Here is a 144,179-nt window from a genome sequence, read left to right on the forward strand (position 1 = left end):
GGAAACCTAATGAGAATCATGTTTACACAGGGAAAATGGAACGTTTTTCGTCTTCATTGGGATCAGGGTTGAATACTCAGGGAACCAGGTTTTTACTGGCCCCATATCATTGGATTAAGACAACCAGGTGCACCGTGATACCACAGATAAACAATCATCTCACTATTCTGCAACAGGAAGTAGCACCATCATCTCAGTATTCCAATGTTTATATATGGTGCTTGAAAACTTAAGGTGCCCTGAAGTTCCAGTCCATGAAGCGGATACTCAACGGCCACTGGCTCATCTGCATTCAACGGGGGGGGGGGAGGGGTTTTAACTTGAGGCTTTAAGAAAGTCCTGGCTTCACCCTCATAATTACAAACATTGCATGTGTGTGTCAACACCTAATATGACCCTTTACCAGAAATACTTGGAATGTGGCTTGTTAATTAGGATTAAAATGCTTAACTGAATGAACTAAATGAAAATAATTTTGTTTTCCATCTCATTGGATCGTTTGAAAATGGGGCAAAGCGCCTCACTGAAGAGGTCTAGTGCAGGGATTCTCAACTTGGCTTTTGAGGTCCACTGTCCAATTTAACTCCAAACCCTAATCAAAGACTCTCGAAAAAACATATTCCAAGTTCTTTAGGGATTCCGAAGGCAATTAGAGGCAGGTGAACTTGATTAGGGTTGGAGATACACTGCGGGCAGGACAGTGGGCCTGTTTTGAAGAAGCCTGGATGCGTAGGAAAGTAAATCCTGTGACTTTGTGGGATGTGCTCAGTTTGTAAAGTGAATTTGATCTGCACAGGATTATCATCAAATTATTTCAGGCCTTCCCCTTTGAGGTTGTATTATTGGGTTATGAGATTAGTCCTCGCAATGCCCTGTTCACATTCCAGTGAATTCACGTCATGAATCATGTCATCTCCGGGTTAGATGGCGGAGTTTGGGAAGTGTGTACCTCAATGGTGTTGTTGTTTCCACCAATCACTGTATATTACATCTTTAGGGAATTAAGGGGAACTGTGTATCTGTTTGTGGCACACAGGCGTAAGGTCAATTGGGAAAGTATGACTTTGTACCAAGCCACAGTTGTTTACTTAGGTAAAATAGTGAAATAAAGACAAGTTTGAACTGTGCGAGTTGTGTGGTGTGGGCCATTGATACTTTTCCACCTATGCATGAAACAAGAAAATACCACATGTACTTTCTGGTTGTGGTCCAGATCCCCTTTATTTCTTCCGCATCTCATCCAGCGTCTCTTTTGCATAGGTCCAAAACGTCCATTTAAAGCTGTAATGGAGGCTTGAGCCACTGATAGCTTTCTAAAATGCAGTTTATTAATGAAGTTATTAGAAATGAGAGCAAATAGAGACAGAGACACACAGAGAAAGAGAAAGAAAGCAGAGAGCGCTTGTGTGAATTAGGGCTACCTCTGTGCGTCCCTCAACAGTGTTCTGCAGCAGCGTCTCTTAACAGCGCGTTATTACCTTGGTAGTGAGAAATGTCATGTGTATTTACTTTCGGAAAATCGTCTGTCATGTTTGCTGTTTTGTTAGACCTGTGTGCTGTATAGGTACTTTAGGTATAGCTAATTTCCGTTATAACAGTTGACTATGCAAAGTGATATGGAACTGTAATGCGGTCAAGATAGCTGCCTGGAAACTATGTTTCGCTGTGCTTTCAGTCTGTCTGCCCTGAAAATAACTGCACACTCAGAACGTTCGTCAGCCAATCAGATTCAAGGATCAACGGCCTCCGTAGGTATAAGTAGGTATAACTACATAACTTTCTAAAAAATCTGAAACAGATTTTAAAAACTGGCAATTCATACACCAAACGACTGAGGATCGCCACACTACACAGTCTATAAAGTTGTCCGATTCACACAAATTCACGCAGCAATGTGTGCCTAAAGCTGACAAATCAGAGTCTGTGACCGTTCATACACTATACCGATTTCTCTATGAAATCCGTCAACTTAAGTTTGCAGACTGGCTCTGACTTTCAGACACTAGCATCAATTTCTCCAGACAATAACTCGGCTGAAAATTGTAGTGTATTTCAGCTTTTAGTGCAGTTTGGGAGTAAATTCCACAAAAACATTTGCTTGTTGGTTGAGGGGTATTGTGTGTGTGTGTGTGTTTGTGTGTGTGTTGTGTGTGTGTGTGTGTGTGTGTGTTGTAAATTAAAAGGAAGTTAATATACTGTCTGGTTTTGATCCATCTTAGACAATATAGTACCATGTGGATATATAGGCACTAACCTGCAGGTTTTTCATGGCATCTAAGGCTGACCCAACACTGTAAGAGTTTTAAAATCCTAATCAGATTTTTCAAAATTTGAGAGATCACAAACCATAATGATAAAAAAATCATACATTCAACATTTTTTAACAGTTGTGTTTCTATAGTGTGTGGAGTGCCACAATGTTTACCAAGATGGCACAAAACAACACACTAAACAGATTCCAATCACAAACAACAACGGAGTCGAGTCTGTGAACACAAGAAATCTCGCAGAATCTCTCGTGGTCAAACGTGCCTTTAGAGTAAACAAACAGTGGACAACAGGCAAGAAGAAATGGTGATAACAGTGTTTGTACTGTTTTTTACAGAAAATTTGGGGGGAAAAAATAAAAATGTTTGGGTGAAGTCATGAAGACGGCATGAACATGAACTTTACATGTTGTGCAAGCGGAGGCAAGTAATAATTCCCTCTTCTGCAGCTGCTTTCTGATTGTGAATCGATTCGTTCCACATGACTCTGGCCCTCGAGGTCCACTATTCCTGTAGAGTTTAGCTCCAGCCCCAATCAACACACACCTGAACAAGCTCATCAAGGTCTTCAGGATTAACAGAAAAGCTACAGGACAAGGGTGTTTGATTTATGGTTTGGAGCTACACTCTCGCAGGACATGTGAACCGCAAGGGCCAATTGAAAACCCCTGATCATACAGAGTGCATGCGCATTTGTCCTCAGGGATCCCCCCGCACAACAGGATTGCTGATTGAAAATATTCAACATGTTGGTTATTTACTATTTGATATCCGTGTGGCCCTGACATTCTTCCAAGCAGATTTCAGTCTCTCTTAAGTTAACACACCCCACACCACAGTATAGAAAACCATCAGGACAATCGGGGCTTTACCTAGGATAGTCAGAAGAGGACAATTCGGCCTAAAATCAATCCCGATTACCTGTAGTGTGTGCCCCCGCTTTAGAGGAGACCTGTCATTTCAAATTGTAAAGGGATTGGAACTGCACTTTTTCAAATAGACTGAAGTTGTTTTTAAGAAAGTTTAACAAACATCAGTTAAACTTTGCAATATAGAATGAAGACTTTTCCTGTTTCCCGGTTATCCATAAATGTTGCTTTTCTGAGGCAAGCAGGAATTGTTGAGAACTTAGAATTTGGAGCTTGATCTCAATACGTGTCATAATAATCAGGGACACCAATATTACATCTATTGATGAGAAAAGTCCTTGAAGCCTGCAACTCTAACTAAGACCACCATAATATTGACTGTATTTAAGACAGAGGTTCCTAATTACTTCCCAAATAACTGTGGGGACTGAAGGGCTTTGTTAAGCATGATACAAAGCAGAGCGCATACAACTCCCAATACAGCACAACCTTGAGTACCTTATTGCTTTTATAAAACCACAGGGGTTATTTACATACATAGTCAAGGGTCACATACATACAGGACAAACACTCATGGTTACATATTGAATGTTCGTGAACCCTTTAGAATTTTGTATATTTACTGCATAAATATAACTCAAAAGATCATCAGGTTTTCACAAAAAAAAAACAAGACCTGAAAGTTGACAAAGTGAACCAAAATCATACAAATGAGATGAAAATATATACTCTGTCATTTGTTTTTATTCAGGAAAATTATGTATATTACATATCTGTGGGTGGCAAAAATATGTGTAAATCTCTAGAATTAGCAGTTCATTTGAAGGTGAAAATGTAGAGTTCCTCTTCTCAGAGGTGTTTTCAAACAGTGGGATGACTATCAGGTGTTAGTGTGAGCCCTGTTTATTTAAACAACAGTGATCTATCAAAGTCTGATCAAGTGTGTGGCGGGGAATCATGGCACAAATCAAAGGAGATCTCTGAGGACTCGGAAAAAGAGTTGTTGCACATCAGCAGCTTGAAAAGGTTACAAAACCATCTCTAAAGAGTTTTGGTACTGCACAAATCCACAGTCAGACAGACTGTGTACAAATGGGAAAATCAAGACCATGTCCACCAACAAAGATCACTCTAAAAGCAAGATGTGTACTAGTCGGCTCAAAACTTAAAGATAAACACAAAGGATTAAATTAAATTTAATTAAATACCCTTACTCTTTAGGAAAACACAACCTGGGAAGGAGGTGTTTTTGCAATAGAATATGAACTCAATAAGTACACTGTACTTATGTTTTGATGTTTTTACATAGTAGTTAAGGCCACTTAATATAAATCTTTGGACCAAAGACTTGGTCTCTTGACAGTGGGCAGGGGCGTGGTCTCAAATAGATAGGACCTAACAAGGGAGTAAATGATATGAAATGAAACAATAATTATATAAGGAATAAGAAAACACGATGGTGGGGGAAAACACCACAAAAACAGTGAAGAACATGGTAAACTGTCAAAACAAAACATGCTCACAGACAACAAAGGACACACAGACAAAAAAACATAGCCATGCTAATCAGACCAGAGAAAGACAAAAATAAACAGAATAGACTTCCCAGACTCAACAGAGACATGAGAGTCAAAAAACACAAAGTTACTTCAAGGACGTGACCCACACCTCCCCACTGCAGCTTTTAGTTACTCCCTCCATAATTTCAGCACTATATGGCCCTGGACAGCACATCATCGACCACATTTCTCTGTACGTTTATAATTTATGTCCAGATTAAACTCTGGTATGGTGAGAGACCACTGCATTAAGCGTTGATTTTGTATTGTACTGTATATACTATTTCAGAAAAACCAGGGGGTTACAGTCAGTGTCCACTTTAATTGGAAACAAACTACCAACCATGTAAACACTTTGGAGCTGGTCCCTCCATGGCTGGTCCTTCCGCCAGCTCATCCCTCAATAACCAGTCTCTCACAGAAAAGAAGGTTGCCACATGTGCTGGCCAAAGGATGTGAAAACCAGCAGTTTTTGCATAAAAGTGCAGATTTCCAGTGTGCAATAGACACTGTACTACAGCGGTTGCATTTGCAGCAATGTGTAAAACAATTACGGTTTGTATTTAAATAGTTACAATTCTATTATTATTTATGGTTATTTCGATTTTTTATCCCTTCTTTTTCTCTCGATTTGCTGTTTGATAACTTATTGCATTTGATCTTAATTTTAGCCTAACATATGTTCCTAATATCTGTTGCATGTGCAGCAATGCATAAAATACTTACAGTTTGTATTTGTATATATATGTTAAAACTGCTTATAGTTAGAAAACTTGTATTCCTTTTACATCTACTGTTGTCAATACACAAGGCAGAGACATGAGGTTAGTGCCAAACAGGATGTTTATTAACAGGTTCGCAGAGGAATGGAACAGATGAGGTGAATGCAGGTGAGACTAAACACAGTGAAGGTTTCAGGAGTTGCTTTATTTGAGGGCTGATGGTGTGTCTCTTGTGCAGAATCATAGGAGATTGCTGAACAGGATGAGTGGAGACATTGGAGGATCATGGGAGATTAAACAATAGAAGTCGTTACTGGTGAGTATCACAGAGCAAGTCCAGAAAAGTCCAATGACATAAACAATACAATCAGCCAGTGAGTGACTGAAAGGAGCATGCTTTTGAAGGTGGCTTGATTAGTGGCGGCAGGTGCAGGTGATCAGAATCCAGTGTGAATGTGATCTAGTGAGAGTGGTGATCATGACTGTGAACAGGTGTGAGGTGAGGAGGATTCTGGGGTATGGAGTCCAGAGCTGGTGACGTGACAGATACTCCCTGACAACTGTTTGATACTGAGTGTTTTCGCTGTTGTTAGTTTATTGTGTTTCATCATAATTGCTGTTCCCTTCTGAAGTTTTATTAACATTTATTGAATTACATTGAATAAAATATGAAATTGATTACAAAATGTTTGTATAAAGAATTTTGAATTATCACCTATCTATTCCTTAATTTGTTAGATTTTTTAATTATCAAATACTGAGTAACAAAAATGCTTTCTATGTGTTCCCTCTCTAACAAGATTTTAATGTTTGACTGTAATCATAATGTAAAACCTGATACTTATCTAACTAAAAATATCTAAACCTTGACAAAAAGTAGTCATTTCACACTTAATATGTCATGAAATGTACATGGCGCTACACATTTCACGTCTTGCAAAAAAGTTCCCCCAGGTACGTTTTCATCATGAGACCAGGCTCAATTCTTGGAGTGACTCAAACGTTGTGGCTTCTGACGCAGTACACCATTTTTCTAGCATTGCTCTTTTATTGTGTGCGAATTTGAGAAAAGTTTGTTTTAGGTGTTTTACTAAAGCCTCTGAACTTCTCCCTATAACCTTCCAGTACAAGCTCATGTTCTCTCAGCACTGCCATCAGTGTAGTAAAAATAAATATTGAATTCTTAACATAATATTCAGTGGCTAAAAGGGGGTATGCAGTACATGCAGTGCATAGGGCTGCCACATGGAGGGGGGCGCCTTTTTGCCGAAATCATTCTGTGAAAATCATCTTTAATAAAATGTTATAAATAATAAAAAGATAAATTTTGTTTAGCTTTTTAATGAGTTAAAGAAAATTATGATAAACTGAGTACATATTATCTCACCCTTTGACATATTACTGTCACAGACAGTACATAATCAAAATTTATACATGAGGGTGTTCTGGGGCGCAGACCAGAAGGGGAAAAGAAAAACAGTTAAAATGAGGACAGCCGTGTCTGAATGACTGGTAAGCTTACCCAATTATTATTATTATTATTATTATTATTATTATTATTATTATTAAAGTCATGGAAGTAATTCAACATTTAATGTTCTGAGTATCTCTATTGCTTAAAAAAAAGATGCAAACTAGTCTGTCAGAACTATGGACTTGTCTGTGTGTGTTTTTGCCCCTGTGACCCAGTTTCTGTCTCCCGTGGTTTAATTTGATTCTAGGTGTGTCTAGTTTCTTCCCCATGTGTTCCATGTCCCTGTTAATTTAGTCATTCCATCGCCACATGGAGCGACAGAGCTGAGGATTGCCGCAGAGCCAGAGGCCGTGACATCAGTCAAGGTGTGTGAGCCGGCAACAGTGCCTGCGACGAGGAAGAGTGCCGCAAACGGTCTGTGAGCGTGGAGAGGAGCTTCGCCCCCCTGCACCGGGGCTAAGGGTGAGCTGACTATGGAACGCCAAAAGGGTCAAAATGAGGAGGTGGATCTTCTTGACTAGGAATCTGATCTGGAGATCGAACCCTGAGGGGGCTTCCGATCCACCAGTGCCCACTCCTAGAAAGTGTCCTCTAGTGCCCGCTCCTAGAATGTGCCCTCCAGTGCCCACTCCTCGAAAAAATGCGCGCCTTCCCACCCACTCCTGCCTCCTCCACCGCTGTTGTCTGGCAGCCCCTCTGCTCACCCTAAGCCCACCATCTATGCAGTGCTAGCCCCACAAAGACTGCCATCCTCCAGCGTCGCCATGGTCAGAGTCTCCCTCACCTCCCCCTCCAGCCACCAAGGCCTGGACTCCACCTCGGTCCGTTGATCCATCGGCTCCAACATGGCTCCTAGCTCCCTCCTCTCCATCGTGGCCCGGCAGTCCACAAGCTCCACCTGGCTCCCTCTTCCCTCCGGCTCCTCATTACTCTGGCATCGACCATCCTGCGCCTCAGGACTCCACCTCAATCCACTTCCCCCCACCCTCCACCGTCGCCACCTGGTCAGGCTCCTTCATCCTCTCAGCTCCACCTCAGTCCTTTGTCACTCCGGCTCCACCGCGGCCTCCTGGATCCACATCTTCATGTCGGTCGCCGGCGCCATCTGCTCCACCTAGGACCTCCGGATCCTCTCCGTCACCCTGGCTCTTCGGCTCTCCATCTCTGCCTCGGGCTATGTTGGAGATTATACGTCTACCAGTATGTGTGTCCTGTGCTCCTGTCTACCCCGTGTACCCTTTGGATTATTGAAATTAAAAAAAAGATTATTGTGCATTCCGTGTTCCCTCATTCCTCGTTAAACAAATATTGTGACATAGTCAGCTTTCGCCGAAAATTGCCATTTTTAATCCAAAGTAGGCCATTTGTATAGATCCGAGAAGTTTTTCGAAAACTCTTGCTACTTTATTAATGGGGAAGTCGTGGCCTAGTGGTTAGAGAGTTTGACTCCTAATCCTAAAGTTGTGGGTTCGAGTCTCGGGCCGGCAATACCACGACTGAGGTGACCTTGAGCAAGGCACCGAACCCCCGAACTTGCCCCATAAATGGCTGCCCATTGCTCCGGGTGTGTGTGTGTTCACTGCTGTGTGTGTGCACTTTGGATGGGTTCAATGCAGAGCACCAATTCTGAGTATGGGTCACCGTACTTGGCTGTATGTCATGGCACTTTCACTGAGAGGATTCACACTTCTTTCACTATATATAAAATGGGGGAGGGGCAAGGAATCCACACTTTTTTCACTCCTGATGAGTTTGTATCCTTCCATGCACAAGCTAGTTTTTGTACTTTTGGTCATTGAGGGTTAGTGTTAGGGGCTAGAATATACAGGTGGTGCTAACACTGATCTTGAATACCCTTCAGCAAATGTGCGGTTGCGCCCCTGATGTTATTGCATGTTTCATTTTAATATAGGCATATTTTTAAATGTATGTTGTAACATATCAATATCCTGCCTGTTATTTTAAGTGCTAAAAATATATTTGTCATGTTTAACCTGGTTCCATACTTAAAAAAAACAAAACATTCAAAGATTTTGCGAGTTGTTTTCAGCAAAACTGATGTGTTTGTGCTGGTATACTGACCTGCCAGCGACCAGAATTACAGAAGAAGAGAGAGGACTTTAATCCTGATTACACACATGCCCCCATCATTCAATCGTCCCAACAAGCTGCAAAACACTGAACCATCAACCATAATCTCACAGCTTACATCTGACAGACACAAACATACTTTAGTAACAGCACACACAAAAGCATACGGGTGAGTTTAATTTTCCTTAAGCTTAAAGGCACAATATGTATGATTTTTTTATTAAAATATACAAAAAAACTACTAGAACAGTGTTATATATTTTGCTGACTTGTGTACTTACATTATCCCAAATGTTTAGAAGAATGTTTAAATATAGAGAAATAGGCAATTTTAACTAGTGACACGGACTGTGTCTATTCGCCTGTTAAGTCTGACGTCACGTGTCACCGCTTCTGTGTCCAAAAATCAGATACCACGAGAAAACAACAAAAGGTGCTAATATAAACTCACAATGTGATATAATACTACCGAAAAAAAGTTATAATCCTAACCTTTTAACTCCATACCGAAGGTCCCAGATAGCCAGACAATGAAAATATAAATATAAACAAATAAATATAAAAATTATTTGTGTTTGGGGACGCTGTGACCACGGAGACTGTAGTGTACACCGTAAGTTTGAAAGCGTTTAGCTTAAATTATTAATATGAATAAACAGTGCACATAAACAGCTGCTGAGGTCGTATTCTCCAGTGAAGCGAGTTGAGGCTTGGGACCCGGAAACATCGCTTCTTACGTCATCACTTAACAACATCATAGTGCCATTTTTTCGCCTGCCAATGAGGACATACAATATGTTGTGCATTTTTTTGTAGAAAACATGGAAACACCAAAGACGCTTTAATATGTTGTGCATTTTATTAGAAAGGTGACGACTGCAGAGTAGCATTATAACAGAACTTTCAAATGTATCTAGTATGATAAAACAGCACTGCTTCCCATCGGATTGCATCGGCTGTGGGGATGAAGACCACAACTCCCATGATTCCACACTCAGTCATGGCATCATCAAACTACGCCTCTGTTTCTTTGTTTCTTTTGAATACACGCCCTCTAGAGGCGAAAACTTACATATCGTGCCTTTAACAATTAAAAAAAAAAAAAAAAAAATTAAAAATAAATGTACAATTATTTTAAGAAAGAAACATTGGCACAACAAATATAAATCTAAATACAGCACAGAATATGCTTGAAACTTTTCTGCTCTATGATTATATCAGATTCACATGCACATTATTTTTAGGAATTCTCAATGCACTTGTATAGTTTCAAATCCACTCCTTAAAATTAATATTCTGTATCCATTGAACACAATGATGTGATCTCATATAGGGAAAACCAGGAACCGCTGATTAATTTTAAGAAATGAACTTCTGGATTCTTAAATCCTTAGGCACATGGAAACTGATTTATAGATTAACAAACACATGCATAGAATTAAGTGCAACATGCATCAGATGGCCAGTGAACAGACTGTAGGTTGTCCATGCTGTCCAAAGCTGAGGCTAATGTGATCTGAAAATTCCTAAATCTGTTTTACTAGCATCATTTATTAAATATCTTTCTATGAATTATCCAAAATGTGTTCAGCTCATATGTTTAGTGGCCCAGTGAGATTTTGACTCTTCATTCAGTTGTAATCGTGACATCAAGCGGTGATCCAGGTGCACAGCAAATCAAAAAACCAACACCCCCACCCCTCAGAATTGCTTGTTTTCTGGATACAACTATTACAGAAATTTAGAAGTAAAATGGAAATGTTTTAGATTCAAAAGTTCTAATAATAGCATCCGCAGCCTGCTGTCACAAAGAAGATAACTGTCACTAAAACACAAACGCAGCAAACTGAGCAGACTTTGAGTTTTCTAGATTTAATTCTGAATACAGTTTTCACTCACAGTGACATACAAATTGTTCATATATTTTCATTTTCAAAAATCCCCTTAACGCAGCAGATCAATGTCAGGTTTTAAAATGTGAACTGTACATTAGCAATGGCGTATGGGAATATTCCAGGTTCAGCTAAACCCAAAAAAAAAAAAAGATGACATTATGACACTGAATTTAACTTAAGGCAAAATTGTGGCATTGAACTAGAATGAAATGGGGCCAATGGAGTAATTAAAAGCAGAAGTGTGAAGCTTCTAGTTTAATGAACGCACCTGCACTCTAAAAAATAAAGGCTCCAAAAGGCAGTTTTCGCAGTGATGCCATAGAAGAACCATTTTTGGGGGGTCCTCAAAGAACCTTTTAACAGTTCTTAACAGAGCCAATACTTCTCAGTGGAAAGAACATTTTAAAAATTTAAAGAACCTTTTTCCACTATAAAAAAACTTTTGCACTGCCTGGCCAACTAAGATTTTGGTATGGAGATAAAGGTATGGATCATGTATTACAGCTCAGTTTGTTTATTATATATATATATAAACACCATTTGTTGTGTGCTTTTGGGACCCGGAAACGGTGACACATGACATCATGCTTATCAAATGGATAGTGTTAACTACTGAGGCAGCGTTTTGTTTACTACTCAGGGGTCCATGGTTACATAAACAAGACGACTCGAGTTATTGATTTGGAGATGATAAAATTAGATGCTATGCAAACAATAAATTTGTGATCTCTCTGTTCTCACTTCAGCCTTGTTTTTGTTACAGATTGCAGAAATAAAATCATTGCATGGGAAAAGAATGACCAGGACATACATACTTTAAAAAAAAAAAATTATCTCCTACTTTCTAGATAGAATATACTTATAATAACATTGTCTCTTCAAGACAGACTTCAGGCAATGAATCCTTACAGGCGAGGGAAAAGCTGATTTTGAAATTCCACTGAAATGAAGAAATTACAAGCATTCATAGAAGGCACATAGTCAAACACAAAACAATCTAAATGAATCTAATGAAAAGTCTTTGGGGGATAGACCTTTTATGCGCACCTTTGGTTATGCACACATAACAATATTATAAATTACTGATGAAGTATGAATCTTCAGTCTTTTGTAAACAAGGGCGCACAGAGCTGTGTGTAATTACACACACGTGAGCTCAGGCTGTTCAGGCTGGACGTCCATCTGGGACAGCGCTCTGTGCATGTGAGGTCAATCGTCAGCAAAGGTAATGCGTCCAGGCCCCTCACTCTTCATCCAGCGCCTGTAGCGTTTCCATCGTGGGTCTGTGGCCATCTTCATCTTCATCTCCTCCTCCTGCTCCTCTCTGTAGGCCTTTCATAAACACGAAGTATGAACACTCACATAAACACAAACAGACTGACACCACACACTCCAGCTGCTTATTAAAAATATAATAAATATAAAATAATGTAATAAAAATAAGTAAATCACAGACTGACTTAAGGAATGTTTCTTCTTTATATGAAAAAGTTCTGGGTGAATCTGATTCTCCATCATATGGTAAATTATTTATATGATCTTAAGTTGAATTTTTGTGTGTGTGTGTGTGTGTATATATATATATATATATATATATATATATATATATATATATATATATATATATATATATATTTTGAGTATACACTGTACAATATCTAAATTTTGAGCACACACACAAAAATACACATATATATTTGCACTGTTACGGGCAAAACAGACATGAAATCAACACAGATGTTACAATGTAAAACTAAACATATGCATTAACAGCAATGTTTTTAAAGGGTTTTGAACTTTAGACTGCTTTAAGAGCCCAAGAAAATAGCTTAAAACTGATATTTTTAACTGTAGAGCAATTAATAGATTGCTGCAGGGGTGATGTAGTTTTGTAGGCCATACCCAGAAAAAAGTTTGTATTTTAGCACTTCCTGTTCCATCGCCCTAAAGTCAAAGGGTTTTTTGAATAGGTTGTGGTTAAGTGCCTTCTTAAGTTCTGTGTTTAACACAAGCCAAAGAGATTTTCTCGTTTTATTCGATGACATAAAAATTGTGATTGCTATTTTGCAGTTGCACTAATAAAACTACAGAGGTTGTGGGGGGACATTAAACATCATCAAACCAAACATTAAAAAAAACTCATCTATTCACGAGTCCGTGTTCACAATCTCACTGTGATTATAAGCTTAAATGTTGAAAAGTTTTTTACTTCTGCAGATTGTACGTAGTCTTCAACATTCATAAAAGTTGTTTTATTTGCGAAGTTTATCATGATAAGCCAAATGTGTAGGAATCATAAATCTTTGTTGGTCACAGATCTTATTTTCAGCAGTAATCCAAAAGGAAATGGAAAACCCTATTGGGATTTTGTCAAAGGAACCGGGGGGGATGATAACTTCCGGCTTGGCCTACAAAAAACATCATCACCGTTCCCTTATGTTGATCAACTTTGCAAAAAAAAAAAAAAAAAAAAGAAAAGAAAAGAAAAGAAAGAAACCTTCTCAAACCTCATAATTCTCTTTGATCCAGAGCTGCTGCTTCAGGAAAGTCTCTACCAGGCTGTTGTCCAGACTATCAAACTGAGCCTGTGACATCTTCATGTACCTGCGGATAATGTAAAGTTTCTCCTCATCCCCATACTCCTCCCCGCGAATGGTGAAACGGTAAAACCACGAGCAGTTCCACGCCACATAGGTGCACAGATGGTACGGGAACAGAATGATTTTACAAAGCAGAATATCAGATATATTGGGCTTCTGATAGCCACCTTTGATGTCTATCTTGTTCTTGATGATGTCTCTGATAATCTGCTCCTCCTCCTCACGGATCTCCTCTTTGGAGCGCCGGTTTCTGCCCTTCTCTTTGTTTTATTCAGCAGACCTTGCTGCTTGGCCAGTTCAGTAGCCTGGATGCGGTATTTGGGAACGGTCATCAGGTAGTTGATGGCTTCTGTGTAGCTACTCCACCAGCTGTAATACTGCAAATAAATAAAAACATCTGTTTCTTAAATACATAGCTCTGACTCTGTGAGCCATATTCTAAAAAAGGACATGCCACACAAAGACATTGCTTGCTGCAACTGACAGCAGCCTATGACGGACACCAAAGCTCTTGTTGAAGCTCCTGAGCACCAAACAAGTGCACTGATCAAGCTGTAGATGAGCTTCAGTTCTCAAGTATTTTCAAAGACTGGGTACAATAATGGGTACACCCTTCATTAAAAGGAAATATATGTTGTCTTTCTTCATATAGTTAGTTTTTTTTTTTTTTTTTTTGCTGTCATTTTCTATAATCTGTAAATGTTTCCATGTATTTGTTGTTGGCTTAATTGACTTATATAATACATAACATATAATTTTTAGTCTTGCTACTTCCAAACTGCGAACTAATAACATTGTAAGATTTAACACATCCTCTACTAATATTGGCACCTTTTGTAAATTCGCGCAAAACAGACTGTATAGCCTGTCATTCAAAATATTCACAATAATCTAACCATTACCTTCAAAATGAAAACGTGGAATAAATAAAAAAAATTCTCTACAATGTGTAGCAAAAATGATCGGCAGCGTTTCAAATTCTATTTAGCAAAAATCTAACTGAAATATAATCTCATTCATATTGTATGTTTTTAAGTTCACTTTAGTGTTAAGGAACACGTATGTGTCACTCATGTTGACAATATCAAAGATTTTATCAAGTATATGCTACTAAATATAAATACTTATAAATAAATACAAAGAAAAAAGGCAATATTAATTGGTTCAAATAAACTATCAAAACCAAGTAATCATGTAAAACTATACAATCATAACTTATGTATATTATGTATAATATTAAATGCCTGCAGAGGCACCAACAGCCTGACAATTGTTTCTACACTTTACAGCACAATCTAATCCTTGTTTAATATTGACTAAATAATATTTACATAATATACATAAATAAAAAAATAATAATTCAAACAGTTATTACGAAATTCATTATCCTGTGGTAACTAGATGCCAGCTACAGCTTGGATCCAGCCTCTTATGAAGACTTCATCACCTTTGAGTAGATGACACTGACCTCTGTGAGGACTCCAGAGCATCTGATTATACAGACGATCATGTTATCATTGTTTTAAAGTAGACACTAATTTTGCTTAAATGCATATACGATATCTGTAAATATTACAATTTATCCTACCTTGTACTTTCTGATATCGTGCTTTATTCCCAAGACAATTGACTGTCACCATGCAAAATTATAGACATTTTTACTGAAGCATTTTGAAGTTCTCAATGTCAGCTGAGATAGAGGCCAACAATCAATGCAATTTCGCCTCTAAGTGTATTGTCACAAATATAAAATTCATGGGTCCATAACTTCATAATGCTACAGTAAAAATGTCTATAGTTTGCATGGTGACAGTCAAGTGCCCTGGAAATAAGGCAACAGGGAAACTTTTAAAGCACCCATAAAGACCCCTGAGATATAGCACCTCAAACTGGGCCAATAATGCTATTTCTCCTGTAACTGTATTGTCACAAATATCAAATTCATGGGTCAGTAACTTCAAAATGCCACTAACAATGTCTGAATGAAGATAATCAAGCACACTGGGTATATGGCACCTGTGAAACTTTTACCATCCCTAAATGGGCCAACAATATGATGGCTCTTCTAACTGTATTGTCAGATTGGGTCCATAACTTCAAAATGCTAGTCATCAACAATACAATGACTATTTCAATTCACTTGAATGTAATTCACATCCATTTGTATGTCGCTTTTCACAATCCATGTCATTTGAAAGCAGCTTTACAGAAAATGCCTGCTTCTATGTTGCAAACCTAAAGTAGTCTTGTTTGAACTGATATCAGAAAGTACAGTTGTAAGGTAGTACAAATTACAGTATTCACAAATATATATACGCATTTAAGTAAAAATTAGTGTCTACTTTAAAACAACGATAACATGATCGTTTTGTATAATCATTAGATGCTCTGGAGTCCTCACAGACGTAAGTGTCTCATCTACTCAGAGGTGATGAAGTCTGAGGCTGGCATAATCTCTAGTTACCACGGGATAATGAATTTTGTAATAATTGTTTAGATTATAATTTTTTAATTAATGAATAAGAGAAAAATCACACACAGTCCTTAAGTAGAGCTTATGACATGTTCAATAATTTAAAAAACACTGTAATTATATTGTATGTACCTTTATATTTTTACAGTACATTTTTGCATATAATTGCAGTGTTATTTGCCTGGCTTAAAATGGCTTATTATTCTTTTTATTCTGAAAATAGACACTAAAACAAAAAAAAATTGTTATTGAAAAAAAATAATAAATTTTGTCTTGAACCAAGGATTCAATAATATCAGTCTTGTATCTGACATATGGTTCAGATGTTATTGCCTACAACATATCTGCTTTTATTGTAGTGCCCCCAACGTCCATCCTGGGAGAGTCTAGCATCTGAGTAGTGAGAAATAATACTTAATAAATTCCTGGTTTCAAGTCTATAGGCTTTACAGTTTGGGCTTCACAATGAAATGTTGCAGTATTTGTTGCTATGGGCGGTTTTTAAATTTGGTGTACTTCAAAATGTATGTAATACAAATTGTCAAAATGGATGACAATATTATTGGCTCATATCTACAAAACAATCTGATGAATCAACGTTTCTTTGGCTTTTTGTCACGTGGGTCCATAGATGAAACACACCAAACTGGGTTCTCTGAGATTTACAGTCTCTGATGCCAAAATAGATTTAGAAATGAATATAAGGAAGATGATGGTTAAGAAAAACAACATCATCAGTACGTCAGCCTTTTCAAGCCACTGGCAACAGATGGCAGTAAATGACCAGAACATTTTGTGATGAGGGTGTACTCACCTGAAACAGTGAGACTGCACAAAATAGTTACGAGAATCACTATCCTAACGTCTACTTTGGGAGCAAGTCTTCTTCTGTAGTAGGTGTAGTAGTGGCTGTAGTATTTCTCTGGGTGCTCCAGCATGTAGTCGTAGTCCTTACGTAATTCTTCATCCTGAAAGATGCAACATGGGAGTCTATTAAGCTGTTTTATAACTCATTTGCAATGGAAAGCAAAATTCAACTTTGATGCTAGTTTGACAAACCCTTGAAATTATTTTTACTGTAAAAGCTTTAAGACTTTACATTCAGTCAGTCAGACAAACACTATGAAAGACCTTCAGGCCGTTTACACCTGGTATTACGATGCGTTTTGGTCGATTAGATCACAAGTAGACGCGGGAGACACATTCCTGTTCACACCTGGTGTTTTAATCCATCTCTTCTGTCCACTTTCGACCACTTCTGTCCTGATTTTTTTTCGACGGGAAGGTATTTTTAAAACAATTACTGCATGGATAAAAATCTGCCACACATATCAATCAAAATTGCGAAAAAGAAGTCAAGTCAAGTCAAGTCTGCTTTATTGTCAATTCTTCCACATGTACAGTACATACATACAGAGAATCGAAATTGCGTTACTCTCAGACCCCCGGTGCATACAGATAACACTAACAGTAGAGCCTAAAAAATCTAGATCAAAAATAAAATATAAGATATAACTTTACAATAAGGGAATGTAAAAAAAAGACATATAATAAAAAAAATAAAATAAAAATAAAGTTAAATAAAAGCAGCGCAAGGCACATGGCAGATAAGAGTGCAAACCAGTGAACAAACAGTGCAGATAAAAAGATTTTTTTTTAGTGCATAAAGAAAAGCTTATTCAGTCTGATTAAAGTGACAAAAGGGCTCAAGAGCAGTTATTTTATTTAAACTGACTGATGAGGTGGTAGAATGACATCAGCTCCATGGTGAATGAGGTAGTGAGCAGACCAATGCTGCACAAAGTGACTGGTGCATGTCATCGTATGTTAGTGGAAGGACCTGGGGATGTGGGACCTGGGGGGGTGTTCATAGTTCAGTGGTGGCTGGGGCAGAAGAGGGACGGGGGGGCAAGTTCGGGAGCGAGTTCAGCTTCCTGACAGCCTGATGGATGAAGCTGTCCTTCAGTCTGCTGGTTCTGGCCTGGAGACTCTGCAGTCTCCATCTGCGATGCAGAGGGCTTTACAGGTGAGACGGGTTCCATAAATGTCCTGGAGGGAGGGGAGAGAGACACCAATGATCTTCTCAGCTGCTCTCACTATGCGTTGAAGGGTCTTCCAGCAGGACGCGTTTTTGCAGGCGCCATACCACACAGTGATGCAGCTAGTCAGAATGCTCTCGATGGTGCCTCTGTAGAAGGAGCACATGATGGGGGGTGGGGCTCTGGCTCTCCTCAGTTTGCGAAGGAAGTAGAGACGCTGCTGTGATTTCTTGGAAAAAAACCTTATTCACTATATAAACTATATATACACTGTGTGCAAATTTACATTTTACCAGTATTCAGAACAGAACAAGATAAAAATGAGAAAATATTCAATTATAAAGTAAAAAAAAATTGTAATTGCATTCGTTATAAACAACACTGTCCTATTTAAACATCCTGCAGTCCTATAAATGATATGTTGTGTATGGGCGAGAGGCTCCGGCAAGATCACAGATATTGTCCTTATCACAGCAGAAAATAATTAAAATATTCACAATATGAACCAAACTATGCCTTTGTTAAATAAAGAAATCAAACAGGGTGCGTGTTCAGCCATCTCTGATTCCTCTAAACTAGAAAAATGAAATGAAACTTGTTTTTTTTTCTTTAGCTAATTTGTTAATTATTTAACTGAAACATATTTTTGTGTAGGCCTATTTATTTTTATTCCTATCATCTGTCATTTTATTCTGTTTTTTCTCGGGTTTTCACTAGTGTTCATTTTGTCAGCTATTTTTAATTTAGTCTTAGTCCTGTGTCAAATGTAACTTTTAGTTTTCATCATATTTAGTCAACTTGTGTGAAAAAAATTATTATTTTGCTCAATTTTAATTGCAATGATTGATGTTATTTGGGAAATTAATCTTCCTGTATAATGGTTAAAATTATGAAAAAAATTATTATTTTGCTCAATTTTAATTGCAATGATTGATGTTATTTGGGAAATTAATTTTTACATTTCCTCAGAAGTTGCTCTTTCACCAATAAGCACAAATCAATATCGACTGGTATAAATGGTTTATTTTACCTCATCTAATGTTAGTGTACAGATTTATAACAGGATATCAATACAGAGACTAATAAACACCAAAAGACTTCAGATATACAGCCCTGTCTACGTTATGAAAACTAGTGTAAACAAAAACCTACACTCCAAATATTATAATATAATGGTCTCGCTTTCGTCAGGGGAAAAAAACCTCGTTGATGATTTTTTTTTTTTTTTTTTTTTTTTATACTTACAATAACCCATTGTCATTTAAATTAAAAATGGTAATGGAAATGAAATGGAAATGAAATGGTAATGTTTAAGAATTAGCACAGTCAGCGGAGAGTAGGTGGTCTTTAGTGAATGAGTTCTCGACTACCTCTGGAAGTGGTCTAATGTGGACAAGCTCAAAAAGTTTTAGACTCCGTTCACACCTGTATTCAGTGCTGTCCACTTATGATCTGATCAACGAAAATGTATCTTAATACCAGGTGTAAACAGGGCCTCAGATAAAATAAAAGTCATAGCAAAACAGCACCAGGGGTTTGTACATCATCATGTATTTATCCAGCAAGCTCTAGGAAGAGTTATGTACAGACATGTAGAACCTTACAAGAATGAGAACAATAAGTTTAACTTTAACAGAGAAATGGGTTCGAGCTGACTTTTGACCTTTTACTTTTCAAACTACTGGGACAGTGTCCAGTGAAAAAGGGTTTAACCACACTTCAGTGCTTAATGATAGTGTTTATTCATCAGAAATGCTTACCTTTCTATATTTTCAGTAAATGTAAGAGAGCTGTGCTCATATTATGATTAAAAATTGTAATTTTGGCCGATCCTAAATGGGTCATACCATTGACACCTAAGCAGCTTAAGTAAATACAATAGAAAACCACATTCAGGATGTGCATTTAATGCATAAACAGAGCAATAATATAATGTAAGTGTCTAAAATGCATGCACATGGTACAGTTGAATGATAGAGGTTAGCCTCTTTAACCTAATGCTGTTAAACTAATGTACAAAGTTTGCTGAAACAACGACAACATCGCATACTAGTTAACATAAATTAAAGATTTTAAAGCATCCTCTTTGCTATGTTTTAATATTAAAATAAAGTGAAGTAACACTTCATTTGAGAACTGATGAGACCTTGAACATGATAGTTATAATGGACACGAGCAGTGCCACTCTTGACTAGAGAGCTGAAGTTTGTTATAGTAACAGATTATTATATTTCTGAGCACCACTCATTAGAATATTAATAAAGTAGCTGCAATAACAATCAGTAGGTTGCAATAATAACATCAGCATACCATTAATGCATTCCGACTAAACTGAAACTATAGATAATCCACCTCTCCCAAGCGTTTACGTGCAGTTTAAGTTTGAAACCGTTTTCCTTCATAGCGCACATTCAAGGATCTCCTAACAAGGGCGGCGTGGAAACGGGCGCTTGTTTTCCAGGGTTACCTTGAGTGTCTCGTAAGCGGTCGCGACGAGCAGAAACTTTTGCTGCGCGGTTTCGCGGGAGTCGTCGCTCTCTCCGGGCTGGTATCTGTCCGGGTGATATCTCCGGGCCAGCTGGCGGTACGCGCGGCCAATCTCCGCTTTACCGGCGTCCCGCGAAACCCCCAGCACGTCATAACAACTTTGAGTCCCGCAATACAGTCCCTCAATGAGCGCGGAGACCGAAAGAAAATCCCGAAATAAAGACAAGACAGACGCTTAAAGTGAGTCTCAGCTCGATGGACGCGGCCATGTCAGCATTCTGGTGCTGCGGTCGCGCTCTGATGACGCAACGTGGGACGTACACGTGTTGAACAAGCTTCAAAATCACGTGAGTTTGAAATTGTACGAAACTTTTGGATGGATGGAATTGGCAAAAAAATTATTATTTTTAATTTAGTGAAAGGTTAACTACGTTTTTACATTTAAGGATACTGTTGAGTATTACAAAAAATTAAAAAGAGGGCTTGAATACATTGTTAATTTATTTACATTGCTGGCTAAATTTTATAAGCAAAGATGTTTATGTTGAATTATTGTTGAATTACAACATTATACATTATCCCTTACAAATAATCAGTCAGTAACTCATCAGTCTGTCAGACTATACTTTCTATTCCATTGAAACTAAAGAACGCTAGCCTGGGTGCCAGCCTGGGTGCCAGCCCAAACCCCGCCCACAACATTTTTTGGACGGCCTAGAATATGAGTATGACGAAGTCAGGCTAAAAGAACACCCAGACTGATTAAGACCTTCCCCCTTATTTGATTGCATAACTTGTGCGTGTCCAGGCAGCAGTAGCTCCTCCTCCACATGCTTGTTCAGAGTGTTGCTCACTGCAGTCATGAGTCCCAGAGGAAGCGCCGGTCTTTTCCTGTTAGTTCTGCTGAACCTGACCCTGAACCCACAGTGTGTGTCGGGAGGTAAGGTCATCGTCTGGCCTTCTGAATTCAGCCACTGGCTCAATGTAAAAGTCATCCTGAATGAACTGATCGCAAGAGGACACAATATCACAGTGGTGACCCACACAGCTACACCGTCTGTCAACACCACCCCATCCGTGGGCTACAATGTGGAGATTCTACAGGTGCCTCACACAAAGCAGGACATCCTGGAGAATATGGAGAGGATGCTGAAATACTGGACTCATGATCTACCCAATGACAACTTCATCAAGGCTTCAATGAAGATCAAGGAGATGATTGACATAGGCACAGAACAGAATCAGGCCGTGTGCAATGAACTCTTTGCCAGAAAAGACCTGCTGGAGAAGTGGAGAAAAGAGAAGTTTGACGTCTTACTTGCAGACCCCCTTTTCATGTGCGGGGAGCTGCTGGCACAGAAGCTAAACCTACCATTAATCCTCAGTCTCAGGTTTACCTTTGGTAACACTGTTGAGAGACTCTGCGGCCAACTGCCGGCACCGCCATCCTACGTCCCTGCAGTCGTCTCTGAGAATACAGATGAAATGGATTTCTTGCAGAGACTGAAAAACTTCCTCTTTTATGGCTCACAGGATGTTCTGTTTTATCTAGTGACTAAATCAAAGTGGGATCACTTTTATACGCAAGTCATGGGTAAGTACATTTACAATTCATTGCAATGAAAAAGGCCTTGTTCTGTATTAGATGCAGTAGATCATGAATGCATTTTTTATATATGTAAATCTGGTATACATAAATACATAAATTAGTTGTTGCACGTCTTTTTACTCAAGTGAGCACTGTTTTATATCTTCTATGGTGAGCACTTTTAGGCCTAAATTTAACATTGGTGTATTTGAATTGGATATACACTTTCCATCAGTTTGAAGCAAACGGTAATTCAACATAAACTTAATACACATATTTGTGAGAGGAATGTAACGGGTAAGATTTCTGTAATAGTACTAATAAACAAAATGCATTTCAAAAACACACACACTCAAAAAAAACGGTTTATATATATTTATCATCAGTAAATCCGATTTGTTTTAATCTCAAACATTTGAAATAACTGAATATTGCTTTTTCCACAGCTAGCCATATTGTAACCATGTTCATATTTTTTAACTTAATAATAATGTAATTGTTTGCACAATGAACAGACTAATGCCAATTCTACGCAAACTGAATAAATCCATTTTGATATGTAATATGTATATAATAACTGATGTATTAAAAAGGATTAGTAAATAAACTCTGCCCTTTTGTCAGAAATTCAGTTCAGAAGTTCAGAAATCTTATCTGTGTCTCACCTGTTACATTTATGTATTACTGACAAATATGCATGATATTAAACTTATTACTTTATGTCATAACTGCAGTCCAAATGGATGGAAAATTGGTATGCAGTTCAAAGTGAATTTACATATATTTACACATACCTTACTGACACATGAAAGGCTGTTGAACATTTTCACCTTTCTGGCTTAAATCAAATTAACTTTTATGATCACATGCCCTTATTGAAGTGCGCTGATGAAGAAAAACACACTTCTGATCCTTGCACTTCAACAACATGCATTACCTACAAAGTCATGTCAGCAAACCCATGCGTGTTCTCAGTGTTCTCTGATTGGTTAAAACAGCTCAGGCCATTCCTTGGACTCTTTTATTGATTTTCAGAAATATTCACATAGTTATAAAGAATATAAACCTGCCATAAATAAAACAATGTTTAAACATTTATATGATGATGTGTTTTGAACATAAAAACACAAGCAAGATAATACAAAGGGTTTATGACTGTCTTAAACAATGAACAAGCAAATTCTGGGTCACCAGTAAAACTGGCAACTCTGGCTAGAACTTTCAACGTTATTTTAGGTTCTACAAACATAATTACCGCCAGATTCTATTTGGGAATATGTTGTTTTTATTTCTACAGTTCTGACCATTAAACAAACTGAAAAACACGAGCTAGAAGGTCCTGGATAGGTCACTGGAGGTTATAACACGACAAGATTCAAGATTCATGACTTAAATGACTTTTTGTGTGTTTGTGTGTTTGTTTGTTTTGACACATAGGTGGCATTGTACCAATATACTTCCACTTGAATTTTACTTTTTTTTTTATTTCCCATTGTTACTTATGGTTATTTTGGTTTTTAATTTAATAATCCATGTGAAAAAGAATTACACTTTAACATACAAAGAGTGCTTTATATGGAAATAACATACTTAAAAAGAATATAATTAAGTGTGAAATGAATGTAATGTTTTTCGGACACTTAAACTGCATCTTAATTGCGATTAAATGAAAATGTATTGTAGTTTTAATTTATATGAAATGCAGTTAACTGAAAATTAGAGTTCTTAGGACTTAAGTAGGCTACATCCTTATGTGTAATTTCATAATTCTGTTGTCTTTGAAATATTGTCTTAAAGTATAGCCTACTGCCAAATGTACTAATAAGCCTTTAGCCTATATTAAACTAAAATATACTTTAATGTTATTGGTAGGCCTATTGAACTAGTAGGCTATGTCATGAATTTAGATACAGGCCTATTTGTAATTACGAAGTTGCAATTTAGTACCTAAATATATACATTTTAAATATAATATTGAAAACACATTTAAATCAGTATCAAGTAGGCCAACTTTACATTTGTGCTGTTAGTCAACACATCAGAATAAGTGAAGCATGACAAACGTTTATTAAAACATAATGACATGACTCTCTTTATACACTTAAATGGTCATGTATTTAATTAATATGACTATATTATGTGCACGTACGGTTTTATAAATATATATATATATATATATATATATATATATATACACACATACGTTCAAAATTTTAAGTGCATTCCAAGTGCACATTCTACAATTAAGCGCACTTCTTTTTCACAAGTGATTGTAGTGTGTCGGTTTATGGGTCTATAATTGGAGATACATTTGGCATTGCAGAAAGTTAAGAAAAAAACTTTTCACTAACAGATTTTTTTTCAGTATCTTTTTGAAAACATAGTTAATTTTAATAATCCAGTTACTTCCTTTTTTTACTTTTAATGAAAAAAACAGATGTCTTTATGGTATTGTTTGTCAACTCTGTTACAGACAAATTAGTCAACGTGTAGAAATAACAATAAATAATAACAGGAAAAATCCTTCTTGTTTCATTAGACAAACAGTCCTTACATTCCATCACTTGAAACTGAGATAATATTTCACCTATGCATACCTTAAAAAATAAATAAATAAAAAATAAACCTATTTCTTCACAGAACCATCCACTTGGAGCAAATATTTTTCATCTGAAAATGTTTTATATACAATATCCAGTTAAAAAAAAAGAAATGATGTTGAAATATTATAAAGGTGCAAAAATAAATCAATAATGTTTTTTTTTTAGATTTTAAACAACAAATGTATTTATTTATTTATTGTGAGTGTGAAAATAGTTCATAAACAGAGTTGAGTTGACCCTTTAAGTAACAGAATTGTAAAGTAACAGAATTGACAGAATTGTCCGATGGACTGTCAATTCTGTTACCGCATTGTCACCATTGTTACTCTACCTTGGTAACAGAGTTTGACTGTAACAAAATTTACCATTTTCTTTATTTTTTGCCAAAAACTCCACTGGCTAGCATAAATGCTAAGAGCACATGGCACTACTGAAATCATGATTAAAAGACTTTTAAATAACACAAAGTGTGATCAATGAAAAAAAAACATTTTCCTTTTGATATTGTTGTAACATATTTGACAATTTATAAAATAACTCTTGGTGTAAGAAAGTTTTAGATTAAAATATTTCCTTATTTAAAGCACATAGACTTGTCAGTGCTTTAGATCTTAACAGTGAGGGAAAGTGACAATTTCCTGTTTCTTACATAGTTGTGGAAAATAATTCCACCAATTTTTAAAAGCAAAGTATGGTACGGTACCAGAGTTGACGCAAGCTTTACGGACACATTTTTATAAGAAAAAAATTTATTTTTTAAAAAGAAATAATGTTGTAGAATTAGGTAAATGACTCTTTAGGGCTTTTATAAATGAATGAAATATTACCAAAAGAAAAGTACAATAAAATATTTTGATTACACAATGATACATGATGGAAAAAATGCACTGACTAATTCGGACAATAAGAAATCATGATTTTCAGCTATTTAAGACATATATATTGTTATGGACTGTCACATCTTGTAATTCATAACAATGAGTAACACAGTGAGTAACAGTGAATGAACAGCGCTCTCTTCCACCCTCAGTACCCATGGCTGAAGTGCCCTTGAGCAAGGCACTGAACCCCCAGTTGCTCCCCGGGTGCTGGATATAGTGTTCACTTCTCACTGCTGTGTGTGTGCACTTGGATGGGTTAAATGCAGAGCACCAATTCCGAGTATGGGTTACCATACTTGGCAAATGTCACTAATACTGGGACTAATTTCACAGTTTTAAAATATTTAAAAATATAAGCATATGAAAAAAGCGGAAAAAATAATGACCTCGGAGACCAAATGTACCCGCAATTATAGAATCACTCTTGCATTAATAACGTGCATATGTTTCCGGACTCTTTGCTCGTTGATGTGACGTAACTCCAAAGTCCTGCTCTGCCACCACCTTTCACACAGAAACATTCTTTCCTGAAATGGCACACCCAGATCCTTGGTATCTTAATCCAAACCCAAGGCGAAACCGCTCATATCAGACAGTCTGTTTGCCTGCTGCGTCTTCACGAGTGCTTCTAAAATGCAATGTTTGGAAAAGTCATTTGCACTTTTTGTAATCTTCCTTTTCGGTGACTTGAGCTTTACGCACGGTGGACATGTGCTCGTGCTGCCGGGAGAATACAGCCACTGGTACAACATGCACAACATTGTGGACGAACTGTTGAACCGCAATCACAGCGTGACGGTTCTGGTGAACACAGCCTCGCCAACAGTAAACTTCACACAGCAGGAGAGGTTTCAGTATCTGGTGTTTGACGTGCCTCTGAAGGCGCACGAGGTGCACAGTCTGAGCGAACAGCTTCTTAATATCTGGATGCAGTACCCCAGACCAAATAAGGTCCAAATCGGTCTCCAGATAATCGATCTGCTGGGGAAAATACGCGAAATGCACCGGATTATGTGTGACTGCATGCTGCGTAACGAAACGCTTATCAGTCGCTTGACGGCTTTAAAGTTTGATGTGCTCTTATATGATCCCATGATCATATGCAGTGACTTGCTGGCGGAGATTCTGGACCTGCCTGTCGTGCTTTCCCTACGCATTTCTCTGGGGTTTTCAATGGAGAGGATGTGTGGACAGATGCCCTCACCGCCCTCTTATGTACCGGTTCCTCCGACGGAGATGACAGATCACATGAGCTTCATGGAAAGAGTGAAAAATATGATTGTGTATGTTGTTTATTCATTTGCGTTTCGGATGGCCTCGATGAGTTTGGATAATTACTACAGTGAAGTATTAGGTAAGATCCTTGTGGATGTAAAGGGTTCGCAAATGTTGCTTTTCTCTCATGTACATCTGTAAATTGCGGACAAATTGATTGAGTTCTAGTTTAGCTATAAAGTTCAAGTCGGTAAAGTCTGCTGCAGGCTTTCATCCATTGCTGTTAACTGTGGTAGTGAATGATCAGCCAACAACTTACAACAGCACTGTATTCTTATAGAAACTGTGGTAAAGTTTAATGTTTGATATTCGTTATATATTCAGTTTCAGACCTTGCTGCACATCTCAACTTTTGAGCCCAAATCAACTTAAATATACACAAACACATGTCCTTTGCGCACACACATGTACGTGCCTGCATGTATGTATTTAGCCCTGTAAACCAAATAAACATCATAACTTATAATAGTCAAAATGTTCTTGACTTTCCGCTGAGCTTAAGGATTAAACTTCTGACCTCTGCATTGATTTGAGTCTCCTCAAAATGATCTTGATGCTCAACAAATAGTGAATCAGCAACTTTGTTACTCTAAACAGTTTTGGAGTTTAATGGATTTTAATTTTCTATATTATCTCCAAAACTTGTGCTATATAAGGAATGAAATTCTGAGTCATTTGCACTTGGTAAGAGACCTTTAGGTCAATCTTTCATTTAAGTTATTTGTATACCTAAGTTGGTTTAGGCTTAAAAAAATGCGCAGAGAGTTTAAAGGGTATGAAACCAAACATCCAACGCATTTCAAATGATAAACTAATTTTACTGCTGTGCTGTACTATCATCGTGCACGCATCCTCAGCTTTGAGCCTCAGCATAAGGAGCAGTGTGACAGTGCTAACACCAAATCTGCCATTTTGTCGGACAAACAAACCAAACGAGTAAAGCCGGTGGACTTGAACCTAAAAAATGGTGTATTTTGACGTCTTTCCGCTGTTGAAACAAGATTCCTTCTGATGTTCATTCATGTTTATTTCGTGCTATAACTAGTAAAGAGGAAGAGGTGATCGGTTCACATCTCACTTGAACTGAGGTGCTAGTACAGCGATCTGTCACAACACATTAAAGAGCCACAGAACGGTATTTATTTGAATTGCTTAAAAAAAAATGACAACATTTGAAAGCTGAGACTTTGTTTTATACCTAAAGTAAGCTGCTTTGTCTTGTCTGTCGGCGTGTTGTCAGTGTCCTCTTTGCTCCACACTGTATTTTTCACCGCATGAGAACATGGTTTGTCACACAAAACAACAATAGCTAATCGGACATAGCAACAGCAAATAAGGTCAATTGCTCTATTCCAAGATTCAATTACTTATGAAAGGATATAATGCATTGCATGGTTTATTATGAATATTTTATAATCCATTATTCATAAATGATAAGTAAAATGTTACCCTTTCGCTCTTCTGACGATTGTAAAAGGCAAGGTATGTGATTTGGTTCAAAAACATTATTTGTTATACTGGTTGAAAGTCTCTTCACATCCTGATAGCAATCACTAAGGCTGTCCTACCTCCCTGTCAATGAATGTATTTGCATACCTCTGCTCACAGTTCACACAGACATAATACGTCATCATCGCATTCCGTTACGCTATTGCAGACCAAGTGAGAATGGAAGGCTTATTATGCGCTTTGTATGCTAATGTTTTCTCACCAGTGAATGAGACGAGAAAATCTGACAGTGCTGCATTCAACCCTCCACCATTGTCGTCTCTCATCATGTCGCTGGTTAGCCTCTGCTCTGCCTGTGTGTGTTCATGTGTTTTGGAGGAGGTGTGGCTTTGGAGAGTGATTTGCAGGGAGGGTTTGATCTTAAGCTTTCAAATCTAGCTTGCTATTGCTAGCCTCTCTGAAATCGCCAGGGGGGCAGGGTTTCATATTTTATTGAAGCATCCTGGGCGCCGCCATTGGCTAGCAGACCCCCACCTGCTGTTAGCATTCCATTGACTCCCATTCATTTTGGCGTCACTTTGACAGCGAATAACTTTACATCTGAGGGGTCTAAAGAAACACGAAAATGTATAAAAGGCCTCATTACCTTGTATCTTACGTTATGGTCCTGTAGAAACAGTTTTTGTAAAAATAGGCTAACGATTGCATCATAACCTGCGACTCTCAGTCGCACAGTAGAGAAATTACCGTATGGACAGGAGAAGAAGCTCACAGGCAATCTTTTACTGTCCATGAGGCTATCGGGGGGGACGTGGAGGCATGAAGTCAAGGGAGAAGCCCATAGAGAGTCCATAAAAGCAACGTGACAAAATTATTCAACAACGTCTGCAAGATTTGGTGGGTGATTCAGATTTCTCTTGGCACAGCGATTAGAAGACTTACAATTGTCAGACAGGTCGCTCATGTGACATTTACTTCATCAAGCTGAGTTTGAGTCTGCGCAGTATGCTCGACCCCCAGGAAGTGCGTGCTTCTAATTGACTTCACGTGTCTCCGTTGAATCCAATGGGGTCGCTGTGTCCATTTCTTTTACTGTCTATGGAAATCGCCTACCCCCCATTTAAGTTTTAATCAACCTCTAAGCATTGATCCATTCTGTCACAGTTTCAAATGAACACTTTCAATTTGTGTCTGCATATAAACTTATATCTCTTAGAGTGCACCTGGGATTTGCACCAAAATCATTAGACAGTACTAAATAAGTTATTAAAAGCTTAATATAACATACTATTAACATGTAACACATCAATTAATTTAAATTCTGTCATCATCTACTCACCCTCATGTCGTTCCAGATGTTTATTACTTTTTCTCCTGTAGAATATAAAAGAGATTTGAAGAAATGTTTCAATGGTATTTTTTTTTTCTTTTTTTTTGGGGGGGGGGGGTCATTTGATAACCAAAATTGCTTACAACATTCCTACAATTATCTACTTTTCGAAAGAAAGAAGGATATGCAGATGTAGAAAAATATAGGAGTGCGTAAATGACAGTAGAATTTTCAGTCCATTTTGCAATCATTTATCCCTTTAAGCAAGTTTAAGTTTGCTGACAGAGCCCTGACACTCATATATTGTCTTTGAGTGAGTGCACTCTCTAACAGTATAATCTGGCCAACAAAAGGACTCAACAGAGCTTCAGTGGGCACTTTCCCTCAAGGTCCACTGTCCTGCAGAGTTTAGCTCCAACCCTAATCAAACACACCTGCCTGTGGCTTTCTAGTGATCCTGAAGACCTTGATGAGCTTGTTCAGGTGAGTTTGCTTAGGGTTGGAGCTAAACTCTACAGGAAATTGGAACTTGAGGGCCCTAGTTGAGAACATGACTCTCTTTATACACTTAAATGGTCTTTTGTTTCATTAATAGGACTGTATTACATGCATGTACAGTTTTTTTTTTTTTTTTTAAATATACATTTAAGATTTTAAGTGCATTCCAAGAGCACATTCAATAGTCTACAATTAAGCGCACTTCTTTTTCACAAGTGAGTGTGTCTGTTTGTATAAAAATAGTGCATATGTTTCCAGACTCTTTACTCGTTGATGTGACGTGAAGTGATGCAACTCCAAAGCCTTGCTATGCCACCGGTCGCCATGATTTTACCAAGTAAGATATGTTCCTGGATCAACATCTTTTGATGATCCTGGATAACATTATTGTCCAAAAATATAGACTTAACCCAATCCCTACCCCTAAACCTAACCCTACCCATATTTTCCTAAAATCAGTGGGAAATGATAGCTGATTGGCAAGGGTGTAGAAAAAGCTAACCATGATTGTAAGCCTAAAACGGATATTTCCTGAAAAGTTATATCTCAATTCTGATTGGTTGATTGGAATGTTGTTCCAGGATCAACAAGGATGTTGATTCAGGAACATGTTGTACAGTACTTGGTGAAATCACGCTCGCCCTCTGCCACCACCTTTCACACAGAAACATTCTGTCCTGCAATGGTACACCCAGATCCTTGGTATCTTAATCCAAACCCAAGGAGAAACCGCTCATATCAGACAGTCTGTTTGCCTGCTGCGTCTTCACGAGTGCAATGTTTGGGAAAGTCATTTGCACTTTTTGTAATCTTCTTTTTCGGTGACTTGAGCTTTACGCACGGTGGACATGTGCTCGTGCTGCCGGGAGAATACAGCCACTGGTACAACATGCACAACATTGTGGACGAACTGTTGAACCGCAATCACAGCGTGACGGTTCTGGTGAACTCAGCCTCGCCAACAGTAAACTTCACACAGCAGGAGAGGTTTCAGTATCTGGTGTTTGACGTGCCTCTGAAGGCGCACGAGGTGCACAGTCTGAGTGAACAGCTTCTTAATATCTGGATGCAGTACCCCAGACCAAATAAGGTCCAAATCGTTCTCCAGATCATGGATCTGATGGGTAAAGTGAGTGAAATGCACCGGATTATGTGTGACTGCATGCTGCGTAACGAAACGCTTATCAGTCGCTTGACGGCTTTAAAGTTTGATGTGCTCTTATATGATCCCATGATCATATGCAGTGACTTGCTGGCAGAGATTCTGGACCTGCCTGTCGTGCTTTCCCTACGCTTTTCTCAGGGCTTTTCAATGGAGAGGATGTGTGGACAGATGCCCTCACCGCCCTCTTATGTACCGGTTCCTCCGACAGAGATGACAGATCACATGAGCTTCATGGAAAGAGTGAAAAATATGATTGTGTATGTTGTTTATTCATTTGCGTTTCGGGTGGCCTCGATGAGTTTGGATAATTACTACAGTGAAGTATTAGGTAAGATCCTTGATGAAAAAAATTCTCAAAAAATGTCGCTTTTCTCTCATGTACATCTGTAAACTGCGGACAAATCGATTGAGTTCTAGTTTAGCTATAAAGTTCAAGTCGGTAAAGTCTGCTGCAGGCTTTCATCCATTGCTCACAGACTGAGTGACTTGAAATTATTTACCATGTTAACTGTGGTAGTGAATGATCAGCAAACTACTTTAAAGTTGCAACAGCACTGTATTTTTATATAAATTGTGGTAAATTTTAATGTTTAATATTCGTTATATATTCAGTTTCAGACCTCAATGCACATTTCAAAGTTTGAGCCCAAAGCAACTTAGATATACACAAACAAATATCCCTTGCGCACAAACATATACGTGTGTGTGTGTGTGTGTGTGTGTGTGTGTGTGTGTGTGTGTGTGTGTGTGTGTGTGTGTGTGTGTGTGTGTGTGTGTGTGCATGCAAGTATGTATTTAGCACTGTAAACCAGTTAAAAATTGTAACTTATAATAGTCAAACTGTCCCGAAAAATAAAGCACAAAACTTGCCGCTGTGCTTTAGGATTAATCTTCTGACCTCTACATTGTTTGAGTCTCCCCGAAATGATCTTGATGCCCCCAAAATAGTAAATCGGCATCTTTGTTAGTCTAAACAGTTTTGGAGTTCAATGGATTTTAATTTTCTATATTATCTAGGAAGGGCATCCGCCATAAAGCATGTGCCAAATCAGTTGTGCGGATCACTCCGCTGTGGCAACCCGTGATAAAATGGGAGCAAGTTGAATGAAGAGAGAGAAAATGTTCTATATTATCTCCAAAACTTGTGCTTTATAAGGAATGATATTCCGAGTCATTTGCACTCGGTAAGAGACCTTTAGGTCAATCTTTCATTTAAGTTATGTATACCTAAATTGGTTTAGGCTTAAAATATGCTTAGACAGTTTAATGGGAATGAAACCAAACATTCAACGCATGTCAAACAATAAACAAATTTTACTGGTTTTTTTTTTTGTCTAAAAAAAAGCATAATATTAATACTTTATATAAATAGAAATCTTCATATCAAAAATACCACTGTTATTGTTTTTTACTATTATTATTTGAAAGGGGGCTAAAAGGATTATTGTAAGGGTTCTGTCACTTCAGTCTCGCTTATTGTTACTTAGGAGAAGGTATAATGGGTCTGCCGCCTTGGCAAAGGTGGCAGAACCTTCTGCAGCCCCCTGGCTTTGTTCAGAACTGCTGCAGCTTCCCCTGAGGCACCTGTGACCACTACCATACTCCCTTAGGAGTGCATTGCAGCTTCCACAGCAACAGCTTTGTTTCTATGTGCCATGTGTTCTCCTGTCTAACCCCACCCCTCTAGGTATCTCATTATTGGTTCATTTGCCCCCCTGCTTGTCCTGTGCCAGATTTGTTGTCCAATATACTGGGCTGTGTTCCACTTCACTTTTAGACACACACTCGCAAACTTCCCTAAGCACTTTCCCTCGTGGGAAATCCCCACTGCCATTTTTCACTTCGTGAAGTGGACAAGGGACATTTATATGGACAGATCCTCGACTCCTCAATTTTAACCGAGGTAGTGAGTCTACTTCATATGTACACTACGGGCCGCTCCATAGACTACAGTGCATGATAATGATGTCATTGCAGATCGCGATTAATTTATCCCCACCCCAAACAACTCTATAATATATAAAAACAAGCATACATATAGAATGCTGCATCCAACAAATTCTTAATTAAAAAAATAATAAATAATAAATAAATTCATCATTGCAGATTCCAAGTGATCAAGGGCTTAGGATGTTCCAGTTCAGCCCATTGCAAAGTTTCAGCTTGTACTGGGCACTCATGCAATGTAATCAATGACGTACAACCGACTAAACAGGATAGAGGGTTAGCGAGTAAAGGGCATAAAAAATGAATTGGAACACAGCCCCGGTGTCCTGTTGGTTCCTGTTGTGTCGCACCCTTGTGCTCCCAGACTTGTCCTGCCCTGCCCTGTCAGCGTATTTGTTACTTTTGGGTAGTTTTTATTCTGTGTTTTGTTTTTTTCTCAAACTTAAATAGAGAGCCCATTGCACTCTGTGACTGAATCCTTATAATGCCCTATCCAAACCTGATAGTTGGACTGTTATAACTGCTGCTTGCAGCTATATTTATCATTTCCATTATGTAATTAATTATTATTTAGACGTACAATGTGACAGAGCTTGTTTTGGATAATGGTGATCTTTAACCACTTGCTGAAGAGAGTGTTTCTCCCACCAATTAAAAAGGGGTCTCTATGGCAGTGATTTTAAAATATGTATTATATACGTAAAGTAAAATTATATACATAAAAATATATAAAGTAAGCAGCTCTGTTTTACCTAAATAAATAAATTACATTGTTTTATGTAAATAAGAGGTTGCAGTAACTTATTTCTGCTCATTTCCGTATTTTTAATTACAGCCATCATTTTGAGAGATAAAATGCAACACAGAAATCCATTTCATCTATAGCATGTCTGTTTTCCTATTTTTAAACAGGAGATTTGAATATCAAAAAATAAATAGGATATTATTAAATATGAATTTATTTGTAGTATTATTCCAAGCATGTGGCATTTTATTTACAGAAGACAATCATGTGAGTGGCCTTGTGAGCAGGGGTTCGTATGATCACAGAACTCACTTCTTCACTGTGAATAAATCATCATCCGAATCAATAGTTTTATCACTGGGGTGCAATATAATTTTTTTTACAGACATCCACATGAGAAACAATAACTGTCTGAATAAGGTTTTAGACTTCCATTTTCTAAAGAAAAAGTGTTGTTAATGGTAACATTTGCATGTCCCTCTACATAGTCAGAACAACAAAAGAAAAAAAATAAAGATATTAGAGTGTCCACTGCAAGCTTGAGTTGAATGAAAGTTTAAGTCAACAGTATTCATTATCTTTTGCCAAAATAGCTTTAATGATTGAGGACAAAGTGCAACTACCCTCTATAATGCAACACGAACTTTGCCCAAATCCTGTTGTGCACATAGCTTATACATTTAGATCCTCGTTTACCAGATCACACTGCACTTTCAGAAGCAGATATATTTTACTATGATTTCTGGGACTTTGTTCATGTTGGTTCTGCTGTGTGGAGTAGAAGCTGGTCATGCTGGCAAGGTTTTGGTGTTGCCAGGCGAGTACAGTCACTGGCACAACATGCATGCGATCATTGACGCGCTGATTGATCGCAACCACAGTGTGACGGTTCTGGTCAGTTCTTCATCACCTACTGTACCGCACACACGGAAGGAGCGGTTCGATTTCAATGTGTTTAAAGTTAACATGGAGAAAGAAGAGGCCAATGCTGTGTGGAGTGACTTCATTCACCTCTGGATGAATGACACAGCCACCAAATACGAGACCGTGTTCAACATCTGGCGAGTGATGTCAAACTTCATGCTGCTGGCTACTGACATATGCAAGGGCATGTTTCACAATGAGGATCTTTTACACACGCTTCTGGAATCTCATTATGATGTACTTTTTTCTGATCCAATGATGCCATGCACTGACTTGATGGCACAGAAGCTGAATATCCCGCACGTCCTGTCGCTACGCGCAACATTTGCGTATACTTTCGAGCGGCTTTGCGGTCAGATGCCTGCGCCACCGTCCTACGTCCCTGCAGCCGCTTTGCAAGATCACCTCACAGATCATATGAGCTTCACAGAGAGAGTTGAAAACATGCTCCTCTACATCATAAATACATCTATATTTCGATTGAACATGAAGTTCACTTATGACTGGCTTTACACTGAAATATCGGGTAATTTTTGTTTGTTTGTTTTTGGCCAACTTTTATGCATGTGCTTTAATTGTATGGAAGGGTTTGTCTCTTTGGCACACAAAACTGATGGTTAAATCCATTCGTCAATGAATATACGATATACAATATGTGGAAGACAGCAGTTAATGATTTAAATGTTGTGCAATAGTGACAATATGCTTTAATAACATGATCTTGCTGCTTTCATAATTCAAAAAAGTTTATTTATTAGTTTATTTGAATAGGGACAGTACAAAAAACATGATTTTACATCACTTGCTGCCATTTATTGACACGAAAAATAATTCAGCCTGTAAGATAGCTTAAGTACAGTAAAAATGTAAGCTACAGTTTTTTTAATAAATAATAATATTTATTATTCTACAACAGTTAGTATTGGCCCTTGATTTGATTGGTTGAGCAGCTGTCTAACATGTCTACACTGGTCGCAACCAGCATGACACATGAAAAGTCAATTCAGTCAGGACCACTCAGTTTGATTAAGGTTATTGTAGAGGTCCTGAACATTATTTTAGCGGCAGGCTTTGGTGAGAAGGGTTAAAATTCTGAAATGTCCGCAAGCAAACCACATTTAGGTTTGAAACCCCTGAAGCTTATAAGATTAAGCAACGATTAGCTGATAGATGATTACCGTGGACAAGACACTAAGTCAGGGGTGGCGAACTCCGGTCCTGGTGAGCCACAGCCCTGAAGAGTTCAGCTTCAACCCTTATTAAAACTCACCTGCCTGTATAGCTTTCTAATAACTCTTCAGTCCTTTATTAGCTTATTCAGGTGTGTTTGATTAGGGTTGAAGCAAAACTCTGCAAGGCTGCGGATCTCCAGGACCGATGTTCGCCACCCCTGCACTAAGTAATCATGCCTGTATAAGGAGGAGCTGGGGATGGAGGAGGGTAAGTGCATATCTGTGCAGATTAAAGCCCAAAGTATACTTCACTTTTCATGCGTATGTGAGGGACAGCATACAGTGCGTGTGACGCAAATTGCGTCATAAGAATAGTATACGCATATTGTGCATGCACCACTCGATTTTTGTAACCGTGAGTACTTTGTATGCGAAGGGTCACATATGTGCATTGAATTATTTTTGCAGTAATCAGATGTTCCACAGGTGGCAACACTATCCCTGGCCGTTTTTTCACAGTAGAAAATTAAACTAAAGAAACAGAACAACAACAGCAAAGAAGCGAGACTGCAACAACAGACGGCTGCATTGACAAGCGCTTGTGAGCGAGAGGGTATGAGACAGCTCAGCTTTGGTTTGGTTTAAAAGAGTTTAAAAATATTTGTTATCGGCCATAACTTATGTGGAAAAATAGAGCAGACACTGGACAAGGATGAAGCTTTCAAGGGCGTATGTGTCGACCGCCCGCTTTCGCGCACAACAAATAGAGTATACTTTGAAAGGCTACATGTTCGACTGTACGCATACACTAGCGTATACATACATAAACAGAGTATACTTGGGACTTAAGGCAAGTGTGAGTACGGGTGAACTTATATACCTTATTTAACTGTAGTGGGAGGAGTTACAATCAGCTGATGCTGGCTGTCAGGCTGTGTCTGCCTGAACTATGCTTGAGCTCCATTCTTCACTTAAACTACATTTCAGTCAGGATCACTCTTTGATTAAGATTATTGTAAAGGTCCTGTACATTATTTTGGTGGAAGGCTTTTCTCTGAAGGGTTCAGATTCTGAGCTGTCCACAAGCAAACCTTACTGAGGTTTGAAACCCACAACACAATGACGTAGTGTGCTAAATTCTAAGATCGATCAGGGAATGCAGCTCCCTGAATGGTTGAAAGAGGTGACATGCCCTGATATTGATATTTAATGGGAGTAGCTCCATATTCTGCCTCTGTCCCAGCAAAGATAGCATATTTCAATTATAAATACTCTTGTAAGTTGACTGGTGAGGGTATTAACAGAAAACTCATGTACACCAGACAAAATTTTGAAAAGAGTCCATGAGATGGCAGAATGATGCTCAATTTATTATCCCTCCAAAATGGTATAACGGTTAGCTTACTTGAAGATAGGCAATCAGTGTCTCCTTAACTGCAGGCTATTGGCAATAACCAAAAGCCTAAACAACTAGTATGTTAATAATACACAAATCTTTGATCAGCAGCTTAGCCAAACAACGAGAATGTTCCAATGATAAACATAACTTAGCTTAGCTTATGTAGACACATTCAGATGAATGAAGTGAAGTATTTCCAGATGTGATGAAGATGCTTGATCTTACTGATGTCACAGTCCTTCATGTAGGGAGGACTGATCGCGACTGAATTGTTCTGAAGTCACCTCTAATCAAGCCGCTTATACTGGTCGATGTGGTGAATTGTGTGTTCAGGATCATGAAACTGAATCTGTAGTGAAATTCGGTGGGAAACAGATCCTTTAATCTGTTTGCAAAGCTTTCCTGTGTGAGTGTTTGTGATGAAATAGAAGGCTAACTTAAGCGAGTATCTGTGTGACAATTAAAATTTTGAAGCTGTTAAGCAAGTGTCTGGGGCCGAACTAGAAGCGAAAGTCTGTGCAACAGACTGAGAGCTGACTAAGCGTGTCTGTGCGACAGAGTATAGTGACTGAAAGCTGAGTTAATGCATCTAGCCGACAGAACTGAAGCTGACTAATGTTTGTCTGTGAGACAGACTAGCGAGTTTCTGTACGACAGAACTGAAGGCTTATTTAATGCATTTTCTGTTCAGCGAAACTGAAAGCTAATTTGACGTGTGACAGAACTGAAGCTGACTAACCACATGTCTGTGCAACAGACTAAGGCAAGTGTATGGATGAACTTATATATGTTATTTAATTGTAGTGGGAGAAGTAACAATCAGCTGAGCATCAGCTGATGCTGGCTTTCACACTGTGGTCTGCCTGAACTACACTTGAGCTCCATTCATCTCTCAAACTACATTAGAACCCATTATACTAGTGGTTCTGACTATACTGAATGTGGTGTGGACACCCCATTCAATTTCTGATGTTCTGATGTACATGAAATACAAATAGATTTGGAAAAATGGGTTTTGTCCAGTGTAAACAGCCTCTAACTTTTGAGGGTTTTATACCGTTTATATCATTCTACTACTTTGTGTTTGCACGTTATATACATTAAGGGGCTTTCAGCGCATCTTACTATATTAATATGCCAGTAGATTGCCACATTTAATGTCTTTATTGATGAGACATTGAATATTTCGCTCAACCAATTAATTCAAAAATATGATTCATTTAGGAGCACTACCGCTGTGTTGTGTGTAGACACACAATGGTTAATTCTGCTGAAAATGCAAGTAAATCTCCTGTTCAGCCCAAAACATCCCCAGCGTGGTTTTGTGCAAGTCTTGAGTCATAGGGCCATGTTTTAACGATCTAAGTGCATGGTATAGAGTGCATGGCACAAACGCACTCAGGGCATCTCCGAATCCACTTCTGCTTGTTTAAACGTGGGAAAAACGGTCGGCGCGCCGGGCGCATGGCCCAAAAGAGTTGTACCTATTCTCTTAATGAGTCATGGGTGTGTTTTGTGCAATAAACCAATCAGAGTCTCATCTCCCATTCCCTTTAGCTTGCGCCATGGTGGATTCGCTATTTACATGGCGGAATTTGCAAGAGAAAAGGCTGAACGCTTCTTCAGAGAGGAAAGGTTCTGCTCATGGACGATGCGAGCAGACCATCTACGGGGCACAATAATAATATTTTACATTGTAATCCTTTAATTTTTAATATTTGTCATGTTTGTGCACTGCTGCACATCCCTGTGTGTGTAAATAAGCAGAGTGTACGCGCGTTGTTCACACGCCTATACGCGCATATTACTTAAACAATTAATTAACAGAATTAACAAAAAAATTAAAAATATTGTGCCATTGACTTTAGACCAGGTTTCATTTGGTCAAAGGCACAGTCTATAGGGCCTTTCGCACTGCTTTAGTTCCAGAACTAAATGTACAGTACTAAAGTACTGGGACGATTTTGTGTGAACTATTTCCCAGTACCATTTAAAGTGTTGCATTCGCACTGACAGTGTGTACTAGTAAGTGACGTAAGCCAGTCGACAGCAATGTCATTTGTGCGCAGCATTCAACAACGAAAACAAAGAAGAACAACGTTAACAACAGGAGGATGGAGGACGCTGTGATCGGAGCTGTGTTTTTTGTTGCATCTCACGGGTTTCACAATAATGGACATAGAATGTCGCCGTATACGTAAAGCGATTGAAAGAACAGAAAGGAGGACTAAGAATCTCCAACGACAACTGGTAGTGCTACATTTTCTATAAGTGCCTGCACTTCAGCGTCCGTTGACACAGTGTTACAGTATGTTACACAGCATTTTAAATAATGGCGGGTGAGGGCGTTTTCGAACCCATCTGGCCAATCAGTGTATACTTACATCATGGGCAGTACCAGTTGAGCTGGTTAGACCCCTCTCCGGAGTAGGACCTAATTTGGTTCTCTAAAAAGGCAGTCCGGTACTAAAGTCGCACCCAGTTCCAGCTGTTCTCGCGGCCCGAAAGGTCCTTATTTCAGTTGCCTCAAAATAGCAGTGCGCCAACAATGCACCTGAACACACCTTGTTTTCAGACCAGCATGCCCGTGGGTGCACAAATAGGCACAAATGCATTTGCTATTTATACAGCGTGGTGCAGGATGTGAAAATGGTAACTGTGTCTGGCTGAAACTAGCAAAAAAAAAACACTTGCGTTGCGCATGGCGCCGTATTGCACCACATGTAGGATATGGCCCATAATATTGTCATAATATTTGTTTTCAAAATGCAAAATACAGCTAAAAAACTCTCATTCACTTGGTACACATTTTCCATTGCTGAAGGCAGAATTTATTATTTCTTTTAAAATGGCAGCTGCAGATGGATTGAACCGGATGGCAAAATGCTATAAAAATTTTGCACATAATTAGGAGTCTAAAAACACCATTTAAAATTAGTTTCTGCTCATAAACTTGAACACAGATGGTCTAAAAACAAATCTTGTTTCTAATATTCATGGTCTGGTGCTGCATTCTCCTTGAGTGTTTCTGAGGTTTTCACCAAATTTGGCTCAGATTATCTTTAGACAATGCTGGCTAAAGGTTATTAAAAGCTTTTCTGTTCACTGTAGCACAGACAAGGAAGGCAAGCAGAGATTAAGATCTAATTGCAGCATTTAATAAATCAAAACAAGCCAAGAACAAGGAACCATGATACAAAGAACACAGAGAACAAGAACATGTAGATCCACATACGTTCAGCTGAAAAGTAACAAAGAAACACAAAGATATAAGTACAGACAGGATAACAATAAATACCTAGGGAGACAATTAAGGGTAACCAATCACAAATTAAACTACAAAAAGGACTACAAAAACAGCACAGACTATAGTAAACTAAGCAACATTTCCTAACACAAAACAAAAGCACAAGAACAGGTACTGCTTAACACTCACATGTAACACACCAGTGAATTTAAATGGGTTCACTCAAAATTTAAAATTCTGTCATCATTCGTTTGGTTGCAAATCTGTAGTTCCATTCCATTTCATATTCAACTATTCAACTATCCCTTTATTAAAAAAAAATGCTAAGTTTTATTTTACTAGATTTCTTTTTCATTGTAAGTGGCAAATATTAAAAGGTTCCTATATGATAACTATAAACTTATTACTAAACTGATTGGACTTGTTATCTGACCTGTTAATAGTACCATAGTTATTGTTCAGAATTGGACTTAAATTTTCTAAGGCAAATGGAAGGTTTATTAAATATATCCATTATAACAGTGATGTTCTCAGTAACATTTTCATATCCTTTTACATTCTCTGAGCTACAGCATGCAGTTATACAAAATGAAGCAATTGAAAGTTGCAAGCTTGAATTAAGTGAAAGTTTAAGTCAACAGTAACCATTATCTTTTAGGAAAATGGCTTTATGCATTCAGGACAAAGTGCACCTACTCTCTATAATGCAATGTGACTTTTGCCCAAATCCTGTTGTGCACATAGCCTATACACTTGGATCCTCGTTCCACAGATGGCACTGCACTTATCCAGAAGCAGATATATTTTACCATGATTTCTGGGACTTTATTCATGTTGGTTCTGCTGTGTGGAGTAGAAGCTGGTCATGCTGGCAAGGTTTTGGTGTTGCCAGGCGAGTACAGTCACTGGCACAACATGCGTGCGATCATTGACGCGCTGGTCGATCGCAACCACAGTGTGACGGTTCTGGTCAGTTCTTCATCACCTACTGTACAGCACACACGGAAGGAGCGGTTCGATTTCAACGTGTTTAAAGTCAACACGAAGAAAGAAGAGGCCAATGCTGTGTGGAGTGACTTCATTCACCTCTGGATGAATGACACAGCCACCAAATACGAGACGGTGCTCAACATCTGGCGAGTGATGTCAAACTTCATGCTGCTGTTTACTGACATATGCAAGGGCATGTTTCACAATGAGGATCTTTTACACACGCTTCGAGAATCTCATTATGATGTACTTTTTTCTGATCCAATGATGCCATGCACTGACTTGATGGTACAGAAGCTGAATATCCCGCACGTCCTGTCGCTGCGCGCAACATTTGCGTATACTTTCGAGCGGCTTTGCGGTCAGATGCCTGCGCCACCGTCCTACGTCCCTGCGGTCGCTTTGCAAGATCACCTCACAGATCATATGAGCTTCACAGAGAGAGTTGAAAATATGCTCCTCTACATAATGCATATGACTATATTCCGACTGAACATGAAGTTCACTTTTGATCCGCTTTACACTGAAATATGGGGTAATTATTTTGTTTTTGGCCACTTTTATGTTTTAATTGTTTAGTATCTTTCTAGATGCTGTTTACCTTTGCGGCATACAAAGTTGATGGTTTAAATCATTTTTCAGTGAATATAAGCTACTGAATGTTTGAAAGTATTTAGCAAACATATAGGCGTTAATAACATATAATCCTGCTACATTCATAATTCAAAAGTAATTCAGTCTGTAAGATATCTTAGTAAGTATTACAGTGAAAACAAAAGCAACATTTTTAACAAATAATATTTATTATTTTACAATAGTCCATCTATTTGATTGCATGAACGGTGTTCTAAGAGTGCTGATACTGTCCAGTGGCTCTTTTTTTTTATTGAAGCCAATTCCACCACTGAATTAAAAATAAAAAAGGTAAATCACACAATTCATACCACAATTCTGACTCTTTTTTTCACGAAATTGCGAGTTTACTTCTTGCAGTTCTGACTTTTCTCAGAATTGCAACATAAATTTGCAAGAAGAGACGTAAACTCACAATTGCGACAGAATTGTGAAATAAAAAGTTGCAAGTACCTTGTTTTTTGTTTTTTCAGTGGTGGAAACTGGCTTCTATGGTTTTTGCATCATTTGTTTCATTCTATTTCTTTGTGATTGTGCATTACAAGCATTAGTGAAGGGGGCTTTTAGCGACTCTTTCTATAGGTTACACAGATACACAAGAAGGTGGTGACAGTCTTTATGAGTGAGTCATTGAATTAGCCCTTCAACTGATTAGTTAAAAAATGGTTTATTCAGGACATTAGCACTTGGCATACTGTTAAAATTATGGGTATTTGCAAAAACGGGTATTGTAAAATGTCAGACTTGCTCTTTTCTACAAAATGAAAATGCATTGTTTGCTTAGATTTGGGGGTAGACCTCAAATAATCCCAACAACTGGGAAAAAAAATAAGCACGTATATGTTTGAACCTGCCTATTTTGTCGATTGGATTTGAAAAAAAAACTTTATTTACAGTTTTCTTGAGTGTTCAATAAGGCTGCTGTAAATGAAGCAAAAGAAAGCAAAATATCTGAATAGTTGACTAGGGGTAAATTAACATGTAGCATAACTTTTCCTTATGTCACAGGCAAACCCACAACAATGTGTGAGACCATGGGAAAAGCCGACATCTGGTTGATTAGAACTTACTGGGATTTCGAGTATCCACGTCCACTCCTGCCTAATTTTAAATTTGTTGGAGGACTACACTGCAAACCAGCCAAGCCTCTGTCAAAGGTAACGACTTTGCTTTGCCATCTATTTGGAAATATCTGCTCTTCTGAAATATTCTTGATGCATTTACTTTTTTTTTGCTTTAAGACATTGCATCAATCCTTGCTTGAATAGATCAAGTAACAACTTCATGCCCATGGATGTAGGGAGTGGGATCTCATTTAGCTCCTGTAGGAAAAACAGAAGCAAAGACACAGAGACTCTGCTGTATCTTCAGCAGGATTCTTTAATGAGAACATGCTGTGTGGCTCTGCAGTCATCGAGTCTGACTATGGCAGACATGCATTGTATTTTAAGCATTCAATGGGCAGTCCTTGTAAATATTCACACATAGTTTTACTCAGCAGGAAGAAAAGAGACTGGCGAACCCCCCTCACTGGAAACTATGTTCAATCTTATCATTAAACTGATGCTGATCGTGTTCATCATGTTCCCCTTGATTGCCCAATACAATATAGTTCACCTTAGTTTTTCATGTGATGTTATGTCAAAATGTAGAATCAGCAGATCTTAAGATTCTTAAATTTGCAATTCCACAATCTGTTGACTTTAAAAGATACTGTGGATTTACAGTGTCAGTCCCATTTTGTAAACTGCACGTGGCACACTTTGAAATGACATTTCTGATGGAAAATCAGTTAGTTTTAAGTCACTAGTAAAGCTGGATATAGGGAATAAACATGTCAGGGCAATAATTGAACTGAATTTTTACATTACTAACTTTCAGTTTTTGTGTGACTGAATGTGCTTATTGGTTTGTCTTTTAGGACCTGGAGGAGTTTGTGCAGAGCTCTGGAGATCATGGCATCGTCGTCTTCTCACTGGGTTCCATGATCGGCAACCTGACATTGGAAAGAGCAAACACTATTGCTTCTGCTCTTGGTCAAATCCCACAAAAGGTGTGTATCTTTCTTTTGATAGCAACAGAACAGCTGCCTTGGTTCTAGAAATATTTTTTCCAGTAATTTTGTCTGTAGGGATTTCAGTCCCAAAAACCAAAAGGTACAAGACTGTGTACTTAATGTCTTTAATGAGGCAATAAAGTTCTCACTGTGAATTATGGAAAGTTCAGCCAAAAATGAAAATTCTTTCATCAATTACTCATCGTCATGTTGTTTCAAATCCATAACACTTTCATTCAACTTCAAAACACAAATGAAGATGTTTAATGAAACCTGAGATTTCTGACCCGCCATTCAAAATCCAATCAAAAAAGTTCCTAAAGACATCATAACAGTAATCCATATGAATCAAACCATTTAATCCAAGTCTTCTGAAGAGACACAATTGCTTTACATGATGAATAGATTTAATTTAGGTATTTATTCACATATAAAAATCGATCAGTGCACATACAGTACACTTCAAATATGGGCAACGGCAGTGAAAAAAAACCTTGCTGATTCTTGCGCATTAATCAAGCACATCTGAGCTGCTCTGTTTAACATAATTGATCTGCTCTGTGTATGTTTATATGTGAATTGAAGCCTAAATTAATCTGCTCATCATACAAAGCAATGATGTACTCTCTTAATTACCTCAGAGTTCTTTAGGTGTGTCTTAAAAAGGTTAAAAAAAAATCTTATGTAGGAAAAATAAATACAAAACCAAATTTTTCAATAAACTTGCTGCTTTAGTGTTCTTATGCTCAGTGACCTAAATCAGCTGTTAATAAGGTGTATATGTATATGTGTATTTGCACAGGTTGTTTGGCGTTATAATGGGAAAACGCCAGAAACTCTCGCCCCCAATACAAAACTCTATGACTGGATTCCACAGAATGATTTGCTTGGTAAGGAAAGTGTTGTCATGTGTGCTCATTATACATAAAGGACATTCATTGATGTCAGATAGATTCAGACTTTATTTTATCTGATAGGTCATCCAAAAACAAAGGCCTTCATAACCCACGGTGGGACGAATGGACTGTATGAGGCTATTTATCATGGTGTCCCAATGGTGGGCTTGCCACTGTTTGCTGACCAGCCTGATAATTTAATGCACATGAAAACCAAAGGAGCTGCTGTTTTTCTTGATGTCAACTCAATGCAGTCCAAAGACCTGGTGGATGCTCTCAAGACTGTCATAAATAATCCATCGTGAGTTAGTCCTTTATAAATTTGAAATTACCTTTGAAATAATCTATTACTAAAGGCCATTTCCAGTTTCTGTTTGTTTGTTTGTTTGTTTATTTTACTTAAAAGGCTAGAGACAGGTTGTAAATGTTTGTAGTTTCTACAAAAACTAGCACTAAAATGATAATTTCAGATCAAGGAAAATAATACATACAGAAGAGTACATACAAATGTACACAGAACAACATTCTTGTTCAAAGCATGGCTTGTCACATTCTATATTTAGAAATGTTTGTGCTTTTGTAGAGCTTGTCTTGTGTTAAGCAGCACTTCCATTTCTTCTCTAATAAGGTACAAGGAGAGCATCATGAGATTGTCCAGAATCCACCATGATCAGCCGATGAAGCCTCTGGACCGGGCAGTTTACTGGATCGAATTTGTGATGCGGCATAAAGGAGCTAAACATCTACGAGTTCAGGCACATGATCTGAGCTGGTATCAGTACCACTGCCTGGATGTAGTGGCCTTCTTGCTCTCAATCATTGCACTGATCACATTCCTCTTCATTAAAACCTGCTGTTGCCTTTTCCGTAAATGTTTCAGAAACACTCGTCCTGATGACAAAGCACAAAAGAGTAAAAAAGAGTGAATGTAAAGTAGTTTACCATAGAAGCATTGCCATCATTTGACTGTGGTATGTGTATTGTCGTGTGTGTATGATGGCCAGTGTGCATTTTGTGTACATTCCTAACTTTGTTCTTAATGAAATACATGTGAATGTTCAAGTAAAATAAATTAAAAGTGCCTCAGGTTAAAAATAGTGCAGGAAACTCTTTTCTCTCTGCCCTGTCTTTTTTTTTACTACTATTGAACTATTACAAAAATGAGGGTGACATCCATCCATTCCCGTGTAAAAAGCGTGACAGGTGAGTGCTATACAGGTGTGTAGTAAAAGCCCATGGTTAAGAGTGACAGAAAACATTCTACGTTATTTGCTGAATAAAATCCAACAATTGTTTCATACTAATTGATGGGTTCTGATCCCGAAAGTAGTACTTTTGTTCTATAGCATGTCAGTTTTTCTCACAAAATATGCTGCATTTCAGAGCAGTTTTGCTTCCGACAGCTGTTTGTAAAGAATAACATGAGATTTAAAAAAAGTGACGTGACATTCAGCCAAGTATGGTGACCCATACTCAGAATTCGTGCTCTGCATTTAACCCATCCAAAGTGCACACACACAGAGCAGTGAACACACACACACACTGTGAACACACACCCGGAGCAGTGGGCAGCCATTTTATGCTGCGGCGCCCGGGGAGCAGTTGGGGGTTCGATGCCTTGCTCAAGGGCACCTCAGTCATGGTATTGAAGGTGGAGAGAGAACTGTACATGCACTCCCCCCACCCACAATTCCAACTTTAATTAGAGACTCGAACTCACAACCCTTCGATTGGGAGTCCGACTCTCTAACCATTACGCCACGACTTGATTCAGAAACACCTTATTTAAAGTTTAATTGCACCTACAAGTTGCATTTAATATCCGTCAGTTGGGAGCAGTTGATCTAAAAGTTGAGTGTGTTTTCACTAAAATAATTTACCAAAGAAAAAAAAAGAAAAGAAAAATCAAACAAGGTGAAGTGCTTTTCATTTCTAACGTATTTGAGTTTGTATATTATATAAAACCCTTTTGTCGATTTTCACAGGTGAGTTTTGCTAAAGGAATATGTCAAAGTGCTAAGATTTGAAGTTGTCCTGCCAGATCTGAGAGGATGTATGTGCTGACTTGTGGTTGTAGAGCGAAACTGAAGTAAAGTGGAAAAGTAAATATGTCGTACACATTTGTGTCTGTCATTTTGTTTATCATTTTACACATTTGTAACTATTAATCTGCAACTTCGAATTCAAAACACGGGTGTTTTGATAAGTGTCTGTATGTGCAAATCAAAAGATTCAGCTTTTCACATCAGCGCTGTGAAAGTGTAAATTTAAACTTACAAATACCAATATTAATATGACAAGTTCTTACATTCAAATCAACAAGCTCTCGAGTTTTGCCACTGTTTTACCTTCATACTTGTTCCACATGTAAATAGGCCTACTATGTTCTTGTTATATTAATTTAACAGCAACCTACCGTAACCTAACAGATGTAATAACCTTACATTTTCCAGTACTTTCTTAAGTACACTGTAAGCGGAAGTTGTGGCCTAATGGTTAGAGATTTTGACTCCTAACCCTAAGGTTGTGGGTTCGAGTCTCTGGCAGTCAATACCACGACTGAGGTGCCCTTGAGCAAGGCACTGAACCCCCAACTGCTCGCCGGGCGCCGCAGCATAAATGCAGAGCACGAATTCTGAGTATGGGTCACCATACTTGGCTGTATGTCACGACACTTTTTCACACTGCAAGTACAGAGCATGTACTGTAAAGTGCAAGTTGCAACCCACATTATTTCTAATGAATAAGTTAAATACAGATAAAAGTGAGATAAGTGAAAAGAAATTACATTGAAATTATAAAACATAAAAATAATTTTAAAATATAATTTTAAATAAAAGGCGAGGTGTGGTAGAAAGGTGGATTGAGGACAAAGCAATAATGCAGCGTGACCTTTGCCCAAATCCTGTTGTGCACAGAGGCTATACACTTGGATCCTCGTTTACCAGATCACACTGCACTTTCAGAAGCAGAAACATTTGACCATGATTTCTGGGACTTTATTTGTGCTTGTACTGCTGTGTGGAGTAGAAGCTGGTCATGCTGGCAAGGTTTTGGTGTTGCCAGGCGAGTACAGTCACTGGCACAACATGCGTGCGATCATTGACGCGCTGATTGATCGCAACCACAGTGTGACGGTTCTGGTCAGTTCTTCATCACCTACTGTACAGCACACACGGAAGGAGCGGTTCGACTTCATCGTGTATAAAGTCAACATGACGAAAGAAGAGGCCAACTCTGTGTTGAGAGATATGATTCATCTCGGGACGAACGACACAGCCAACAAATATAAGGGAGACTTCATGGTCTGGCGAGTGTTTTCCAACTTCATGGCGTTCCTTACTGATATATCCAAGGGCATGTTTCATGAGGATCTTTTACACACGCTTCGGGAATCTCATTATGATGTGCTTTTATCTGATCCGATGATGCTATTCCCTGACTTGATGGCAGAGAAGCTGAATATCCCGCACGTCCTCTCGATGCGCGCAACGTTCGCGTACGTAGCAGAGCGGCTTTGCGGTCAGATGCCTGCGCCACCATCCTACGTTCCTGCGGTCGCTTTGCACGACCACCTCACCGATCATATGAGCTTCATAGAGAGAGTTGAAAACATGCTCCTCTATATCATACATACGACTATATTTCCATTGGGCATGAAGTTTACTATAGATAAGCTCTACACTGAAATATTAGGTAATTATTAGGCTTTAATGCATGAGCTGTTGTCATAATTCAGAATATCAGAGTAATTATTACAGTATGTGCACCAACCGCTCTGGGTTTTTGCACTTTTTGTGTCATGACACCCCTGTAGTGTCTGTCTACCTGGAATATCTTTTTAATGTGTATTGTATATTGCGTATGTAAAGAGATCAGGATCAGAACGCTGTAGATAAAGCAGAAGAAAGCAAAATGTTTGAGCACTTGACAAAGCTGTACATTAACAGAGTTGCACAATATCTCCGTATGTCACAGGAAAGCCCACAACAATGTGTGAGACCATTGGAAAAACCGACATTATGTTGATTAGAACTTACTGGGATTTCGAGTATCCACGTCCACTTCTGCCTAATTTTAAATTTGTTGGAGGACTACAATGCAAACCCGCCAAGCCTCTGTCAAAGGTAATGCCATATGTTATTTTGAAATATATGCTTTTCTTGAATATGCTTGATGCGTTTTACATGTTTTTGCATCAAAGCATGCATCCTTCCTAAAAGGAATCCTTACTCGAATGGAACAAGTTACATCGTAACTTCATGCCAGATGTATGAATGGAGAGGGATCTGATTTGGCTCCATTGACCTCAAAAGATACACTGGATTAGTGGTGTCACTCCCATTTTGTAAACTTTGACATGACGTTTCTGATGGCAAATCATTTCAGTTTTAAGTCACTTAAAACTGCCACTTCATGCATTGCTTTCATTTCTCATTGGTTTGTCTTTTAGGACCTGGAGGAGTTTGTGCAGAGCTCTGGAGATCATGGCATCATTGTCTTCTCACTGGGTTCCATGTTGGGCAACCTGACATTGGAAAGAGCAAACACTATTGCTTCTGCTCTTGGTCAAATCCCACAAAAGGTGTGTAACTACCTTTTTATACCAAAAGAACAGTAATCACTCACTTTTTAGCTGCCTTAGTTTTGGAAAAAAAAATTCCATCAGTATTTGGCTATAGAAATTTCAATTACAAATTCTAAAAAAATGTACTTAATATGTTTTATGATCGATTTTATGAGGCAATTCACTACTAATCAATCATGAATTAATTACAAATAGTTCACCCAAAACTGAAAATCTCATCAATTACTCATCCTCATGTCCTTCCAAACCCATAATATCACGACACAGAGGCAGAATGCAATTGCAAGGCGATTTATTGACAAGATATGAAGTAGGCCATACAAACAGACAACAATAGAGTCCAAACACTGAAGGGGAGTGGTGACGATCCAAACTCAGATGGTGGGTGACGCAGGGACCTCGGTGGACAACCAGTGATGATCCTCGATGATCCTGTGCTGTATTTCCTAGTGAAGGTGCTCGTGATCCCGGTGCTGAGTGCAGGAAGACACAACGAAGAACAAGGGGGAATCCACAATCCAACACAGCCAAGGGAACAGCACGAAACACAGGGAAGAACCACAACGATCTGACAACATGAGACACCAGGGCTGCGTTCAGCCCCGACAAAACGTTGCAAAACGTTTTTTAAACGGAAACGGTGGCGTGTTGAACACCCTGTTGTGATGACGCAAGCGTTGCAACTATGGCAGCTGAGAAGGCCATTCTCTGTGTTCTTTTTGAAGAATTTTCGGAGCTGATGATATTGATATAAATACTTGTTTAATACTGCAAAGTACCCTCGATGTTACAGTCACTGCCCTTGCCGTCCAGAATGAAAGAGAACATCTTACCAAATTCTGACTGAAAACAACATCTATTTTATCTCCTGGTAGCTAATCAATTCTAATTTAAATTATTTTATTTGTAGTTCTTAATTTTTAAAGACATTGTATTAATTATCATTCTCATTTTTTTTGTAAAGCACTTCATTACCACTGTGTATGAAATTTGGTATATAAATAAACTTGCCTTGCAATGAAGTTAAAAATATAAACAAACTACATCATCATGGTGATATGCTATATTTTACTATAAAACTCTTACGGCAAACATGTCTTCTAATGTCTTCAATTGTTGCATATACCGAGCTGCAGCGGACACATTTGTAAACTACTTTACTAGGACCCATTGTGCGAGGTGTCTCTTTAATACCGCGTGGTTTTATATACATGCTGCCGCTGATTGGGGCCGACATTTCTGACACCCCGCCACCAAACAAGAGAAAACGCATCTCAAACCCGTTGCACACCGTTGCACACCGTTTCCAGGAAACGTGTCGTTCAACCCGGAAAACGTAGCAAAACGTTGCGTACCGGTGTGAGCTTGAACGTGCCCCAGTTACTGCACTTAAATAGACAAAGATAATGGAACGCAGGTGGTGCTGTTAATCAGCCGTGATCAAAGACCACGCCCACAGACACACACCTGCACACTAAACAAGCTGAGAGAGAGACAGCGAATACGCGAACTGTGACAGTACCCCCTCCCCTAGGAACGCCTCCTGGCGTTCCTCGACGGACTTACCTGTCGATTGTAATCATTGATCAGGGAGTAGTGTTGTCAAAAGACCCGGTACTTCGGTACCAAGTCGGTACTAAAAAAATGAAAATGTCACGGTACCAGGTTTCTTTAAGTACCGGTGGTACCGAGTACCCGGTCAACCCAGTTCTTGACACATACAGCGCTATGATTTCCGCGAAGCAGAAAACGCGTACGGAATGTCAAAATCCAGTCATGAAAATGAAAATTACATTTTAATATGGACAGTCACGGAATTTGTCAAAATCCTGCATGTTCTGCGCGTCTCTGTGTAAATGAATGAATGGCAGAGAAGAGCGGGTTTGTTTACTACATAGACTGAAGCGCGTGACACTTGCAGTAATTTCAGCATCTGCCTCTCAATGAGGACATAAATACATAAACAACATCAACAGAACTATTCTGAGTCACTTCACAAGCATTTTACGTTTCATTTGAGTAAAACCAGTGTCCATTTAAAGTTATTCACGGCAACCCAGGGTTTCCCACACATTGATTTATTACAATATCAAAACTGACCGCCACAAATAGATTTTCCAAAAGGCTTTGACTTCATTGAATAAACATGAGCACTGCACGTATCAAAATCAAAAACTGATGCGGGTCTTTTATATGACTGTATTTCAGAAGGAAACCGACTGTATTTAGAAAATTTTCGATTTCAGTTTCATTTCATTTTGCATGTAATGCTTGATAAGGCAGCGTTTGTGAGCTCAGCGCTGCTTTGCAGCCGTTACCGGAGAATCCTGTATCTCTCCCGCTCTTAAAGCGCCTCCTGCTGGCAGAAAATGAATTCGCATATATAAGTATATATGGGGGCGGGTGAGTGTGCCACAAATAGAGTGTAAGGCTGCGGGAAACACTGCAACCCGTCAAAATAAAAGTTCATTTTTACATAAAGGCATTGTGCTAGAAGTATTACTATTATTTAGTAGAATGTATGTGATACTGCTACTACTGTTGAAAAAATTAATAAAACTTTATTTTTTAAAGAAATAAATCACACAATATTTTTAATATGTTTTAATTTTAAAAGCAAATCCCTTTTATTTAACAAAATTAAAAATGTGTTTAAATTTCATTAATTAAAAGACAAATTAAATTTGGGTGAAACTTGTTTACTGTTTTTCATAATTATATTACTTGTAGAAAAACTTTTAACACAATTATAAATAAGTATAAAGAATGGCATTGGTTTTATTTTTAGTGATAAAAACTGTGAGGTTTTTTTAATTAGCATATTTTTGTGTTTTGCTTTGGTACCGAAATTGGTACTGAGAACTGTGGATTTTCACTGGTATCGGTACCGAATACTGAAATTTTGGTACCGTGACAACACTATCAGGGAGTGATCCAGAATGTCCCTAGCAGGAACCCAACTTCTCTCCTCCGGACCGTAACCCTCCGAGTCCACCAAGTATTGGAATCAGCGTTTCCTCCTTTTTGAATCCAGAATACGGTTAACCGAATAAGTGGGTTCCCCATCTACAAGACGCGGCGGGGGAGGAACCAGGACCGGCGGGTTAATATGTGAATGAAACACAGGTTTTATTTTTGACACATGGAAGCCGGGATGAATTCTCCTGTACGCAGGAGGAAGTTTGAGGCAGACTGCCACCGGACTAATGATTTTGGTGACAGTGAACGGGCCAATAAATTTAGGAGCCAATTTGTTAGATTCGGAGCGGAATGTTCTTAGTAGAAAGCCACACTTTTTTACCAATGACGTATACAGGAGGCTTTGACCGGTGGCGATCGGCCTTGGCCTTGGTGCGCACCCCCACCCGGAGCAGAGTCTCATGGGATCTTCTCCAGGTGTGACGGCACCTCTGGATGAAGGCGGGAGTGGAGGGGACCGCGACTTCGGATTTCATACTGGGAAAAATTGGTGGCTGGTAACCTAAACTACATTCAAATGGAAAAAGGCTGTGGATGACACGGAGGCCTACTCCACCATCGAGAGTTGCTGACTCCAAGAGGAAGGATTCTTGGAAACCAAACATCACAACACTCTCTCCAAACCCTGGTTGGCTCTCTCACTTTGTCCATTGCTTTGGGGATGAAACCCCGGAGATAAACTGACACTCGCCCCCAGTAATCTACAAAATTCTTGCCAAAATTTGGACACAAATTGGGGACCCCTGTCAGAAAGCACATCTATCGGGAGGCCATGTAACCGAAAGACGTGTTCTATCACAGTTACCGCTGTCTCCTTGGCGGAGGGTAATTAAGGCAAGGGGATGAAGTGAACCGCCTGAGAAAACCGGTCCATGACGGTCAAAACGACCGTCTTGCCCTGGGAGCGCAGGAGGGCGGTAATAAAATCTAGAGGGATGTGGGACCGGGGTCTCGAAGGGACTGACAGTGCTTGAAGTAACCCATCTGGAGGTCGATTGGAAGTCTTACCAGTGGCACAAACTGAGCAAGCCAAGACGAAACTGCGGATGTCCCGAGTCATTAATGGCCACCATAATCATTGCTTTACCAAACAGGTGGTAAGATTAACCCCTGGATGACATGCTATGCTGGAACAATGGCCCCACTGAATGACGTCGGACCGATACCACTCTGGCACAAACAACCGATTCGGTTGGCTGTCTTCTAAGGCCGTCATGACCTTCAATTCGACCGCCCACCTGAGAGTGGAGACAATTAGAGTCTCGGGTAAAATACACTCGGGAGTAGACAGGCTTTTGGAATGATTAAAAATACGAGATAAAGAGTCGGGTTTGATGTTTTTGGAACCCGGGCAGTACGAAAGAGAAAAATCTAAATGACTGAAAAAAAGTGCCCACCGAGCCTGCCTAGAGTTGAGTCTTTTGGTGGTTCTAATATATTCTAAATTCTTGTGATCAGTCCATACAGTAAAAGGTGCCTCTGAGCCTTCTAACCAATGTCGCCATTCCTCCAGTGCTAACTTGACTGCCAACAACTCTCTGTTACCAATGTCATAGTTACTTTCGGCAGGTGATAAACGATGAGAAAAAAAATGCACAGGGATGCATTTCGTCATCTGCGGAAGAACGTTGGGAAAGTACTGCTCCTACCCCCACCTCTGATGCGTCGACCTCCACCACGAACTGACGTGATGGATCAGGGGCAACGAGGATGGGAGCCAAAACGAAGCGACTCTTGAGTTTGGCAAATACAGCCTTAGCTGTATCACACCACCTGAACGTCGATCTGGGGAAGGTCAAGGCAGTCAGAGGTGCGGCTAGTTGGCTGTAATTGCGAATAAAACGCAAACAAAAATTGGCGAACCCCAGAAACCTCTGTAGGGCCTTACGGGAATCTGGACTTGGCCAATCTATCACAGCCCTAACCTTGTCAGGATCCATACGCACTCCCTCAGAGGAGACGATGTACCCTAGGAAAGGAACAGACTGCACATGAAAAATGCATTTCTCCGCCTTGACAAAAAGCCCATTCTCTAGCAACCTCTGAAGCACTTGTCTGACGTGCTGAACATGATCCTGGAGAGAAGATGAAAAAATCAATATGTCATCCAGGTAAACATATATGAACTGGTCAACCATTCCAACTATTCTTTACCGTGATGTTGTTCAGCCCCCGGTAATAAATACATGGTCGCAGAGATCCATCCTTTTTCCCCACAAAAAAGAATCCCCGCCCCCACCGGAGATGAGGAAGGACGAATGAACTTGAATGCCAAAGAATCAGAAATATATTTCTCCATCGCCTCCCTCTCTGGAACAGAAAGTGAATATAACTTGCCTTTAGGTGGAGTCTTACCTGGTACTAAGTCTATGGCACAGTCATAAGGACGATGCGGAGGTAGAAAAGCAGCCCAGGACTTACTGAACACTCCCCTCAGGTCATGGTACTCTTCGGGCATGTTAGACAAATTCACTGCCTCTTCCTGGAACACAGAAACAGGCACAGACGAACAAGCAGACACAAGACAAGACTTATTACAAGGGATGCTCACAGCAGACACGGAATTGTATACCCAATCGATACTAGGATTGTGCAGAGTGAGCCAGGGGTGACCAAGAACTATGGGTGCCAGTGGTGAGTCCATGAGGAGGAATGTTTAGTTCTCGGAGTGGTTGCCAGAAGTGATGAGGGTTATGGATCCGGTAACATGAGAAATGTAAGGGAGTTGCTGTCCATTTAGCGCATTAACGGAAATCTTGTGAGGGAGGGGAAACATGGGGATGTGGAGCTGTTGTGCCAGTTTAAAATCCAAAAAGTTACCTTGTGCCCCAGAGTCCAGTAGTGCCCTTGTGTCATGCGTCTGGGTTGCCCACCTTAGTCTTACCGGGAGGTGTGTGGATGAGGTCTTCTCGGTGGAGATCCCACCCGATAGTAGCCTCATCGATACTACCGGGCTTGATCTTTTACTGGGCAGGAGTGAATGAAGTGGCCCGCCCCTCCGCAGTAGAGGCAAAGTCTCTCTCTCGTCCTGGGAAAGCCGAGCTCTACCCACCTGCATGGGCTCAGGATCGGAGACGGGGCTGACCGTGTCCTCTCTGCACGAGTCCTCTGCGCTGCGAAACGGGGTTCTTGGATGGAAACGGCTCATGCGACTCAAGCGTGTGTCGACCATTAATGCCAGTTCGACGAGTCCATTAAGTCTGGGTGGAAGGTCCAGCATGTAGATCTCCCTTTGGACACGGTCAGCCAACCCATGCAGGAACTGGTCCCACTGCCCCTCCTCGTTCCAATGGCACTCTGCGGCCAGGGTGCGGAACTGGATGGAGTACTCCGACACCGAGCGCTCCCCCTGCCGGAGATCGGCGAGTAGTCTGGCCGCCTCCCTACCTGCAGCCGCATGATCGAAAACCCTCCTCAACTCCTCTGGGAGTGCCTGGAACGAGATGCAGCATGGATCCTGATTTCCCCACACCACTGTTCCCCACAGAACCGCCTTGCCCGCCTTGATCCTTGATGATCCTGTGCTGTATTTCCCAGTGAAGGTGCTCGTGATCCCGGTGCTGAGTGCAGGAAGACACAACGAAGAACAAGGGGGAATCCACGATCCAACACAGCCAAGGGAACAGCACGAAACACAGGGAAGAACCACAATGATCTGACAACATGAGACACCAGTTACTGCACTTAAATAGACACAGATAATGGAACGCAGGTGGTGCTGTTAATCAGCCGTGATCAAAGACCATGCCCACAGACACACACCTGCACACTAAACAAGCCCGAGAGAGAGACAGCGAATTCATGAACCGTGACACATTAGATTTCTGTTTTTCATCTTTAAAACACAAATGATGATATTTTTTAGCTTCGAAAAGTTCATAAAGACATCACAAAAGCAATCCATACAAATCAAGCAGCTTAATATAAGTGTTTTAAAGAGACACGGTGAAACATGATGAACCGATTTAAATCAGGCTTTCATTCATGTATAAACACTGACCAACGCACATACACAGAGCACATAAAATATGGTCAATGGCAGCTCAAGCGTACACACAACATGCGAGAAGAAACCACACTGTTTATCACGCAATTATGTTTGAGCTTGTCTGTTTACCATATTTGATGTGCTCTATGTATTTGTGTTGATCAATAAGACCCAGGTCTGTAAGTGTGTCTTAAAAGGTTTGCCGGTACATGTTATCATTAAAAATATATTTCTCAATAGAAAAATTAAATACAGTTTTTCCAAATCAAACTTTTCTATAAACCCACTGCAGTGTTCATATGCTCGGTGCCCTAAAGCAACTGTTAATAAGTTCTGCATATGTGTATTTGCACAGGTTGTTTGGCGTTATAATGGGAAAATGCCAGAAACTCTCGCCCCCAATACAAAACTCTATGACTGGATCCCACAGAATGATTTGCTTGGTAAGGAAAGTGTTGTCATGTGTGCTCATTATACATAAAGGACATTAATTGATGTCAGATAGATTCAGACTTTATTTTATCTGATAGGTCATCCAAAAACAAAGGCCTTCATAACCCACGGTGGGACGAATGGACTGTATGAGGCTATTTATCATGGTGTCCCAATGGTGGGCTTGCCACTGTGGGGTGACCAGCCTGATAATCTACTGCATATGAAAACCAAAGGAGCTGCTGTTGTTCTTGATATCAGCTCAATGCAGTCCAAAGACCTGGTGGATGCTCTCAAGACTGTCGTAAATAATCCATCGTGAGTTAAGTCACAAGTTTCATAAATCTGAAAAATGTAAAGCTTAGTTCTCCATTTAATAAAAAGTAAGCTCCAGAAATAAGCTCAGTTCTCCTAAAGTAGTGTTTTTCAGTGAGGGGACTCACTGAGACAGGAAGGAAAATAGTTAATTAATGTCCTTTATGTATAATGAGCACACATGACAACACTTTCCTTACCAAGCAAATCATTCTGTGGGATCCAGTCATAGAGTTTTGTATTGGGGCGAGAGTTTCTGGCGTTTTCCCATTATAACGCCAAACAACCTGTGCAAATACACATATGCAGAACTTATTAACAGTTGCTTTAGGTTTTTGGGAGAGAAAAAAACACTAAAATGATACATTTAACCTCAAGGGGAATAATGTGTACACTGCTCAAAAAAATAAAATAGCCCCTCACTACAATACACAAGATCCATCCATGGGGTGGAGACAGGAAGGTTTAGGGATATGGAAGGTGGGAGGAGTTGGATCTGGATCCAACCTTGCCCCCTGGATCTTGTGTTCTGCAGCGAGGTCCATCTCAAAAAATAAAGGGAACACTTAATCATCACAGTATAAGACAACATTTTCCAGTTAAGAAGCATAACTGTGAATCAGTTTTGCCTGCTTTTGTGCATATGAAAGTGACAACAGGTGCACTGGAAAGGCAACAGAAATACAATCCTGAAAAATGAATGGATTGGCAGGTAGTGTCCACAGACAATTGCTCTCTCCTAATCCTTCCTGACTGATTTGTCTCTAGTTTTGTGTTTTGTTAGAGTCCTTGTAGCGTGAGGCAGTACCTGCAACCCAATCAGGTTACACAGGTAATCTAGCTCCTCCAGGATGGCACATCCATATGCCTTTACAAGGAGGTTTGGTGTTTCTTTCTTCACATTCTCAAGATCATGGGAGATGGGTTGTTACAAGAGGAGAGCTGGACAGAACTGGAGAAGGAAAACAAACCTTCTCCAGTTCTCAACTGGCATTTGCTCTTTTTGCAAGGAGGAACAGGAGGAGCATGTTCTGGTGTGCATGTTTCTGAATAAACTGTTAGAAAGTAACTCCATGAGGTTGGCAGGAGAGCCCGACACCCTGTATTGAGACCTGTGCTCACACCAGAATTGGCAGGTCCACCGTTGGTGCCACATTCTGTTCACGGATGAGAGCAGTTCATACTGAGCACATATGAGAGGAATGTCCCTGGAGGGTCACAAGACCTCCACGTGCTAGCTTACATTACCCTCACTGCTGTTAGGGACTGTTAATCTAGATTTAAACTGACAGAGTGTGTCTGCCTCCCGAACAATGTTAGGTAGGTTATTCCAGAGTTTGGAATCTAAATAGGAAAAGGATCTGCCACTCGCAGTTGATTTTGATATTTTAGGTATTATCAAATTGCCAGAGTTTTGAGAACACAGCGTACGTGGAGGACTATAATGTAACAAGAGCTTGTTCAAATACCGAGGTGCTAAACCATTCAGGGCTTGATAAGTAATAAGCAAGATTTTAAAATCTATACGATTTTTAATAGGTAGCCAGTGCAGTGTTGACAGAACTGGGCTAATATGGTCATACTTCCTGGTTCTAGTAAGAACTGCTGCATTTTGGACCAGCTGGAGTTTTTTTTATTAAGCGTGCAGAACAACCACCCAAAAAAGAATTACAATAATCTAACCTTGAGGTCATGAACACATGAATTAACATTTGTGCATTTGAAATTGAGAGCGTAGGTCTTAATTTAGATATATTTTTGAGATGGAAAAATGCAGTTTTACAAATGCAAGAAATGTGGCTTTCTAAGGAAAGAAAGCTATCAAATAGCACACCTAGGTTCTTAAATGATGACGAAGAATTGACAGAGCAGCCATCGAGTCTTAGACAGTGTTCTAGGTTATTACATGCAGAATTTTTAGGTCCTATAATTAACACCTTTGTTTTTTCAGAATTTAGCAGTAAGAAATTACTCGTTATCCAGTTTTTTAATATTTTTTTATTTTCTACGCATTCTGTTAGTTTTTCATAGAGTATCATCAGCATAACAGTGAAAGCTAACACTGTGTTTCCTGATGATATCTCCCAAGGGTAGAGTAATGGCCCTAGTACTGAGCCTTGAGGTACTCCTTACTGCACTTGTGATCGATATGATACCTCTTCATTCACTGCTACGAATTGATGGCGATCATATGAGTACGATTTGAACCATGCTAATGCACTTCCATTAATGCCAACAAAGTTTTCTAGTCTATTCAAAAGAATGTTGTGGTCAATAGTGTTGAACGCAGCACTAAGATCCAATAGCACTAATAGAGAGATACAACCATGATCAGATGATAAGATCAGGTCATTTATAACTCTAATGAGAGCAGTCTCAGTACATGTCAAAAAAAAAAAAAACAGAATCACTGAGTTGGGAAAAGGATCTCCCCCTTGTGTTAGTATTTTGCTGAACCACCTTTTGCTTTAATTACAGCCTTTAGTTTGTTGGGATTTTTCTCTACTAACTTTGACCATCTAGACTTAGTCTCAGCCTCAGCTGTCATGCCCACGGACTGTTGGCTGACTGTCTGATGAATACAGCACATAAAATTAGAAACACTTTGGGAGTTTCGAAGTTGTCATTGGATTGGTTGGATTATACAGGATTTCCAGGAGATGTGCGTGTCAAGTTCTTTAACGTTTTGCCTGGAAACAAATATGCCATGACACCAATATATGCCGTTGTGTTTACAACTATGACAGTGTGTGCTTATCAGGATCAACTATACACTGGATTTTCAAAGTATGTAAAATATTTAAAGTTTGCTGCATAGAATCTTTAAAATATGTCCAAGAGTTTTACACACGGTCTGTTATTCTGGGGACATTTCCACGCCCCTAAACATGTCGTGTCACAAAATGAAACATAATTGTTTGCTATATAATCTGTCAGACTTATGGCCCCTTTGGCCTCTTTGGCAGTCCTTGGCCATTCAAAGTGGCCAAGATTTCCAAACCTTCTGCCGTCAATCTGAAGGTCGGTGACTGCGTGAGACTAATCTAGACTTTGCGATATTTGCTCACTCTTCTTTGCAGAACTGCTCAAGTTTAGTTAAATCTGATGGTGAATGTTTGTGGACTGCAGTCTTAAAGTCATTCCGAAGATTTTCAGTCGGGTTTAAGTCTGGGCTCTGACTAGGCCATGCAAGGACATTCAGCTTTTTCTCCTTCAAACCCCTGTGTGCTCAGTTTTGCTGTGTGATTTGGGTCATAGTCATGTTGGGAGGTAAACCTTTATCTCATTGACAACGTTTTGGCAAAGGGCAGCAGATTTTCCTCAAGAATTTGATGGTATTTGACACATCCATTTCTCCTTACATCCTGACAAGTGCTCCTGTCCCTGCTGCAGAGAAACACCTCAGAACAAATATCACCACCTCCGTGCTTTACTGGAGGAATGCTGTTATCTGAATGGTGAGCTGGATTGGATTTCCACCAGAGATATAATTTGGTCTTGAGGTCAAATAATTCAATTTTAGTCTCATCCGCCTCAGAATCTTCAAGGTGCGTTTTGACAAATCTCATTCTGACTACAGTACATGTGGCCTTTTCTTGAGGAGTGACTTATTATTATAATTTTTTTTGCAGCCATCCAATACAAGCCATATTTGTAATATTGTTGTCATATGCACACAATGACCACTCTGTCATAAATTCCTGCAGCCCTCTTCAGAGTTTGCTATCCATAAACAAGTCGCCTCTCTGACCAGTTTCCTCCTGGCATTTTCATCCAGTCCTGATCCAGGGTGGGTCTCTGTTGTACTTGTACCAAATACCTTCCACTTCTTAATAATAGACTTCCCTGTGCTTCTAGGCATTGATAAAGCCTTTGAAATTTTTTGGTATCCATCTCCTGACTTGTGCCTTTCCACAACTTTATCCTGGAGATCTTTTGACAGTGGTTTAGCCACCCATAGTTGATGGTTTCAGTTTCTTTACCAAGGGCTGAAATTCTCCGGGAAAGCTCTTTTCATACTGAGCTAATCAAAATGAGCACAGCTGATCACAGTTGAAAGTCAAATGGCTTTGTGTGCCATTGAGAAGGTGAACAGCTACACCTGATTGAGATTACAAGTCATTTTTAGGAGGGGGTGATCCTTTTTCCAACTCAGTGATTCTTTTCTCTTTTTTTCCTGACATGTGAGTGTTATGCTTTCACTTGGATGTTATATGTAGCACTGAGTAAATACAGCTGGATAAAATAAAAAAATTGTCCGTCTTCATTTCAGGCTACAAAGCAAAAATGTGATTATTTTAAAGGGGGCTGATTCTTTTCTATACCCATTGTACATTTATAAAAGTCAAGATTTTCAACTGGAAAAATTTAGTTTGAGATCCAATGTGTGATTTAAGTGTTCCCTTAATTTACTTGAGCACTGTACATTAGAGTATATAAATGTTTCCACAGTCAGTATTCACATTATTCCTGATGCTAGAGTAAAAATCTCTAGTTCAAAGCTTGGCTTGTCACATTCTGTATTTAGAAATGTTTGTGCTTTTGTAGAGCTTGTCTTGTGTTAAGCAGCGCTTCCATTTCTTCTCTAATAAGGTACAAGGAGAGCATCATGAGATTGTCCAGAATCCACCATGATCAGCCGATAAAGCCTCTGGACCGGGCAGTTTACTGGATCGAATTTGTCATGCGGCATAAAGGAGCTAAACATCTACGAGTTCAGGCACACGATCTAAGCTGGTATCAGTACCACTGCCTGGATGTAGTGGCCTTCTTGCTCTCAATCATTGCACTGATCACATTCCTCTTCATTAAAACCTGCTGTTGCCTTTTCCGTAAATGTTTCAGAAACACTCGTCCTGATGACAAAGCACAAAGGAGTAAAAAAGAGTGAATGTAAAGTAGTTTACCATAGAAGCATTGCCATCAGTTGACTGTGGTATGTGTATTGTCGTGTGTGTATGATGGCCAGTGTGCATTTTGTGTACATTCCTAACTTTATGTTCTTAATGAATACATGTGAATGTTCAAGTAAAATAAATTAAAAGTGCCTCAGGTTAAAAAATAGTGCAGGAAACTCTTTTCTCTCTGCCCTGTCATTTTTTTTAACTACTATTGAACTATTACAAAAATGAGGGTGACATCCATCCATTCCCGTGGTAAAAAGCGTGACAGGTGAGTGCTATACAGGTGTGTAGTAAAAGCCCATGGTTAAGAGTGACAGAAAACATTCTACGTTATTTGCTTGAATAAAATCCAATAATTGTTTCATACTAATTAATGGGGTTCTGATCCCGAAAGTAGTACTTTTGTTCTATAGCATGTCAGTTTTTCTCACAAAATATGCTGCATTTCAGAGCAGTTTTGCTTCCGACAGCTGTTTGTAAAGAATAACATGAGATTTAAAAAATGATTCAAAAACACCTTATTTAAAGTTTAATTGCACCTACAAGTAGCATTTAATATCAGTCAGTTGGGAGCAGTTGATCTAAAAGTTGAGTGTGTTTTCACTAAAATAATTTACCAAAGAAAAAAAAAGAAAAGAAAAATCGAACAAGGTGAAGTGCTTTTCATTTCTAACGTATTTGAGATTGTTTATTATATAAAACCCTTTTGTCAATTTTCAGAATAACTAGCCTACATATATAAATAACTATATCGTGAAATAAATCGTTACCGTGAAATAAAATTAGTCATATCGTAAAACTAAATTTTGGTCATCGATCAATAAAATGTCTTCATTTGCACCACAGTTCTGCTCTCTCACATCTGTATGTACAAGTGCACGGTTGAGTTTTGCTAAAGGAATATGTCAAAGTGCTAAGATTTGAAGTTGTCCTGCCAGATTTGAGAGGATGTATGTGCTGACTTGTGGTTGTAGAGCGAAACTGAAGTAAAGTGCAAAAGTAAATATGTCGTACACATTTGTGTCTGTCATTTTGCTTATCATTTTACACATTTGTAACTATTAATCTGCAACTTCGAATTCAAAACACGGGTGTTTTGATAAGTGTCTGTATGTGCAAATCAGAAGATTCAGCTTTTCACATCAGCGCTGTGAAAGTGTAAATTTAAACTTACAACTACCAAATGAAAACTTCTCAAAACATTCAAATCAAATCACAAGCTCTCGAGTTTTGCCACTGTTTTACCTTCATACTTGTTCTACATGTAAATAGGCCTACTATGTTCTTGTTATATTAATTTAACAGCAACCTACCGTAACCTAACATATGTAATAACCTTACATTTTCCAGTACTTTCTTAAGTACACTGTAAGGGGAAGTCGTGGCCTAATGGTTAGAGATTTGACTCCTAGCCCTAAGGTTGTTGGGTTCGAGTCTCTGGCAGTCAATGCCACGACTGAGGTGCCCTTGAGCAAGGCACTGAACCCCCAACTGCTCCCCGGGCACCGCAGCATAAATGGCTGCCCACTGCTCCGGGTGTGTGTTCACGGTGTGTGTGTGTGCACTTTGGACGGGTTAAATGCAGAGCACGAATTCTGAGTATGGGTCACCATACTTGGCTGTATGTCACGTCACTTTTTCACACTGTAAGTACAGAGCATACTGTAAAGTGCAAGTTGCAACCCACATTATTTCTAGGGCTGGGAATCGATTCCAAAAAGAATCGATTCCTCGATTCCGAGGCATTGGGAATCGAGAGTCAATTCCAAAGGTTGGAATCGATTCCATCAAGGGGAATCGACTCCTCATTCAGAGTCTTTTTCAGTTCAAGAAAACTTATCTATGGGAGTCTCTCAGACGGAAGGCTACATCCGACAAAGACTGCACACATTTAAATACACGAAAATAAAAAAAGAAAACGAGTCGGTACTGATCATTTGAATTTAAAGTGTAGCCTTCCGTTTCAGAAGCACAATTCACCAAATCCATAATTACAAAAGTTGTGAGATAAAAGATTATTTTAAATTATATATTAAATTATTTAATTATATATCGTTTATATATATATAAACAATTCAGAGATTATTTTATGGTTGAACTGGCTTGTCCACAATTTTGAGCGCTGCATGACAGAATAGATCATGACGTCATTGAGGGTCTTGATCTTATTACCATCTAAAATACTATTTTTAAAAAAACATTTCTATCAGCCAATGATAATTATAATAATACGTCACGAGCATAGATCAGTGGCCGAGAGCGCGCCAATTGACAGATAAACCATGAGCGCTATCAGTCATTAATGTTCTGATTATTTTGTTTCAGCGTACAGTTTGTTAATATGCAAAGTATACAAAGTAAACTTCATCATTCAGCTGAACTGCGCACATTTATTTTAGACACTTCTTGTCTTATTTAATTCATGCGATAAACGCATGTCCCTGCTGATCTGGACTATGATTAATTTCACGGGCAAAGCTGAAAAAACGAAAATTTTCGTATCGTCATTTTTTTTTTTTTTCAGCTTCTTATTATAGGAAGGATACATTATATGACATATTCTGCAGTAATCATGGTGAGATTAGGTTCCTTTAATCTAAAAAAAAAAAAAAAACAAGATTTGGAAAAGAATCGAAAGCAACAGTGAGGAGTCGATTCTTGGAATTGATTCCCATCGATTCCAGGATCAGGAATTGGAATCGGAATCGATTCCAAAAATTGTGGAATCGAACAGCCCTAATTATTTCTAATGAATAAGTTAAATACAGATAAAAGTGAGATAAGTGAAAAGAAATTACATTGAAATTATAAAACTTAAAAATAATTTTAAAATAATAAAAAAAATGACAAATTAAATAAAAACATGGAAATGTACATACATTAATACACTTAACAGCTTTCATGCTTATCAGATTTTGCTTAAACAGATTTTTAGGTATTGTTTAACTTCTGACTTCAAAATTAAAAATAATGGTTTATAATCACCTTACTTGCATTGATGTATACTAAACTTTGCCAACAAAAGTGAAAAATAATAATAAATAATATTCCTTATGGATTGACATATCGTAAGTGAAAATATAAATATATATATATATATATATATATATATATATATATATATATATACACACACACACACACGTGTATATATATATATATATATATATATATATATATATATATATATATATATAATATATATATATATATTCCAAAACAAAAGTTGAAAGCTGGGCATGACATTATCTCTAAAAAAAGAGCAGAAATCGAACCAAAAACCTGGTTGAATAAGGACAACTCCAAAACAAAAAAACCTTTCTGTACTATATGTAGACCACAAAAGTACAAAGCATGTCAGTATCACAGTTAAATCTGTTTACAAGGAAATAGTTACTATGGTAATATTTTAAAAGAGTTATGTATTTTACTTTATTTGTTATTAAATATTTATGAGGTACATTTCCAAATTCTGTGCCAATATAGAACCATCAATACAGCGATTCCAGAAACTTATAATAGTCTAGAGACAACATCCCTTTGAAATGTTTATTTTTCACTTTCTTACTGTCCATCCGGCGAGATTTTTCGTCTCATGCGGCCGTAGCTCTATCCCTTCTAGCCACAACCGAGATGAATGAAGCCATGATTTTACACACTCCGGTATAGTAGGTGGCGGTATATGCGCCTTTAACCATGGTCTGCAACCCGCCATGAACAAGAAGGAGATGAAACACAAGTTTTCTCTGATTGTTTACAGTTTGACAGAAGTTACTCTGGTGCGAGGCGAGGTGTGGTAGAAAGGTGGATTGAGGACAAAGCAATAATGCAGCGTGACCTTTGCCCAAATCCTGTTGTGCACAGAGGCTATACACTTTGATCCTCGTTTACCAGATCACACTGCACTTCCAGAAGCAGAAACATCTGACCATGATTTCTGGGACATTATTTGTGCTTGTACTGCTGTGTGGAGTCGAAGCTGGTCATGCTGGCAAGGTTTTGGTGTTGCCAGGCGAGTACAGTCACTGGCACAACATGCGTGCGATCATTGATGCGCTGGTCGATCGCAACCACAGTGTGACAGTTCTGGTCAGTTCTTCATCACCTACTGTACAGCACACACGGAAGGAGCGGTTGATTTCATCGTGTATAAAGTCAACATGACGAAAGAAGAGGCCAACTCTGTGTTGAGAGATATGATTCATCTCGGGACGAACGACACAGCCAACAAATATAAGGGAGACTTCATGGTCTGGCGAGTGTTTTCCAACTTCATGGCGTTCCTTACTGATATATCCAAGGGCATGTTTCATGAGGATCTTTTACACACGCTTCGGGAATCTCATTATGATGTGCTTTTATCTGATCCGATGATGCTATTCCCTGACTTGATGGCAGAGAAGCTGAATATCCCGCACGTCCTCTCGATGCGCGCAACGTTCGCGTACGTAGCAGAGCAGCTTTGCGGTCAGATGCCTGCGCCACCATCCTACGTTCCTGCGGTCGCTTTGCACGACCACCTCACCGATCATATGAGCTTCTTAGAGAGAGTTGAAAACATGCTCCTCTACATCATACATACGACTATATTTCCATTGCTCTGAAGTTTACTATAGATAAGCTCTACACTGAAATATCAGGTAATTATTTTAATGCATGAGTTGTTGTCATAATTCAGAATATCAGAGTAATTATTACAGTATGTGCACCAACAGGGTTTTTGCACTTTTTGTGTCATGACACCCCGTAGTGTCTGTCTACCTGGAATATCTTTTTATTGTGTATTGTATATTGCGTATGTAAAGAGATCAGGATCAGAAAGCTGTAGACCCACTGTACATTAACTGAGTTGCACAATATCTCCGTATGTCACAGGAAAGCCCACAACAATGTGTGAGACCATGGGAAAAGCCGACATCTGGTTGATTAGAACTTACTGGGATTACGAGTATCCACGTCCAATAATGCCTAATTTTAAATTTGTTGGAGGACTACAATGCAAACCCGCCAAGCCTCTGTCAAAGGTAATGCCATATGTTATTTTGAAATATATGCTTTTCTTGAATATGCTTGATGCGTTTTACATGTTTTTGCATCAAAGCATGCATCCTTCCTAAAAGGAATCCTTACTCGAATGGAACAAGTTACATCGTAACTTCATGCCAGATGTATGAATGGAGAGGGATCTGATTTGGCTCCATTGACCTCAAAAGAGACACTGGATTAGTGGTGTCACTCTCATTTTGTAAACTTTGACATGACGTTTCTGATGGCAAATCATTTCAGTTTTAAGTCACTTAAAACTGCCACTTCGTGCCTTGCTTTCATTTTTCATTGGTTTGTCTTTTAGGACCTGGAGGAGTTTGTGCAGAGCTCTGGAGATCATGGCATCATTGTCTTCTCACTGGGTTCCATGTTGGGCAACCTGACATTGGAAAGAGCAAAACACTATTGCTTCTGCTCTTGGTCAAATGCCACAAAAGGTGTGTAACAACCTTTTTATACCAAAAGAACAGTAATCACTAACTTTTTAGCTGCCTTAGTTTTGGAAATATTTTTCCATCCAGTTTTCTCTATAGAAATTTCAATCACAAATTCTAAATACATGTACTTAATATATTTTATGATCTATTTTATGAGGCAATAATACACTACTAATCAATCATTGTGAATTACAAATAGTTCACCCAAAACTGAAAATCTCATCAATTACTCACCCTCATGTCCTTCAAAACCCATAAGATTTCTGTTTTTCATCTTTAAAACACAAATGATGATATTTTTTGCGAAACATGATATATCTGCCCCCCCATTTTAAGGTCATTACACCAAGATGTTCAAGCTTCAAAAAGTTCATAAAGACATCACAAAAGCAATCCATACAAATCAAAAATCAGGCTTTTATTCATGTATAAACACTGACCAACGCACATACATAGAGCACATCAAATATGGTCAATGGCAGCTCAAGCGTACACACGTGACACACGAGAAGAAATCACACTGTTTTTCACGCATCACACAATTATGTTTGAGCTTGTCTGTTTACCATATTTGATGTGCTCTATGTATGTGTGTTGATCAGTAAGACCCAGGTCTGTAAGTGTGTCTTAAAAGGTTTGCATGTTATCATTAAAAATATATTTCTCAACAGAAAAAATAAATACAGTTTTTACAAAACCAAACTTTTTCTATAAACCTGTTGCAGTGTTCATATGCTCAGTGCCCTAAAGCAACTGTTAATAAGTTCTGCATATGTGTATTTGCACAGGTTGTTTGGGCGTTATAATGGGAAAACGCCAGAAACTCTCGCCCCCAATACAAAACTCTGTGACTGGATTCCACAGAATGATTTGCTTGGTAAGGAAAGTGTTGTCATATGTGCTTATTATACATAAAGGACATTAATTGATGTCAGATAGATTCAAACTTTATTTTATCTGATAGGTCATCCAAAAACAAAGGCCTTCATAACCCACGGTGGGACGAAATGGGACTGTATGAGGCTATTATCATGGTGTCCCAATGGTGGGCTTGCCACTGTGGGGGTGACCAGCCTGATAATCTACTGCATATGAAAACCAAAGGAGCTGCTGTTGTTCTTGATATCAGCTCAATACAGTCCAAAGACCTGGTGGATGCTCTCAAGACTGTCATAAATAATCCATCGTGAGTTAAGTCACAAGTTTCATAAATCTGAAAAATTTTAAAGCTTAGTTCTCCATTTAATAAAAAGTAAGCTCTAGAAATAAGCTCAGTTCTCCTAAAGTGGTGTTTTTCAGTGAGGGGACTCACTGAGACAGGAAGGAAAATAGTTGGTTATTACTATTGGTTTTTTGGGAGAGAGAAAAAAAAACACTAAAATTATAAATTTAACCTCAAGGGGAATAATGTATACACTGCTCAAAAAAATAAAAATAGCCCCTCACTGCAATACACAAGATCCATCCATGGGGTGGAGACAGGAAGGTTTAGGGATATGGAAGGTGGGAGGAGTTGGATCTGGATTCAACCTCGCCCCCTGGATCTTGTGTTCTGCAGTGAGGACCATCTCAAAAAATAAAGGGAACACTTAATCATCACAGTATAAGACAACATTTTCCAGTTAAGAAGCATAACTGTGAATCAGTTTCGCCTGCTTTGGTGCAAAATGAAAGTGACAACAGGTGCACGGAAAGGCAAACAGAAATAAAATCCTGAAAAATGAATGGATTTGCAGGTAGTGGCCACAGACAATTGCTCTCTCCTAATTTCTTCCTGACTGATTTGTCTCTAGTTTTGTGTTTTGTTAGAGTCCTTGTAGTGAGGCAGTACCTGCAACCCAATCAGGTTACACAGGTAATCTAGCTCCTCCAGGATGGCACATCCATATGCCTTCACAAGGAGGTTTGGGGTTTCGTCCTGCACAGTCTCAAGAGCATGGGAGATGGGCCGTTACAAGAGGAGAGTTGGACAGAACTGGAGAAGGAAAACAAACCAGTAGCAGGACTGGCATTTGCTCTTTTTGCAAGGAGGAACAGGAGGAGCATGTTCTGGTGTGCATGTTTCTGAATAAACTGTTAGAAAAGTAACTCCTGAGGTTGGCAGGAGAGCCCACGACGCCCTGTATTGAGACCTGTGCTCACAGCCCAGTCAGTGCATCTCGATTGGCATTTGCCAGAGAACACCAGAATTGGCAGGTCCACCGTTGGTGCCACATTCTGTTTTACAGATGAGAGCAGGTTCATACTGAGCACATTAAATGATTAGATTCAACTTTATTGCATTGTTGGGGTACTAGGCACCGAAAATTCAGTACAGGTGAAGATTAGAGCAAAACATTAGGGTAAGGGTAGAGAAAAACAACACAACACCCAGACTAGCGCTCCTTGGGAAGTACAGTTTGAGAACAACTTTCATTGTCATTGCACATGTGGGTACGAGGCAACGAAATGGTGAACAGTACAGGTGGGAAGAAGAAATACAGCATAACTTTAGGGAAGGGAGGAGAAAAAAAACAACACCCAGACTATGCTCCTTTGGGAGTACAGTTTGAGAACAGGAAAAACACCTCAGCAACAAAAGCACATAATCAATACAGCATAAACATTTACATTTAATCATTTAGCAGACGGTTTTATCCAAAGTGACTTACAAATGAGAACAATAGAAGCAATCAGATCAACAAGAGAACAACAACGGTATACAAGTGCCATGACAAGTCTCAGTTAGTCTAGTACAGAACACGTACAAAAAAATAAAATTTTTTTTTTTTTTTTTTTTTTAGAATATGATAGACAAGAAAAGAAAAGGTAAGTACTAGTATTAGTTGGTTAAGTGCTGGCGAAAATGATGAGTCTTTAGACATTTTTTGAAAATGAGTAAAGACTCAGCTGTTCGAATTGAGATCGGGAGGTCATTCCACCAGCTGGGCGCAGTCCAGGAAAGGTCTGTGAGAGTGATTTTGAACCTCTTTGGGATGGCACCACAAGGCATCGTTCACTTGCAGAGTGCAAACTTCTGGGAGGGCGAATCATAAGATTGAACTAATGAGCATAGGTATGTTGGTGCCGTGCCAGTGGTCATCTTTTAGGCAAGCATCAGTACCTGAATTTATGCGATGCGAGTGTAACCTGATGAGGAGAGGAGTAATGCGAGCTGTTTTTGACTCATTGAAGACAACCCTCACTGCTGCATTCTGGATCAGTTGCAGAGGCTTGATAGTACAATGCAGGAAGGCCCGCCAGGAGAGCATTACAATAGTCCAGTCTGGAAAGAACAAGAGCTTGGACAAGAAGTTGGGTGGCTTGCTCTGACAAGAAGGGTCTAATCTTCCTAATGTTGTATAAGGCAAATCTGCAGCACCGGGGTCATTGTAGCCAATATGGTCTGTGAAGCTTAACTGATGATCCATCACAAAACGCCTAGGTTTCTGGTTGTCCTGGAAGGAGTTTATGGTTGACGAACCCAGCTGTATAGAGTAGTTGTGATTGAAACGATGGGTTAGCTGGAACCACCAGCAGTTCATAAACACACAAACTTTGCAACATGGGAGGGGAAAAAGGGGGGTCGAGGTGTCCTGTGGAGTGGGGGGAGGAACGCAAGAGCGTCTCACTGCAGTGCTCTTCCGGAGGAGTTGTTGTTCCAACAGCGGCCTTGGCTGAGGCCAGTGCTGGTTGAGAGGAGCCGAAAGCAGATAAGATTGGGATTGTTTGGTCTTAGGGCGAGTAGCCGCATTCCAATTTACACGACTACTCTCTTAGTCCATTCTGGTCTCCGAATCGATCCATTTGCCTTTGCAAAGCCGTGAGCTTCTCCGTGATGTATCCATATTGCAGTTAATAGTCTCGGCTCAGTCTCAGCGCTGACCACTCTGCCCACTGCTCCAATCACAACGGGCCAGCCCTGTGAGGCTTTGGACAGCTGTTCCCGTTTTCTGAATTCTTCGATAAACCCAGGGCAAAGCCTAGTCCAATCAGCAGAAGACCTGTTATCATGGGTCCGAATAGGTAGATATCTTCAATGTCCTCCACGGAAAGAGTCGCCAGACACACGACCCCGATGGTGTCAACACGCATCCATCGTGTAGCCAGCTGCGAACATTCCGGCAGGGCAGTCAGGTTCCCCCGAACCCAAGCTTCTCGTCGAGAAGATGGTGTCAATTGCGTTGAGAGACCAGTCAATCAAATCCCATGATTTTAGTTTGGAGAGCAGTGCAGAGAGAGTCTCTCAAAGTATAAGAGACAATAGACAAGATGAGAGAAGCAAAGCAGGGAAGGTAACGGGAATGAGAGGGAATGTCCCTGGAGGGTCACAAGACCTCCACGTGCTAGCATACATTACCCTCACTGCTGTTAGGGACTGGGATGAAACCCGTCAGAGACATTGTCAGATATTACATTAGTGCAGTGGGCCCTGAGTTCCTCCTGGTGCATGACAGTGTCCGGCCTCGTGTGGCCAGAGCATGTAGGCAGTTTCTGGATTCCAAATGTTCCTACTGAACAGACATTTAGAAGTTGATTTTCTAAATGTAGAAGAATCACCCCCCTTTAAAATAATCACATTTTGCACCTACCCACAAAATAGAGAGAAATCACTTTAAAATCCATCACATTTTGTTTTTTTTGCAGCCTGAAATTAAGACAGACACCAGTTTTTGTTTATCAAGCTGTACTTAATCAGTGCAACTTACAGCATCCAAGTGCAAAAAAAAAAAAAAAAAAATAACACCAACATGTCAAGTCACCTTTATTTATGTAGCGCTTTTAGCAATGCAGATTGTGTCAAAGCAACTGTTCAGCATTAATTAGGAAAATAATGTGTCAATACTACAAAATGACAATAGTAAACACTTATTTTTCAGTTAAAGGCAGTTCATCATTGAATTCAGTGATGTCATCATCCATATCAGTTCAGTTTAAATAGTATCTGTGCAATCAAGTCAAAACGATATTGCTGCAAATGAAGTGTCCCCAACTTAGCAAGCTAGAGGCAACAGAGGCAAGGAACCAAAACTCCATCGGTGACAGAATGGAGACAAAACAACCTTGGGAGAAACCAGTCTCAGTCGGGGGCCCAATTGTCCTCTGGCCAGACAAAACCAGCAGTTCAATTCCAGTCTGCAGCAAAGTCACATTTTGCAGAGGACTCAACTGGTTCCTGTGGTATTGTCCCAGTGGCCGTCTGAGACCAGGTCTTTACAGGGGATCTGTCTCTGGGACTCATCTAGCTGTCCTGGACTCCGCTGACATTCAGGGCTGTAGAGGTCCTCTCTAGGGTGATGCTGATCCACATATGCTGATCTGGGCCATACAGACTGGATCTGGTGCTACAGTGACCTCGGGAAAGAGAGAAACAGACTAATATTAGAGTAGATGCTGTTCTTCTAACAATGGTGGCAAGTTACATCAGGTGTTATGGGAAGTGTTCCCGGGGTTCTGGTTTACCTAATTACTGCAGCCTAAAAATCCTTTTTAACAGATTTGAATATTAGAAATGTGTTAGTGTGTTATGTGTAAGCCAGGTTAAAGAGGTGGGTCTTTAATCTAGATTTAAACTGACAGAGTGTGTCTGCCTCCCGAACAATGTTAGGTAGGTTATTCCAGAGTTTGGGCACTAAATAGGAAAAGGATCTGCCGCCCGCAGTTGATTTTGATATTTTAGGTATTATCAAATTGCCAGAGTTTTAAGAATGCAGCGGACGTGGAGGACTATAAATTATAGATCCCATTAATTATATACAGGTCCTTCTCAGAAAATTAGCATATTGTGAAAAAGTTCATTATTTTCCATAATGTAATGATAAAAATTAAACTTTCATTTATTGTTTTAATACTTCACAACACCAACTGAAATATTTCAGGTCTTTTATTGTTTTAATACTGATGATTTTGGCATACAGCTCATGAAAACCCCAAAATTCCTTCTCAAAAAATTAGCATATCATGAAAAGGTTCTCTAAAACGAGCTATTAACCTAACCATCTGGAATCAACTAATTAACTCAACACCTGCAAAAGATTCCTGAGGCTTTTAAAAACTCCCAGCTGGTTCATTACTCAAAACCGCAATCAATGGGTAAGACTGCCGACCTGACTGCTGTCCAGAAGGCCATCATTGACACCCTCAAGCGAGAGGGTCTTAAGAATACACAGAAAGAAATTCTGAAAACGAATAGACTGTTCCAAAGGAGTGCTGTATCAAAGGCACCTCAGTGGAAGGTCTGTGCAATTGCAAAAAAAAAAAAAGTGTTGGCAAAACAACGCTGCACAACGAGAAAGAGGTGACCGGACCCTGAGGAAGATTGTGGAGAGAAGGGACCGATTCCAGGACTAGTCAGCTAGCTATCAGGAGATTTTGGGAGCACTTCATGCTTCCATCTGCTGAAAAAAAGCTTTATGGAGGATGAAGATTTCGTTTTTCAGCAACGACTGGCACCTGTTCACAGTGCCAAAACACTGGTAAATGGTTTACTGACCATGGTATTTACTGTGCTCATTTGCCTGCCAACTCTCCTGACCTGAACCCCATAGCGAATCTGTGGGGATAGTTGTGAAGAGAAAGTTGAGAGACGCAATTGGATGAGCTTTTTAGGCCGCTATCGAAGCATCCTGGGCCTCCATAACACCTCAGCAGTGCCACAGGCTGATTGCCTCCATGCCCCGCCGCATTGAAGCAGTCATTTCTGCCAAAAGGATTCCCGCATAAGCAGTCATTTTCTGACATAAGGATATTCGAAGTAAGCCGCCAACTGCATAAGATCCCGACAAGTATAATTACATTTGAAGGTTGACTTTTTTTGTATTTTAAAAACTTTTCTTTTATTGGTCGGATGAAAATATGCTAATTTTTTGAGATAGGGAATTTTGGGTTTCATGAGCTGTATGCCAAAATCATCCGTATAAACACAATAAAAGGACCTGAAATATTTCAGTTGGTGTTGCAATGAATCTAAAATATATGAAATTTTAATTTTTAAATCATTACATTATGGAAAATAATTAATTTTTTCACAATATGCTAATTTTTTGAGAAGGACCTGTATCATGTAATAAGAGCTCATTCAAATACTGAGGTGCTAAACCATTCAGGGCTTTATAAGTAATAAGCAAGATTTTAAAATCTATACAATGTTTAATAGGGAGCCAGTGCAGTGTTGACAGAACCGGGCTAACACGGTCATACTTCCCTGGTTCTAGTAAGAACTCTAGCTGCTGCATTTTTTGGACCAGTGGACCACCCAATAAAGCATTACAATAACCGTGAGGTCATGAACGCGACCATGAATTAACATTTCTGCATTTGACACTGAGAGCATAGGTCGTAATTTAGATATTTTTGAGATGGAAAAATGAAGATTTACAAATGCAAGAAATGTGGCTTTCTAAGGGAAAGATTGATATCAAATAGCACACCTAGGCACGTAAATCCTGGGGAAGACAGGACCCCCCCCACCAATCTGAGGGTTGTCCCCCCTAAAATTATGATTAAAAAACCATGCTGTGTATTGTAAATAATGTTTTATACTTAAAATAATTTTGTAAGTAGTAAAACAACACAAACGGGGCAAAAATGCATTTTAAGTTTAGAAAGATTTTTAGTCTCCCCCTCCCTTGCCTCACAGTGCTTTGCTCCAAATGCCTGCTTTGCTCTCTTACATCACCTACACACACACACAGACAAGTCCGGTGAGAAAGAAGTCAATAGTTGAGGAACTCCTGTAAGTCTGTCAATGGCTATTTTATTCACTTAAAAATAGGATGAAGTGATTATTTTCTCTCTAATACATGCTGCCAATGTATTTTGTTTTTCAATTAGTCAGCTAACTAGTAAAATAATGTTACTGCTTGATGGAAAGGGTTGCCAGGTGTTCACAACAAAACCCAAACTAACCTCGTTTCAAGGGGGTCCACCAGTAAAAATCGCATTCCGGGGGCTAAAATACACATTATTGGGGGGTTCGCTTCAACCTGGGCGCGGACATGAAAAACCATCCTGCGGAAACAGTGATAAAGTAGCCCAATTCCACTGGAAAACCACGGACTTGGACTTGGCCACACTGTGACGGATAGTAATGTCTACAACGGACACAGAGTGCTGTCTCAGCACGACCACAACATCTTGAAGTTGTCTAATGTGGCACGGTCTCCTGCTGCACTAATAGTAGAACGGCTTTCCTCTGTATATACATATCCTTACAAGTAAATTTTTTGCTGGATTATTACTAAATTCACTCAAAAATTTATCTTCAGAAACTTTAATAACAAATAATCCACACAACAGCCACCTAGTCTTAGGTCCTATAATTTAGGTCCTATAATTAACACCGTAACTGTAGACGAAAAAAACGCCCTTGATTTAGAGCAAGCTGGATACCTAGTCCATTAGGTCCTATAATTTAGGTCCTAAAATTAGGGAACACCTAACTACTCGTTTTTTCAGAATTTAGCAGTAAGAAATTACTCGTCATCCAGTTTATTATATTTTTATATTTTCTATGCATTCTATTAGTTTTTCAAATTAGTATGTTTCGCTGGGCAGCAAAGAAATATTGAGATGAGTATCATCAGCATAACAGTGAAAGCCAACACAGTGTTTCCTGATGATATTTCCCAAGGTAACATGTAAAGCATGAAGAGTAACGGCCTTAGTACTGAGTCTTGAGGTACTCCATACTGCACTTGTGATTGATATGATACCTCTTCATTCACTGCGATTTGAACCATGCTAATGCACTCCAATTAATGCCAACAAAGTTTTCTAGTCTATTCAAAAGAATGTTGTGGTCAATAGTGTCAAACGCAGCACTAAGATCCAATAGCACTAATAGAGAGAAAAAAAAACACACGCAGTCGCCTCTCTGACGCAGTCTCTGGTACCCGTTCTGACCAGTTTCCTCCTGGCATTTTCATCCAGTCCTGATCCAGGGTGGGTCTCTGTTGTACTTGTACCAAATGCCTTCCACTTCTTAATAATTACACTTCCCTGTGCTTCTAGGCATTGATAAAGCCTTTGAAATTTTTTGGTATCCATCTCCTGACTTGTGCCTTTCCACAACTTTATCTTTACCACCCATAGTTGATTGTTTGTTTCAGTTGCTTTACAAATCGCCCAAAAAATCCAACAAAATAATACTACATAATTCTTATTAGTTAACACTACCTAGTGACTAAATAAGTCACACTGTATTGTCACAAATAACAAAATAATGAAATTCAACCCTGAAGGAAAGCAACAGGACCAAACATCATCTTCCACACTTGACTAGGAGGGAGTAAAAGATCCAGCCTCCCTTAACCCCTTTTTAATAGAAAACAATGTTATAAGCTTGAGCAAGCAATTGGTTAAGCACTTGCCTGTGGTTGTCACAGTTATCTATAAAAGGTATAAAAAAATACATACAAAACATAACACACTGAATATCACAAGATGGTAATAGTTGATCTTCAGCCCAGATACCTTACGCACCGTAGAGGGCCACCCTTGGGCAGAAGTTAGGCTAGCACTTACAACCAGTGTATGGTTCATCTTTAGACCTCTTCATTGTCCTTGTTAGAGTCACTAGAACTATCATCAAAAGTTTGCTCATTTAAGTTTAGTTTGCTTAGCCATCCTTCATAATAGTCCTCCAGGCTCCTTTCTGTGATTATTTGTTGATAATTTGGGACTTTTAATCAACTCCATTTGCTTAGCAGTAGCGTTGACGATAATTTCTTAATATAGGTAATACACAGCAAAACTATATATGATTATGAAGTCCTACTAATGGATCCAGTCCTACCTAAAACATCCCAGTTTAGCAAACCAGCCTCCCCCTGCTCCACAATTTAAATCAATTCAATCCCAAATTTGTTTGTCTCTCCGGCATTTGCTGTAACTATTTTTTTTTTTTTAGTCATAACAAGATCCAATTAAGAGCCTGTCTGTTTTGCCATGTCATTCTACTTGGTCTCCTAACAAGGTTAATGCATCATCAGTATAATTAATTAATCTTTGTTGGTTATAATAAATGTAATTTATCCACTTTACATTTTTGTTTGGTGTGATCCAAACAAATATTGACCTCAAACCCTTCTTTATTTCATCTTTGCCTTGAATTTCATTAGGAATTCCTCTCGGTTGTCCAGTTGAGTCTAAATATACATTGGGGTCTGGCTTGTAACCTCTTTTAATTCTGTTGTCTTCCTTGCTTGTGCTTTGTTCTGTTTCCTATTGTGCCATGTTAACTTTTTGAAGTAATCGTACTCTTACGCATATACCTTTCCATCCAATTGGTGAAGAAGGCAGTAATATCTCACCTCCAAAGATCCAAAAGAAATCTGCTATTATTAATGATTGGTCTGCATAAATTTCTATTGAATGTAATGCAATAGTTTGATTTTCACATTCTTCAGGTGCTATTTTACTTCCTTTAGTTTGTTCCGAGTGCTAAAAGTTCTGGAGCTCTAGAAGGAATTTCTGATTTCCAAGAATTTTGTTCTTATCTATATACCAATTAATAGCACATTTTCTTTAAATTTGCCCCACATATTTTGTTCCTTTTGGTTTATGAGAAACAATGTATTATTGGTATAATATATGCCATTGTAATTGCTCTAGAGGTGGTCCTTCTTGTAGGATTTCCCAAAATCCTAGGCAAAACCTCTACAAATGAAAAAGTTCTATGGCACAGGCATGGGGTCAACTTTGTGTAACAGATAAGCATCAAGTTCAGCGTAAGGTTCCCATTTATACCATCCTTATTTTGTGTTAAGCATGACATCTGTTCACCTGTATCAGTTTGAATGCGATAGTTGATCATCATTTTTGTTCAGGTTGCATTGAAGGGAGGTCAGTTGCTTTTATGGTTGCGTGGTTTGTATTATTCGTCAATCGACTTAATTAAGTTTAGTACTTTAACATATTGGGGTCCGCAGATTATTTTGTCTATTTTGGCCTTGATAATTCCATTACATTTTTTGACAAACCCTTGGGCCTGTGGTCCGCAGATGCAAGCTAGTCTCTGTTTTATTCTTAATTGTTGCAGTACTTGTTTCACAGTTTTTTGTATGTATGCCGACCCATTATCTGAACTTATTTCTGATGGTATTCCAAATCTAGGAATTACTTCTCTTGTTAGAAATTTAATTACTGTTCCTGCTACCAGATCTGCTGATGGTACTGCCTCTACTCTGTCCATGATAACAAGCATGTATCTTTTGCCTTGTACTCGCTTTATCATATCCACATAATCCATTACTAAATGCTTAAAGTGCCATTCAGGTACTGGAATATGGCCTATTGGTGTTGCTATCCCTTTCCTCACATTGTATTTGGCACAAACTTCACATGTGGACAAAAATTCATCCACCATTGCATATAAATAAGGAGACCAATATCCTTGCTGTGTAATTTTTCTTACCACTTCCCCCCTTGCGCAATGGTCAAAGCCATGCGCATCTGTAATAAGAATATTCAAAAGTGAAGTAGGTCCAACAATGTGTCCTTCATGTGTACGCCTGATCTCTTGTGAGTCTTTTTTAGCTCCCCTTTGGTGCCACATTGATTTGTTCACTATGTTGGATGGGAGTCCCATCCCTTTTTTAAAAAAAACCTCTTTGTTTCCACACTGCTCCGAATAGATGACATACACCATTAGCATATGCTGAATCTGTGAAAATGTTAGCAGTTTGTCCTTTCGCCAACTGACATGCAGTTGTAAGAGCTTTTAATTCTGCTAATTGAGCAGAGCAAGGCAGTACACAATGTTGTTATTATCACAGGTGTAACCGCACTGGGTAGTACATTAACGTTAGCTCAAATGATATATAGGGAATTTCAATAATTAATCAGGAATATGATTATTATATATATCTCATATGACAGTTACATTAAAATTATTGAAGATGAAAAATAGGTCAATTGTATATATCAATAACTCATTACAAGGCACTGTAATTTACTCATTAATATGTCAATATTCCATTCTTCATATCAATTAACGTTATATCTTTTACTGGGAATTGTCCAGCAAACGGCCGTAAGATTAACTTATCAACTTTCAATAAAGTTATCACTTCTTATAATTCCAGGAAAAATAGTTTCTGGCCATGAAACCATTCTCCTGTCCTTATAAACATTTAGGTTATTGAAAAGTAACAAATAAGCTTTGTAGCTAAGATCAAACATTTCATTGACTTCGTGATGTGTGTGAGCATTTTAGACAGAAGCAATCATGAATATATATTGGATTTTAATAATTGAACTAATAATACATCAAACTACGATTCACTCAGAGTAAATATGCGTGTTCTCTAGTGTCTTCTGGGGCGAGCCAGACTCGCACGAAGTTTCAAAGGTTCAACGAACGTGGAGTTACCAAAGAAATGATTCAGAGTTTGTCTCCCTCGTGTAGGGAGAGGCGAATATGAGAATAAAACTTAGTAAAGAAAAGAAAAGAAAAACGGAGATGAGAGCTCCCTAAGGAGCCATCGAAACAGACAAAGTGCTCGGAGACGAAGTGCAACAAGAACGTTCTGTGTCAGTCTCTTATGGAGCGACTGGGTTCACGGCTCTGTTCGCGCGAACAACCAATGAACGTCCACGATCTGAAGCGGGGTTGAAAAAAAAAGTTCCTTTGTCTCTGGGGAGACACCCACTCGAGTGAGTTATGGTGTTTTCAGAATTCAGCAGTTATATTCAGCAAGATGGTAATTCCAGAATAATACATTTTACTGTAATTTCCTATGTATGAGTGGTCTCGGTCAAAGCAAGACGGTTAAACAGATACCAAAGAATGACAGGTAAATTGTAGGAGAAACATAAAGTTACATTCATATGCAGAATTACACACATTTAAAGTTTGATTAACACACGATAAAATTGCAGATACTCCAATATGATATGAAAGACATCTAAGCACAAAAAGGAAATACAGTCAATACATTTAGAATACATTTACTTTTCTTTTTCCTTGCAAGAATTCCTAGCGAGCTGGGCTTTTTCTGTTTCTCCCAGTTGGGTCATAATGTTTTATGAACTGGTCAGCAATTTAAACCCAGCCATGCTGGCACCAGGCCGGTCATTCAGCTTGCAGAGAGTTTGATTTACCTGCATGAGTTCAGGGGCTAAAAGCTTTGGGTTTTAGCCAAGGAATGTGCATTGTTTTAGATTCAACAAGCCATGATTCATTAATTCAGAACCAATGAATGAATGAACTGCTCATACGCTACACAGGTTCAAATTATTTTTTGTTTCTCTTCACTACTGAATATCCTGTATGATTTCCTCATGGTCTCTAAAGCTAGAACCATCTATGAAGTAAGTGACTTCTGCTTCAGGGATAGGTGTTGACTCATTTACACAATCATGAGGTTTTCCTTCAAATGCCAAAGGAATTAATTTAGCTGGATTAACTGTATGGCATCGCTTAATGGTAACATCTGGATATATGAGTAATGAGGAATAGGCTAGAATTCGAGCTTGAGTCAGGACAAATTTCCTTTGTTCTATTAATTCCTCAATTTTGTAATGAGAATATATAGTTACTGGGTACCCCATAGTTATTGTGGATACTTTTTCATAAGCATAATATACTGCTGCTAAGCCTTGTTGGTAACATGGTGGGTATCCCTGGGTTACATTGTCTAACTTTGTGCTGTAATATACTATAGGCTGTTTTTTCCTCCCACTACAAGTCTCTTGCATCAGTACAGCTGATGCATTACCATGAGCTCTATTTGCCACATATAGATGAAACATTTTATCATAATCTGCCATTTCCAGGGGAGGGGCCTGTTGTAGTTCTTTTTTTATTGTTTCAAATGCTAGTAATGCATCTGTGTTCCATTTTAATGGATTGCTCAAATGTTGTAATCCTGCTTGTTTCATGATCTCTCTCAATGGCCCTGTCTTTACAGAATAGTCTTCTATCTAGTTGCAATCAATCTTTCCAAGTACAGTCATTCCTAGGAAAGTCATCATTTGTCCTACTGTCTGAGGCAATAGTGTTTTACTTATGCCTTCTAATTGAGCTGGAGCTATAGCTCGCATGCCAAATGCAATCAATCTTTCCAAGTATTCAACTTGAGGTTGGCAATACTGTAATTTGTTTTTTGGACACCTTATGTCCTCCTTGCGCTAATTTTGTCAATACTTTAATTGAATCTTTGTGAGATTGTTCTAGTGAGGCAGAACAGATAATTAAATCATTCATATATTGTAATAGTGAACCATCTATTATAAGATCTTCTAGATCAGCCTTAAGAATTTTATTAAATAAATGTGGTGATCGTGTGTAGTCCCATTTGCGTAGTCATCTGGTTCACTTTCTTGTGACCAATAACTATTTTCTGAGGAATTCCCATCAAACTGGTTGCACACAAAATTTTGATGTAATTTTTGTCAGCTGAATGAAAAATCAACAGATGTTCTGTTGGTTCCCATTTGCTTTGTTCTGCCTTTTTCATCATTGGTCCTAAATCTTTTGCTTCACAATTTTTTCCTACATATAATGCAATATGCGGGACAGAATTAGTTACACTGAACCATTTTTTAACAAATTCACCATCTGGTATATTTAAAGCTGCTCCCTGATTTACCTATTATGATGTACTGGGAGACTATCTCAATTTGCTGTCCTTTTGTTTCTTTCTGCCATTTTTGTTCTATTTTTTCATCCCTCTCTGGATAATATATCATTGTGCAATAAAATTCTGATTTTAGTAGCTGTGTTTCAGGAATCTGTGCTTCAATAAACTTTCCCCATTTATTGACTGTCTGTCTCACATCTTGTTCTAATCTGTCCCTATCCAATAGACATTTGCTTTTGGCTCTGCAACTACCATTTGTGTTTCTGTTCCTATTGCATCAATAAATATTCCTTCTGGAGAACACCAAATTTGTAGCCCTAATTTACATAATGCATCTCTACCTAACAAATTGATAGCTCTTTACAGCTGGCGGCATAGCATCAATCACAGCATGTCTAAACAATGTTGCCATTAATGGGTCTCTTTCTGGATCCCCTTCAGTTTCTTGGTTCCACCTTTTCAGCTGTCTCTGGATATATATATATATATATATATATATATATATATATATATATATTATATGGCTAGATTCACCTCGATTATACTTGATTAATAAAAAATCTTATTAATAAAAATCTTCTACACTTCCTACTCAGTGATTTTTTCTCTTTTTTTCCTGACAAGTGAGTGTTATGCTTTCACATGGATGTTATAAGTAGCACTGAGTAAATACAGCTGGATAAAACAAAAATTATCTGTTTTCATTTCAGGCTACAAAGCAAAAATGTGATTATTTTAAAGGGGGCTGATTCTTTTCTATACCCACTGTACATGTATAAAAGTCAAGATTTTCAACTGGAAAATTTAGTTCAGTGTTCCCTTAATTTATTTGAGCACTGTACATTAGAGTATATAAATGTTTCCACAGTCAGTATTCACATTATTCCTGATGCTACAGTAAAAATCTCTAGTTCAAAGCATGGCTTGTCACATTCTATATTTAGAAATGTTTGTGCTTTTGTAGAGCTTGTCTTGTGTTAAGCAGTGCTTCCATTTCTTCTCTAATAAGGTACAAGGAGAGCATCATGAGACTGTCCAGAATCCACCATGATCAGCCGATGAAGCCTCTGGACCGGGCAGTTTACTGGATCGAATTTGTGATGCGGCATAAAGGAGCTAAACATCTACGAGTTCAGGCACATGATCTGAGCTGGTATCAGTACCACTGCCTGGATGTAGTGGCCTTCTTGCTCTCAATCGTTGCACTGATCACATTCCTCTTCATTAAAACATGCCATTGCCTTTTCCGTAAATGTTTCAGAAACACTCGTCCTGATGGCAAAGCACAAAAGAGTAAAAAAGAGTGAACGTGAAGTAGGTTACCACAGAGCATCTCCCAATTCCAGTCCAGTCTCGACAGTTAAAAGTCAACTATCATGAATATGGATTAAATAAGAAAAAAGGACACATTCAGTGTAACCAAAACATGTTTATTTTCATTTTAAACAGTTAGATTAAGTGAAATTGATAATTAATATAATATAAATACACATGAATGTATTATACATATTAAATTAAATTATGACAATTTATATTTGCTTACAGATGTTAATCAAACTTTAAACTCCTCTAATATCCACAACTTGAGTTTTGCCTGAGTTTAATGACGTTGAAGGGTGTTGCAAATAAGTGCATCAACAGATATTCTGTGATCAGGGAGTAGCAGTGAACACTGAATGATTTTAATCATTTTTGTCATTAAAACTTTTGACATTTGACTGCTTTTGTTATTTTGATAAGTGCATTAAAGCTGACGCATACATGCCTATATAATTTAAAAAGTCTAAATTCTTATTTTGTGAAAATAAAATGTATCTGATGGTTTTTATAGATATTTCTGAGGTCAGTATCATCAAATTAGGCAATATTAGGCTATTTTTTGCAAATAAGCAGACATTTTTCTTTCAAGATGTAGGGTTGTGTAATGTGTGCAGCTTTCTTAAGCCTTTGAGTAGAGACAAAATAAAGCATATAATTATATAATTGCAAAATACAACAACCCAAAAAAAAAAAAAGAATAAGGATCAGTCCCCCAAGGAACAGCATTTATTCTAAATAGAAATCTTTTGCAAGAATATACACTAGCGCTCAAAAGTTTGGGGTCAGTATTTTTGTTTTTTTTTTTTTAGCAAGGATGTGTAAAAATGATAAAAAGTGACAGTAAAAAACTTATATCATTACAAAAGGTTTCTATTTTCAATAAATGCTTTTAAATGAATTCTTTTAAACTTTTTATTCATAAAAGAATCTTGAAAAAAATTATCCTAGATTCCAAAAAAATGTTTCCAACATTGAAAATAAATCAGCATATTGGAATGATTTCTGAAGGATCATGTGACACTGAAGGCTGGAGTAATGATGCTGAAAATTCAGCTTTTTGTTACAAGAATAAATCACATTTTAAAGTATATTAAAATAGAACACTGTTATTTTAAATTGTAATATTATTCTACAATATTTTTTTCTGTATTTTTGATCACATAAATGCAGCCTTGATGAGCATAAGAGACTTCTTTAAAAAGTAAACTATAGGCCTATGCCATCCAGGTTGCTCTGCTTAGATTGATTTTATTTACTGTTTTACATACTTTTGCTTTCTCTTTTAACACACATAACGTCTGCACTGATCATTTACGACAAAGAAAAACTTTTGGACATTGGACATGCTTCACTGACCTGTTTCAGGACACTTTATCCTCCAATCCATCGTGGCCATCTGAGATTCTCCGGAACCCAGAGATGAACAATGGCCACTTGAATAACCACCCGAGGCGACGGATCAAGAAACACAGCGGGAAACGCGCTGGGATTCACAACAGACTGAGGAAAAGAGCTCACATTCCTCCTCTACCGAACAGAATGCTCGCCAATGTCCAGTCTTTGGAGAATAAGATGGATGATCTTAGAGCCAGGATAAGTTTTCAACGGGACATAAGGGATTGTAACATCCTTTGCTTGTCTGAAACATGGCTCACGACCTCGGTCCTGGACACTGCTGTAACACCGTCTGATAACTTCTCTGTTTTACAGATGGACAGGACAGCCAAGGCCGGTAAATCCAAAGGTGGAGGAGTGTGTTTCATGATTAACAAGAAATGGTGTGACCCCATGAATATCTCCACTCTGTCGCGCTCCTGCTTGCTTCATCTGGAACATTTATCCATTATTTGCCGCCCATTCTATCTACCCTGGGAGTTTTCATCAATCATCATTATTGCTGTCTACATCCCACCACAAGCAGACACTGGCTTGGTTTTGTCTAATCTTCACGATGTGCTCAGCGGCAACATCAACATCCTGACACTGCTCTTATCATTGCTGGGGACTTTAACAAAGCCAACGTCAGGCAGGTTATGCCGAACTTTTATCAACATGTATCCTGTCCAACCACAGGACTGAATACACTGGACCATTGCTACTCTCAGTTTAAGAATGCCTACAAAGCTCGCTCACTACCGGCTTTTGGCAAATCTGATCATGCCACCATTTTCCTCACACCGGAATATAAACAAAGGCTCGTTCAAGAGCCCCTGGTGCAGAGAGTGGTGACGTGCTGGTCCGCCCACTCAGAAGCCATGCTACAGGCGGCTCTTGATGACGTAGACTGGGACATGTTTCGGGCAAGTTCCTCTGACGTCAGCGAGTTCACAGTTGTAGCATTAAGCTTTGTAAACACGCTAGCCAAGCAAGCAACTGAAACAATAACTATAAGGACCTTCTCTAATCAGAAACCGTGGGTGGACAGAACAATCCGTGCTGCAGTAAACAAACGCACTGCTGCATACAACGCCGGTCTTTTGTCAGGAAACATGAGCGAGTACAAAGCATCGTGCTATGCTCTCCGATGCGCAGTAAGAGCTGCCAAACTCCAATACAGGGAATGAATGGAGTCTCATTTTCAGCTCAATGACGCATGTCTCCCGACGTATGTGGCAAGGACTAAAGGACCATCTGTGCCTTTGGAAACAAATCCTCTGCAGTTGTGAGAGCAGATCCGTCGCTGGCTGACGAGTGAAACTCTTTCTATGGCCGCTTTGAAAACAATCTAAGCAGCGTGAGTCTGCCGATCAGCGCGTCAGGAAGCAGCAGTCAGAGCAGCGATAATCATGTAATCACCGTGTCGGAGGACGAGGTTCGGCAGGGTCTAAAGCGAGTGAACGTCAAGAAAGCAGCCGGACCTGATGGGATTTCTGGCCGTGTTCTGAGGTCCTGCGATGATCAACTCGCTGGTTTGTTTACATCCATCTTTAATGAGTCTCTTGCTACCTCGGTGGTTCCCACCTCCTTTAAAAAATCTGTCATCATCCCTGTGCCTAAGAACAATAAACCCTCTTGTCTGAATGACTGTCGTCCAGTTGCCCTCACATCAATAGTCCTGAAGGTCTTTGAGGGACTGGTTAAAAAGTACATTTGCTCCTCCATCCCGGATACTTTGGACCCTCTTCAGTTTGCTTATCGCCCCAATAGATCCACTGATGATGCCATCTGTCACATCCTGCACTTTTCTCTCACGCACATTGACAGCAATAACGGGAACTATCTAAGACTGCTATTTATCGACTATAGCTCAGCTTTCAATACTATAGTCCCCATAAAGCTAGGTTCTAAACTCATAGACCTCAGCCTGAAATCTTCACTCTGCAACTGGATTCAAGACTTCCTCCCCAGCAGACAGTTCACCTCTAACTCCATCACCCTGAACGTGGGAGCTCCACAGGGCTGTGTCCTGAGTCCCCTGCTCTACTCTCTCTACACACTTGACTGCGTGTCTTCCCACAGCTCCACCTCTATTATCAAATTTGCTGATGATACTGTGGTTCTGGGCCTCATTCACAACAATAATGAGACCACATCCTTGGATGAGGTAGAGAAACTAACATCATGGTGCCAGGACATTTGTCTCTCTCTGAATGTGAACAAAACTAAAGAGCTGATTGTTGACTTCAGGAAGGGACAGCAGCAGCTCTATACTCCTCTTATTATCAGCGGACCCCTGTGGAGAGGGTGAGCAGCTTCAAGTACCTTGGTGTAAACATCTCCGAGGACCTGACTTGGACTTCACACATTCAAATACAGGTAAATAAAGCCAGGCAAAGACTGTACCATCTGCGACAGCTGAGGAATTAAGGGTCTCACCAGCAATCCTGAAAACTTTCTATTCAGGGGCCATAGAAAGTGTACTGAATCAGTGTATCTCAGTGTGGTATGGGAACAGCTCCAGTCAAGACTGAAGCCCTGCAGAGTTGTGTGCTTAGCTGAGCCCATCTCAGGGTCTGCACTTCCCTCTCTGCAAGACATTTACCTCAAACGCTGCAAAAGCAGAGCTGTTAAAATCATCAAGGACTCCATCCACCCCAGTAACCATCTCTTCACTTTGCTGCCATCTGGTAAGCGCTTCCGTAGCCTGATGGCAAAAACCGAGAGACTTAGGAGGAGTTTCTTCCCCCAGGTCATCAGACTCCTAAACTCAAAACCAGCCTCTTATGTCTACGTCCCCACTTAATATTCAATTAAATTAGTAAGATATTCACCATTCTCTACCTCATATTGACATACTGACAGTGTCACTACCTGTTTGCACTGTTGTACATTCCTGTGTATCTTAATATTTAAGACCACATTATACTTTCATGCACATTATTTTCTATTCTATATTTAATTCTACAGTATACATCTTTTTATATATTTTATTGTACTATTTTTATTTTTTACTTTTTTTTTATTCTTTCATACCTATATTTATGTATATTTTCATCTGTGTTGTATTCTTTAATAATTGCACTGTCCATGGAGCGGACCTGACTCACATTTCACTGCTGGTTATATATGGTCTATATAACCATGTGACGAATAAAAATCTTGAATCTTGAATATCTATATCTATATCAGACTTCCAAAGCCTAAAACTGAATGGTCTGGAACAAGGTTAAAAACAATAAAACCCAACAGGGTTTTTTTTTTTTTTTCAATAGGCTCATTTATAACAATAAATAAAACATTTTGTAAGAAACCTAAGTGAATTAGCCTATACATTATTTTGTTTTTGTCAAATGTTTTGTTTTCAGAATCATGGGAGAACCGGGATCTCTATTCTAAAAATCAATTATTCAGAGTCATAGCTTAATAATAATATCTGGCATCTAACTAATAGTCTATACACTGTTTCTAATAGCCTATTAAAATGTAAACTAGGATGTAAAATTTACAATCTTACCCCCTTCTTTTGGTACGTTCCATGATCAGTCTGGTCTTGGATCTGTTTTCTTCATGATAATAGCATAACGAAATAGATATGGTAAAGAATCCAGTGTATCTGCCCTTCTGTTTTGGAAAGCATCAAATGATTTTACAATGCATTTTCGCAGAGGGGAGCAAAGTAACCAATCACAGACATGTTTGTTGATTTCTACAATGCAATGGCCAATCAGATGTGTTTAGGTTGGAATCTACCCACTCACCTCATTTTGTCCAGTGCTGAGTTCTATCGTGCTCGTAACTTCATTTAAAAAAAAAAAAAAAAAAAAAAACGTTTCATTGTGTGGTTACATTCTTTGGTTAAAACGGAACTTTGTGAGATCATGATGAATGAGTGAGAGTTTATGATGCTTTTTAAAAGATCATTATTTTGTGTAGCTATTTGGTGTAACAGAATATGTTGACATGCTTTAATGTTCAAAAAACACATTATTTTTCAAATACTGTACATTATTGTAGGTAGGGGTGTGCGATATGATGATTTTTGATCGTGGACGATAAAAATGTCTCCACGATCTGCTTTTGAAGAAATATCGTAGTTTCGTGCTACAGCGCACATTCCATCAGCTGCAGTTCTGGCACCTCCATCATATACTTTACTACTCCACGTGCATTCACAGCAGTGTTAACTCAGCGGGAGAGTTACTCTCTCATTATTTGCTTGTGCTTCCTTGCTAAATGTTTCATTCGTGTGCTGGTCTGACCTGTGCTTTTTCTGAGCACCGCGTACACCAGGATCGGAGCGGAGCACAGATTGGATCGGTGTGATTTTGACTGGACCGAGGAGCAGATTTTTTAAAAGTCGGTGCGTCGTGGTTTTCTCTTGCTCCAAGAGTGCTCCTCCACGAGTACAATTCATGCCAACGGCCCGTAATATAACTGCATATTTAGCAAGAATTCACATGTTAAACATATTTAGCTATAGCTTGATACAGTTGGATCTCTCAAATCAGAAGGTTATAAATGACAGCAATAACCGAGCGGGAAGTTACAGACTAGTTCTCAAGGAGTTTGTCTGTTCCTTTTACTGAATATTTTTTGGGTTAAAGCATGATTTAAACAGGTACAACACATTCATACACAATCGCTTTCGCAATAATGCATTCAAACAAATGTAATCTTACAGTGCTACTTCATCTGTATCTGATTTTGAATGAGCAGAAATCTGTAAGAAATGCATCGATCTGTAGAAAAAATAACTGATGAAAATGTAAACTGTTATTTTCATCACAAACAAAATTTGCACAGCAGAAAGCAGCAATTATACCTTTTAATGCTGACAACCATTTTTGGCATGTGAAAGTTTGCACACAATAGCCTAAGCCACTTTGAAACTCTCCTGTTTTTTATTTATTTTATTATTTTAATATAGGCTACATTATGAACATTTTAAACATACTGAAATACTTTGGCCACGGAGCGAAGTAGGAGCAGTGTTTCTGGTATCAGTGAGCGCGGAGCAGAGTGATTATTAAATGGTCGGAGCGCGGAGGGGAAATTGTTGCCGCTCCACTCCGCTCACATACTCTGATATTAGATGCGTGCAGGTCTTAAAGTGATAGTAGGACTATTAAACATGCAGCCTACTGTCAAGGGATAGATCACCTTAAAATTTCATTTCTGTCATTATTTAGTTACTGTCACGTTGTCCCAAACCTGTCTTGTGCTGAACACAAAATAAGATACTTTGAAGAATTTGGGTAACCAAACAGTTGCTGGTCCACACTGAATTTAATAGTAGCAAAAAAAAAAAAAAATACTCTGGAAGTCAAGTCAAGTCAAGTCACCAGTTCTCCTCTGACCAGACAAAACCAGCAGTTCAGTTCCAGGCTGCAGCAAAGTCAGATTGTGCAGAAGAATCATCTGTTTCCTGTGGTCTTGTCCCAGTGGTCGTCTGAGAAAGGTCTTTACAGGGGATCTGTATCTGGGGCTCATCTATTTTGTCCTGGTCTCCGCTGTCTTTCAGGGCTGTAGAGGTCCTTTCTAGATCCACCATCTGGTCTGGATACGTACTGGATCCGGGTGACTGCAGTGACCCTCTGACTTGGATACAGACTGGATCTGGTGGCTGTGGTGACCTCGGAATAATAGAGAAACAGACTAATATTAGCGTAGATGCCATTCTTCTAATGATGTAGCAAGTACATCGGGTGTTATGGGAAGTGTTCCCGGTTCTGGTTTACCTCAGGGGTGTGATTCTTCCGGAAAAATCCGGAAATCCGGCTTTTCCGACCTGAAAATGATGCTCTCGTAAATCTTGCAAAAAAAAAAAAAAAAGAGGGGGGGGGTTGCGATGTGTTGGGTATTGGTAAACATAATGACCGCTCACCGCTGTCAACATTTTTTGTGCCTCTGATTCATGCCGTCACTACGCAAGTAGTCCAATCATTTGTCACGATTGAAGGTCAAAGTGTACGCGCGCCGTTATAAATGCGCACACACCCAAGCATCTACTTACGTGAACCGCTTCAGTTGACTGACGAAGACAGCGAACACGGATGATTCAGGTGATCAAATCCAATATATTGTCTTTCATTTTTATATGCAGGTCTAGTAAAATTTAACCAATCTAATGATCATTTTTGTCATGATTCCATAACATTAATGTTAAACGATTACTTAGCAAAGTAATGCCATGTTGGTTATTGCTTACTTCTAGCTAACGTTAAAAGCTTAGCAGCTTCTACAAAGCTCGAAATTGCCAACATTTTTTTCGCATATGCTCCTGAAATTTAATCTGTACGACCTAAAAATATATTTGGGGTTAACGTTATATGTGCGGAGCATATGAGCATATCTGTCCACTAATGACACGTCCGATTTGCGAACTAATGACTCCTTTGAACCGATTCACTTTGATGAATGCTTAAAACTGATCTAGGTCGAGTTTCCCGATAACGATGTATCTTAGCTCTGAAGAGCGCTCTCTACGTGCAAGGTTACAAATGCTCGCCGCAATTCCACGCGCTTTTCCCAAAGAATTTACTTGACATGAACGCGTTCTACGTGCTACTTAAGAGTCGATGTCCATTCGCGAAATTCGTGCTGAAATATAACCTATGGAATCGTATTCTGACTTATCAAAAGCTGCGGCTGAAAGCATTGAAAAAGCTTGCTGCCAAGTAGTGTTGTCAAAAGTACCGGTGGTACCGAGCACCCCGTCAACCCGGTTCTTGATGCACTATCCGAAAGGTGCGCAGATGCGCTGTCTTCAGAAAAGCAGTGAGACATGACTACATCAAAAGGAGGAATTAAAGGGATAGTTCACCCAAAAATTAAAATTATGTCATTAATGACTCACCCTCATGTCGTTCCAAACACGTGAGACCTCCGTTCATCTTCGGAACACAGTATAAGATATTTTAGATTTAGTCCGAGAGCTTTCTGACCCTCAATTGAAAATGTATGTACGGTATACTGTCCATGTCCAGAAAGGTAATAAAAACATCTTCAAAGTAGTCCATGTGACATCAGAGGGTCTGTTAGAATTTATTGAAGCGTTGAAAATACATTTTGGTCCAAAAATATCAAAAACTACGACTTTATTCAGCGTTGTCTTCTCTCCCGGGTCTGTTGTTAGCCCGTTCACAACACTGCAGTGTAGTGATATCCGGTTCGCGAATGAATCACTCGATGTAACCGGATCTTCTTGAACCAGTTCACCAAATCGAACTGAATCGTTTGATACAGTTCGTGTCTACAATAAGCATTAATCCACAAATGACTTAAGCTGTTAATTTTTTAACATGGCTGACACTCCCTCTGAGTTCAAATAAACCAATATCCCGGAGTAATTAATTTACTCAAACAGTACACTGACTGAACTGCTGTGAAGAGAGAACTGCAGAGGAACACCGAGCCGAGCCAGATAACGAACGAAAGATTGACTCGTTCTCGAGTCAAGAACAGGTTGCATCGGTTTTCCGGATCACCAGTAGTGATGGGAAGTTCTGTTCTTTTCCTCGAACCGGTTCTTTCGGACAGTTTGATTCAATAAACCGGTTGCCGAAAACGGTTCACAAGTTCTTTTGCGCTCGACGTTCGGTTTACCCGCACTGATAACATTAGCACAGAATCAGTCATCAAAAGAACCAGTTCGGTTCAGACGCGCTGTGTGTCAGTCTGCTTCACGTTGAATCACGCATGCGCAGTATCATCAGCTCCTCGGTTCTCGAACCGGACGCGTCCGACAGAAACGGTTCTTGACTCGAGAACGAGTCAATCTTTCGTTAGTTATCTGGCTCAGCTCGGCGTTCATCTTCAGTTCTCTCTTCACAGCAGTTCAGTCAGTGTACTGTTTGAGTAAATTAATTACTCCGGGATATTGGTTTATTTGAACTCAGAAGGAGTGTCAGCCATGTTAAAAAGTTAACAGCTTAAGTCATTTGTGGATTAATGCTTATTGTAGACGCGAACCGTTATCACTACACTGCAGTGTTGTGAACGCGCTCACAACAGACCCGGGAGAGAAGACAATGCTGAATAAAGTCGTAGTTTTTGATATTTTTGGACCAAAATGTATTTTCGATACTTCAAAAAATTCTAACGGACCCTCTGATATCACATGGACTACTTTGAAGATGTTTTTATTACCTTTCTGGACGTGGACAGTATACCGTACATACATTTTCAATGGAGGAACAGAAAGCTCTCGGACTAAATCTAAAATATCTTAAACTGTGTTCCAAAGATGAACGGAGGTCTCACGGGTTTGGAACGACATGAGGGTGAGTCATTAATGACATAATTTTCATTTTTGGGTGAACTATTACTTTAAGGAAAGGAGCGCTTATTTGATTACAGCCGTTACTGAGGAAACCTCTCTCGCGCTCTACAAGCGCCTCCTGCTGGCAGAAAATGAACTTGCATATATATGCCGTCAAAAATAGAGTGGAAGGCTGTGGAAAACACCGCTTCCGTTATGAATATTATTAAATATTTTAATTTGAATGTCGGATTGAAATGAATGCTGTTATTAGAGTAGTTAATCGTATAATGAATTATAACTACTATAAATATAATGAGCATTAGAATGAAGTTTATTAACTATTTAATGCTCCTATAACTTTTATTAGGTAAAAAAAACAAGAGGACATGATGCTATTTACTATTTTTACACACGAGGCTTTTAAATGAATTATGAATCTAAGATATGCATTTTAGAGAATGAATAAATAGTTAACATTGTGTCATATCAGTCAGAAAAGCAGTCCTGGGTCTTTTTTATTTTTATTTTTAGCTAACTTAGATGTTATTCTTCGCTGAATAACTCTAAAATGTTTTCAAATTTTTTAATTATGGTTTTGTGTTTTGCTTTGGTACCGAAATTGGTACCGAGAACCGTGGATGTTTACTGGTATCGGTACCGAATACTGAAATTTTGGTACCATGACAACACTACTGCCAAGAAACAGAAGTAGTCTAATTCAATGTGCACTGTTTGCAATTTTTTCATTAAATGTATATAAATTATGTCACTGTGTGGGGGGGTGGGGGGTGTAAGTCCACCATATAGTTTCCTGCTTTTTTGTCCTTTGCCAATCACACCTATGTTACCTAATTAATGCAGCCTAAAAATCCTTTAACGGATTTGGATATAAGAAGCATATTAGTGTGCTATGTGTAAGCCAGGTTACAGAGATGGGTCTTTAATCTAGATTTAAACTGCAATAGTGTGTCTGCCTCCCGAACAATGTTATGTAGGTTATTCCAGAGTTTTGAGAACGCAGTGGACATGGAGGACTATAATGTAACAAGAGCTCATTCAAATACTGAGGTCCTAAACCATTCAGGGCTTTATAAGTAATAAGCAAGATTTTGAAATCTATATGATGTTTGATAGGGAGCCAGTGCAGTGTTGACCGGGCTAATATGATCATACTTCCTGGTTCTAGTAAGAACTCTAGCTGCTGCATTTTGGACTAACTGGAGTTTGTTTACTAAGTGTGCAGAACAACCACCCAATAAAGCATTACAATAATCTAACCTTGAGGTCATAAACACATGGATTAACATTTGTGCATTTGACAATGAGAGCATAGGCCGTAATTTAGATATATTTTTGAAATGGAAAAATGCAGTTTTACAAATGCTAGAAATGTGGCTTTCTAAGGAGAAGTTGCTATCAAATAGCACACCTAGGTTCCTAACTGATGACGAAGAATTGACAGAGCAGCCATCAAGTCTTAGACACCGTTCTAGGTTATTACATGCAGAGCTTTTAGGTCACGTGACAGATGCAATGAACAGATCGTTCATGAATGACCCATCACTACCCTATATGTATTTCCCCGTTCACAACCCATACAAATATTACCTATGTGGGTACTACCTTGAGCCAATGTAGGCAGCCTATATGGAACTGATTGTGTTTGCCCATGTCTAACCCATTTGTTAAATCCATATGGGCCCCATTTGTGTTGCCAAAAGCACTTTATCTGGCCTTCCGAAAGTAGATGCATTTAGGAATCTTTAAGATTACTTACAACAAAACAGCAATGCATTTTATGGATGACCGCTTCGTGAACCTAGGAGTGCTTCTGAATCAGCTACTGTAAGTATGTTATTAGTTTAAGTATTTGCTATTGACTATTCAAATGCAGAGTTTTGCGCGTTACAGTATTTGAAAAATAATGTTTTTTGAACATTAAAGCATGTTAACATATTCTGTTACACACACAAAATAATGATCTTTAAAAAAAGCATATATGCATAAGCATATGAACCCTTTAAGTGTTATTTGTGAACGCATATGCTTTAATATATTAGTATTTTATTTATTTTATTATGTTATTTAATATATTTTAGTACATATTTATTGTGTTCTATGGTAGAGGGGCGGTAACTTTGTAAGATGAGCATTTAGAAACAAGTGTTAGCCCATTTTAACAGAAAATATACCGCATTATAACATGGGGACTGAAATGGCACCGAATGCTAGGAATGACCCAGCAGTGTGTCCGCTCGCGTAACAAAGGCGTAGTTCAGCTCTGAATATTTGGCAACCCTCGTTCTCTGCGATGCGGGAGAAAGACATCCGCCATTTTAGACCAGACACACACACACACACTCGAGCCACGAAACATTTAATGCTGTGGAATAGTTTCTAAAAGAACTGAGAATTAATTGAATTGTCCAGAACGAATCTAAAGAGAGAGGAGGGCCTCTAAGGTGTGTTTGATCCACGGGGGCTGAAGATGTCTGCCGACAGGAGAGATGAGAAAGGTAAACGATGGTATTTGTGCCTGTAACGTTACTAGACAAAGATTTGTTTAAAAAAATATCTATTTACGGCCATTAATTTAATACAGTATTTGCTTTTATTCATTAGCTATGTTTTCAGGTAACGTTACATTCATAACGTTATCCATTATGGCTAGAAAAGAGTTTGTTGAGGAAACACAACAGCGATCACTAGCTTAGCACGATGCTAACTCGTGTTATCATGGAGGACTTTGTTTATATACTGAATGTTTCTGAAAGAAATGTCGTTGTGTGTTTATTAGATGTTGTACGTGATCTTTCCGATTTGCTTTTAGGTAGTTAGCCATCAAACAAAGGCCTGTTATGTTTACGTGTTATGCACAACGCGTTATGTAACTTAAATATCTCAGAATTAAAAATGGACGAATTTCTGCTAATGTAGAATTACAGCGTTCGGGCTTTTTACGTGAATGTGTTCAATAATAACACACATCACTTTGGTAAATACTTCATCTCTTGCTATAGATATGAATTTTTGATGTGTATGAAGTGATGAGGCTGTTACTGTGTAACGTTACTGTATTTGATGCTGTTACATGGCATGGTGTTTTCATGTTGGAGTGAGTGACCTATACATGCCTATATACTTAAACTGAAATGCAGTGTTTGAAATAATTTTACACTGTACGTTCATTTTCAGATGGGGAACTGAATGTGCTGGAAGACATTTTGACTGATGCTCCTGACCAGGACGACGAGCTCTACAACCCAGAGAGCGAACATGATGTTAATGAGAAAAAAGGTACGTGTGTGTTGATGTAAGAGCATTGCCAGATCAGATTTGATTCGCTCTGAATACAGGTTTGACACACCATTCACACTCGAAGTGTTCAGATTTGTTTATTCAGAGACTATGAAAGTAGACTCCGCTGAGCAATACCATTGCAGTCTTTCCATTTTAACCCCTTAACTGTCACCGTCCCACCTGTGGGACGCTTGGCGCTCTTTTTTTTTTTTTTTTTTGTTGTCCTTTTTCTCTATAAAATCTTTTAGTAATCATCATAAATTTAATATATATCATTTGAAAGCTTAGAAGCCCAATATTCATCCTGTGAAAACCATTTTGAAATCGGACATTGCATTACCATGGAAATGCTACTTTAAAATCTTATGGCGGTCTCCTCCCTCTTAGTGGGCGGTGTCAAGTGTCATATTACAAAATGCATTACGGTCTTTTAGAATCAAAACTTTTTAAAATCTTGGCAACAAACATATCATTGGAAAGGTCTGAGTCTCAGGATTCCATATTTGGTGGTGATTTTGAGTATTGAAGTAAAATTGACAGAAATCTAGGGAAAAATTCATTAAACAAAATTCAAAGGAGTTGGTGGCTCCCAGTGGCTGTTTGTGGTATGACGCCCTAAATAAAATCTCACAAGAACCTCAATTTTTTTCATATCAACTTCAAATTTGGAACATAACTTATTTAGACACAAGGCTTTAATTTTATACCATTTATAGAGTAAAACCTGATATGTAAAATATTTATAATAAAATAAAATTAATATAGCGCATTTTATTTACAGTACATTTAAACTTCTATAACTTTTTGATACTATAGTTTTTTTTTTAATTTTACTTTTGTCAAAATCTGCTAATTTTCTTCTTTAAAAAGAGACCAACCTTAGGTCTATATTCCAAAGAGTTCATAAAATACAACAATTTAAGTTTCGATAAAGCACATAAAACAACAACAAAAAAAACTCACATTTACAGTAAAAAGATTAAAGAATGAAAAATAAACTAAGTAGCCTTTAAGTACATACAACAACAACAACATGTCTCACATTTACAGGATAAAGAAATGGTGTAACGTGTTCCTGCAGGACATGTACAGAGTAAACCTGATAGTAAAATGCGTGTGTCTCTGTGAGACGTATTTCCACATTAACCGATCGTTTACATCATGCCTCAGGGTCTAAAAGGAAGCACGAACGAAGAGACAGCCAGGATGCAAAGCGGCTCAGAGCATCAGGACACGCTACCAGACAGCCATTAAAGAGAGCTACCCCTTCTTCTGGGTCGAAAAAGACAAGCAATCTCAGAGGAAGACATGCGCCAGAAGAGCTCTATGAAGACAGAAAGAACCATGCTGGAAGAGGAGGTGCGTCCCGGGCTGATGTTTCTAAAGGATATGGTGAAAAAGGCCTGTCCCGCAGCAGAGACTCCCAGAGACGGATTAAACCCCTGCTGCCCGAGCTGACAGAGGTACAGTTATAACATAGATGGAGTTTTTGTTTTTGCATTTTTCGTTGATCATAAATGTTTTTTCTTTAATAAATATTTTTTTTAAATAGGAAAATAAAAGTATACATACATTGACTCAAAAAAAGTCATGTGGCGGTAACCATCAAGTAAATGAGCAAACTAGCATGAGAAAGTGTTATCGCCGTTTAACAGCATTCTTATTGTGTGGATCAACATTGCGGCACAGATTTAGTTTCTGCCTTTGCTTGTTCAAAATACGTGTCCGAGTCTCTTTCATTGCTGAACATAAACAAAGTGATGGCATATAATGCAAAGCATTCAAGTTTGTTAGTGAAAAGTGCACTTTTGAACCTTTTATATGTATGTGTACAGGGTATATTTCTATATATATATATATATATATATATTAGGGCTGTCAAATGATTAATCACGATTAATCACATCCAAAATAAAAGTTTTGCATAATATATGTATGTGTACAGGGTATATTTATTATGTATATATAAATACACACACATAATTTATATATTTAGAAAATATTTACATGTATATACATTTATATATTTATATTCTTATATTTTATATTATATATAAATATATTTAATATATAAACATAACATATTCTTCTTAAATATATACATGCATGTGTGTGTATTTATTTATACATAATAAATATACACAGTATGCACACATATATTATGTAAACAAAACTTTTATTTTGGATGTGATTAATCGTGATTAATCATTTGACAGCCCTAATATATATTATATATATATATATATATATATATATATATATATATATATTATATATATTATATATATATATTATATTATTATTATTATTATTATTATTATTATTTTTATTTTATTTTTTGTATAGCGCTTTATACAATACTAATCATGTCAAACCGGAAAATAGTTTGTCAGTAATACAAGACGACAATAACAAAGAGTCATTTTTCCAGCTAAAGTCAGTTCATTGATGATTCAGTGATGTCATCATCCGGTTCAGCTCTCGTCCAGTAGTGTCTGTGCATTCAGTCAAGCGTCCCCAACTAAGCAAGCCATAGGTGACAATGGCAAGGAACCAGCACTCCATCGGTGACAGAAATGGAGAGACCAGGCTCAGTCGTAAATAATTAGTTTTTCAGATAGGTCTAGCAGTAGTCTGAAATGCATCAGAAATTGAATGAAGTGATCAAATGTAATAGTCTGCACTGTATGAATTAAACAAATAGATTTCATGGGTACCTGTAATGTATTAAATTGTTTTCATTTTAATCCATTATAATTAGATATTGTTGATTTTACTGTCTGATTCTTTTTTCTCAGCTTTGCTTATCAGCTGTAAGCAATTGGCTGGTGTCCGTGAATCATTAGTATCTGTGATTTGTGTTTCCTCTTTAACATTTGGTTGTTTAGTAAAGCAGATCTCTATTTAAGCATTTGCATATGAACTAGTATTATGACACCCGTCTCTGGTGAGCTTTTAAATGGAGTGTTGTTGAGTGACTGATGAGTCTGAGATTATACCTGTTGTAGACTGACACATGCATGCTGCGCGTGCTTAAACTCTCTTTCCGTCGCTACACACCATCTGTTCACCATGACACTCGCGTTACATACTCAGATTTGTATTTGCATCTTGTTTAATTCATTTTTACAGCAATTTCTGTTCAAACATATAAAAAAAAAAACATCTGTGTTGCATAGAAAGCATGGTGTGTAATACAAACACTTGTTTTCAGAAAATGCGGAGGACTAGTGAGGACAGTACAGGCAGAGTAAGTCGCTCTTCCAGAGAGGAGGAGGCTCATTCAGAAGAATATGCGACTGGCAGCTCTGTGGCTTCCTCTGAGGGCAACTGCTCGGATGCCGAAGAGGAAGGAGCCATGCAGGAGGAAGGGGAAGAGAAGGAAGCAGAAGAGGAGGAGGAAGATGAGGAAGAGGAGGAGGAAGGGGATGAAGAAGAGGAGGAGTATGAACTGGAGGAGGAGGACCCGCGGGAGGGAAATGAACAGAATGATTACGATACTCGCAGCGAGGCCAGCGACTCCCAGTCTGAGTCTGTGTCCTTCTCGGAGGGAGAGTCAGTGCATTCAGCCTCCGGCTCAGAGGCGTCAGGTATGAGCTGCTGAAGATCACAGTTCGCTAGCATTTTCACAGTCATAAACCTCATGCTCATGTTGTTGATGTTTTCTGATAGGCTGCCAAATACTCTGTTCCAAACCCTAGTGAGCTGCCTCACAGTCTGCTGTCTACATAGGCACCTACCTAGAAGCATTGTTAGCAGATATAAAGCTGTTTTCTCACCTGCTTTCAAGCTTAAAATTATGAAAGCAGAGTAAAAGAATCATAAGTGATTTTTTTAAAATCCGTGTGTTGGATTGACACCAGAGCAGAAAACAGGATATTTTCACGGGTGGCTGAGCAAACGGTCGTATAATAAATAAAAATTGGAATGTAAAGGGACCATTTTCCCAAAAACTTGTAAAACCTTTGATGGTGAATAACTTTTTAAAGATTTTCAAAATACTTCAAATTGTATTCATGTCTGGTGCATGTAGATCTGAAGTTTTAGACAACTTCCTTCCTTCCACAATCCTACTGAGTGCACCTTTAAATTGTATGAGTTGATTGAAATGCATACTTGAAACTTACTTGTAGGATGTTGTGCATTTCTGCTTAGTTGTTGTTAACAGCTTCAATTTGTGCAGTTAGACTGTGTCATAGCATCTTCAGTAAATGGAAACCACTTGAAAATGAGTGCTACTGCTGCAGCCTAAAACATGCAAGCACAGTCTTCCTATAGAGTGCATCAGTGGTGCTGATCCTGGGAGGATTTTTTTCCCCATGGGGATCTAAAAAAAAAAATTGCCAAAGGGGTCATGAACTCCATTTTTTTTTTTATGATGTTTTCTGATGTCCACTTATTATGTTAGCGAGGTTTTTACATCCAACATCATCATTTCGAAGTAATAGGCTACTTTCTGTCCTGGTTTTGCCACTCTTTGAAAAGGTCTATTTTGATAAGCGTGCCACATTCAAGACTTTGAAGTAAACTTGCACTGCTATGACTGGGTAACTGTTTTGCGTATTAAAATAATAGATTTATTCTGATGTGATGTACTCTGAAAACACTGGGTAATACTGGCTAAAAAACATGTAAATGCTCAGTATATATCAAACGATCTGTAACAGACAAAGCATTAGTGACACTTGACAAAAACATTGTTACCCGCACTTAAGTGTTGCAACATTGCTATCAGATACATTATAGTTGGCACTGCATGATCTTTTATGTTCAGTCTCTCTGTAAAGTCAAACTGTGATGGTGTGCAACGCAACAATGGTTGGACCCGATGTTGATAGGATCGCAAGAAAGACCATGCAAAGTTTTTCCACACTGTCTTGTAATCCTCTGAGGCATCATTTTGTTTCTTGGGTAATCCTGTGCTTGCATCTGTCTTGTATTTATTCGCCTCCTACTACATGTGCGAATCCGTGGTCAGGGCTGAAGATGTTATGTTGTAGTAGGCGGTGATCTTCTGCACAGGCGGTCTTTTGTTGCACTGTGACATCATACTGAGATAAAATATGGGCAGCTTGGTTTCAATAAAAGATGATTTTGGACTAATCAGGAGGTTTTGAGTTCTGACACTTACAGACAGTTTTATAGAACAATGATCTCTTGTTGAAAGATAGGAAAGTTTGGTTTCTCTATTCATGACCATTTTAAAGCTATGAACATATCCAACCAGCTAAGAGGAGAATCACAACATTACAAACTTCTGTTTGAAGCAAAGACTGTGTATTTAACAGCTTTAGAGTGTTTGGGAGTAGGCTTTCCCTACAAGCTCTTTTGCTGCACATTTTCTGAATAGCATCATGGGTAATGTAGTTTTCCACCATGAATTCAGCTGTTAAACACTTATTTTAAAAGTCATTTCAAATTGTGTGAATGGATGGCTTCAACAAAAGCATATACCATCAATGAACAGCCTCTGAACTCAAAATAGGTTGTTAAAGTCAATTTCCTTATGGAGAAAATAAATGGAGATTTAACTTCTGGAACCCGACTGTTACGGTCTATGAGAGTTGGTTGGAAAGCATTTTGGGATTTCATTTAGCAACTCTTGTGATGCCACCTTCACATCAGGAGAGCCTCTGTGATGCCTACAACTTTGCGTAGGTTGGCAGTTTGCTGGGATTTGGAGCAGACCTGCAGATTAAAGACCATAAAAACGTTTTATTACATTTCCATAAGAACTATGCAACTTGCTTTACCACCGAATTACCTGTGACTAGTTGATCTCATGTTGTTAGAAGTTTTCACTACGGGTCGCTGCCTGGCTGTGTTCATCAAAGGACAGAAAAAACTATTTGGCTAGAAATTGGATCCCAAGAAATCTCAAATAATTCTTGATATTCTAACATAAGGGACGTGTTCTCTTATTTACTGTTCAGATGAGGAAAGCAAAGCCAAGAAGCACGCTAGAGGGATATCACCAATCGTTTTTGGTAGAAGTGGAAGTTCAGCTTCAGAATCCTATACAGGTATTAAATAACCCCTTAACGATACTAATAAAACTTTTAAATAAAAGTCACAGTAACAAATTCAGATTAGGTTTTAGTTATTTGAGTTGATTTGGCAGTGTAAGCTGACTTGCCTCTGCCTTGGTGGCTTTCAATGAAAAAGCTAAATGGTTCATTATAAAATTAAAAATATGGAAGGGCTAATGTATAGCTTATTACACGGCTACTTAGAAATTATTAAATGGACATGAATTGAAGGAAATTATGCAAGAGGAGAGTGAAAGTTGATCAGCTGAGACGGCGGTCAGTCTTGCAGTTTAAATGTTTGAGATTTGCAGACAGCCGTGTAAAAGTTTGATCAATTATCTTTCTTAGAGCAGTAAAAAAAAAGAATTGTTGTAATGGTGATACAAGGGTAAAACAAAGATAAAATGGACAGTACGTGTTGATTGGCTGAAGCGTAGATCGACTGATCCTTGGCAGAGCAGGTCAGATTACAGATAGCTCGATTATAAATGCATTTATACACACCTGATGGCAACCTGAAATAGTGTAAATTTCCAACAACTATATTTTGTTTCTCTAATCTTGTACCGTTACGTTAAGCTTGCGGAGTAATCTTTGTTAAAGCCAGTTGTACAGCGTTGGGCTGTTTCATGTTCTATAGGACGAGTCAAAATCATGGGCCGCTGGCAGCAACAGCACATCTTTCGATCTGTATTTTGAATGTTAAAGTGTAGTGTGTCTCTGACTTTTAGGGTCTGAAAAGAAACATGAAAAACTGTCCTCTTCTGTCAGAGCTGTGAGGAAGGGTAAGAGAATCACACTCACGTTCAGATGATGTTTGCACATTTAATTGCATTGCAATGTCAGTAACTTATTGAAATTTGTTGAGAATTGTTTTCATTATCAATGCTATCAATTCTGCCATTGCAGCCAGGTACTGACTACTGTTGCTGCTTTTTGGAGGTAAATTCCCCTTTTGTCTTTTTAAAGATCAAACCAGCAAGCTGAAGTATATCCTGAGAGAGGCCAGGTTTTTTCTAATTAAGAGCAACAATCATGAGAACGTTTCCCTGGCTAAAGCAAAGGTGTGCCACTTTACAGTTTGAAGAGGATTTTTTGAGTTTAATTGAAGCTTTACTCAGTTAACGTGCTGTGCGTGATCTCTCCACAGGGTGTTTGGTCCACTTTGCCTGTCAACGAGAAAAAACTCAACGCAGCTTTTCGCTCTGCTCGAAGTGTTATGCTGATCTTTTCAGTTAGGGAGAGTGGAAAGTTCCAAGGTATGGTTTACAAATACTGATTTATATTTGCTATGATTGAACTATGATTTGCAAATGCAAAATCGTTTAGTGTGACTATGTTGGTGCACATAAAGACTGTGTTTGTGTGTTTCAGGTTTTGCGCGGCTCTCGTCTGAATCTCATCATGGAGGTTCTCCCATCCACTGGGTTCTACCCGCAGGCATGAACGCCAAGATGCTTGGAGGAGTCTTCAAAATCGACTGGATTTGCAGGTAAAAACCTGGGCGAAAGCAGTGGTGTTTTTTTTTTTTTAAGTTCAAGTACAGTTATGAGATGTTGAGGTTTTTCTTTCTGCTTAAAGGCGGGAATTACCTTTCACAAAAACGGCTCACCTCTCCAACTCATGGAATGAGCACAAGCCTGTGAAGATTGGACGTGATGGACAGGTTAGTTGTTTTAATGTGAAAATCTTTCTGTAACCCATTTTAGTTAATTAGATTGTAAAATGTGGATGTTACATTCAATGAACAGGGCTCAACAATAATATATTTTTATTTCCGGGTCAGAATTTTTATTTTATTTTTTACCTGCCTTGCTAACGGTTTCATTTATCCCAAACAAAAATGCATTCCATTTTTATCAACAAATGTACAGTTTTTCTGAAAAATATTTAGTTTTTTGTTTTTTTCCAAAATAAAAAAAAAAAAAGAGATTTTAATGGCTGGAAATTTTACAGCTATGACAACTCTTGACAGCTACACATTCATTGAAAAAATAGGATGGTCTCTTAAAGGGATACTCCACCCCAAAATGAAAATTTTGTCATTAATCACTTACCCCCATGTCGTTCCAAACCCGTAAAAGCTTCGTTCGTCTTCGGAACACAATTTAAGATATTTTGGATGAAAACCGGGAGGCTTGTGACTGTCCCATAGACTGCCAAATAAATAACAGTGTCAAGGTCCAGAAAAGGTATGAAAGTCGTCGTCAAATACCCTGTCTGCCTTCAGACCTGCAATCTGGGTTATATGAAGCAACGGGAACACTTTTAAAATACACGTAGAAACAGCGCATCCTTGTGGCGCGGATGACACAGAAGAACATACGGTGATATGGAGAGACACAGAGAAGACTGTTGACAAAGGAATTGTTGAATAAAGTCAATATTTTTGTTTTCTTCTCTTACAAAATTGTGTTCCTGTCGCTTCATATAACCCAGATTACACATCTGATGGCAGATGGAGTATTCTGATGACAGCTTTCATACTTTTATGGACCTTGACACTGTTATTTACTTGGCAGTCTATGGGACAGTCACAGGCCTCCCGGTTTTCATACAAAATATCTTAAATTGTGTTCAGAAGACAAACAAAGCTTTTACGGGTTTGGAACAACATGGGGGTAAGTGATTAATGACAAAATTTTCATTTTGGGGTGGAGTATCCCTTTAATGTCAGCCAAAAAATGAATGATGAAAAAGAATGCAAATAAAGTTAATTTTGGCTTCCTGTTGACTTATAGCCTCTCATCCCATGTCCTCTTTAGCCTCATAGACGAGCAGTCAGATAATTTGGTTAATGAATATTCTCTCTTTTCACTGTCTCGCATGATCTCTTGGACCTCTGCAAACGGCCGGCTACAGGAGATTGAACCAGACTGCGGGACACAGCTGTGCATGCTCTTCCCACCTGATGAGAGCATCGACTTGTATCAAGTCATTCACAAAATGCGCCACAAGAGGAGGATGCACTCAGAGCCTCGATCTCGGGGCCGACTGCCCCACAGAGAGCCCGTCCCTCGGGACATGGGAAGGTTAGAAATGTTCTTTGGACTGATAGTGCGCACCTGTGTCCCTGTCACCTGATGCAAAGGGAGCAAGTGTGTGTTTTTTTGTTATTTTTCCACCTTCGTCTTCATCGTCACTTGAGCGAGGGTCAGAGAAGAGCCACGAACCAAGCTGACCAGAGCAGACCGGACCGGCTGCGGCTTTTGTGGGAAAATCACAGCATAAATCATCCGTGCTATTGTTAATTTGATGGTTAATGGGAGTTGAAATGGAGTAAGGATTGACCTGATAACAACTTAAGCCTCTAGTTAACTTTGTAGTTGTAGCACTGAGGTTTGTTTTTTTCTGTAGATGCGACTGTGTTTAAATTTGTTCCCAAAGCCTTCTCTTGCAGGAGTGTCCATGGGGGATAGAGCCAGTCAAATTTGGGACTCTTGTAAAAGGAGCCTTAATAATTAAACGGAAGATGGCGCATCGATTTGAGGGGCAGAAAGCAGTCGTTGTTTAAAAAAAGAAAGCGTTCAAGAGGAGCGTATTTTGGGACTTCTTTGCTGGTTTCCTTTCCAGCTCCAGTGTGTGCTTATGAATATAGATAGTTGAAATGTGCGGGGTGTAGCGTCAAACGGTGAAGGAAAGAATGAAAACAGAGAGGGAGAGACAGGGAGGAAGGGAAAAAAAAGAGCATGTTCTTCAGTGCTTATGGACTCGCATCACACCAGGGACTGTCCCTATAGAGCACTGCTTTACATGAACTCTGTTCCATACCACAGTGCTCAAAAAAGGCCCAAAATGAGAAAATAAAGGACTTAAACGCATCCTTACTTTCTCCAGACAAACATTATGAGGAGGTCGGTTGGTTTGCATTGTCTGGCCCCCAGCCCCAACTGATGGACTCCAGTTTGGATGCGTTACACGTCCCTCCCCTTTCCCCTGCCCTCTTTGTTACGAAAAGCCCCCTCCTCTCAAACGATGGGATGTTCCAGCTGGTGGTAGGTAGGCGGTTTGGTTTCCCTCCTCTGGACTAAAGATGGTGTAAAGTGATGCCTCCACCCTTCCCTTCTTCTGTGTTTCTCTGAGCCCTCCATGGACTGAGTACCCCAAGAGAAGGGTTATTTCCAGATGTCTGGATCTTCTCTTGGTCTTTTTTGGTTTGCTTTGCAATGGACTGCACCACTGCTTATCACTCCCCCTTCTTCTGCTTTACCAAGCCCTCCCATTTAAAATGTGTTAAAGCATAAGATGGACTTTTAAATGAACTTTTACTCTTTAAAGTATTTGCCAACGTTAACAGTCCCAAAACTACAAGAATGCGGTATGTCACACTCTCAAACAGATTTTTATTTGTTTTGTTTTTTGTTGACATATTGGGTTTCTTACCATATGTTAGATTGACATTTTCACTAAGGGCACCCACTTACTGAGTATATGTTCGAGTTTAGGAAGTATCTTTCTAGAAAAAGACTCAAAAGAATCAAAAGTCATGGTACAGTTGAAGGCATGTGGGTTTTTTGGCTTCAGGATACAGCAAACGCTAGGCAAACTCTTCATACAATTCTGACCAGGGCTCTACGGTAACATTCGGGTACAGCTCAGGATTTCTTAACATTAATGCTAACACATACCTGGCATTTGAAAAGGTTTTATCGGCAAACTCATCTGTTGTCTTTGTCAGGCAATAGGCAGTTCAAAATATTAGCAGCTTTGACTGCTGTTTTAACAACTTGTCCAAAAATATTTGACCCTGGAGCACAAAAGCAGTCTTAAGTCGCTGGGGTATATTTGTTGCAATAGCCAAAACTACATTGTATGGGTCAAAATTATCGATTTTTATTTTATGCCAAAAATCATTAGGATATTAAGTAAAGATCACGTTTCATGCCGTTTCAAGATATTTTGTACATTTCCTACTGTAAATATATTAAAACTTATTTTTGATCAGTAACATGCATTGCTAAGAACTTCATTTGGACAACTTTAAAGATGATTTTCTCAATATTTTAGATTTTTTTTGCACCCCCAGATTCCAGATTTTCAAATAGTTGTATCTCATTCAAATATTGTCCTATCCTAACAAATCATAACGTCAGTGGAAAGATTATTTATTTTCAGATGCTTTCAGATGATGTATAAATCTTTAACCCTTATGACTGGTTTTGTGGTCCAGGGTCACATATATTGGTAACATTTTATAATTTTTAGTCGTTAACGCATATAATAATGAAGCATTCGTATGTTTTATTAGTCAAACTTTCTTGAAATTCCGAAATATGTGGATGTCAACCTCAGAGTCTGGAAACACATTTTAATGAACTTGATCAGGCAATCTTAAAAATGCTGAACCGATGTTACCAGACCCTGAACAAATAACAGAACATCATGCACACCAGAATGTCCCCTTAAACATTAGCAATATTTTGTCATCTCTCTGTTGACTTAAATGGAAGACAATGAACAGCAGTGTGAAACAATTTCCAAATTAGGGTAGATACATTTTGATGGTATCTGAGTTCACAAGAAGATTTCAATTTCATGGGTGTACAAATAGGTTTGCACATTTGAACACAGCGAAATGCTCACACTGTAGAGCTCTGCTGAGGATTGAGCATCAAAAGAACCACATTAATGTGGCTTTAGTACTGAGGGAATGTTCTGGTTCAGTACAAGTTAAACTCTTGCAGCAGCATTTGTGGCTTTGTGTCGATTACCACAAATAATAATTTTACTGTCTTTTTTTGATATCCTTCTATGTATCATGCAAAAGTTATCTACTTTATATGCTTATGAATTGGAAAAATTGGACACTCTTGTGGCTTTATAAATCAAATTTAATTTAACTAGCCAACTTGACCAACTAGTCAGTTGTTAGATGATCATCAATTTTGACCCAGCTCAAATAACCATAATGTCACAAATGCTGTGGGTAGATTACTTGTGGCTTGTATTAAACCCAAACTATTCTTTTATGCAGAACAGTAAGATCTTAATATGCAAAGAAAGATTGTACATTAGGTTTATGTGAATGTTTTACTTTGTGTCATGCAGTTTAATCATTCATTTAGTTGCTCACCAATTAATAGTATAAATTACTTTACTATAATCTAAACTACGAGAATGTACAGTGAGTAAGAAATGATTAAATATGTAATCCTGTACCCACACACTGACAACTGAAGGTGATGTTGTTGTTTGTATGGTTCATGTCTGTCTGGATTTTTTATTTTTTTTATTTTCAAATCAGTGCCATCTTTCACATTAATGTACCTGGTTTACGTAGGCGTCGTCCAGAGGAATACGACATGCACAACCGGAAGCGGCCCAGGATTGATTACACGCCAGAATTCCCCCAGAGACCAGGTCAATATCCGCAGCACATAGATCTCTCCATTTCTTCTGTCTCACTCTTCAGTGGTCTGCTTTCTGAAATAAAGCCACAGTAATGTGGCACAAAAAGCTTTTCTTCCCCCCTTGTTTTGGCTCTCAATCGAGACAAGTGACTTGTGTTTTAAGGATGGTACCTTAGGTGACAGTTGTATTTCTGCATAGTAAGTATGAAAGCTGAACTGCAACCTGATTTTGAGTTTCTAAATGTTTGCTCTCTGGCCAAGAAGGTTGTAGCATTTGTTTTGTGTTTTTAATGAGATTGTTCACTTGGGACTTTTGGTTTTATTGTTTGTGCTGTGCTTGTTTCTGTAATTGGTGAAATCTGTCTCGTTTTTGCTGTCGGTTTAGGTTTTATGCAAGACCCTCGCAATCCACCTGTGGACAGGTTGGTACTGTTGTCTTTCCCTCTTTATCCTCCATTCATAAATGGTTATAATACATTAAGTTTTAATGCAACTCCCAATTTTCTCTTCACAGGCGCTTCTCTGGAGTTAGGAGAGATGTATTTCTCAATGGAGTAAGTACAAATATGACGCAATGATTTGATGAATATGCTAATTGGCAAATGGCATCCTTTAGTGACATTCTGAGCAGGCTTTATATACCTTCCATTGAAAATACTTTGCAACACCATGTGGAATTGTGCACAGTAACGGAGGAACATGCATTTAAAAGCAACCAGGCATACTTTAATTCTATGTTGACTTGATTTTCCAGTTTGTTTTATTGTAGTTGCTAATTAACGTTCAGTTGTATAAAATATTAAGTCCTAAATGTACTTTATAAACATTATTAACACTTATTTTATTTATTTCTAGTCCTACAATGACTATATGAGAGAATTCCACCACAGCATTGGGCCTCCACCTCCATGGCAAGGAATGGTAAGACTGAACATATTCTGACAGTTTTCTGTATCTTTTGTTCTCGTTGTGTTTGAATCCTGACACTGTGTTTTTATCTGAGCCCCTTACCCTGGAATGGATCATCCTCCCCAGCACCCATACTACCAGCATCATCATCATCATCCTCCTCCACCCCAGGCCCACCCTCCTTACTCCGGACACCATCCCATGCCCCATGATGCCCGCTTCAGAGAAAAGAGGGTTGTTCGCTCCTTCGCCTCCAGTTTGGTAATGTTTAGTTATTTAAAATGGTTTAAATACTACCAAAGCGTTGATCAGCTGAAAGATCTGTTCCAAAAAAATGCTGGAAATATCATTCATGAAGTTGTGATTTTTATTTTTATTTTTTGGATTACTCATTGGGACTTTAAACCTTTTCTTTGGTAGCATGACTACGACATGCGTGTGGATGATTTCCTGAGACGAACGCAGGCGGTGGTGAGTGGACGTAGGAGCCGACCACGTGAGCGTGACCGACAGAGAGAGCGTGAGCGGCCACGGGATGGCCGTCGTGACCGAGAACGAGAGCGTGGCAGAGAACGGGACCGTGAAAGAGAGCGGATTCGAGACCGCGAGAGGGAGAAGGAGAGGGGTCGATACCGGAGATAGGGGAAAATTGTTTTAAACCTGTATTTTTCCCTCGTTTATTTTTCCCATTTTCATTTTGTAAATATTGGTAGATTTCATTTATAATTTTTTTTTTTTATATATATAGTTAAAAGTTCATCACAAAGGTGAACTGCATCTTTCTGGGCATTTTAAAAAAAAATAAAAAATGTTTTCTCGATCTCCTGCTATTGTTAGTATCATGCATGCAGTGCATTAAAATTTAACTGTGAAAACCAAAAAGCTTTTTTACCCTCATTTTTTTCTTTACATTTTTAATCATTGGTTCTGTAGCTGGTCCAGCATTGTTGAGAAGGAGCTGCTTTTCCCTGTATACGGGGTTTTTTTTGTTTTTTTATCCCCCCACTTTTGGATTGTGAGCCAGACTGTTCTTTACATGGCTATTGCAGTTTTTAGGTGTTTGCTAACTCTGCACTTGTCTTTGTGATTTCTGTTGTACATTTAAATAAGGTCATAGGTGCCAGTATTCCAATGCACTGCTAAATATGACCGTTGTATCAAGTATGTTTCTTTAGCTTTGTCTGAAGACTGGATTGTTTTCTAGTGTTTTGATTGGGAAGTGGGCAAATATTCTCACACCTGCTTCTTGTCTAGTGAAAGGATAAATGTCATGAAGGTTTGTAAATTGACCACTTGCTGTTGGAGTATCTGTTAGATACTATATGGATACATTTTGTACAAAACAAAAAATAAAAGAAAATGAATTGCCTGTGTTTGTGAATGGAACATTAACTGAAAATAAAAATACATCTCCCAATAATACATAAAGCATTTGTTCAGGAAAAGCAATCAGCCTCAAGGTTTCCTTTAAGACCCCATTTTATTTGTATTTAGAAGTGGCACTGCAGAATGTATATATTTTCAATATTTGTTAATACGATTGCAAATTTACAATAAAATGAAAAAAAGTTTAAGCCTAATATAATACCTGTACAGCAAATTATAGGCTATTTTATAAAATTTAACAGTTTAACCAACATTGAAAAGTGCAATCAGCTGTCATACATTTAAAAGTGTGTTTTTTATATATATATATCCAGATGGGTGGCATGAAATGCCCTCTCTAGCTTACACCAGGGGCCTGATTTATAAAATGTTGCATAGAAACTGTCCTATGTTTCAAATGTGTATATATGTAATTCAAAGAAACTACCATATGGACAAAAGCATGCATCGACTCCCTTTCAGCAGTCAAATTTATAAATCATAAATGACCTTGAAATTTCGCAGCTGAAAGGTTTTAGATTTCCATCTTGTAAATGCCCTCTAACTAATTCCATTAGCACATAAAAGAGCCCCAGTTCAAATTCTTCACGAAAAGAATTGCTTAGATTTCTAACTATCTGCAGTACTCTGACTTGTGTGCCACAAGGAAAAGTACGTAAAAAGTGAAAACTGCTTAGACCCTGACGTACCACTAAGCACTTTACCATGTCTGATCAAATCTGTGCATACGCATGTTTTATAAATGGGGCCCCAGGTGACTTTGCCACCTCTTCCACTGATAAAGTGGTGACTTTCAGCAATCAGCTCTCTGCACCACACACTGACACTGTCTGAAATACATCAGTTAATCATTGGTGTGCATCAAGGCTCAGTACATGGTCCCCCTACTTTTTTCGATGTTCACAACCTCATTAGAGGTGTAATCAAATGCCTACCTTTTCCAGTCACTGCTATGCAGATAATATGCAGGTTCACCTGTTGATCAACCCCGCTGACTCTGCCTTACAACCTTGCAAAGACAACACTTAACACCAAGAAGGCAAGATACTTCATTACCTACATCTCAGCAATCACTCGGCAATGCATGCCCATGCTTTTTAGTATTATAAAATGTAGACTCTTAATATGCTACCCAACTGGACTACTGCAATGCTCTATTGCATGGCCTTCCAGCTACCACATCTAAACCTCCGCAGATGAACCAGAACGTTGTATGTTGGGACTTTAATTAGAAAAAAGGGGCCAACATCATACTCCTCTCGGTCTCAACCCAACTGTAGCCTCCTGAATCAAATTCAAGGCTTTGGCATTGGCTTTCAGAATGACTACTGGAATTGTACCCCTACCTCAATACACAAATTAAGTCAGTGAACAAGCAACGCCTGATGATTTCTTCACAACAATATCCTTGAAACAATATGGCACTTACAAATTTATGAATGAACCTTTCATTTTAAAATTTTCTATCGACATTGGTTGACATTTGCTTGGAACATAACAATGCTCGTAATAACTTTTGTTAAATCTACAATAAGTAAATCCACTTTCCAGCTAATTACTCTTTAACAGCGATGCTATAGACCTACCACAAAAATGGAACTTCAAAGACGACGACTGCACACTTGTTTCTCTGACACATAAGGTCTATATGATACAAATGAAGAAGAAGGATAAAACAGGATGTCTTGGGTGCAATAGAATTAAAAGTTACTCATTCTCTTTAAGAAATTCATTCCATGTGTATTCTCAGGACCAGTGGCAGGGACGCAGGATGGATGTGCTGACAGTTGGCCACAGAGTCTCTCAACTGTGTTATCAAAGGAAATCCTGAGACTGAGAATGACAGATAAGTTAAGCTTCTGTGCCAGTTACTCGCCACACGTGAAATGGTTTGGTCAGCAAGACTTCTCTCTACTTCTCCAACAGATCTTCTCAGTCAAAGACTGCATGGCACATGACCCGTTTCTGTACTTTTAATATATTAATCATCTTTACTAAGACTGCACCAACTATTCACTGCACCAATTTGCCTATGAACCTCGTGCTTAGACCTACCCTCACTTGTGGAGGTAGTTGAGATCCTCCACTTGAAAATGCAATACCCAAAGAGGACAATACACCTTTTTCCAAACTGATATTCATGCCTTCAGATTTAGACACTCTGCCAAAAAACAACTCCAGTAAACACATGTAGAGTGAACAGGGATGCCCCTCCAGGATCCTTGCTAGGGTAAAAACGTTGGTCCACTGTTCCACATGGTATCTACATTGTTCCTCTTCCAGCATGCTGGCATAGGCTTTCCCAAGAAGGCTGAGAAGTGTGATCCCTTGATTATTGGAACACACCCTCCAGTCACCCTCAAGTTATCCACATCCATGGGCCCCCCTCTCCAGCTGCCACCCATTGTGTAACAAGTGGCGAGTCCACAAGGAGGTGTGGCCCCATGTTGTTTGTTTGGGTCTGAGCCCAGCACCCAGGCTTTCTCCAAAACATGCCTCCAGGAGAGGGCACTGGTATCCCTACTACAGTGAAGGTTCACCCTCTTTCCTGGTCACAGGAGACAGTGTTGGATCACTCTTTGTCTGGACTCTAACTTGGGACCAATTTGCCAAGGAAGTCCCTACCAGGAGGCAATGCTCCAGAAAACAGTTCCCAGGGTTGCTGAGGCACTCAAACCCCTGCACTGCATACCATGTATATTTAAATTAAGCATCTTAGTGTGCATCTTTACACAATGGATAATTTACAAGAAATATAAACAAATTTCTTGCTCACATTAATATTTCTTCTAATGTTTTCAATGTTCTCTTAGTGTTACAAAGGCAGTCAAGGTCTGCAGACTTTTAAGGAACACTGAAACATTTCCACAAGGGCTTACTTTCTAATTTGTAGTAGCATAGAGTGGTTTGTAACTGCAATGACCCATATCTACTGGAGTGTAACTAAATACTGTAACTCCCACGATGCTTCAGTAAACTTGGATGACATCATCCCATTCCCTCACAGGCCAGACACCATTCTCCTGTACATTGAACGGAGAGGTCTTCCAGTCCCAGGTTTTCACAGGAACATTCCAGTTGGGTCCATAGTTGGCCATCACATAGTCCTCAGTCTCGCAGGGAACTCGTACCTTTAGCTCCATCAGCTCGGTCCAACACAGATTAAATCGTGGGAACACATATCTATCAGGAAACAATACAAAAAAAAAAGTTATATTTTTTTAAAAAAACAGAATTTCCCTGGGTATTTAATAATGCCACCCATTGTGTTCTCACAATCAGGTTCTACAAAAGGCACTGGGGTTCCATGTCATGTGTGACGTGTCTAAACATGACCAAAAACAGCTCAATTTAAAAGATCTTTTTGATAACTTTTTTTTGAAAGTTTGTCTTGAGGTTAGGGTTGAACAGTTAATTTTCTAATCTAAAAGCAAAACATGAAATTAACTATATTAGGGAATGGAAAATGAGCACACGAGTGATCCTCTGCAGCCATCTACTGGTTATAGTAGTAATTTCATGTCATTTTCTCAACACTTTTTAACCCCTAAAGTTTGCATCTCTGATTGAAAGCTAAAGTTTAATTGATAATAGAAAACTTTCTAATACTCACTTGAATTTTCTGCCACTCTTTGCCTGTGTGCCTCCATTCCAGACAACATCACCTTCATCATAAAAAAAGAAAATGTCCAGTTTCACATTATTTCCCTGAAAGGAGAGCTCCAAACTGTCCTCAACCTGATATTTAGAAGAAAAAAATAGAAGGGGTGAAAATGTCAGCAAATGTATGGCTCTTGATTTCACCTTAAAAAAAAAAAACCAACCAATCAATAAAACCTGCTTTAGTGATGATCATTAAAGTGTTTGCATTGTGATGTAATTTCGATGACAATTAAACACAGCCCAGGCAACAGTCTATTATAATGCATTAATTCATCATTACTGCACAATTAAAAAGTGTTTATTGTACTGAACTGAAAACATTATAAAAAGACAGGAAGATTTTCATTACTTTATTACATTAATGAGACTGATTAATTGTCTTTATTTATTTATTATTATTATTATTATTATTATGTGTTTTGTTTTTTGCATTAGAGTCATATAATTATAGTATATATAATTAAATTAAATATAATTATTTTTCTTTTTGATTTTGGGGTGAAATACTGGAGGGACATCCTATGCGACAGACTAAGCTTGTTATCTCCAAAACTTAATACTAGCTCTGTAAATATCTTACTAACGTAAAAAAGTATAGCAATTTAAACACTGCATAAACACGGTAAATAACTGAATGCATTCATGGAACACATAAATAAGTATTTACACATACAGTGAAACTTGACAGAATATAAATACATTTACTGCAATGTATCTAGCAATTTCCAGGCAGGTAATAAATCGGCCCTTACCTTGCCAAACTTGTGTTTCAGTGGGAGACCAGCCTTCTGAAACGCCGGAGTGATGTCATTCCTATAATCTTTAATCCAAATGCCCAGATCAACGTCCTTACTGTAGGGAATGATATTACACTGCCTGTACCAACCTGTGGGAAACAGGACAGAAGAGGACGGGAGTTATTCAATCCAGCTGCTGAAGGTATAAAAGCACCTACGGCATCTGTTAGTGTTCTTATGGCACACAGGTAGAGGACAGCCTGAACATATGCTAGAGGAAATTTGAAGTCTCTATCTCAAAAGAGACTACCTCTATCCCTGGGAATCAAAATCATAATTTGAGCCTTTAAAATTAAAGATCAATACATAGGCTGTGAATGATCCATTGTATTAAAAAGGTCATATTTTGAGAGCCTCTTACCAAGACAGGTTCCACTGCTGAGCCAGAACGGTACTCCGAGCACAGAGAGGACTTTGGAAGCAAGATGAAGCAGACTTTTAGCCCTCATCCTAAAGTCCATAGCCTCTGTAGAGGTGTCTTCTGGATACAGCTGTACAAAATGATTTAGACTCTGAGCCCAATTGATATGCAGTGCTTGAGCCAGTCTAATTAAGACATTCAAACACTTACAAGTCAGGTTTAGAGACAGTACCTGGTAAAAGGCCTTGGCTTCTCTGCAGCGACACTCCAGGAAGTGACTGCTGGAATGCTCTTGGAGGAAACGAGTGTAGTTTTTAGGGATTCTTACGTCAAGCCCCATCAAGAGTGGTCTGAATGAGCTCTGGCCTGAAAAACATCATGGAATTAAACAACGCATGCGTTTTTTCTTACAATTAGCATCTTCAGTATGCGAGTTGATACTTGAGATAATATGACACAAACACTACTGTTCAGTTTGCGGTCGATGTTTTTAAAAGAAGTCTCTTCTGTTCACATTCTGAGATTCTGATTTGCTGCTCAAGAAACAATTCTTATTATTATCAATGTTGAAAACGGTTTGTGCTGCCCAATACTTTTGTGGTTTTTCAAGATTATTTGATAAATACAAAAGTTTGAAAGAACAGCATTTAGGTTATTTTAAACTTGACTGTCACTTTTGATCAATTTAATGCTGAATGAAAGTATTAAAGGAATAGTTCACCCAAAATTAAATTTGCTGAAAGTTTACTCACGCTCAAGCCACCCAAGATGTAGATGAGTTTGTTTCTTCATCAGATTTGGAGAGAAGTAGCATTGCATCAGTGTCTCAGCAATGGATCCTCTGCAGTGAATGGGTGCCGTCAGAATGAGAGTCCAAACAGCTGATAAAAACATCACAATAATCCACAAGTAATCCACACCTCTCCAGTCCATCAGTTAATGTCTTGTGAAGTGAAAAGATGCGTGTTTGAAAGAAACAAGTCCATCAATAAGACGTTTTAACTTCAAACCAATGCTTTGATGTGAGAGACAACAGGAGATGGACTTTATCACTGGAGAAAGCAATTTATGGATTATGGTATTTTAGCCAGAAGCAATGATTTAAAAGTCAGAACACCCTTAAGTATTTGTTTTCCAAATAAGATTTTGTCTTCTCCAGACATTAACTGGTGGACTGGAGTGCTGTGGATTACTTGTGGATTATTGTGATGTTTTTATCAGCTGTTTGGACTCTCATTCTGACGGCACCCATTCACTGCAGAGCATCCATTGCTGAGACACTGATGCAATGCTACTTTTCTCCAAATCTGATGAAGAAACACATTCATCTACATCTTGGGTGGCTTGAGTGTGAGTAAATGTTCAGCAAATTTTCATTTTTCAGTGAACTATTCCTTTAATTTCTTTATTTAAAAAAACAAACCAAAAAAAAAACTTAATGACCTTAAACTTTTGAACAGTAGTGTATATGCACATGTGTGCTTTATGGAAACAGACCTGTCATAGGCCCCAGCATGACGGCCAAAGTCCAGTTTTGTAAAGTCCAGTTTTGTGCTAAGTCGTGGTATTGAAGGTGGAGAGAGAACAGTTTTGTGAAAGGGGCGAAGGTCCTCTCCATACTGCCTTTCAGCCTGAGAGGGCCATGCCAGAGGTACTTCCCACTGCGCTCGTACAGAACGACCACGTGAACCAGACGGCTGTTAAAGCGGAACAGGAAGTGCAGCGGTATTTCTTTTGCTGTCAGATCATCCATGCTGTTCAGTCTGGGGTCTTTCCCATGAATCTCCAGCAGCTCCAGACCGTGCTCTGCTGCTGCATCCAATAGGGCGGCCTGCACAAATATAGAGAAGTATTATCAGTCTATTCTTGCGGTAAACTGTTGTGAGAATGATCAAGGTATGTGGGGGAAAGGTGAAGATTTAAGTCAAATCTTCCTTAAATGCCCAAAGAACAACAGGCATCTTTTTGCTTTTTCCACAAAAATTCTATTGATGTGCTCACATCATATTTCCAGAGGTTTCCGAGCAGTGCAAAGGTTGTGAAGTCCCTGTGTGTGCAGAGGAAACTGCAGCGGGGCTCCTTCAGCTGACTGTCCCTGTAGAGAACTGCATCCGGGGACAGAAGCTTCAGAGACGCTGTGTCCACCAGAAACACAGGCAATTTAAACTTATGGACCAGCCCCAGGAACTTCTTCAGCAAATGCTAAATTAAGAGAAAGAAAGAAAAAAAAAATATGGAGAAAGCGAAACACAATGTTAGCAAATCACAGCCTTACATATTGGAGATAAAAACATTCTGTTGACTTAGTTATGAAGTTCACAGTGCACTGTATACTACAACAGGCGAATATGATGCATATGTTGAGGGTATGCAGACTTTAGACACAAAAAACACATCAGAACTAACTGATACATCCCTAGGTTGTTGTATCTCCCTCCGGCTGCTGAGCATTAGCTTTAGGATTAAACTTAACACACGGGTTAAGAGCTTTAGACTAAACTTTTCATCAATACTATTAAATTGGACTCACCCAATGTGCCTCTTTCCCCCGGACAGATATCCTTTATCACTTAATGTGTTAAGGCCATTCTGCAGTGAAAGAAAAATGTCATTTTATGTAAGACATCAGTCAACAAAATTGGGTGCATCAACCTTTAACTTATGATTTGATTAATTTTCATTAATAAATGAAGCACACCCTGTGTGATTGTGTGTGTGTGTGTGTGTGTGTGTGTGTATACATATTATACTCAGTGGGTATAAAAAAAGTTTGCTTTGAAGCCTGAAATGAAGACGGACACAGTTTTCGTTTTATCAGGTGATTAGCTACACCTGATTGAAGTCATTTTTAGGAGGAGGGTGATCCTTTTTCCACCTCAGTGATTCTGGTCTTGTATTTTAAGAATAGAAGAATAGAAAGGCCAGATTAGACTTTGCAAAAAAACATTAGAAAAGCCAGACCACTTCTGGAAAAGCATTCTTTGGATGGATTAAATTAATATCAAGATGTAGCAAAATGACAGGATGAAAAAAGTATTGAGAAGGCTTGAGAACAGCTCATGACCCGAAGCATACAACATCATCTGTGAAACATGGTGGAGGCAGTGTGATGATGCATGAGTGTGCATGGCTCCCAGTGGCACTGGTGTTTATCGATGACCTGACAGAAGACAGACGCAGCCGCATGAGTTCTGAAGTGCATTAGGGACATACTGTCTGCCCAGATTCAGACAAATGCAGCAAAGTTCACTGAATGGCGCTTCATAGTACAAATGGACAATGACACAAAACATACAGCAAAAGCAACCCAGGAGTTTTTTGAAGGTAAAAAAGTGGAATATTCTGCAATGGCCGAGTCAGTCTCCTGATCTCAACCCAATTGAGCAGCAAAGGATTCTCAACAAAATGTTAAAAAAAAAAAAAAAAATATATATATATATATATATATATATATATATATATATATGATTATATTTATTTGTCCAATTACATCTGCGCACCTGAAAATGGGGGGACTGTGTATAAAAATGGTTGTAATTCCGAAGCATTTCATGTTACATTTTTGTTCAACCCCTTGAATTGAAGATTAAAAGTCTGCACTTCAGTTTCATCTTGATTTTTCATTTAATTCTATTCTGGTGGCATACAGAGCCCAAATTATGAAAACTGTGTCAGTGTCCAAACACTTTGATGGAAATGATCAGTGTTATTTAGGACAGCATAGCACAGGGTGTCAGGTTTTCTGGTGGTTTGGTCTTGTCACCTTTGATGAATACTGTCTGCAGTTGAAGAGCTGGAAGAGGAGGAATATGGAGCTGGCAGCGATGAGAAGAGTCAACACAAATGTCCTGTTTATTCTAGCCATTAGTCCTGCTGCTAACACCTGACACACTGGAGGATCACATCCTGCTCAGACAGACACAACATCTGAGAGCAGAGGGAGGAGAAAAAACACAAATACACACCGGACGACATCTCTTCTTTAGTATGGTATCAGAATGTAGCATATATTATTATGCAAAATAAGTCAACTCTGCCTTCATATAATTTAAAGTAAAACACGCGGCATATAATTAATCGGTCTTACAACTAACCAGGAGCAGGAAAACGCTGAATATCCGTTTTGTCACAATCATTTATAAAGTTCTTTATTCTGCCTGTGTTTTTACCCATAGACAGCTTCACAGCACACTGCGACCGTGCGCCTGGAGGGACATACAATCTGTTAAAACGCGTTGCGAAAATAGAGAGGAGAAATACTGAACTCGTGAGACATCATGACATTATGGAGTATATTGCAGAAACCAAACAAAACAAACCTACAGTGCACACATATACCCAGAAAAGCGACTAACGTTACACTAACTTTAGAGTGCGTTCTTTCACTGCATGATTCAGTCTATTAATGCATTTAGAATGATCAAATAATTCAAGATAAGGGAGCAGAAAATATATATATTTATATCATTTCATATAGCCAATCAATATCACACGAAGAGAGCAAAACATCAGCATGGTTACAAATGTGATATAGATTTTTTTTTACAACAGTTACATTAAGTTAATATCAACGTTTTAGACACCATGCCTGCTTTTTCTCTATTTCGCAAACAAAAATCATCCCAGACACAGCCACAGCGCTGCATCTCTGAGCAACATGACGGTGTTTCGTCCCTGAATGAATCAACTGTTTAAATGAATCGGTTCAATCGCAATGACTCACTTAACAGTTACTTTCCGGTTTTAATTGTTTACATTTTACATTTTAAAGTATCTTTTCATTTTTTTTAATAATTTCAGATATCAGTATTCAACATTTCATGTTTAAAATATCAAAACGTTATTTAGGCAGTTGTAACTGCAGGTTAAAGCATTCAATATTCCTCTAAGCTGCATTAACGTGTAAATATTTACATTTATGCATTTAGCAGAGGCATTCAGGTTATACTTTTCTTTTATCAGTATGTATGTTCCCTGGGAATTGAACCCACGACCTTTTGCGTTGCTAATGCAATGCTCTTCCACTGAGCCACAGGAGCAAACTTCTGCAAACATGAATCTTGATATTGATTTCATTTGTTTAGTAACAGCCTAACTGTATTATTATTATAATTTTTTTTATTATTATTTTTATTATTATTATTATTATTTATTATTATTTATAAAGGTAAAAATGCACATAAAAGGTAAAAATCAATTTAAACTTATTGGAAAATATTAATTTATATCACTGCTGTGAACCGACCACACAGAATATGAAATACTGTATATCAAAAACTTTAGAAGTCAGCTGTTCATAGATATCAGCACAATAACACACACAATATCACACTCAGCAAAATATTGTCTAATTATCTTTATTGATAAAATTCCAGAAAATATTGAGATTTGCAATGGTCGCTTTGTCACATTCAGTGTAGACAGCCTCAAGCTGTTGGTTTATTTCTGGGGTTTTTTTAATGTTTTTATATATATGCCGTGGAAATGTATTTATTTCAGTAATTCAACTCAAATTGTGAAACACGTGTATTAAATAAATACAATGCACACAGACTGAAGTAGTTTAAGTCAATGGTTCTTTTAATTGTGATGATTTTGACTCACATTTAACAAAAACCCTCCAATTCGCTATCTCAACAAATTAGAATATGGTGACATGCCAATCAGCTAATCAACTCAAAACACCTGCAAAGGTTTACTGAGCCTTCAAAATGGTCTCTCAGTTTGGTTCACTAGGCTACACAATCATGGGGAAGACTGCTGATCTGACAGTTGTCCAGAAGACAATCATTGACACCCTTCACAAGGAGGGTAAGCCACAAACATTCATTGCCAAAGAAGCTGGCTGTTCACAGAGTGCTGTATCCAAGCATGTTAACAGAAAGTTGAGTGGAAGGAAAAAGTGTGTCTAAGAAAAAGATGCACAACCAACCGAGAGAACTGCAGCCTTATGAAACTTATAAAACAATCGGAGGAGGACTGTGTATGTTCGTTAGTAGCAGGTGGGCGAATAATATTACGGTACGTGAAACACATTGCTCTGCTCACTATGAACTATTGACTGTGTCTTTTAGGCCATACTATTTGCCTCGCGAATTCGGACAAATAAACAATTATCTTAGTCTATGTGCCTGGACCAAACTTTGCACTTGCTGCCGAATGCATAGCTGCTAGTTACAACAGAGCGCTTTGCAATTCTGCCGATGACCCAGTCTTCTTGCTTGGAGATTTTAATAAATGCAATGTATCTACGCTGTTGCCAAATCTTGAGCAATATGTAACCAGTCCGACAAGACTGGTTAAGACTCTGGACAAATGCTTTGGTAACGTGGAAGGTGCATATGTGCCAAAGCTATACCCACCTCTGGGACCGTCGGATCACAACGTTATTCATCTGTTACCAAAATACAGGCAGCTTTTAAAGAGGATCAAGCCTGCCGTTCAGCAGGTTCAAACGTGGTCCAGGGACGAAATAGAAAAGCTAAGAGGCTGTTTTGAGTGCACTGAAGGGGACTTATTTTTTTAACGATGATGACTGTTGTAGTAATCATGAATTGTTGAATGACACAATAACCTGTTATGTTAATTTCTGTGTAAATTCAGTGGTTCAAACAAAGAATATTAGAGTCTATCCAAATAATAAGCCGTGGATTAACAAAGATCTGAAACATTACCTAAACATGAAGAAAATTGCTTTCTTGCAGAATGATCAGCAGAAAATAAAAGAGTTAAACAAAGCAGTAAAACGTAAGATAAAAGATGCACAGAATGAATATAAAGAGAATGTTGAAGAGAAATTAAAAACAGGGAATGTAAGAGATGCATGGAAGGGTTTGAATACAATGATGGGTAGACAAAAGAAAAGAGTTCAAAAACATGAAGACCCTCATTGTCTTGCAAATAATCTTAATATTTTTTATTCACAATTTGATAATGATTTTAATGATGATGATTTGTCTGTTAGTAATGAATTAATGATGACCATGACTCAATCACAGCCTATGATTATACAGGAGAGGGAGGTTGTCACAGTGCTTCATAAAATTAAACCGTATAAGGCACCTGGCCAAGATGGCCTGAAGGGGAAAGTCCTGAAAGAATGTGCAGCACAACTTGGACATGTGTGTACAAGGTTATTTCAAATCTTCCTGAACAATGGTTTTGTACCATTAGCCTGGAAGAATTCCATTGTCATCCCGGTGACGAAAATACCTAATGCAAAATCTCTCCAAGACTTTCGCCCAATTGTACTCACATCTATTCTGTGGTAAATGCATGGAGCGCATAGTATGTAAGGAACTGTTATCCCAAAATCGAGACATGCATAGACCCCATGCAATTTGCCTATCGGGCAAATAGGAGCACTGTGGATGCCTCTCTCACTCTTTTAAATAAGGTTCAAAATCATCTAGATAATTCAAATTCCTATGTTCGAATACTCTTCATGGATTTCTCATCCGCTTTTAATACTGTCCAACCTCATCTTCTTTTAAAGCGCCTCTATGAGTTAGGTGCTAGTAGTTGGATGATTTTATGGATTAAGGCGTTTTTAAAAGGTCGCCCTCAGCGAGTTTGTTTTAATAATGTTATGTCGGATTGCTTGTTTTTAGATACTGGGGTACCTCAGGGATGTGTACTGTCTCCAATACTTTTTTCCGTATACATAAATGAACTGAAGTGCAATGACGATAACCTTACCCTTATAAAATATGCCGATGATATGGCATTGGTTTTCATGTCAGAAAGAAATGAACTGCACCTCATATTTTGAGTACATTGACAGTATTATCTGTTGGTTTGAGAGTAGTTTTTTTACATCTTAATATTGAAAAGACAAAAGAGCTATGTTTGAGAAATCAGTTGAGAAGAGTAGATACGGTATCTGAATATAAACCAGTTGTCATAAAGGAAAAAACTGTAGAGCAGGTCTCGAATTTTAAATATTTGGGTACAATTATAGATGAGAAACTTAATTTTGAAAGTAATGTGGAGTACATTCATAAAAAAGCACGACAGCGCCTGGGTCTCCTCAGGAAACTGAGAAGCTTTAATATCGGTCAGCAGACCCTAACTATGTTATATCGATCAATGATTGAGAGTATTCTCACATATAATATTGTTTCGATGGTACGGCAATCTAACATTAAAACAAAAGAACAAACTATCACAAATAATTAATCAAGCAAATAAGATTACTGGACAAAAAACCAGCCCACTTCAGAGCTTGTTCGATCATTTCATGGGTAAAATGGCAATTGCGATTTTTAAAGATAACACGCATCCTCTTCATTCTGCTTTTGAATTGCTCCCATCTGGACGTAGACTAAAAATTCCCTTGGCTAGAAAAAATGTCTATAAAAGATCTTTTCTTCCATTGGCAGTGATTATCTTGAATCGTACACTATTTTAATTGAAGCAATAGAATGGCTGTTGATATTTTAAATTTTTCTTTCTTACAGTGTTTAATTATAGAATTGTGTTGTTGATGTGTGGTGGGATTTCTAAGCAGTGAATGTATCATAAAATCAAAAATAAAAACTCCCCATCTGCGAAAACACACTAGACAAAAAAAATCAATAAATCAAACAATTGTCAAGCAAAATCGATTCAAGAATTTGCGTGGACTTCACAAGGAATGGACTGAGGCTAGGCTCAAGGCATGAAGAGCCACCACACACTGACATATCAAGGAATTTGGCTACAGTTATTGTAGTCCTCTTGTTTAAGCCACTTCTGAACCACAGACAACATTACCTGGGCTAAGGAGAAGAACTGGACTGTTGCCCAGTGGTCCAAAGTCCTCTTTTCAGATGAGAGCAAGTTTTGTATTTCATTTGGAAACCAAAGTCCTAGACTCTGGAGGAAGGGTGGAGAAGCTCATAGCCCAAGTTGCTTGAAGTCCAGTGTTAAGTTTGGGGTGCAATGTCATCTGCTGGTGTTGGTCCATTGTGTTTTTTGAAAACCAAAGTCACTGCACCCGTTTACCAAGAAATTTTGGAGCACTTTATGCTTCCTTCTGCTGAACAGCTTTTTGAAGATGCTGATTTCATTTTCCAGCAGGATTTGGCACCTGCCCACACTGCCAAAAGCACCAAAAGTTGGTTAAATGACCATGGTGTTGGTGTGCTTGACTGGCCAGCAAACTCACCAGACCTGAACCCCATAGAGAATCTATGAGGTATTGCCAAGAGGAAAATGAGAAACAAGAGACCAAAAAATGCAGATGAGCTGAAAGCTACTGTCAAAGAAACCTGGGCTTCCATACCACCTCAGTAGTGCCACAAACTGATCACTTCCATTTCCCACCGAATTGAGGCAGCAAGTAAAGCAAAAGGAGCCCGTACCAAGTATTCAATACATGTACAGTAAATGAACATACTTACCAGAAGACCAACAATTCACTGAAAATGTTTTTTTATTGGTCTTATGAAGTATTCTAATTTGCTGAGATTTAAATTGGTGGGTTTTTGTTAAATGTGAGCCAAATCATCACAACTAAAAGAACCAAAGACTTAAACTACTTCAGTCTGTGTGCACCGAATTTATTTAATACACAAGTTTCACAACTTTTTGAATTACTGAAATAAATGAACTTTTCCCAGAACATTCTAATTTATTGAGATGCACCTGTATGTATGTATGTATGTATGTATGTATATATATATATATATAAAATATATATATATATATATATATATATATATAATATATATGTGTGTGTGTGTGTATATATATATATATATATATATATATATATATATATATATATATATATATATATATATATATATATATATATATATATGCTTTATTCACAAACGGTGCAATACGTGAGCAGGTGAAGTGTCTGTGCATATGACCACACGGTGCTCAGGTGGTAGGTCACTTGGTGCTCATGCAGGGCTGCCAATCACTCGTCAAGAGGGTCGTCGGTCTCTGCACAAGAGGAGAAGAAACAAAACAGACATTAGTTTCCGCCTGGAGCTTTCTTTTCCACCTCCCCTTTAAGGCCCATGGGAATGAGCTCCAGGTGTGCCAGTCATCCCGCACAGGTGGCGGTAGTTTGTGATTTGTGTGGGAGCGGCGTTTCCAGGGCGACGCTGATCTGGAACAAGCGGCAACCTCCCACTCTCTCTCGTGAGGCCAACAAGGAAGTAACTTAAACTGTAATTCGTCAACTGGCCACTAGAGGCTGGCTGCAAAAGGGAGTCAATCCCATAGACTCCCCATGTTAAAATGCCCAACTTTACAGCAGCGGAAATCTACGGGTGATGTCACGGACACTACATCCATGTTTTTATACAGTCTATGATCTGGATACATGCCACATTCGGAAACTCGGGGAAGTCTTGGCCTGGTGGTTAGAGAGTTTGACTCCTAATCCTAAGGTTGTGGGTTCGAGTCTCGGGCTGGCAATACCACGACTGAGGTGCCCTAGAGTAAGACACCGAACCCCCAACTGCTACCTGGGCTGCCCACTGCTCCGGGTATGTGTTCACGGTGTGTGTGTGTTCACTGTTGTGTGTGTGCACTTTGGATGGGTTAAATGCAGAGTACGAATTCTGAGTATGGATCACCTTACTTGGCTGTATGTCAGGGGACACAACTTGTTGCGGGGGTATTGTGGGGGGTTGCATGTTGTTACTTGTCAGACCTGCCCATTCGACCCAGGAAGTACCTGGAAGTGGAAGTCCTGGAGCGCTAGGAACCACCGGGTCACTCGGGCATTCGTGTCCTTAGCTTTGGAAATCCACTGTAACGGAGCGTGGTCGGTGACCAGGGTGAATCGGCGGCCCCAGAGGTAGTAATTCAGCTCCAGGACCGCCCACTTTATGGCCAGGGCCTCCTTCTCGACCACGGGGTGCTCCTCTCCATCCTGAGCTGAGAGAGTACTGCTCCCCAAGCCATTACCAGAGGCGTCGGTATATAGGGGGCAGCTGAAGTCCGGTGCGTGCAGAACCGGTGAGGATGTTAGGTATGTCTTCAGCACTTGGAAAGCTTCCTCCGCCTCCGGAGTCCAGACGATCGCTTCGGGCTGCCCCTTCCTGGTGAGGTCTGACAGGGGGCTGGCTATAGAGGAGAAATTGGGGATAAAAAACCCAGATAGTAGCTCGCCAACCCCAGAAATGCCTGTACCTGTGTCTTGTTCTTGGGCCAAGGGAACTTTTTTACTGCCTCCACTTTTTTCTCCTGGGGCATGATGAGCTCTTGGCCAATCTTGTATTCAAGGTACTTGGCTTCTGTAAGGCCGAGGTGACACTTCCTGGGGTTGGCTGTGAGGCCAGCCCGTCAAAGCTCCATCAACACCCTCCACAGACACTCCAGGTGGGTTTCCCAGCACAGTGAATTATGACATCGTCCTTGTAAGCCACAGCGTAGGCTTGGTGAGGCAGGAGCAGGACATCCATCAGCCATTGGAACGTGGCAGGTGCCCCGTGCAAACCGAAGGGAAGGACCCGGTAATGCCAGTGGCCACTGGGGGTGCTGAAGGCTGTCTTCTACCAGGAGCTTTGGGTTAAGGGTACCTGCCAATAGCCTTTGGTGAGGTCTAACGTGCTGATGTACCAGACTTTGCCTAGCCAGTCAAAGAGCTCGTCCACTTGGGGCATGGGATATCCGTTGAAGGCGGAGACCTTGTTGAGCTTTCGTAAGTCATTACTGAAGCGGAGGGTGTTGTCCGGCTTTGGTACCAGGACAGTCGGGCTGGTCCAAGGGCTACGGGAAGGCTCGATGACCCCTAGTTGAAGCATCTTCTTTATCTCTTCCTCTATAGCTGGCCGGTGAACTTCTGGTATCCGGTGGGACCGCTGCCGCACTACGACTCCTGGCAGGGTTTGTGGGTGGTTAGACTGATGTTCTTAGCTGCTTTTCTTTGAGAAGGCGGCAGAGGTCGGCCATCACCCAGGACATGAACAGGGTGCCCTAGTCAGTCAGCACTTCTTTCGGTATCCTAACTCGGCTGGCCAGGAGAAACTAGCGCGTGGCATAATCTAGGATGACCAGGATGTGCTCATGACCCCGGGCCAACTTCGGCAGTGGCCCTACCAGATCCATCCCGATCCGCTCAAAGGGCACGTCGATGACAGGCAGTGGTATTAGCAGGCTGGGGGGAGGATGATGAGGGGACGTCTGCTGGCACGTTGGGCAGCTGCAGCAGAATTGTTTTACCTCAGAGTCCAATCCCGGCCAGTGGAATCGGTCCCCGAATGCGCTGTACGGTATTTTCCACTTTCGAGGTGCCCAGCCATCGGATGAGCATGAGCCAGCTCCATTACCGTTTCCGTCTTGGTCTTATGTACCACTAAGAGAAGTTTTCCTTAACAGCAGGAACATTAGCAGTGTTTTACTCACCCTCCCTTGCACTGTCTGACGCGAGTAAAACAGGCCTTCTGGTGGGCGGTCCCCGATGCTTCCTTCCATTGCCGATCTTGACTTGGGGCGGCCGGTTTCCTGAGGGAGATGAGTAGCTGCCCTGGCCAGTCTCGTCCCTACAGCAGTGGAACCAGAAGATCATGCACATTGTCCACCTCCACAGCCCAGGTTCTGGGCCCAGCCGAGATCTGCACTGTACGGGCCGGCACATAGTGGGTATCCCCATGTACACACATGAGGGGTAGCTCTGCTTTCCGTTAATGCCGCGGCTTAATGAGTGTGGGCTGGGCGAGGGTAACTGAGCTGCCCGAGTCCAACAGCGCCCGGACGGACCTTCCATCGAGTTTTACCATCCTACTGGGGCCGGGAGGAGGCTCCTCTCTATGCAGTACACACCCGGCCAGCCACACTCGGCCCATTGGTGCTGAAGGTTCGGTGGGCACGGGCTCGTCGACATGGTCAGGGGCCGCCGGCCTGCTTACTGTGTCCCTTGCCTCTCTCTCTGGCGTTGCGGGTGTTAGTTGCCTCGGTCAACTCCACAGCCTCGAGGATCTTAGCCTTGAGCTCATCGTAACTCTCATTTTGGGGAGCCTGGAGTAGGGCTGGGTATTGTTCAAAATCTTTCGATCTGGTGCCAATTTCGATACCTCAGTTTCGATACCGGTTCCTAATGACACTTTTTTTCGATACCAATTTTATGCAATCCATTTTAACAAGATTACAGAACACATTACCTCAGAAAAACTTTGGTTTTAATTTTTTCAGTTTGACTCATGCTCCTTAGCAGGGCCGGCTCTAGCCTTTTGGTTGCCCTAGGCGAGATTGAGTTTTGTGCCCCCCCCCCCATACCATACACAAATGCTACAAAGAATGTTCGAGGATATTTACTAAAATAAGTAATAAACTTAAGGAAGAAGGAAGATATACTATAGACCAGCATATAGACCAGTAGTGTTTGAGATTAATTAATGAGGAATGTCAATGTTTACTTGGAAACAAGTCACTGAAGTTTTAAATTGTGGTTGAATAAACGGTATTCAAAGGGTCTTACTTGCTTCAGGCTCAGTGGTCTGTTTCACTGGTGCCCTGCTTCATTTTCTTCATCAACTGCGCACTTGCCTAACGTAACGTAACAGCGACCCTAGAGGGCGCCTGTGCCCCCAACATATTTGTCGCCCTAGGCAACCGCCTAGTTCGCCTATAGCAATCGCCGGCCCTGCTCCTTAGCCAGTGCACAAACTAACAAAAAATGTTTTATAAAGAGCTCATGCTCACCAAAGCTGAATTTATTTTAATAAAAAATACAGTAAAACTTGTAATATTGTGAAATAGTATTACAATTTTAAATCGTATTTGAATATATTTCAAAATGTAATTTTTTCCTGTGATGTCAAATCTGAATTTTCAAAATCATTACTTCAGTGTCATATGACCCTTCAGAAATATGAAAACAGTTTGCTGCTTAATATTTTGGAAACTATGATACATTTTTTTCATGATCCTTTGGTGAATAAAAAATTCTAAAGAACAGCATTTATTTAAAAACGAAATATTTTGTAACATTACACGTTTTTAAATGGCACCTTTGATAACTTTAATGAATCCTTACTTAAAAAAAATTCTGACTAACCAACACATTTTTGAACGGCAGTGTACATTCAGTAGTTATTATTTATTGCAATATAAACACTGTCAGAGTGATCAACAAGGTATCTCTTCATTTACCAGTCGAAGACGGAGCAACTTTCTGCTCTTATGTTTACTCCGTGCACTGCCAAGGTCTTCATCATATTTGTCGTGGTACCGGTCTTTGCAGCAATTATTTTACCGCAAATACTGCATCGAGCGCTGTTGGCATCAAGCCTGGAGAAATGTACCCACGCTTTGTGTGCGCGCGCGCCTCATATTTAAGGTATTATGTGTGTGTGCTCGCGTCTCAAATAAGTCTGCGTGTGGAGAGTTTGTGCGTGCGCACGCGCGCCTCATATAAGTATGTGTCTGTTTTTATACAGTCTATGGTATGTGCGCGGAGAGTTCCGCGCGTCTCGTGTGTGTAGAGTTTGTGTGTGTGTGAGTGACTTTATGGCCCCATTTACACTGCATGGTTCAAGTGACCCAATTCCGATTTTTTCCTCTCATGTGGCACAGATCGGATATGACCGGTGAACGTGTAAGCAGGAAAAAACCGCATGGATTCCATTTTCTCAGTTCGGATTCAGGCCTCATTCATATGTGGTAATAAATCGGATATGAATCGGATACGTGCATTTGCGTGTGCCATGTAAGCAGACAAATCGGATATTCCCCAGTAAATGCGAGTCGTATGTCATTAAAAAAGTGACGTCAACTCAGGTGGACGCCACCAACTGAGATCACATGACTTATTATAGGCACGATGGAGGACGAAGGATACACACAGTGGAGCAATGCCAAGGTTTCATGTCTTTTAAGTCTTTGGGGCGAAGAGACAGTGCAGGCAAAAATGCAGGGTTGTTTACAGAAATAAATCCGTGTTTGAAGACATTTCACGAGATATGGGGAGGCACGGGTTTCAACGCTTTTTTCTCCGCTGGTACGAGACCAATGTTTTGCTGATTTTTTTTGTTGACTTTTCAAAATATTGTGGAAAGCAAAACACTGTATAATATTATTTGCATCTGCATCCATTGTATTTCGTGCTGTTTTACTTCCGTTTCCGGGTCAGAACATCTAAGTTTGGTAGTTTCAGCAGTATATAGTGTAAATGCAAAAATCGGATACGGGTCACTTTTAAAAGATGATGTAAGCGGGTCGTCAAAAAATTCGGATATAGTCAGAAAATCGGATTTGGGCATCAAGACCTGCAGTGTAAATGCAGCCTATGTGTGTTTTTGTGCATTTCATATGTATATGTTTGAGCACTGACGTTGACGAGTTAACTCCTTAGGTATCGAAATCTGGAACCGAACAACATGTCATTTTTCGATACTCAATAGTTTTGAGGCAATTCGGTCGGTACCTAAAAAGTATCGAACTCGGTACCCAGCACTAGCCTGGAGGGAGTAATAGTCACGCTGGGTTTTCCCCGTGAGATGGGGGCGATGATTCGGGCCCATTCTTCTTTCACCCACCCCTCTCGGGTGTGGATGTATGCTTCCATATCATCCTGCTTGGACAGTCGGACGAGATGCTGGTGGGCTTTGCTGGTCACCTCCGGGAGGGGCACGCGGGCCGCCATACTGGCCTGTAACTGCTCGACAACCTGGTCAGTATATTCTTGTCGAGCTGTGAATTGCTCTGTGAACTGCAGCTGGCGTGCTGAGAGCTCGGTAAGATGACGGATGATCTCTTCCATTTCCCGGGAGAGAGCGGTTCTCCTAGAATGATCACAAAAAACAACCTGGCGTTAGCGATCTATGTCTCAATTCACCTTTTATGCCCGCATCCTCCACCATATGTCACAGGGTGAATGAGTACACAGACACAGAACTGGCAAAAAAAAGTACCCCAGGAGGGTGCTTTATTCACAAACGGTGCAATATGTGAGCAGGTGAAGTGTCTGCATATGATCACACAGTGCTCAGGTGATAGGTCACTCGGTGCTCGTGCAGGGCTGCCAATCACTCGTCAAGAGGGTCGTCGGTCTCTGCACAAGAGGAGAAGAAACAAAACAGACATTAGTTTCCGCCTGGAGCTCCTTTTCCACCTCCCCTCTGTGCGCCTTCTCTCCTGGCTTTAAGGCCCATGGGAATGAGCTCCAGGTGCACCAGTCATCCCGCACAGGTGGCGGTAGTATGTGATTTGTGTGGGGGAGCAGCGTTTCCAGGGCAATGCTGATCTGGAACCGGGATAGAGATACTCCACCCCAAAATTAAAATTTTGTCATTAATCACTTACCCCCATGTTCTTCCAAACCCATAAAAGCTTCGTTCATCTTCGGAACACAATGTAAGATATTTTGTAGGGATGAGCGAGTACAGCATTATCTGTATCTGTGTCTGTATCTGTTAACCATATGAATTATCTGTATCTGTATCTGTATAGGGGTTGATTGATAGGGGTTGATCAGAAATTGTTATATTTATTGCTGATTAGAAAACTATTTACATGACAGCATCAGCATTGAGCTTGAGATTTTTTTTATTTCCACACCAGGTATGTGTGTGTGTGAGTGTGTGTGTGTGAGTGAATGAGTGAGTAAGAGAGAGGCAGAGAGAGAGAGAGAAAGAGAGAGAGGGGGGCGGGGGGGGATGTTTCTACTGATCAAATAGTCAGACGCTGTTTTTCAGATCTGCATTGACTTTAATGAAGAACAGTTGTTCCACATGGCTAGGGTGTAAGTTTGCACGCTGTGGACTGACCACATTTCCAGCTGTGCTAAAACCACGCTCAGACTGGACACTTGTAGGTGGACAACTGAGATGCTGCAGTGCAAAGCGTGTAAGATTTGGCCAGCACTGAAGCTTGCCTGACCAGTATTTCACTGGGTCATCGGTAAGGCTGATGTCCCCATCTGCCAGGTAGGCCTCCACATCACCTGATGGTAAATGTGTCCTCATTGGAATAGCCGATTTCTTTTTCTGCAGGAAAGACAAGACTGAAGTGCTGCTGGTGGCATGTGTCTCTTCTGTGTTTCTTGCAGGTGTAGCCACAGGGTCACAGTGCTCCATCCTGAGGAGTTATGTCCTCTTCAGTGCCTCCACATCAACATTGTTTGGAAAACAGCTGGCCTTATATCTGGGGTCAAGGAGAGTGGCAAGCAGAAATGTGGAGTTTGCAAAAATTGGTTCAAAACGCCATTTTAGTTCTTTGCTCAGATTGGCTGCCAGTTTCCTTGCTGCTGTGCCTAACCTTTCCCTGGACTCAACATCTTGGCCCAGCCCCACTGTGGCATCCTGATCATCATCACCAGCCATGAACTGATCAGATTCATCCTCAGATTCCTCACCAGCATGCAGTGACCTGATGATGGAGCACAGGCCATGCAGGAGGGGGATGACCTCAGAGATGGAGGCGCTGTGTTTTGAGAGTGCCCGTGTGACCTCATCAAAAGGACTAAGAACAGTGAGCATGTCTGATGCTAACCCCCACTCATTTGGATAGATGATTGTTGGAGCTTTACCCATGTTAGACTCCTGTGTCATAATCTGCACAGCCCTGCGCTGCTCCACCATCCGCTGGAGCATGTAGAACGTATAGTTCCACCTTGTTTTTACATCTGTTATGAGCGTGTGCTGGGGGAGGTTCAACTGTGTTTGCAGCTCATGTAGTCTGTTGCTGGCTTTGCTTGAGCAATGAACATGGCCAGATATGCTCCTGGCTTTGGAGAGAAGGGATGTCACAACCCTGTCCTTCCGTTGCTTCCCTCCAGTGCTTTGATCACCACCAAGTGAAGCGTATGAAAGAAAGATTCAAGATCAGTGCAGATCATTTTACCAATCATCTCTGTAATTTGTTTTGACTGGGGATGGTTTGCTGAGTATGGCTGCTTTGCTGCAAATGCAGTGAGTATTGGTGAAGAGGAAGATGAATGTGAGCCCTTAGCAGCACCCAGCTGAACACCAGTGACCCAAGAAGGAAGAGGAGAGGAGGAGGAGGTGGCTGATACAGTGGGCTTTCTCATGTGATGAACATATAGCAGATGGTTATGTGGAGATGTTGTGTTATAATGTTTTGCATCTCTACCTCTGCTTAGCTTGGACTTGCAAAGCTTGCAAATGGCTTTGGATGGGTCATTTTCAGAAACAGTGAAAGAGTTCCATACTGCAGAAGTCCTCTTGATCTTTAGTGGAGGAGGACCTCCCATCCCCAAATGCAATATTGGTCTCAGTGGGGGAAAGGTGGGTGCTACTGCCACTGTTTTCATTGTCACTGATTTGACCCTCACTGTCCTGCAAGGTTAAGCAAACTCTGACTGGTGGTGCAGTGTCAGCTGAAGTACTATCTGTATCACTCATTATTCTGTATCACTGATCATGAGAGAGGGAGGGGGGGGAGTGTTTGTGTGTGTGTGTGTGTGTGTGTTTGTGTGTGTTAATTTGTAATATTATTTATACCACAAATACCAAGAAAGTGTCACAGTGCGTGAAGTCAAAAAACTCACAATACCCAAAATAAAAAAAAAAAAAAAAAAAATCAGACGACCTAACAAAAAAAAAAATCTCATACTACCCGCAGAGAGAGGGAGAAAGAGACTGTGTGTGTGTGTGCGTGTGTGTAGCTAATTAATTTGTAATATAGTTTTATATACCACAACTACCTTTATTTATTTTTTATGAAATACAGTAAGAAATAAGTGTCACTCAGTGCGTGAAGTCAAAAAACTGGTTAGAGCCAGCTGACGTTTAAAAAAAATCTCTGACAGGCAGAGACGCAACGAGAGTCGCATTCTACCAAGCGCCACATCTAAACAAACCCCATGTTTTCCAAAACACTATTGGTTAATAAGTAAGTACTACAAACCAAAGTAAAAAACAAACCTGAAGCTGAAGAACACCTAAACGTTAACGGAAAAGACCCGCAAACCTGAGTGACTGAGGGAGAGACAGAGAGAGAGAGAGCGCTGTTCTCTTCTCAGTGTTCTGTGTGTGAGTGAGCAGAGCGTGACACAGCAACACAATAAATCTGTACGTGTGTAGGGGAGGGGCACTGTGACTAGCCTATCACAGAACGCAGACACGGTCAGCAACCCAATGAGAATTTTTATTTAATCCGAGCACAGATATTGACTCGTATTACTCATATAATACTTGTACTCGGCAAAAGTGCTTTATCCATACCGGATACTCGTTTCAGCTGAGTATCCGGCTCAACTCTAATATTTTGGATGAAAACCGGGAGGCTTGTGACTGTCCCATAGACTGCCAAGTGAATTACACTGTCAAGGTCCAGAAAAGTATGAAAGACATCATCAGAATAGTCCATCTGCCATCAGTGATTCAACCGTAACGTTGTGAAGTGATTAGAATACTTTTTGTAAGCTAAGAAAACAAATATGCCCCCCAAGGATGCGCTGTTTCTATGTGTATTTAGCTTTGAAAGAAAACAGCGCATCCTTGTGGCGCGGCTGATACAGAAGAGTATGCACAGCATACAGTGATATGGAGAGACACAGAGGAGACTGTTAACAAAGGAATTGTTGAATAAAGTTGGTATTTTCACTGAAGGCTCATCAGTAGAGCACACATGCACTCCGGAGCAGGTTATCTTCAGAGAGCAAGTTACTATGTTTACTTACATACCGTGAAAGTAACCTCCGATTTTGGAACCGAAAGCTGAGGTTATCCGCTCACTTATCCTCAAACAAAGGTATGTCACATAACCAGCTTTTTGGAATACCCCCCTTTTCTAGTACACCCCCAAAACAAAATCAAGACTTTGTAAAAGAGCATAATAGGACCCCTTTAACATTAACTTTAACTATTGGCTTTACAGTCATGGCCAAAAGTATTGGCATTGACATACATTTTGTGTTTTGCAAAGTTTGCTGCTTCAGTATTTGTAGATTATTTTTCCACATGTTTCTATGGTGTACTGAAAACGATAAGCATATAATTTTCACGTGCATGTTCCTTTTTGTCCTTATTTGGTTTGGTTCCTGTTCTCGTTGTGTCTTTATTATTCTCAACCATCTGCCCCTCATTAACTACCCTACTTTAGTTCTAGCCTGTTCAGTTCTTCCTCATCTGGTATTGAATGTGAATGTTGATGTTAAACGTGTCACCTGCCTGCTGTGTATTCCCCCTGTTCGGATTAATTCAAGACTGATTGACCTAATCTTTCACTTCGTACGTGTTTGAAGGACCACGATACTGTATAAGTCATAAGTTTAAGGCTTTTATTGGCAAAAATTATAATGAGTCAATATTTACAGTGTTAACCCTTTTTCTTCATAACCTTTGTAATTCACTCTGGCATGTTGGATATTAGCTTCTGGGCCAAATCTTGAATGATGGCTGTAAGAGCATTAATTCTTTGTTATTTCTTATTGGTTATTCACAGTCACGTGGGCACAGGTGATCACTTCCATTTTCTTTATTTCCTTTGTCAGATTGTTTGTTAAATTGAAAGGGGCGAGGAGCAGGAACCTACTTTCTGTTGACCATATTGCATTGGTCTACAGAAGTCAACATTTGAAGTGGATCAGAAAAGTTAATCAAAGTTGTCCTAAGACAAGAATGCATTTTGGTTTTAGGTTTTAGGACAACTTTGATGAAAGGTTTTGATCCACTTCAAATGTTCACTACTGTAATCATGTTTTCATATGCTTTAATACAATTCGAAAGCAAGTTATGATCATTTTCCTTTGAGATAATGAACGAGTCATGAGCCCACTACCTAGCCTCTATGTGGTGATTGGATGCCGCTAACAATGGAGATCCATTCTTGCCTTTAATGGATTGGCCAGGCTCCACCACCACCCAATCACAGTGATCCCTCTCACCTGAGTACCAAGCACTTGCACCTGTCACTCATCAGCACCTCATCAACCGGGCTGTATAAGAGCACACACCTCAGTCACCCAGATTGTCCAATCTCGTTCACATGTGGTGGACTCTCTGACTTTGCTACTACTTCTATTGATATACTCACCTGCATTACTTACCTCCTGTGTTCCTCCTACTGTCTCCTCGTCTTCTGGTGTCTCCAGTTCCTCCTCGTGCTACTCAGTTGAGGTGTGTGCTTGTCCTGTGCTCTTTCCTACTCCTGGAAAGGATAAGACTCTGATTCACCCTCTCTGCACATCCTTTGACCTGATTTACGAACTTCATTCTCACCTCACCATCATTCCCGGGTTCCTAACCCTTACTCTCTGTGACCCAAATAACAATCTTTGATTGTATTAACCTGTTGTGTCAGACCTCTTCTGTAACGTTGCCTTATTAGTTCTCGGAGTTGATCACAATTTGTGGGCTTCTGCTTGTCCATTCTCCTTTTGAGGACTGACCACAGGTTATCAGTGGGATTGAGATCTGCGGAGTTGCCTGGTCACAGATCGAAAATTTCAATGTAATGATCTTCGAGCCACGTCTTTATCACTTTTGCTTTGTGACATGGTGCTCCATCATGCTGGAAAATGCACGGATCATCACCAAATTGCTCATGGATCGTTGGAAGAAGTCGCTCTTGCAGGACATTTTGATACCCTTCTTTTTTTTTCATGGCAGTGTTTTTGGGCAGAATTATGAGAGAGCTCCCTCCCTTGGTTGAAAAGCAACCCCACACATGGATGGTCTCAGGATGTTTCACTGTTGGCACAACATAAGACTCATGGTAGCGTTCACCTTTTCTTCTCCAAACAATCGATTTTACAGATGTCACAAACAGTCAGAAGGGAGCTTCATCAGAGAAAATGACTTTGAACCAGTCTTCTGCTGTCCAATCCTTGTACTTCCTGCAGAATTTCAGTCGGTCTTTGACATTTTCTTGGAGAGAAGCAGCTTCTTTGCTGCCCTTCTTGACACCAGGCTGTTGTCCAAAAGTCTTGGCCTCATTGTGCGTGCAGATGCTCTCACACCAACCTGCTGCCATTCCTGAGCTCTGCACTGCTGGAGACACAATTCTGTAGCTGACTCCTCAGGAGGAGATGGTCCTGGCACTTGTTTGACACTCTGGGACATCCTAAAGACTTCTTCATTGCAGTCGAACCTCTCTTCTTGAAGTTCTTGATGATCCGGTAAATGGTTCTTTCAGATGCAATATTCTTTGCAGCAATTTCCTTACACGTGAGGCCATTTTGATGCAAAGTGATGATGGCTGCACAAGTTTCTTTGGAGGAAACCATTGCTAAGAAGAACGCAATAATTGGAAGCGCTCCTTCCCTCCTTTTATAGCAATCAGTTTGCTCTTACAATCTAATTAGTATGATTGTGATATTACCTGATTAGTACGGATTCACACTTTCACATGTGCTGCTGACATTAGTCAATTAATGTTAGCTGGTCATTTTGTGTCAGGATCAAAACTGAAATTTGTTTTTATATGTGAAAAGGTGTTTTATTTAAAATTTTTTTTTTTTTTTTTTTTTTTTTTTGGCCAATGAAGCTTTTAGCAATTATTTAAAATGCACTCTTCACAATAATCTTGACAATAATATAAACACCCCAAAAGCTTAAGCTGCAAACTTTGCAAAGCACAAAATTTATGTCACTGCCAAAACTTTTGGCCATGACTGTACATCAATTAAGCTGTCACTTATTAAGGTGTCAGACTATTATAAAAATTGTATCATATCTTCTATATAAAGATTACATTTGACATATTGCCTAAAAAAAACACTTCAAAGGGCTCATATGATGCTGCTAAAAAGAACATTATTTTGTGTATTTGGTGTGATGAAATGTATTTATGTGGTTTAAGGTTAAAAAACACATTATTTTCCACATACTCATTTAAATGAGTCAATTTTTACAAAGCTCATCACTCTGAAAAGCGAGGTGTGCTCTGATTGGCCAGCTATCCAGTGCGTTGTGATTGGCCGAATGCCTCAAGCATGTGATGGAAATGTTACGCCTCTTAACATATTGTGATGCCCTTTCCGGTCAGAGCAACGAGACATAAACATAAAACCCATTATAAATGTTATATAAACATGATTTCTAGTCTTGTCCTCTTTTGGAAGGCCAAGTAAAGTAGTTTCACTTTCACAGTGAAAAACACAGCATCTATACGACATGACGCGGCGGCAACAACAATACTACAATGAGAATAAAAGGTATGCCGTCTGTCTTTGCATGAACATCTGGGTTGTGTTATGCAAATCTTCCCACATAGTGATGTAGACATGTGGGGGCATGTTAGAACGATCCATTTTAAGGGGGTGTGGTTGACTCTTAATTTTTATAAAGAATATCTTTTTTGGATTTAAGACTTTAGTCTTTGCAACTTTACAGATCTTCTTTATGCACCAAGAGTTTGTAACACTCCAAAGGGAAAGGAAAAATTGAAATCGCATCATATGACCCCTTTAATGTTGTAAAAAATATACAATTTATGTTCTGTTAGATGTGTTTTAATTTTATATGTTGTCTAATTATAACTTTAGGTAATGACAATACAATAACAAAAAGTATTTTAGAAGGGCCCCACTGATTAATTTTTCCTGGGCCCCCACTTAACATTGGTTCGCCTATAATTATATGTATTTGCATCCTTCAATACTATAGACTTTACCAAAAGGCTATATAAAAACTGAATAAATAATTACATAAATACATTTAATAGCTAATAATAAAGATTTTATTTAAATTTAGAAATGTTTGTAGCATGGGCGTCACTAGGCTATTTTGCTATTAGCTCCATAAACCGTACACAAATTCGTGATCGCCTCAGTCCCCTTTAATTTCCCTTGTGAAAAAGAAATGCACTTAAGTATACTTTTATAAAGTGTACTTATTGCGGAAATAATAATACTTTAAAGGAACACACATAAGTGCAAATTAAATGTTATTTTCGCCGCTTAAGTACATTGTATTTGTAATTAATTTCAAATGTATCACATTTTAAAGTTATATTAAATGCAATAAGTTGAACTTTTGAGTGATTTTTTTTAAACCACTTAAGTGGGACTTTTTAGTAAATCTTTATATGTACAATTATATGTTCATAATTGCTTCTAGCGTCTTTAAAATATGGTTAAAGTGTACTACTAATGTACTGACAAGCAATTAATGTGAACTAAAATACACTTTAAATGTCAGTTAACAATACACTTAAGTGTGAATTAAATGTAATGTTTTTGACCACATAAATGCATATTATTTGTACTTAATTTAAAATATATTACAGTTTAAAATTACATTAATTGCAATTAGTTTAACTTTTGAGTGATATTTTTGAACCACTTAAGTGGGACTTTAGTATATTTTATATGTGCTTTGAAATATGGTAAATATTTACTTCTGAATAAGCAATTAATGTGAACTAAAATATACTTCAATGTCATATATCTCTGGAAATTTAGTATATTTTAAAAAAATATATTAAAAAAAACCCTCTTAATAACCTAGTTACAATCAACGAAAAAAACACAAAATGGAAAAACCCTCTACATTTATTGACAAAACAATCTCTAAAACAAATACACAAAAATGCTTTTCCTGATGCACAAGAAAAACCCAACACTATACAGTTACAACACTTCAACTCACTTATTAGAAAGAGTCTGCAGAACAATGTTAATTTCACCATCACAGAAAACATCATTCTGTAAATTTACTGGTTTTACTATCCTTGTGGAGTCAAATAAAACCAACAACACATATAAATAAAAACACACAAAATTTAAACAAATAAAAATAAAGAAAATTATCATTCCATGTACATCAAATGTGACCTTATTTTAAAACATTACCAAACTTTGTTACTTGTACCCCTAGTTTCACAGACAAGGCTTAAGATCAGTCCCAGACTAAAATGTAATTCTAAGCTGTTTCAACTGATAGAAAATTGCACTGACTGATCTTTAAAAATACCAGTGCCTTTGTTTTGTCTCAAGATGGAAGCCAGTAATGTTTTTTCTAACGCATGTTAATGAAAATTACTTAAATGTCCTTATTGAACTATGATCCTGGCTTAGTCTAAGCCCTGTCTGTGAAACCAGGACATTAGTTCTCAAACCTTTACTAGCAGCAACATTAAACAGGACCAAAAGTTTTCTTCTAAAATCTTACTCCAGCATTAGTGAATGCAAGTTTGACTAAATAAATAAATTAATTAATTAATTAATTTTAAAAAAGAACTCCAAATGAACTTGCTGGAAAGTGCTGTCTGTCAGTGTCCCAGAAGCTCTCCATTGGCACTAAACTTCACATGTCATGAAGCTGCACACCATCTCTCCACAGTCTGTGTGAACGGAATTGTTCCAAAGAGGCAGGAAAGTCCGAAAAATTCCTTGAGGAAAGAAAAAAGAACAATTGTTATAAAACGTATCCAGTCATTATAAATGGTTCAGTTGAGTGAAAGCAATAGACACAGCTGCAGTCTAAAGTTTGTATACACCTTGCAGTATCAGCAAAATGTTGATAATTTCAGCAGTAAGAGGGTAGAGAGGTAGAATAATAATAATAAAAAAAAATGCAATTACTGCCCTGATGAAGCAGTATATTCTGCAAGGTGTGTGTAAACTTTTGACCACACCTGCATCACCTAAGATGTGAATTACCTCAATCATCAGGGCAACATGGTGGTAGAGATGTATCCTTCAGATTTCCCATAAACAGCAGAATTCTACTGTCCCCATCCTTTGGTGTGTTACCTGTAAAATATATGATGATAATTAAAGGGGGGGTCTGTAAATGCACAGGTGGGAATATATTACTTGCAAATGGAAAAAGATTAGAAGCAGTTAAAATCCATAAGTATAGTGACTTAATATAGCACTCTTAGCTTGTCATGTGTGGTCAGGGAGAGCTGACTGGGCAACAATTCATTAAAAACTTCTAACATCACCTCTTCAGTACTGGTCTGTGTTTCCACACTGTAACTTATCTCCAGTAACAAAAATGTACTGATCCTGCAAAATGAATGAATAACTCCAGATAAGTGAAAAAATACTATATATTACATACACAAGCAGTAACGGAACATCTCGCTCTTCAAATGCAAAAAGAAAAAGAAAAAAACAGCATTATTTGTAGAGGTGGCTGATATATTGAATATTACTGGTGGTTATAATATCAATGATGTACATTAAATATTACAAGATCAGATCTCTGAATTTTGTTCAGTAGTGTTACATTTAATCTTAAATCATTCGGTTAAAATAAAATATTGTATTTTTAGCAGCCAATTTTTTTTGGTCCACACACGCGATCACATACCGATATCAGAATGCAGTCAGAACAAAAAAAGTGACATTGCGTGGTTACGTATTATTTCAAGCTTTCCATTTCTAAACAAGTTTTAAGTTGTTCTAATTCGTTGTTTAGTTAGTCCAAAGACTATGGTTAGACTCATTCACCTAACTAGTTATTTTTAAGTTATTTTACAGTGCAGTTTAGCCTATAATAGAAACCAAATGTAGGCTATTTGAATACAAATTTATTTTGTTTAGATTTGTTAAACTTTTATTTGCAATTAATGCACTTAAATGTGTGTTTAAGTGACTTAGAACAACATGATATTGAAAGTATTCTGTACACAGATGTAAATTACGGTACTATTACATACAAATACAGTACTCTCATAAATGACACCGTATGTCAAGTAGTATGTAGAAAATTAACAATAAGTTTTATTGGAGTATACTGTATAAGAAAGTGTACTAAAGTTTATTTTTATTAATTGCATTAATCAGACTAAATAGTAATACCTTTAAAATACATTAACAAATGTAATTTTGGAGAACACACTTAAGTTGAAATTAAAATCAATTATTTTACATGTGCTTTAGTATATTGATAAATATATCAAAATAAGTGTTTAAAACACAATAAAATCATAATTATATAAAATGTATGTTTAAGTAATACTTAATTAGACATTATCATAAAGTGCATTTTTATAAAGTGCACTTAAGTATGTTAAGACCTATTGTCATTAAAGTGTACTCTCTTTAAGTACACTTAAGTGGCCTTTCATTTATATTATATTATCTGCAAGTGCACTTTTTAAAAAAGTATACTTTTAAGATATAAGTACACAAAAGTACACTTTGAATGCAATTAAGCACACTTCTTTTTCACAAGGGTTTCCTATGAAAACGGCGGCAGATTTTAATCGGCTCCTCCTGTTTTTTTCAGCGCGTTCTTCAATCTGCAGACTGAGAGAAAGGGGACAAGGTGTGTGTTTATCGATATATTGTTATAATATCTGCATCTGTGCAGTTCTTTGTCATAAATGCAGTTTACAAAATATCATGGGGGAGCAATCTGTTTTCCATCACCTGTAAAGTTTTCGCTGCGTTCAGCCCTCATTACACCGCGGCAGTTTCCTCCAGCGAAAAACGAAAGCCTTAACACATATAAACACATAAAACGATCATGTTGCCATTTTTATGTGAAAATTTTACTTTTAATGTAAAAACATATTAATTACAGTGCATGTGGCAAATAGGTTTGCATACTTGAACTAAAGAAATAGCGTTTTACAAGAAGTGCAAACAGTAAAATTTTGTGTTTGTACAGTAAACAGTTGTGTGTGTGTGTGTGTGTGCGCGCGCGCGATCAGGATTCAGTAAGACTTGTACCTATCTCTGGAGTACAGTGGAATACAATAAGTTACAAACTGCAATAATCGCGAGTTGCGAGAACGTCCCCTCCTACGTGGATATTGTACCTAATACGTCTGTTTTGCTTTTCTACATATTTAAATCCAGTTTGTCACTGAGCAATTTTTGTTGCAAATTCTCGTTCCTAGAAGTGTCCACGGGAGGGCGCAGGGGTTTTTTGTTTGTTTGTTTGGTTGGTTGGTTGGTTGGTTTTTTGTCAGTACGCGCTCGTTTTACTTTACTTTCTGTTCAGATGCATAACACAGCCGCTGGTATAATGGCACACAGTGCGTGTAAGCTCTGAGTTTGACAAACCGAGATATGTGTACTATATA

The 144,179-nt window shown here is 39.1% G+C and overlaps 3 protein-coding genes and 3 pseudogenes across 8 annotated transcripts; 4 read left to right on the forward strand and 2 right to left on the reverse strand.

Moving 5' to 3' along the window:
- Positions 1-11,787: 11,787 nt before the first annotated feature.
- On the reverse strand, positions 11,788-20,817 carry LOC109080735 (annotated as a pseudogene).
- A 517-nt stretch (positions 20,818-21,334) lies between these two features.
- LOC109080736 (UDP-glucuronosyltransferase 2C1-like) lies at positions 21,335-46,369 on the forward strand. 4 transcript variants are annotated; one of them, XM_042754559.1, is made up of 7 exons: positions 34,606-35,407; positions 41,592-42,224; positions 43,331-43,479; positions 44,244-44,375; positions 45,181-45,268; positions 45,356-45,575; positions 45,903-46,369. In XM_042754559.1, the coding sequence occupies exons 1-7, from the start codon at positions 34,693-34,695 to the stop codon at positions 46,198-46,200; spliced, it is 2,235 nt and encodes a 744-aa protein (XP_042610493.1). In that variant the 5' UTR covers positions 34,606-34,692; the 3' UTR covers positions 46,201-46,369. The 4 variants fall into 4 exon arrangements, with proteins under 4 accessions (XP_042610489.1, XP_042610490.1, XP_042610493.1 ...); XM_042754555.1 differs by lacking the exons at positions 34,606-35,407; positions 41,592-42,224 and adding an exon at positions 21,335-22,070; XM_042754556.1 differs by lacking the exons at positions 34,606-35,407; positions 41,592-42,224 and adding an exon at positions 26,062-26,902.
- A 1,721-nt stretch (positions 46,370-48,090) lies between these two features.
- LOC109084993 (UDP-glucuronosyltransferase 2C1-like) lies at positions 48,091-62,637 on the forward strand. The gene is made up of 6 exons (XM_019099641.2): positions 48,091-48,970; positions 49,253-49,401; positions 49,728-49,859; positions 57,185-57,272; positions 57,360-57,579; positions 62,170-62,637. The coding sequence occupies exons 1-6, from the start codon at positions 48,259-48,261 to the stop codon at positions 62,465-62,467; spliced, it is 1,599 nt and encodes a 532-aa protein (XP_018955186.2). The 5' UTR covers positions 48,091-48,258; the 3' UTR covers positions 62,468-62,637.
- A 3,475-nt stretch (positions 62,638-66,112) lies between these two features.
- Positions 66,113-83,971, forward strand: LOC122143956 (annotated as a pseudogene).
- Positions 83,972-95,732: 11,761 nt separating this feature from the next.
- On the forward strand, positions 95,733-111,447 carry LOC109105205 (YTH domain-containing protein 1-like). Of its 3 annotated transcripts, none has more exons than XM_042754551.1 (17): positions 95,733-96,006; positions 96,686-96,787; positions 97,961-98,253; positions 100,008-100,380; positions 102,724-102,813; positions 103,551-103,604; positions 103,789-103,883; positions 103,970-104,078; positions 104,194-104,311; positions 104,401-104,485; positions 105,682-105,851; positions 109,100-109,179; positions 109,555-109,591; positions 109,684-109,723; positions 110,025-110,090; positions 110,172-110,339; positions 110,499-111,447. In XM_042754551.1, exons 1-17 carry the CDS (start codon positions 95,979-95,981, stop codon positions 110,718-110,720), a joined length of 2,130 nt encoding a protein of 709 aa, XP_042610485.1. In that variant the 5' UTR covers positions 95,733-95,978; the 3' UTR covers positions 110,721-111,447. The 3 variants fall into 3 exon arrangements, with proteins under 3 accessions (XP_042610485.1, XP_042610484.1, XP_042610486.1); XM_042754550.1 differs by having other exon boundaries at positions 95,744-96,006; positions 100,005-100,380; XM_042754552.1 differs by lacking the exon at positions 102,724-102,813 and having other exon boundaries at positions 95,753-96,006; positions 100,005-100,380.
- Positions 111,448-113,703: 2,256 nt separating this feature from the next.
- On the reverse strand, positions 113,704-128,035 carry LOC122143948 (annotated as a pseudogene).
- Positions 128,036-144,179: the final 16,144 nt, after the last annotated feature.

This window comes from Cyprinus carpio, unplaced genomic scaffold (genome assembly GCF_018340385.1).
Source record: "Cyprinus carpio isolate SPL01 unplaced genomic scaffold, ASM1834038v1 S000006541, whole genome shotgun sequence".
NCBI lineage: Eukaryota > Metazoa > Chordata > Actinopteri > Cypriniformes > Cyprinidae > Cyprinus > Cyprinus carpio.

Bases quoted from the DNA above. Each gene is read 5' to 3' on its own strand.
- LOC109084993 (XM_019099641.2), top strand. From the start codon at position 48,259: ATGATTTCTGGGACTTTATTTGTGCTTGTACTGCTGTGTGGAGTAGAA. The intron at 48,971-49,252 runs GTAATTATTAGG...CGTATGTCACAG, and splicing joins GCTCTACACTGAAATATTAG to GAAAGCCCACAACAATGTGT. The intron at 49,402-49,727 runs GTAATGCCATAT...TTTGTCTTTTAG, and splicing joins CCGCCAAGCCTCTGTCAAAG to GACCTGGAGGAGTTTGTGCA.
- LOC109105205 (XM_042754550.1), top strand. From the start codon at position 95,979: ATGTCTGCCGACAGGAGAGATGAGAAAG. The intron at 102,814-103,550 runs GTATTAAATAAC...TCTGACTTTTAG, and splicing joins AGCTTCAGAATCCTATACAG to GGTCTGAAAAGAAACATGAA. The intron at 104,079-104,193 runs GTATGGTTTACA...TGTGTGTTTCAG, and splicing joins GGAGAGTGGAAAGTTCCAAG to GTTTTGCGCGGCTCTCGTCT.
- LOC109080736 (XM_042754559.1), top strand. From the start codon at position 34,693: ATGATTTCTGGGACTTTGTTCATGTTGGTTCTGCTGTGTGGAGTAGAA. The intron at 44,376-45,180 runs GTGTGTATCTTT...GTATTTGCACAG, and splicing joins TTGGTCAAATCCCACAAAAG to GTTGTTTGGCGTTATAATGG. The intron at 45,269-45,355 runs GTAAGGAAAGTG...TTTATCTGATAG, and splicing joins TCCACAGAATGATTTGCTTG to GTCATCCAAAAACAAAGGCC.